Below are 115,364 nucleotides of genomic sequence, written 5' to 3'. Positions count from 1 at the left end.
AAAATATGTTTTAGCTTTTATATGTAATTTTTTATCCTGATGACCCAAAGGTGCTTTTCAAAAGGCAACTGGACTTATTTTTTCTTGAAAATGTTTCACTTCTCATCCAAGAAGCTTCTTAGATGAGAACCAAAATGTTTTCAAGAAAAAAAGAAAGTCCAGTTGCCTTTTGAAAAGCATCTTTGGAACAACCATGGCCTGGATGATTGAGAATCTCCATAGTCTTTTTATTCAGGCTGGGTTTTGACGTAATAAAGACTTGATAAGTAAAGATTTGCTAGGCTTAGCCTCTCTCTCTCTCTCTCTTTTTTAATTAAAAGTTTTACAAATTTAATACAATATAAACCCCTCCCACCCCCTCCCCCCTCCCCCACTTCCCAGAGATGATTACAGGGTAACAAGTAAACAAACATAATCTAACTAACATTAACGAACTATACCATCAATCAAAACCATAACACACTTTAACTCCTTTTCAAAACAAATGTTAACAAATTATAAACTCAAATAATAATATAATTAAAACTATTAATAATTATCTAAAATCTACTCATATGCAAGATAATACTTTTCAGTTTCATATCTCTTTTGAATGTAATCAACCCATCTTCTCCAAACCATAATATATTTTTCTTGTGAATGATCCTTTAAATAGGCGGAGATTTTCGCCATTTCTGCTAAATTAGACACCTTAAGTATCCATTCTTCCATAGTAGGCAGAGAGTTTTTCTTCCAATATTGCCCCACTAATAATCTTGCAGCTGTTATAAGATTCAACATCAAGTTGATTTCTTTAACATCAAAATCTACAATAATACCCAACAAAAATAGCTGCGGAGTAAACTTTATCTTTCTCTTAAAAATCTTTTGAATATTCCACCAGATCTTAATCCAAAAAGCTTTTATATCTCTACAAGTCCATCAAATGTGAAAATAGGTTGCATCTGAACTTCCACATCTCCAACATTTGGGCTGTAAATTCGGATACATGCAGAGCAACTTTTGGGGATCCAAATGCCATCTATAAAACATTTTATAAAAATTTTCTCTTAAATTTTGCGCTTGAATAAATTTTACATTTCTAACCCAAATTGTCTCCCATGTATCTAATAAAATTGGCTCTTGAATATTTTGAGCCCATTTAACCATACAATCTTTAACTAACTCTGTTTCAGAATCCAATTCTATTAAAACATTATAAATTCTCTTTATATGAGCTCGACTTTGATCTTTAATCTGTTTTACCAAATTCACATCCTCTAAAGTGATACCAACCATTTGATCTAAACTCCACCTCACTAACAATTGATTATAATGAAACCAAGAGTGTACAATATTTTCTTGCTTCAACTCAATCAGAGACTTTAATTGCCAATCTTACCCAACCAAACTAAGTAATTCTTTATAAAAAATCTTATCCAAATTCACTCCCCTAGATACTCCCTCTATCACGTGTCCAGGAATCCCCCAAATTGGAATTTTATAATTTAACCTATAGTATCTCTCTCATAAGTACAAATCATCATGTTTACTAAGGTGACCAACTTTTTTACAATGAAAAGGAGGACACAAATAAATTGAAGAAAAAAAATATCGTAAATAAAAGAAACATTTTATTCATTGCAACAATAATACAGAATACATGATAAAGGGTAACAATAACATTTTATATTGTAATTATGCTTACATGCCATGCTCCCGCCAGCAGCCGCCCCGCCGGCACTGCTGCCCCGCTGTGTAGAGTGGGCGCCACAGCTCCCAAAGCACCAGCTGTGTCGGCTCCGGCCCTGGGGGGCAGCCCGTCATCAACACACCCCATCTGCAGCCGCCCTGCCAGCATCACCGCCCACCCTGTGCAGTCCCGTGTAGAGCAGGCCCCGCGGCTCCCACAGCACGGGGGGCAGCCGGCCACTGCCACCCCTCACACCCCCGCCTGCAGCAGCCCTGCCATCCCTGCCTCTTGCGCCCGCAACCATTATTGTCCTAGCAGGGCCGAAGATCAAGAGAAAGTTACCATGGCGTCGCCGCTCCTGTCTCCTCCAGGTATCTTCGGGACTAACTAGGAGATTAGTTGGGTAGCAGGGAGGGGTGCAAAGTTCCTGCCAATTCGCCTTCGCTGCAGACAACTTACATGTGCAAAGTTTGTGGGCCGGGTGTTTTGGCGCGCCCAGCAGCAATTCCTATTGGCTTTCGAAAGCCAATAGGGGGAGTAGCACAGCTCATGCAAAAGTTGAAAAAAAAACCATCAAAAAAAGGTGCCGGAACGCCATTCTGAGCATTCAATGAGGAAAAAAAAGCCCTGCAGATTAGTCTTCTAATATCGAAAAGGAGGATATGTAAGAGGACACTTTTCGAGGGAGGACAGAACTCACAAAAGGAGGACTGTCCTCCCTAAAGGAGGACGGTTGGTCACCTTATATTTACAAACAAGCAAACAGGTACACAAACTGCATCAGAAAGAAGATTGAATAAGGTGAGTGGCCACAGACTGTTATTTTAACTGAATGAAAACTCCTCTACGAAGGGGAAAGTAGAAGGGTGATTGTGACAACTACAGGGAGATTACTTAAAAAGTAACAAAATTTAGCAGTGCAGTGTTGCTTTGAGTCAGGCAAAAGATGAGTAGATGAGATTTTTCTTCTGGAATGGAGCAAATGATTTAGGCAACAAGGAAGGGTTGTGTGATGTTCCCTCAGTTTTGTAATGAACAAATGCATAATATTTATGTCTGTGTGTGTTTGTGCACTTGCATATGTGTGCATGCTTTTGTGTGCAGATGGTGTTGTTTTGTTAGCCGAGAGCACAATTTATAACAAATTATATACAATGCAACAGGAGGCAGGGATCTGAAAAGTAACTTAAGAAAGGTCAAGCTGATTTTGTTTGACAGGACACATTTGTATCTTCAAATAAAAGGTGAAAACTAGAATAAATACCATAGATGCATTTATGGGCCTGGAGAGACTATTTACTGAACAATAGAAAAGAGATGGAGAAATATTCAAACATGCAAATGCTGATAGAAAGGGAGTGAGTAGTATGTGATCTGTTGTACAGAATGAATGTTAGACAAAAGGAGCAAAAATGGCTGTGCAAGTTTCTTCCCATTTTGTAATGTGGAAATTAGAGGTACGTATCTCAGGAGAAATATTAAAATAAGTTGAATGAAATTAGAATAATTGGATGACATTGATGAAATTCTAGGAATGAGAAGAAGGTAATCTATCAATCAGTTTATGGATGTGGTGAAATCAAAGATGGTTTGCAAGGGCAGAAAAGACCAACTCTGTGTACACATATATTTATGTACTTAAAATATTTCTATGCTGCTCATTAAAAGAAATCTTGAAAAATTACATTAAGTTAGTATAAATGAGATCTCCCAGATTTCCTTCCATCTGCTATTTTCTATTGCTCATCAGTACAGTACTTAATCTTTTACTACATGTTACATGAGGTTGCTCATTCTGAATAGGGTGATGAGTATGTATGTATGCAATACATATGTATGCAATACTTCGCTCCAAGTTCCACTTGTGTGTCCAAGATATGTTCTAATTCCTCTGTTTGTGTTTGGTTGCTACAAATCAGATTTGCAAAAATAAAATCACTGTGGGATCTTTACCTTGGATTAATGAAGATTTCAGATCTATAGTCACCTGCTAGTAATTTCTTTTTTTTCGTGATTTTTTTTTTAAAAACAGTATTTATAAAATTAAAGCTACAGGAGATTCCAGTCTGAACCCCAGCTGATTGAACCACTGGAAAAACTAAAGTTTTTTAAAGGATAAAGGAATCATCATCATCATCATCATTCCTAATATCAACAAGAAATATATTGAGAAATTAAAAAATAATGTTCTTTGGCGCAGTAATCTGAGTGCCTTTTCTTTTAAAGCACAACTACTCTTCTGACGGACTGTAGCAATAAATACAAATACTACATACTAATAAAGGGTTTATGGATTGCAGCAGATGACCTGCATTGTTGCCCAGATCCCTAAATGCATAGTTCCTAGGTTATACATAGTTTGTTGTGAAAATGTATTTTTTAAATGTCACAATACACTAGCATTGTGTTCAGTCTTCAAACATTCTGGGTGCCATCCCAATTTTCCACCAAGAATTGTCATTAATAGCAATAGCACTTAGACTTATATAGCTCTCCATAGTGCTTTACAGCAATCTCTGGGCAATTTACAGAGTCAGCATTATTGCCCTCAGCAATCTGGATCCTCATTTTACCAACCTCAGAAGGATGGAAGGCTGAGTCAGCCTTGAGCCTGTCAGAATCAAACTCCTGACTATGGGCAGAATTAGCCTGCAATACTGCATTCTAACCACAGTGTCACTACGGCTCACCAAACTATATCTGTTGTCACCAAACTACTGTATATCCGTTAATGTGCTGGAAGAAATTTAAAAATTAGTAATAATTTTGTCTGTATTTTGTTAATGCAACTGGTTGGTAGAGTAAGTTGCTTATTTTACCACAATAATACATTTTGCATTCAACCAGTTTATTAACCACAATTATTGATAGAATGTGCTAGTCAAATCCAAACAATCTGTGTTATGATTTGGCATGATTTACAACTGTAGCCATTTTACAAGAGTTTATTATAGAGAAGTTAACCCAGATGGCTGCTGACCAGTGTAAATATGACATACTAAAGGCAGAAAATTCACATATACATTCACCAAGCCACTACATATTAAGATAAGTGCAAAAAAACCCCTGTATAATACATACACCTGACAATTTCATCAAATGTTTCATCTTTTTTGTACTTCAAGAGAATTTTCCACATAATATTAGTACTGTAATTTGTAAACTAAAAAAATTCTGCATCATTTTAAAAAAACTGAATGAATTCCATATTAGAAAGCTAAACATTTTCCCCCTTCCAATGAAATATATGTTAATTTAACACTTGATTCACCAATTGCTCCAACCAAGATTTCATGATTAGGCTTCATTAATTTGCTGAAGCCACTGTTGGATGACTGTATATTTTAATTAACTCATATACTATGGTTTACAAACCTAGATAAGCCAAAATGTAACAAATCATATTATAATTTAATGAGATTGTATGGTCTTAATAACCATAATTGGCTACAAAAAACCCTTGTGGGCTTAAGTTGCAGAGATGAAAACCATACATTACACTATTTCAGGAAAGCTGAAAGCACCTATGAAATCCAGCACCTATGCTAATAATGATACTATATAAATTTTCTTCATTTGTACATGCATGATATCTTAGGCATGGACATTTTTTTCATTGTCTAGTACAGGGACTCTTTCCCTTGGACAAATAAGTGATTACTGCAAGCTGCCCCATGTCACAAACAAATGAGGTGCATTCCACTGAGGTTGACTCTTTTCCCAGAGATACAGGAGATGCAAAAGAATTGCCCTTTTTTCCCTTTTTGGAAAATGATTTCATAGTCAAAACTGTCAGCCTAGAAATCAGAACAGAATAGCAATTAAAGACCAGACCATCCCATTTGTGGGAGAAAACAAAATACAACAAAATGAAATGGATAATGTGAAGTAACCTCCAGAGGTAAACAAACTAAATCCTCTCAAGATCATCCTGAGACTCAGTGAGACTTCTTGCAATGGTGTCTTTTGGTATCTGGTAGGTTGAAGGAGAAACGAGAATTGGTTTACTATATATGCAGACAATGAACTAAAGGGCTTAAAGCTATTCTGTGCCTCTTGTATTTTGAGCAGAGATTTGCCAGCATCCTTTCAAAATGAGATTAAGACACCCTAACTCAAACTGCTTTGTGGCTTGACCATAATTTAGAAAGAAATACCCAGAGAAACAAAGAAAAGACATTCTAAATAAAAAGTGCAGTTCTACATAGAATGCATATACATGTTTGCATTGCTTTAACTGCTCTTATCGATATTTAAGGTCATTTCCTTGTTTAGGATTAAACTATTACGCTTGCAGAAATGAACAATGCAAGGTTTTCTGTTTCTTTTTTAAAAGGAAGTTGAAATGAATATTTTCTTTTATCTTTGTTTACACAGCACAGCTGTTTTTAAAAGCAAACAGCTGAATTTGCTTGTGGTCTAAACAGAGGACAATCATCACTTTATGACTGTATAAACCATCTTTGAGTCATGGGGAAAACCACATGTGCCAGACTGTACAATATTATAACCAAACTCTATTTCTTTGATTACTTTGCAGGTTTCCTAGTAAAAATCATACTAGAAGTACAATGGACTGTAGGCTATTGGTCAGTTTTTTTAGTTGATTCTGAACTGTTAGAACAATTCCATTTGATTAGAGTACAGAAATGTAATTAAAACATTCCATTCAATTTAATTTTGTGGAAAAGGAGAGAAAGGTCACACTCCCCAATTATTGTGGTTAGCAATCACTTTCTTTTATTAACATTAGTCATGTGTTGGTTTGGACTGTTGAGGGCAGCATGCAACTTGGTATCATTCCAGAGTCTTCTGAGCCCTCTCTCATACTAACATCTTCCAGGTTTGCCAACTAATTGCTCAGATTTTTAAAATGTTTTGCAAATGATCCAGACATGTGCACATCCCACCCTACTGGTTTTATATTAAAAAAGCAGCTGGGGACTTGATTTGGGCAGTTTTAACAATGTAGTTCCTTGCAATTGCTCCAAGGTTCCCAACAACACAGGCAAAGAGTGTTAGGGTAAAACTTGTCTTATTTAGGTAAGTTCTATATCCCCCTTCTCACATACTGTTCACATTAAGGGATTTACTGCTGCTGCTGCTGCTGCTGTTATTATTATTTCAGAAGCATCTCTTTACTACCCCACAGGCAGTCTTCAATCCCCTGTACCTGTTTAGCAAGTGATTCCCATCTCCTCTTGTAATTGTATGTAGGAATGACACTAAAAGCTAGGGAAGAGTGGCAGCCAGGGCAATAGTCAGATAAGAGGCAGCCTAGCCCTCAGTAGAAATTTGGGTGTGGCAAATACCTTAGAAGGGAGCTTCCTTAGTTTTTCAGACTGTAAAGCAGGTGGGGGAGAAATGTACTTGCAAGATTATGTTAATATAACCTTACAATAAAGTAGAATTAGTTCATCTGGGCGTATGTCTTCTCTGGACTACACCTCTACTCCAGCCATTCCATCATGGCTACACCTCAATAGGAAAAGTGCCTTGTTGGAATATGATAGGGAAATGATGACTTGGGGTTTTGCAGCTACTCCTTTATAATAATTGCTTAGTGTCTTTATCAGATAAATGCATATCACACTTTTGGACTATGGAGATGGGTAACTAGCAAGGTGTTTTACTTCCTTCATTGCGTGGATGGGAAATGTTTATTGCCCCAGGTCTTGTGTTAGCTTAATGCAAAATACTGATTAAGTAACATTAACATTGGTGTTACTTTTTCCATTTTTTAAACTCATTCTTTTTGTTTGTCAGTTTATCAGGCCATTTCAAAAACAAGTTGTCAATAAAACTGACTCAAGGGCAAAAACAAAAAACCGCTAAAAACCAACCCCCCCCCCAAATTAAAACTGTGTGTGTGTGTGTGTGTGTGTTAAGAGAATCTGAGCCATCGTAAGTCAGGCATGGTCATGTGATCTTTCACTTCATGACTGCATTGGTTACTGATAGAGTTCCCAATCCCAACTGCAGTCAGTAAGTGAGGATTACTGTATCTGGACTAAGGGAATACTATGGTTTTAGGGTACCTAAATTTAAGAGATTTGATAATGTTGATTAAAGACTCCTTGCTAAAGTAGAACAATATGGTATTTTTAACAGCGGTGTCATTAACAAATGGATTTACAGTCCCCACATGTGGACATTAATTGATCTAGAGTACATCTGCATGGAGGAAGATAAGCAATGGAGTACTTCAAAGTTATATCCTAGGGTAAGGGTAGGCAACTATGGCTCTTTTATGACTCGTGGACTTCAACTCCCAGAATTCTTGAGCCAGCATGGCTCAACTTGGAAACCTCTCCCTTTCCCCTCAGCATGGCTGGCTCAGGAATTCTGGGAGTTAAAGTCCACGAGTCATAAAAGAGCCACAGTTGCCTACCCCTGTCCAAGGGCCACTGCTCTTCAATAATCCAATCCAGTCCTGTACTATGTTCTCAATCACATGTCTATAGAAAGCTCAGCAAGTTAAACATCTTCCCACCTATTTCCAACAAAAGTATCAAAAATAGTGAATATTGTGCTACTAAATAACATACCTTGACTAAGGGCCATTAATAGCTTTTTTCTCAATGATTTTGTCTGATCCATCCTGAGGTCATTTAAGAGTGGCCAGCCAAGTGTTATAAGATAGGGCAGTCTAGCAACTTTCCCAAGCAATACAGTATTTCCAAATGAAAGGAGTTTTTTGCCACCTTCTTTAAATTACTTCTATAGGAGTTTTTAAAGATCAACCTTCACAGCCACTCTTTCAAGGCAGAGCAAACAAGGGGAATCTAGTCACCCACAGGAAAGTTTCTGACTTTCCAGATAAGTCTAGTTCAACCCTTGGGCATCCTGACCTCTGCCCCACAGCCATCATAAAATTGAAAGGGACCTTGAATGTTTTCTAGCCCAGCTGTCTATCCAGGAATCCTCAAACATCACTCTACGCCTGGTAAATAGGAAGGATGAAAAGAGTATACAAACTAAGTCAATGTGGAGGCAATGCATGCAGAGAGAAGCTGATCTTAAGGATGTAGTCCAAATTTTACAGAAGATTTGGGAGTTGGCAGAACCTTTAAAACCTTTGTGCCTTTGTAGACTTCAAAAAGCAGAAGGACATTAGGATGATGAGCTGTTATTCCCCTTCTATGGCAGATACAGATGAATGCTTGGTTATTTCCCCAGTATGCAACACTGTATGACATTTCCCATAACTCTTAAAGGCCTCTGGATGAAAGAGAACTCATGAGCAGTGTTAAACTCCTTGTCCCTTCCTGGAGTGTCCCCTCCCCACAGCCTTCCCTGCATAAAGCCCAGAAACTCTAAGCATAGTCAAGCATTTGGCCCCTTTCGCTCAAGAGGAGCAAGAGATCACACACACACCTTCCAAGAGGGACACTATCAACTTCACCTGATTTACCTAATCCAGTGATGGTGAACCTTTTAGAGACCGAGTACCCAAACTGCAAAACCCAAAACCCACTTATGCATCATCAGGTGCTGGGTGGGTGTGGCCCATTGGCTAGGCGTGGCTGCAGTGGTAATGGCAAACTGGATGGGATTAAAAAGTTCAATCAATCAATTCCAATTTTGCAAGATCTTTTTTTTCCCCACAAGAAGTTGAAATTGATTGATTGAAACTTTTTTTTTTTTTTTTTGCACACGGCGGCGGAGGCCTAAAGCGAAAAGGTTTTATAAAACCCAGCTGAAGGCCTAGGACTGGGGTGATGGCGCACATGCCCACAGAGAAGGCTCCAAGTGCTGCCTCTGGCACCCGTGCCATAGGTTCACCACCACTGACCTAATCACATTGAAGACTCTTAAATCAGCCATGCAGACTCACATCCATCTCATGGATTGAGGTCTTCCTGTTTTAAGGAGCATATCTTGGGATTTAAAGATCAGATTTCATATTTTGGGATTTAAAGATCAGATTTCACGAGGAGACATTTTAGGATTTTGGAGCAGTTTCATTATCAAGAAATCCAAATAATGCAACAGATCAATTGTCTGCTTATGGAAATCTATCAGAATAGCTAATTAAAAACCATCAAAATAAAATAAAGACTGGGGAAGAAAATTAGTATTGGGTTTTATATGGACATTTTGTTGTAGTTTCAGATTTATCTTAACAAAACAAATGTGTATTATAGCAACATGCAGATGATTAATGTTTCCTATTTTCACATAGAGTACTTCCTCTTAGAAAAAGCAGCAAAAACAAATTTGTGGGGAAACAATTGGAAAATTCCTGTCTGGCTCCCTTGGGACAATACGAAAAATAGTATGCAATACACCATAACAAACAGACAAAGTATGAGGGAAACACAAAACCCACAAAGTAATTAAGAATTGAGGAACCTTCCAAATACCTCTACAAACACAATTACTTTCCTTACATGGATAGCCGAACATGTCCATTTGTGACAGGAAAGCTCAAAAAATGGTAATGAGAGCATTGTATCTTGTGCCATGAACCTGTTCTTGGGAACATATAAAAGCTCAAGAAATCTTGAGCAAGAACTAAAATTCTTCACAACTTCAGCCAGCATATAAAGGGCACCTTGACAAGCTATGGCATTAAGAATTGATTCCTATAGAGTTTTCAGATAGGTCTGATGTAAAATCCATTTTTCTAAACAGAATGTATCATTCTGTTCACACAGCCTTTCCTTTTGTATGTATAATAATGGATCAGGATATTAGAATAGATATAAAAACACCAAAGGGGCAGAATTTGGCAGGAAATTGTATTTATCTAAAAATAAGATGAGAGCTAGTTTGGGATAGTGATTAAAGCTTCAGGTTAGAAGCTGGAAGATTGTAAATTCTAGCCCCACCCTAGGCGCAAAGCCAGCTGGACTCTCTCTCAGCCCTAGATGGGGGCAAATCATTTCTTGCCAAGAAAGCTGCAGGGACTTATCTAGGCAGTTGTGAAGGCAAACAAACAAACAAACAAACAAATAATTAAATAAATAAATCCATCCATCTATCCATCCATCCGTCCGTCCATCCATCTTTTGTTACTATCAAAATCAGTTCAGTGGTAGAGGTAGAATACAGGCAGTCCCTGGGTTAAGACAACCCCTAGATATAAATGGGCTGCCTATTTGGTTTTCCAAACTTAAATGAGAGCAATTGAAAACTGGGTTCAGTGCTCAGAATCATGTCTCATTTTTTGTGGTGAAAACGTTAGCACAAAATACATAGTCAATAGGTATATTCTGAAATTAAACATCAATAGGCTTCCATGTTTACACTAGGGATAAAAAGAACAGAATTGGAATGAGACTTAGAAATAAGATAGACTTCATGGCTTTAATATACTTCTTTGGTTTGGATTGTGAACAGAAAAAATAGGATGCTGGAAATGTTAGCAAAGTTAAATGTTTACACAGATCAAATTAAATTTGTTCTCATTTATCTTATGACTCAGTAACTTGTGATGCTGTTGTGAAGTGTACAACGAATGAATAAAATTTGTATTTGGAGGCATATAATAGTAAAAATATGCAATGAAATAATCCTTAAGAGTCACCTCAGATTTGCGTATCATTTTTAGTAGATCTGTGGATGGGTATCTCTCTGGAAATAAGGTATTATTTACCCATCACACAGTGTAGCTCAACTTAATATTAAGATGAGTGGACTTCAAATCTGTAAGCTGCTCAGAGTCAATTTTTGCAAGATGGTCAGCCATATAAAATTGATTCATAAATAAATAAAACAGCTAGCATGAAACATTGCACTAAAGTCATAATTTGAGTTGATTGGTTTTGACTTAATGTGTCATATGAATCTAGTCATTGTGATCAATTATAGCTTATTATCAGGGATTCTTTTTGGAGGGAGGTAACCATGATTAGGGCCCAAAAGACATACACAGATAAGCCCCCATTCAAAATACTATTCATTACAGTATTTGAAATCAACAGACATATCTATATTTTGCATTTAAAGTAGTAGAACTACTCAGTTAAAATATAATCTTGGGAGTTAGTTTTATACATACAGTAGACATTCCCATAAACTCTTATTTCTTAGACCATTGATTTCAGAGATCCTTGGTGCTCTCTGAGCTTGGTTGTTTTCTCAGCAGTGCTCAGACCACTGATGATGTTATCTAGTTTGGGTAATAAAACCTCTGCAAGAAAACAATCAAGCTCAGAGAGTACCAAGGACCCCTCATTTCAATTCTGAGCTACAAAAATTCTCCTTTATTGGTACCGTTGATTTCAAAAGATTAAAATACAAAAAGGAATCATATCAGATGCAATGAGCAGCTCAGACTTTCTGTTCTCTCACACTCTGAAAAAAGTCCTGCTTAATATGTTATGAGAATCCGGCTAACTGTCAAGCAACCCAAATCTTAGGGAACATGGAAATGCGAGTCCAGTTTTAAATTAATATACTTGCTGCCATTCCTACTGTCTGTTGAATAAAATACCAGAGATATTCCTTCTCCTCCATACTACTTACGGATGCGGCCCGTGAAGTGGTTTCATGTGGCCTGCGAAGCCATCCTGGAAACAGTGAGGGAACGGCCCCCACTGCCTTGGCCCTGGCCCAGGCCGGCCAGGAGCCAATGTACAATTTTGTGGTGGCCATCTATGCTGAAATGCATTCAATCTTAGCTCCACAAGGCCATCTAGAAACAGCAAGGAACCAGCCCTTGCCGCATCAGCCCCACCCCCTGGATACATACTGGGGAGGTGTCACCCTTTGTGAGGAATGAAGAAATGGATCATGCCTTGGCGCTTGCCCCGGTCCCACCCCCTTCTGGCAGAGACCCTCAGATCTGTCCCACTCCTGCCCAGGCCCCCATAGCCACCCTTGATGCGAACGATGTAGAGCTGGCCATGCCCACCCAGTAGGCCACACCCACTCCATCCACGCCCACCCAGTGGGCCGCACCCACCCTGGCCACACCCACTCCCCCCCGAGGGCAACCGCAATGCTGATGCAGCCCTCAGTGAAATTGAGTTTGACATCCCTGAATTATGACCTAGCAGGACAGGGAACTCAGCCAATTACTTTGTTCTATCTGTTCTGCTACGGTTATTGCAAAAATACAAATAATTATTGTTTTTTTATCTATTTACCTAGCCTGTAGTTACCCAGGAGGAAGCCACATTGATCATGATGAGACACACTGATAAGTAAATAGGCAAAGCATTTTGCTGTTATTATGCAACAGAGAAAATATATTATGTTCAGCAACTTTATGCAAAGCGCAGAAACAGTAAGAAAAGATAAACCAAAGAAATTAAAGTCATAAGATCAAGAAATATAGCTAAACCTAGTTTATGCCAACTCATCAAGGAGAAAATCTATGCGATTGCTAAGAGTCAACACCAACTGGATGGCACATAATCAAAAAAGTTTATTCCAACAGCATTCACTATATTTCTTCATAGCTTTATAGTCATCCTTATTTACACTGTGTCTATACTTCACTTCATACACTGTCCTTTCTTCCTTAAAACGTCTTGCCTGTCTCTTTCTCAGCATCAAAACGCCATCCGACCACCTCTTTCTTGAGCTTCCCTTCTTTTCAGCCCATTCACTCTTCCTTCATATACCGGTATTAGTTCTGAACTTCTGCCCTCAATTTCATCCTAACTTATTCTCTACTCACCAATCCCCTCAATATCCTCTTGTACTGATTGCTCATGTTTGCACTCAGCCCATATTTATTCAGCATTCTTTAATTCTTTCCTTTATATCTTGGTTGTTGGGGGGGGGTTGCATACCCTTTTGCACACCCATTCTCACTGCATTCAACTTTTATTGTTTTCCTGACATTTCCCACTCCCATCTTCATTATCCCAAGTGGGCAGATGTGCACTCTTACCCACAGTATAATTTATTTTGGCAAAAGACATATTACCTACTGTCTTTCTACCAAAATTTGCATTACTCTGATCGTATTTTATGAATCCCACAATTTTAGACTGTTTAACCAATCCTTATTAAAATCTTAAGTTAGAATGAAGTATGAACTTAGCCATCATTTAATTTCTACCCAGCAACCCACAGATCTTTATAGTTTTTTTAATAGACTTTATAGTTAGCAGAATCTGAGATCTCTTAACCAAAGATGCAGTTTTACCACTTTATGAATTAATTTATATATCGCTCTGTATTATGAAGCACAATTATCTTCTTAAAAGAAACAAATGCACCTGGAAGACAGGAATCCCCATTGACAAAATTGCCTTCCACACTGAGCATGAAGTTATGCACTGGGAAATAGAGCTTACATTGGTGGGAAGCAGTGCAGCTTATTTATCAACAAATTAGACTGACATCCTAATTGAATTTACTCAGTGGTATTAGGTCTGGGTCAATGAGTATAAGATTGTGAGCGTCTGTACTAAGTTGCAGGGTATGGAAAACATATCCTAATGCTCCAAGGGAAGTTGGTAAGATGTTTATCCTGCCATTTAATTTAATTGCAGTACAGGGTTTTTTGTTTTCATATGTTTGCCAAGGCCAATTTTGAAACTGTAACCAAAAGTAATGAAAATGTGCCATAAATTACAATAACTTTATGCTCCAAAACACGTCTAAACTCCACACTCCCCAGCCAAGTACAACTGCCCATATTGCCTATGGATAATCAGATAGGTCTGAGACATCTGGAAAAAACCAAATCAGTGATGTCAATGCACATAAAAAATAGATGGAGCTTTAATTATTTCGTTGTGGTCACATTCATTTTTTTTAATTACACCATATGGCCATCCATGAAAAGAAAGGAGAGGGAGAGAGAGACACAGAGAGAGATTTACATCCAGTTCATATACAGTATCCCCTTTAACATTTACTGATGCAGATTTGAAAATAAAAATACAAAATATCACCTTACAGAGAATTCTCATATGATGTGATGAGCCATGTTTGAAATTAAGTATATAGACCAGACCTCCCTAACCTTTTTGGCTTTGTGGACCGGCAAGGGGAGGGGGAGAATGGATGGTTCCATGCACGCACATGCTCACCTGCTGCTTGCACAAATGGGGATGCACATGCACTCACCCACTTCTGCAGCCCAGTTCTGAGAGGCTCAAGGCTGCTAGTGGGCCATAGCCCGGGGATTGGGGACCCCTGACATAGACAATATCTATCCATTCTTTCCTCCCAGGCAACATTACAAACAGAAAGCAGACTGTTTGTTGGTTAATAGCTATTTGGCTTGTACCTCACCACTTCTGCTCATCTGGCCTATGGGATATTTTTCTTTACAATTTCAAGTTTTTTTTAAAATAATAAAAAGGCGCCTCATTGATGTCAAAGCCAGAAAAGTGGCTGACTTTCTTATCTATCCTGTACTTGTGTTTCACCTCTCCATGTGGAAAAATGAAAAAAAAAAAAGTCTGGGGATTAAGTAGAAGGATCATACCTCCTACCTGGAGTAGAACAAAATGGTTCCCCACCCAATGTGTGCATCCACCTATGACAAATTTGATTTCAAATCTTGGTTAATGGCCTTCTATGCCTGACTTCAAAGAAACCAGGTTCAGATAAAATGGAAGGCCCAAGAGCATGTTGGCTTAGCGTGTCATGTCAGCAGCTGCTCTTGTCCAATTGCTGAATATTGCTGAACCATTGCAAGCCCTTTCTTCTCTGGATATGTTATTCTTACTAAACCAGATTTGGACTAAATTAAGGTGACCAACTTTTTTACAATGAGGAGGAGGTAAACAAAGCCACTTGTGTGTGGTGCACTCTCTCAAAACAATTCTCCTGCGCGGAACGCATGTGTCTCATAATCGCATCTCGCTGCACTGTACTGAGCCTTGACGAATCGTCATGTCAAATACAAATATGTCATATCACATGCAACGGATCAGATCGGCATCAATTGAATACGGAGATTTACAGATTAGTCTTCAAATATTGAAAAGGAGGACATGTAGGAGGACACTTTTTAAGAGAGGATAGAATTTACAAAAGGAGGACTGTCCTCCCTAAAGGAGGACGATTGGTCACCTTAACTAAATAGTTCTTTAAAATTGATTATGAACCATGAAATTGCTGTCAGCTCTAAATGACCACATAGATAGATTTTCTCCATGATAATGTGTCCATAATCTGGTCTTTCAGATCTGCCCTATCATCACTTTAACTGTTTATCTACTTTGCCGCTGGTTGTTCTATTCTTGTCTTTCCTTTATTTTTCCCACAATTAGTTCTTTTAAAAAAAACATATAAATGGGTATGTAAATTAAGATGCACCCCGTTTTACTTGTTACACAATTGGTGCATTTCAAATGATAGGTGTGAAGGAGTTGTTTTTTCTTAAGGCAAAATGACAGGGGAATTCTAACCTTCCCCCCCCCCAATCAAACATAGAAGAGAAAGTTATGAATTACATTGCATTGATAAGAAACTAAAAAGTTACTGCTAATGTTTTGGGGGACGGGCATAAGGTCTCTCTGATAAACATAAATTCAGCTATTTTTCAAACATTAATCTCTCCCTGTCTTTTCCCTTAAAATGGAGATCACTTTTTTTTTCTCAGCGAAGAACAGGTTCTTCTCCTCCTGGTTCATGTAGGGCATGATTGTTCTCTTGTTTTGCAAGTCTGTTATGGCAATCAGACAGCACTTCCTGATTAAAAAAAAAGATTTCTCAGCAACTTTAAATGGATTCCCAGTCTACTTACTGTAAGAAGCTTATCGTGAGACTTTTCTTGGAGGCCATTCTGAGATGACTGAGTAAACATCATACAACCACATTCCTGGAGCATTAGAGCAGCTTTCCTCATGTTCTCATGATCATCAGACTTGTATGATGAGCTCAAATCCTTGTGAAGTTTTGCGGAAGAGTGAATCTGAAGCCAGTTTCTTGCTGCATTCATACACTGCATAATAAAGCATAAATCTAGATTTACAAACTATGATAGCTAGGTTCACACAACCTGTTTAAATGTATCATATATAAGAATGCTGAATTGTCAAGAAGAGCACTGAATTTCATGAGTCATGCTGTGTACTGGGAAGTCTGTTTTCATGGATGCTAACAATCCTTTGCTGGTGCCATCTACAGGCAGTAGATGGCACCAAAGTTATGAGATTAGAGCAGCCTCAGTTTTACACCTGCATATTAAGGGAATATTACTATTAATAGTGGAAATGAGTAAATCCCCCATTTAGTTTAGTAAAAATGATGGCAATGAAATCTTTAGGTGTTTTCTTCTTTCTTTGCATTAGATGAGAGAAATTTGGGCTGTGCTCATAAACAGATCTGAATTGTGATTTGTTGATTAAAGTGCACTCAACATATTCAATCAAAACCAACCAAAGAATATTATGACTTTACAATGTTACATGAACTAAGTCTAGATGAGCTTGTGATTAATTTTTTCCTCTGTAACAAAGTATTTGAGTGCACACAATTTTATTGTCACAAAGGAAATAACTCACACATTGTGAAGCAATGAGGTCAGGACTGCAATTCACTAACAGGACAGGAAGGTAAGAGTTCATCTTATGGCCATTTCAAATTAGGCATCTTCTAATGTGGTGCTGCTTACCAACTTGTCTGACTTCAAAAGGATTGGACAAATTCATAGAAGTCATGGAGATCAATTAGCTTTAATGGCTTCTGAACACCATCTTCTGGGAGACTAGTGGTTTTCCTTGCACAATGGTTGATCCCTGTGACAAAGAAACTGTTAGACTATTGGACCAGATGTCCAATCCACCAGTCTAATGTGAAAATTCAGCTGAAATACCACCTGGGCTCACAGTTTGCACTAAACCAGGTGGGCATGTTGCTGCTTGTTCAGTCAGATGCATCTCCTCAGCACCTCATTTTACACCAACGTACTCCAAGAAAATTTGGCAACAAAATGGCCAATTTTTGATTGTATGGTTTTAGATGCAAATCAGTAGAAATAAAAGAAAGAAGAAATGCCTTAAATCTCTAAACTGGAACGTCAGAATTTCAATCCAATATCCCAAAAGACCAATTATTTTCAATCGCACAGCTCACAATGACATCCCTGGTAGGCCTTTAGTGCAATCCAGGACATTAAACTGCAACCCTTCAGCTAATGTCAGGGGAAAGCTACCAGAACCACTCATGAAGAGTCTGTACAGTAGTTTATTGCTAGTCACCTATGTTACAAGAATCTCTACAGACTGACTGAATTCCCTTGGGAACGGCAAGATAAAGCTTCAAGGATTCTGAGGAAGGTCTAGCTTGTGCCACTTCCTGCACTGCAAAGGCTCAAAACTCAGGCTACTTTGACACCTGCCTCTAGTTTCAGTTCGAGATTTCTCTGCATCTAAACCAGAACAAATAAGTATGTACAACAATGCATGTGACCCCATCCTTTGCAGTAGGCAGACAAGGCACTCTGATTTCATTAGGCCAGTCAGGCCTACTAAATAAACATTAAACCATCCAAGGACTCATTCTCACATCCTACTAATCATAGATTTATTCTCATTCAGTTCATTACAGCCTTGATATACTAATAGTTTTTTGGGCTGTTATTTTGGTTCATGATTTTATTTATTGTCAGCTGCCCAGAGTCATTATGGTGAGACGGACAGCCACATAAATCTAAATAAACAAATAGCATAAAGGTATCTTGCTATCCATTTGAGAGAACATATACACATGGTGCATCATTCATTGTATCCCCAATCCAGCTTATATTTACCTCAGCCTTTTCAACTGTAAAATAGTGTATTGTTGATGTCTCTTGAAATATGATTAGTGGCAACCTATTCATTTTCTTGGTGATAACACAGATGTGCTGGTTTCTGCCAAACTTGTACTGGCCAGCTGAAGGGGAGCATTCAGTGCTCATTTTGGCTGGGTAGGGACTAGGCAGTTTGTAGGTGTCATTGCCTATGTAATGTCTAATCTGAACTTTTCAAAAGGCTATTTAGAGATTTCATGGGCTGCTTGTATACATATGTAATTTATATACACAAATTTGTTTCAAAATGCTGGGGTTGACCTTTTAAGCCCTTAATGGCATAGTACCCAGTTATCTGAGGGACTACATCATCCCAATTTCATCTGTCAATCCCACAAGATCCAATGGAATTGTTTGTTATGGATTCTGTCATTGAGAGAGTTACATTTGGTGGGTCCTAGGCGGAGGAACTGTTCTGCTTTGGTGTCTGCATTGTGGAATCTTTTCCAGCAGGTCTGGGGATCCCAGGAGATGGGTGAACCCATGAAGTGGCTCTGTCATTATTAACATCCCATTTATTTTTGTCCTTTTTTTGTTTTAATCCTGATTTTATCATTTTTAATGCTCTTTTAATGACTATATGTAATGGTTTTTGGTAACAATTGTTTTATTTTACTGCTTTTATGAGATGGGCGGCTATAGAAATGTGATTAATAAAATAAATTAAAATAAAATATACACTGCTATACCAATCTTCTGGAAGGTTGCTAAACCTGTTATTAAATGTATGTTCCTGGTCTGTCAAAAGACTGCTAGACATATTTGTAAATAAAGGGTTGGCAATCATTTTAAACTGGGAAAGAGATATGCCATCAATTCTATGCCAGATGAGAGCATCATAAGTTTTCTGCTGCTTCTGCCAAGAAGGAATATCAAATGGATTGACCATCTATGAATATGATTTCATAGAATGGACGTGGCACCTTGTTGCCTATTACAATTCCATCTTGTATACTTTATGACATATTGCCAGGTATGGGACTGCATCACTTGTCCTCAACACTGCTGAATCTTTGCAGTCCTCTCAATGACAGGAAGATCTGGCTCCCAAAACAACTCATCTGGCAATTCAAGACCAGGGAGGAAGGTAGAGTGCCTTCAATATATGTGCGATATCCCTCCTGTGTCACCCTATTCGCCTCTCTGCCCCACGAGCCTTCTTGCTGATGGATAGACTTGTTGTGAAAAGTAGTCCAAGTCCCACAAAATCAGATGGAGCATCTCCATACTAGTGATCTCTCTCAGAAAACTTGAAGAGTAGATAAACTCTCCATCCCAGAACCCATGCTCCTTCATCTGTTCAAGTTTGTCTTATAAGAGCTATTGGCGTTGTTTCCTATTGGCAAACTGTTCAATAAGAGAAAGCCCTATAACAGTGGTGGTGAACCTATGGCATGCGTGTCAGAGGCGGCACTCGGAGCCCTCTCTGTGGGCACATGCACCATCGCCCCAGCCCTGCCTCCTCCCATGGCCCCCTCCTCACCAGTAGCCCCCCGGAGGAGTTGCCTCCGGGCATGACCCACGTGAAGCAGCGCAGCCAGGGACATGGTAGCCAGGCAACGGGGACAAGACTCTGCCCTTGCGCCCCATCACGCACAGATGATGCTGCGGGGCAAGGGCGGAAGGCATGGCCGCCATGGGGCTGCCGGGCTGCCTGGATGATCTGTGGTGGGCCGTAGAGGTGGTGGGTGGCCCAGCGGGCACGGCAGAGTGGGGACGGGGTGGGCAGTTTTGGGGCACTCGATCTCTAAAAGGTTCGCCATCACTGCCCTATAATTATACCAGTCAGCATTTGGATAAAGTCCATTTCTCTTCTTGCCATTCTTGGACAATACCAAACACTTTTCTGCATGAGAGACAGCATGATTTATGAGGATTTTATGGGGAAGAAGGGAGAGACTTGTTCTTTCTGTGAACTCTATCAGGTCTAGTATAGTGTTAGCAGGGGAGAGGCAGGCTGGAACTTTTCCTTTCTAGATTATCTGATTTCAGGACACAAGCTTTAGCTATGCCTTCACTGAGTTACAAAGCAGCCAGCTACCTAGTATGGTATGAACCCAGCCCATATGACTAATTTAAAGATCAATATGCTATGTAAACCAGACAACAGGAATACATTCTAGTTCATCATGAGGAAGCCTATGAACACAGCCATTATTTTTCTAAAATGTAGGGCAATGAGAGCTGCATCTATAGCCTTTCCTGGATGAACATGGAGCCCTGTGGCTGAACTAAATGGATGGTGCGGGTCACAAACATTTAAAATAAATTTTAACCAGCAAATGAAGGAGTTCTTCACATAGACTCTTCTGCAAGCTTCTCCTTGTGGGGGCAAGAGTTAATCAGGTCAGATTCCTCCAGCAAGGAGTACTTGCATCAATATTTTTAAAAGGGCCCACCTGGATATAGGTGGTAAAGGTGTGGTACTCCTAGGCTAGGGGAAAGGATGGAACTTGTTCACCTAGTCCCACTCATCTGACTTTTTTTTTTTTTTTGTTAACTAGGTGGTCCAAGTCTCTCCTGAACATTGAATTACATAAAATGAAGACAAACACTGTTCATGGATTTACAAAACAGCCCTAAAACACAAAATGAATGCAGATAAAATGTTTCATCAATACACTAAATGTGCCTATACCTCGTTCTTCTACCCATTCACTCTATCCTTCATGCTGCCTCTCAGAATTCCTACTTTCTTGTTACAAGTCAGCAAAGCTCAGGTTATTTTGCAAAAGTAGGAAAAATGCAGAGCTTTTCACTTTTCTCCTGCAGATTTCTTGCTATGCTTCCAGATCCTGGCTTTCTTCATTCCACAAATTAAGATATGATGCTTAACTAGTTTTCTGGCTGTACATGACACATTAAATCAGAGTTTATAAATCACACTGCTTCCATTCACACAATATTCAAAAACTTTCTTAGTAAATTGCATTAACCTAGAAAAAAACAGATAAACCATAGCTTAACATGATGTCTTATTCTGGTCGCTGGTTGCATCTATCCACACACCAAATGAAAACCCAGGTAACGGAGTGCTCAAACCAACATCTTAGGCCAATTGCATCATCTGAAGTTAAACAGCCACTTTTTTGATTTACAGAAACAGAGCCAGTTACAAGCTTAGTGTATTATCTACATTCTATCAGCCTATAATGGCAACCAGGTCCAGAGGACATAGTGAAGTTAATACTTTGGTTAAGAGCAGGGCAGGATGAAGTGGTTGCATGGATGAACTAAACTCTCCAGCTTAACTGCCTTAACATGTCATAAGGCAGCTATATGAATGAGAAAATCATTTAATCGCTTCACAATCCCACCTTTTGGCATGGCACTCCAGGGTATAGATGTTTCTGTGGTTAAATCAATCCCCTCTCAGCCTTGCCAAGACGTCTCCTCCCAATGGCTGCTGTGATACTTTAGGGAATCATTAGCTACAGCTGCAGGGCCTTATCTTTCAGGTTCAACCTGTCTGGCAAGTCTTAATGGTGAGGATTAACACCTGGTCCCACCTTATAAATGTCTCATCTGGACTCTTTTTTTCTAGCTTCCCCTCTTTGGTGAGGAAAATATAGGCAGGTTCATCAATGATTCCTTTTGCTGTGGTTTACTTAATAACTTTCAACTCCCCTCCCCCCATGAACTACAGCATCTGGAAATCTACAACATGCTAAGTCAATGGCAAATGAATTACCTTATTATTTAGGAAGATGAGTGAGTGTAACATATGGACTTGCAAAAAAATTGTGTTTGTCACCCCAAATTTAGGCTTACACATTTTGTTATGCCAAAATGTACTTTATTTTTGGCTTTGAATATGAGATTTAGAAAAAATGAGCACGGCTAAATGTTATGTGTGAACCCATCCTTCATGGCTTAATTAATAAATCATGACTTTATATACTGTATTATGCAAACTGGGTCAGTTGATTAACAAGGGTAGATCAAAAGCTCTGCAGTATTCATAAAGCATTCTAAACAAAAATGCTTCATTAAACATTTATGCATTGCCATTTTATCCATTATATGAGGCTCTTTAAACTATCCTAGGTTTACTGAGTCATCAGGCCTCAGACCAGCCATCAATATGAGTTTGTTATAACTGAAATTTCATTATAGGTTACTAGTGCCAGTTTCCAAAAGACCAAATGAAGGTCCTTTGGGGGTTGGACAATATAGCAAACCTTATGCTTTGATGAAAGAGCCATACATAACTGGATAAGACTTTGATATGTGTGATTGTTTAGCATATACTTTGGGATATTGTACAATAGTATTGTAGCTAATATAATCTAGTTAATATGTAGCATAACTGCTTTGGACTGAACAAAATGTATAAAGGCAACTTACCTGTAGTTTCAGGATTCACATTACTAAACTATGGTTTGTTGAACCAACCACACTAACTGGATTAACACATATGCTAAGCCACTTTATTTGTTTGTTAGATGACCCAACTACCTCGTATTCCTTCATCCCATCTTGGGCTATGTGTTTTCAGAAGCTGCTTGAACAGAATTTTCCTCCATGCTCCTGAAGCATGCAGGGACAAACATCAAATCAGTCATTAAAATTGGCCTAATTGCTGTCAGCCAGGCCATGTGTCACTAACAGCAGAAAAGATTCCCATGTAAGTTGCCAGCCTTAAAGTGCTAATTGCAGGGTATCCTTGCCTTGTTAAATGATATTTGATTTAGAATACTGGTCTGAGAAGTACATATTTCAGTGTTGATAATTATTATTATTTTTTACTTCTCCGTCTCCCAGGTTCTGCCTTCACAAGCAGGGAAAGGCCTCTGTGATTTATGCAGCCAGGAGCAGTGTGCCAAATGTCTTTTATATGAGTCCAAGGGAAATCAACCTGGCTACCTGCACGATTACTTTTCCACTTGAAAAACCTCTTGCTGAAACAAGATTGTGTGAGACTTGCCACTTTCTGTCAGATATGAACACACAAACAATTGTCACTTTGATTTAGGGCCTCAGCTAAACTTACAGCCTCACTATAAGTATCTGGGTTTTTTTTTAACTGTTTGCTATCTTTTCTTGACTTGGCCTGTACTTTGTAGTGAGTCAGACTTTCTTTACTGTGCAGAAAACCACAATTGTGTGTTTAATTCATCCCAGTGAACCACAGAGAAACAAACCACATAATGGCCATTTTCTAATAATCCTTCTCTTATGCTACTATGCTCTGGATTTCTTAAAAACTGGAGTCACCCATCCATGAACTAAACTAGGAGATTGCTTAGGGTGCCAGTTGACAGTCATATTTTGAAGAGAAAAACCAAACTTTAAAAAAGTCCAAAAGGGCTTTGGAGGGTAATTGCATGATTTGCCTAGACTTCTACTTCCTTGTAACTAATCTAGGATGACCACCACTTGGGATTACAGTACATTTTCCTTACTTTCTAGCCATGAGAACAACACTACAAGGTGTCCCTCTATATTTATCAGCAATCTGCCTAATATTATAGGATGATGGGTAAACCAGGTTACTGCTCTCATTCTAACGGTCTAACCCTTCCTAAGACAGGAAACTGATCACCTAGGGATATGGTGAGTCAGATAAATGGGTGCTGTTGCAAATGTTCTCAGAATATAGTTGAATAAATTATATGCATTCCTCATGTGAACCCACAGAAAATGACTTGTGTGAATTTAAAAAAGTGACCAGTTTGCGTCACCTGTGAGAAAAGATTAGCTGGTTGTGAATTAAGTAGATTAAGCTGCACAAACTTTATTGCACTGAAAGATCCCTTCTGAAAGTTCCTTTAGATATCTAAAGGAAAACCGGCGTCCCATATTTTATCCTTGTTTTTGTCTCAGGGTTTGAAAGATTCCAGGACAAATCAAGTCATATTATGTGTTTTGCTTAAATATTCACAGTCCAAGCAAAATTATTTACATTATTAGGAGGCTGCAGTTGCAATGCTAAATGTTTTTTAAACCCAATGATCTCTATTTCAAAATGCCCACTCACCGAATGATTCATTTAGCTGCTTGTATTTGCTATACTAAATCATAAGGGCAGGGGGAAGTTTCAAGCAGAAATATATAATAGAGGAAGCTGAACCACTTTTTAACCACTAAGTGCCAGCCTCAAATGCCTTGTTGACTAAGCCAGTGTTTAACAATTAAGCAATTTAACGATAAAATGCCAAAGGTGGAATCTCTGAAAACCTGGCTAGCTAATTTACTCAGATTTGTATGGCTGTGTTCCCTTTAGTAGGTTTCTTCGTAGAAATATTAAATTAGAATGATAGTAATAAGAAAAATGGTATATACCATGCTTTATTCTTTACTCATACATTTTACCTGTTATAATTCCTCGAAAGTGTGTAAGTTTGTATATATGTATACCAATAGTTACCTTGCGGGTATACAACTGTAATGCTTAAGTAATAAAGTATGTTAAAGCAATGTATTATTTGGATTCTGCAATTGTTGTCATAGATGTGTTTTATTGAAACATACCAAGGGGCATGTGTTTGTACAAGTCTTATATGGATGAACACCTATCATATTTTAAATCAGTGGTTCTCAACCTGTGGGTCGGGACCCCATTTGGGGTCGAATGACCATTTCACGGGGATCGCCAAACAAGGCTGTCCACCATTTTTTCCCCCTTTTCTTTGGCCACGCCCCTGGCACCCGGTGATGTATAAGTGGTTGGGGGTTACCACAACATGGGGAACTGTATTATGGGGTCGCGGCATTAGAAGGGTTGAGAACCACTGTTTTAAATCAACTATTAATTTCCCCAAGACATCTGATTGCAAGATTTCTTTTTCTTTTTCCTTCTTTCTTTTTTTTCTTTCTCCTTCTTTCCTCTTCTTCTTTCCTCTCCCTCTTACCCATTGTAGCTTACTCAACAAGCTATGATGAAACTATCATGGATTAACACAATGCATATGGCTTCATACCAAACTCTATGCCATAATGTGGCTCGCTTGGTTTTACCTTAGTCTCAGACATTAGAGTTTCTAAATTATGCCCTATGGCTTAACATATTATATGACTTACTCAACAACCATAATTAAACAAATCAGTTTAGCTGAACATGTGGACCTAGCCTGTGCTATAAACAGCTGTGTGAAATGCATAAGGGGTGTGTATTTGTTTGGCCAGGATTGTTTTAAGATACAGTGGCTTGATTCTAAATCTCCTAAAGATTTGCAGCTGTAATGTTATCACTTAATAGTAATCTTGATTCCTTTATCTTTATAGATTGTAGAAAAACTGTAGAATGTAAGACTGAAAATATTGAAATGACTCAAAGCACGTCTCAGATCAAGCCTTCTGCAATATTGACACAGAGACCATCAGAACTATATAATCACATAACATTACAATAAAAATAGTTACTACGGAGCTGCCTTAGTCAGCCTGTCATATGCTTTTTCTTCACTAGTATCAGTGAATGCCAGCAATGCTTTTCTCTCCCACACCCTTCTGCCGTTGGAAGCAAAGCCGAAAGGCCACTCCTTAATGAAATAATGAGAACAAAATAGTCTGATCCTCTCTTATACTGAGGAGGAAAAAAATCATTCCTGAATTCCTACTATAGCATTTTGAATCTGAGGACAGCAATTGTGAATGCTGAAGAAAATACTGGATTTTTTTTTTTTTGGCCTGGAGAGGGACTAATTCTTAACAAGAGTTTTGCCAAAACTTCTTCCTCCTGTTTGAATCTCAGAAATGTCTAAAAGATGCTTGTTTGCTTGCTTGAACTTTATATTTCTGTACTCTCTACAATTCTAGCTTTATAAGGGGCTTGCAGGAATTGTGCTGTTGGCGGCTATTAAAGCAAATGAAAGTACTACTGCAGGGGTCCCCAACCCCCGGTCCCCAACCCCCGGTTCGCTTGTATCTGCGAACCAGCAACTGGTTCGCAGATACAAGCAAAGCCCCATCTGCGAGATGCAGGCAGCACATGAAACCACGCACCTCTGGTCTGCGGAAAAACCTCTCTCCACCAAACCGGTCCCTGGTGCTCAAATGGTTGGGGACCTCTGTACTACTGTACATACAGAGGTGTGATTTCTCTCTCTCCCCTGCTCCATTTCAGGAACCTGCAACTGCCATCTCTGGACAGCTGCCTATTTCTGGACATTTAGTGTTACCCTACGTGTAGGAAGGATGAATATGAAGAATTGGTACATGAAGTTGTAACAGAGGAGATAACAACCTCCTGCCTGGTTTTGCATTAAATCTATTAATCACTTCCACAGTTTAACACAACTCTCACCTTGCTAGAGCTCATTCTGTTCTTCTGGCATTATGGTCATTAAAATTGGTTGCCTTAATTTTACTTAAGGAAAGCCTTCTTAATGTAAAGAGCAATTGCCCCTTTCCCAAAGTTTATTTTTCCTAATATATATATCTTTTTAGAGCAATTTTCAAAATTTCTACAACTGGTATGGTTTTGGCTTTGTGAATCTTGTGTCAGTATAATGAATACAACCTGACAACATGGGAGGTCTCCTTCAGACTTAAGCTTTTATAAATAAATGCCAACAAACCAGCAAAATGTGTACTTGCCAATAGTGTACATTGTTCTTAATAGCTACTTTGACAGTCAATAGCGCTCTACATTTTCATGAAGAAATATTTTATCATTGTTATTGGTTTGTGGGTGGGATGTATTCAGTAATTTAATAAAATCTCTCCTATTAATTAGTTCAAGGAAGAAATGAAAAAACCATATGTAAGGAAAATGCCTTCTAGACAGACATCTAGTTGTGCAATATGCAAAGACTGAGTAAGAAACTATCTTACTCAGTATTTCCTATAGAAGTCAAACAAAAAAGGAACAGGATATGATATACTGCTGAAATACACATGCATGTAATCTACATACATGCACAAACATTTGCTTTTACAATATACAGCCAAGGTCTTTCTCTGAGGGCTAGCTCACTTGTAATAATACACAGGCCTTTAAAAATCTGGGCATGTTTCCAAACCATGTTTTGTTTGAATATGTGTTCATTGTCAATGAGCATTCGCATATTGCGGTTATGAGCACATATGAAAGGTGTTCCAGGTTTGGGGATCAAATCCTGGCCACCTGGGAATTTCTGTTCCTAGCCCACCCACCCCCAAGATTGGCCAGCCTGAAAGCAATTGTAAATTGTTTCATGGCTGCAGTGTATATGTATTCATGGGAGGTCCAACACATCTTCCTAAAGCAAAGGGGCGAAGGAGTTGCCACCTACATAGCTGTGAGTCTTGCTTTGAGCTACAATGATACATCCAGTGGGGAAATGACCCTTGATTGACTTAAATACATACCTAGCAAGTTGGTTGTATACAAAGCATACTCACTAGCCATGGCAAAAACATGAGCTTGTTTGGAAGACTGTGATCTAAATATATCTGAAACAGAAGGGTACAAACCAAACATTTGGAGTGTCTGCCTGCTACTTGGTTATTACTTTGAAGCAATTTTCTAAGGGACTTTGTATAACCTCATTTCATAAGCAGCAGACTAGAAACCTCGAAACTGTGAGGTCTGGTCTTACCTTAGGCATGAACCCAGCTGGATGATCTTGGGCCAGTCACTTCTTTTCGCCCTAGCAAGGAAGCAATGGCAAACCAATTCTGGAAAAATGAACAAAATAATTCATCATTCCATGTCACAAAAGATTTTTCAAACTAATGCTTAAGTATTCATATTGAAAGCAAGGCTCTGATTTTAGAAGGTGCTCATTTGTTTTCCATTCTAAGTATTCTAAGTATTCAAAGATCTATTTCTTAATTTGATGGGAAACTATACCAAATATCTTAATGGATAATGCACATTCTTCTGACTTCCACAAGATCCATGTTCTTTTGAGACTTCATGACATCTTTTGTCATGAAGAGAGATCTCTCTCTGGCAATTCCGTTTTTCTACACTCTCCGGAAAAAAACCCTTGTCTATAAAATAGTTCATTAATCTTCATTTTTAAATGAGAGACTCTGAAACATAGTAAATTTGTTTGGTTTTCCCAAAAAGATCAATTAAAGGATATGAAAGCCATCAGTAACATGACCACCCATGGAGACTTTGGCAAAGTAACTTAATGTACCCCTTCATATTTATTTGTTTATTTAAAAAACTTCAAGCTAGAAGTGAAAGACCACTTTGGCTAAGAATAAGCTCAGTAGAGGAAAGGATGCATTTTTGGTCAGGCAGTGACAAGAAGGATTGGGAAACTGCAATAAGCAAAAGTTTCAGAATGCTGAAACTCCATCCAAAAGTTAGAGGCCCAATGATGAATTTTTCAGCTTGGTTTAACTTAACAAACCACATCATCATGATAATTAACTGATTTTTCTCCACAAACCCTATTTGAGGAAAAAAACCCCATACATCTACATGCATAACAATGAAAAATATGAAACATTAAAAATGATACAAATTGATTTTGGATATTGGAATTAATGATAGTGTTTACAGATCACGCAAAGGCAAAATATAGTTTGTTTACTTTTAATTAAACACTATTAATTTTAATTAAAATTCTGTATTAACGTTTCATAATGTCAATAATTAACAGCAAGTATTGCCCTTGGCATCAATGTTTTTCTCCATAAGAAGAACAAGGGGAAAGGAAGTATGGAGGGGATGCTAATAACCATGAGCTTCAGCTGGCAACTAGCTATCTGGATATTTTTCACAGATGTGCCACATCTAACACATAAGTTAGCATTATAATAAACTTCATATTTAAAAAGACTATTTTGTTCACAAAACCTGAACAGGGCAACAGCAGAAATATAGTTTAAATATAGTCACTGACCATGACAGGGCCACCAGATTTGGGACGCAAAAATCTGAACGATTACTACAAAGCAGAAAAAAGTTTGCCCTATCTTTTCCTTCTCAGATCTCTACAGCAAGATCTTTTCCAGATCTTTACAGCCCAGGTCTGCTAGCCCTCACTATATCTAATAAGGTGTTCATTCTAGGCATAGTAACATCAAGACTCAGAAAACAAATATTTTGTAAGGTATTATGAAATACTGTGGATACTGACACTACTTCCATCTCATCTTATTGAAGTACTGTATAAATATCTTAGGGAAGGCTGTCCATGAACTATTCCTTCTTTCCTAAGAATAGTTTCTGTTGATCTTGTGAGTAATCATATGAAAGTCTGGCTTATTGCTAAATGGATAAGCATAATTCTAGAAGGCCTCTTTTGCAAACTTACTCCTTTCTCTGTTTCTTTTCTTTTTCTTTTTAAAATCGTGTTTTGCTATTTTGGTGCTATGTCCCAGGATGCTTGTAGATGTTTATCTGGAATAACACAGAAGCATAGAAACCCTAAACTGTACTAGCAATAGCCAATCCTCATTTCTTTAGCTACAAAAATGTCTTTTGCAAATAATACCCTACACTAGTGGGATTCAGCCTGTTCGCACCCCTTCGGCAGAACCGGTAGCTAATTTTTTGTTGCCCTGGCCCAGAATGGACTTCCAGAAGCGGCATCCACACAGAGAACCGGTTGTTCACATATTTGAATCCCACCATTGTACCCATGGCTCCAAACCCAATCTTTAAAAGAATGTGGCTCTCCCTGCAACCTGAAACACAGTGTACCTCCTATTGCTTAACCCCACAACTCTTCAACTCCAAAACATCTTGGATTTGGCATCAGCTCAAAGGGCACCTCGCAGACTTTGCTCTTTCCCCATTTTAGGGATCGGCTAGGAAATGCAATATCCTTTTCTAACCAGTCTGTTGACAGGAAAAAGAATAATCCAAGTATGACATAGTCTCTTAAATCTCAAGGACAGGCTTTCAGGGTCATTCTGAAAAACACCTCAGACAGAGGCTGCTGGAATTTATTTCCTCTTCCCTCATTTTAACACAAGGGACTCAAAATAACATTGCAGCGAAGGAGAGCAGTCTGTCTGTTGCATAGGCCACTTGGTCACACTATCTATGGTATAAATCTGGCTTGGGCAAAGGCCAGCTCTAGTACAGGCAGTTCTTAAGAAAACTGCCTTGGGAAAAATAGAGCAAGGGACTCAGCCTCATAAAGGAAACTCGGAAAGAACAAGGATTTGAGTGTAAGATTCAGACTCTAGTCTAGTCATTCTCATCAGTAGACTCAAATAGAAAGGAATCTTACTCAAAAACAAGTCTAAGGAGGAGAATCAAGTAACTTAACAGGTCCGAACGTCTTATTAGCCAATTCAGCAGAAAAAGTATTTACCTATTCAATACAAATCACGGGACCACATACTGGCTGTGTCATGGAAAGCTAAATTTAAGAGGAACTGGGGGTCTACCAATTAGGTGAAACCAGCACATTTTGGGGCTCTCCCATGGATGATTATTAGGCTCACTCTAAAAACAGGGAGGATTCATGAATATACAGGTTCCATTTAAAGAAAATCAATTTAGCATCATTCACATAGTAATCACCAAAACACAATCAAGACAAGACAAGACAATCATCATACAAAACAAATTATGCAATAAAAGGAATTAGGTACAATATACAGAAAAGTATTTTCCTAGCACAGGGCTTTTCAACCAGTGGTACAGGTACCACCTGTGGTACATTGGCACGTGGCAGGTGGTACGCGACTATCCTAGAAAAGTGGAAGCGGGGGAGGGGAATGAGCTGAACCGGTGGCAGTACCTCACAAGCCTGAGCGAGAGATGGCTGGAGCTACAGGGCTGTCAGGGCTCAGCGGAAGCGACACGATCAGTGCCAGGCTCCAACTGGGCCCAGAAGAAGCGCCGATCAGCTGGAATGTTGCATCTCCAGGGTCTTGTGATTTACATTCAGATGCTTGGCAACTGATACATATTTATGACGGTCACAGTGTCCCAGGTTCATGTGAAGTGACCAAAACCTGCTGCAACCATCCAGCAGACGGGGGAATAAAAACCAAACACCCTCCCACCCCACCCCCACTGCCAATCCTCAACAGAAATGCTCACAACAATGAAAACCTCGGACAGGAGGAAGAGTGCCACTGGGTGGGCAGGCAGGTGTCTTGCTCGGCTGTGGCTTGAGGGACACTTTTTTCAGTGCCATTGTAACTTCGAACAGTCACTAAGCGAACTGTTGTAAGTCAAGGACTACCTGTACTTTATCGCTTTTTTCCTTTGGTTTTTTTTTTTTTTTTTTGGTCATCAAGTTTTCGACACCTTGCTAGGCGACTGGTGGTACTTGGATGTTGCCATATCCTAAAAGTGGTACAATGGGTGAAAAGATTGAAAAGCCCTGTCCTAGCAGACACTTCAGCGTTGGAGACTTCCAGACAGAGGTATGCCCACACTGAAACAGTATTTTCTTTTTGATGATACGTTAAAACATTTTCAACTCTTCAGGCATTTAATCTTTCATATTTTCAGCAAGATTGTACTAACAATCTTGCTGAAAATATGTGTTAGGTTGTGTTAACCCAATGGAATTGCTTTTTAAAAATGGAAAATACAGCTTAAAATAGCATAAACTATATTACTAAAGTTATATAGTAGTAATATAGTCATTACAACTTTTAAGAATGGAAAAAATGTTTAATTATTCCTCATATGCCTTTCTTCTTGTCTAATATAATATGTAATTTTTAAAATCTAGAAGACAATGCCTTGTCTTCCTTGTGTTATGCCGGTCTTGTACTGGGAATTTTGTCCATCTACAATTTTGACCTGCCCTGTGAATATTTTTGATCATTCTGTGAATTTTCTCACCAGCGTAACAAAAAAGCAAAGAATCTGTACTGGTCATAAGGGGAAAAAAATCCATATCAGGATAAGAATTTCTTTAGATTTTTTTTTAAAGAAAGGTAAATAAAATAGCAAGCTTTCGAGAAGCCCAGCTCTTCTTACAAGGTAAGATTGTATTAAATAAATGCATTTTTCCTAATGAAGAGAAGCATGTTGAAAGCTGGCAGATTTTTGTGACCTCCGAGTTAGAATATCATTTCTATACCAGAACTGAACAGGCTTTATGCTTGAGTGATCTACTTTGCTTTTTATTAGGAACAAAAGCACCATCCAACAGAATCTGGCATGCAACTACTGTATTTTCTTTCTGTTGTTGTTTAGCTTGGAGAAACAATAGAAAAAGAAAACCTCAGGCACCAAATCAGAAGCAGCATTTCTGGCCTGCAGATTTAATTAGTATAGGATGGGAGATCTCAGCAAATAATTTTCTCCCTTCCCATTACCCCTATAATAAACTGCCTCAGCTTGCTACTTTTAGTTTGATACACAAATCAATACACTTTTATGACGTTTTTAAAAAAATCAAAACATGTTTCATGAAATAAAGATATGTAACCATGAGTCATATATCCCACAATTCCTCCAGGCATATCATACCTGGGCTGCAAAATCTGAATTTATGGTAATTAAGAATATTCTCTCTCTTTTTTTTTTTGGAGTCTAGCAGTTGTGGGGATTTTTGGATCCCAAATAGGGGAGCCCTATAGGAGTTTATACAGGCCACCCCACCCGTTCATCAATAATTGGGGGCAGAGAAGATTATAAATGCAAATGTCTTTCTTTGCATTTAATCTCCCCGAGGCGAAGAACGGTATTTCCTGCAGGACTACAACTCCCATTAATCTAACCTGACTATGCTGGCCTGGCTAATTTGCACTCCGACAGCTGGAGAGTCACAGTTTGTTTGCCTCTGCAGTAAACAATGCAGGCACTCTAACGCGTTGCCCCACGCTTAGCGCGGCGGCGCCCCTGAACCGGGGCGGGGGGTGGGGGTGGAGGGCAAGATTTTCTTCGACCTTCCTTCCCGCTGCGATTGTCCTCTTCGCAGGCTCCGCCCCTTCCTTGGCCGGGATCCAATCCGTTAATCGGAGAGGGGTATTTAAGGTCTCGCCAAAAAGACGCCCTCGTTACTCCTTTGTAAGTCGGCACATGGGTCTGAAGCGCGAGAGAGCGGCTCTCGGCTCAGTCAGCGTTGCTAAGCTGACGGCGGGCTTCTCTCGCCCTGCAGCTTCACCGCCTGCGCTTGGCCGCGACCCACTGGAAGCAGGGAGGGAGCGAGACACCGGCCTGGACTGGCGGGGTTGGTTGGTTGGTCGGTCTGCCCGCTCGTTACAGCCCAGACAAGAGAAGGCGGGGCGGCCACAGCATGAGCACGCAGGCGCGGGGCCAGGCGGCTCGCAGTGACTGCAGTGGCGGAGGTGGGAGCGGTAGCGGCGGGCTCAGTCAGGGCTCGCATCCTCGGTGGCAGGAGCACCAGTATCCTTTGGGCCGTAGCGACCTCGAGGCGGACTGTGCAGCCATGCCTGTGACGGAGAAGGACCTGGCGGATGACGCGCCCTGGAAGCGGATTCAGCAAAACACCTTCACCCGTTGGTGCAACGAGCACCTCCGCTGCGTGAACAAGCGCATCGGCAACCTGCAGTTCGACCTGAGTGATGGGCTGCGCCTCATCGCCCTGCTGGAGGTGCTTAGCCAGAAGCGCATGTACCGCAAGTACCACCAGAGACCCACTTTCCGACAGATGCAGCTGGAAAACGTCTCGGTGGCGCTCGAGTTCCTGGAGAAGGAGAATATTAAGCTGGTCTCCATCGGTGAGCTTGGCGCGCTCACCGCGCTCTTCAGGGCTGGGCAAAGAGCTGAAGCCGGGACGGGGTGGAGGGGTGTGTGTGTGTGTGGGGGGGGGGAGCCTCGCCTCCCAGGCGCGTGTGGCACTTGGCCTGAGAAAGGCAAACAGCTTCGCTTCCTCGCCTTAAGGTGTTTTAGATCCCGAGCGTCACGGCAGATCTTACGAAGACCCTAATTTCCCCCTTACCAGCTTGGCGTTTCCCGCCCGAGAGCCCCTTCCTAATATTTGCAGCCACAGGGACGCGTTTGCATGAAAGTGGGAGACCCTCTGGGACCCTTTCAAAGCCTGAGGGTTGGTAGAGAGCCGGTGTGAGTTGACTTTGTCCTGCCAGCTGCCACAAGCTTCTTCCTGGAGGTGTTGGAGAGCCTGCGGGAGCAGGAGGAACTGGGTGGGGCTCTAGGTTTGGAAAGCCTAGCCCGCCACTCGCGGGCGGATACCTGCCGGGTGCTTGTTATACCCGCCAGCCTGGCTTTGAAGCGGCTCAGTAAGGCGCCGCTGTGGGCGATAAGATATCCAGGATACCGTTTTCTTAACACTAACAAACCGCTCAAGTAAGAGTATACAAGGATTTTCTAGTCAAGAAGGAAAGACGCTTTAAGTTTGGGATATCCGCTTCTTTCAGTACCCCCCCCCCTTTCTCCAAATCCGGCTTTTCCATCGCATAGACTATTTCTGGCTGGTTCTGAGCTCAACCAGGGGTCAGAGCAAATTCTGAGGAAGGGCAGACATAGCTATAGCTTGGCAGACAGGATTTCCTGAGGTGCCTCCCTCCCAGCAGGTAGAGAGCCCTTTCCTTTAGGCTGCAGGATTTGGGCTTCTGTGTTGAAAATGTGAGGAGTTTGCACTGTAAAAGGTCCAGCCTCTCAAAACTTTAGGGAGAAGCATGCATCAAATCGTCTTTCTATCAGTTCAAAAACAAAACCAAAAAAGTGTTGTTATGGTGATCTATTTATTATGTTTGTATTTCTCTGAAAAAAAATGTTAGATGACACACATTTTTCCAATCAACAGCACTCTGTGAGATAGCTTGGTTAAGAGAGTGAGTTGCCCCAAATCACCAAGTAGACTCTGCAATCTGACAGGGAAGTATTTGGATGTAATGTGTAAAAAACAAAACCCACTTATTTTTTTACCCTTGAAAATATGCCTTGAAATCATGCTATACTATGTCTAATTGCAGTATGGTGCAATATTAATATTTTTAGCAAGGATTCTAAAGTGCCTATATTTGTAAGTCTATTAACTTAAAGCAAACAGGTCCTGCTAAACCCAAAAGTGGCTTGATTGGTTTTGGCTTTGTGTGATGTGAGGAGTTAGCCATTGTGGTTGATAAACTAAGAATAAAGGCTTAGTGTTTGTATACCAGGACATGTCTTGTTTAAGAAAAAAGGTGGATAAATCAAACTCTGGGCTATTTATGTATGTGACTCCAGATTAATGTTAACTTCCTAAATAAATAGAGCAGAAACTGTTTATACAGTGTGGGCTCTTTTTGGTATTTTTGAATCAGTTTTGAGATCCTGGCAACTGTCTGAAGAAGTCCATGCAGATTTCTTGGCAAGGGTTTTGGGAGTGGTTTGCCATTGCTGCCCTCCTAGGGTTAAGAGAAAATGGTTGGCCCAAAGTTGGCCAACATGCTTTGTGCCTAAGGTGGAATTCATGGTCTCCAGGTGTTTAACCTCAAACATTTAACCACTGCTAATTAATGCTCTTTAACATTAAAATTATCCTGTTGATTATCAAGGTTTCCTGATGGTTTACAATAAGATCTATTTTTCAGTTTTCAATGTCAAAATATGCTATCTGTTTAGGTGAACTTTGTCTCATTGTATCAGAGAGCTAGGCAGTTAATTCAATATGAAACTTCAACTATTAGGCTAAAGGTAAACAGACTTCAGGCTTATGGGACTGATTTAGTTTCTTTTCTAAATCTCTAAACTCCACCAATTGGAGCCAAGTGGAAAATAAAGGTGCAGGGAGACACATGTAAAGAATTAAGGAACAAGGTGCCTCTGAACAGATGTTTATCTCAGGAATTTATGATGAGTACTGATATGCAGCTAGCAAGAGTTTTCACCACACCAGTTTCTCTTGTATAATATCCTAAAGGGAATATGAAGGTTTTAAACATTTCTGTTAGACAACTGAGAATTGGAAACTGATCTGTTCCAGTTCACTGAGAACAAGTAGGAAATCTGTGACCCTACAGATATTGGAGTCCTACTGAGAATATTGACCATGGTAGCAAAGGCTGTGTTATAAACTGACACTATTTGGAAGACATACACCCCATTCCTTGCTTTAAAATGTACCACCAGTTCATGATAGTAATTTTTGTTCCCCTTGGACTATGAGAAATTGCCTAGTATAGCATGTGACTCTCCTAGATCTATATAAGGAACAAAATAGTCTTAGCAGTGTTTCTCAACCTGGGCCATTTTAAGATGGGTGGACTTCAACTCCCAAAATTCCTCAGTCAGCCATGCTGGCTGTGGAATTCTGGGAGTTGAAGTCCACCCATCTTAAAATGATCCTGGTTGAGAAACATTGTCTTACAGTAACCCTGAATTTCAAGGTTAGAAGAATTAAACTATAAGCTAATAATTCTTATGACATAAATGAGGAATGTATTTGGATTTCCTGTTTTTATGTCTTTAATGTTCTGGGCTCAGCCTAAAGCAAAAGTTAAATCCTTGCAGACCCACCCAACAATTCTATAGCCTGGTATCTTTTCTACAGGGCAACACTAAAGTGCTGTTATCCCATGTAGGAATTGGCAGAAAACTCGGCTAGTTTAAATGAAGAACTAAGAGCCCTGCCAACCCCTACTCTGCCTCTTCAGTGAAGCAGAGTAGGGTTTCTGCCAGCACCAGAAGCAGAGGGAGGAGCAAGACAGGGTAGGAGGAATGTCTGCTTTGGTGCCAGTAGCTGGTAGCAGAACATCGAAATATTCTGCGCTCGGTTCTGATTCCAGGGAGAGCTCCATTCTTTAAAATTGGAAAAGTAATAGCAAAGAACCATTCTTTCCTACTTCTGTCTCCTTTTCCTGCTACCCATGGGTTCTTGAAAAAAACAGAGGGAAAATAGGAGGGGAATTGAGGTTTTTGGGGTTTTTTGGGTGCTGAGGCACTTAAGCCTTGAGGGACATTTTGTTTAAAAGTCTAGGTGTACTACAGTAGACACATGTCATGAATGCCCTCTGCAGCTTTGACACCACTGCACCAAAAAGAGCCCTGGCAGCTATACCAAGAAGGTGCGCTTGAGGAATAGCCATCCACTTATTGCAGCTTAGCTGCTGCACAGTTGGAGCAGTTGGGAGGCATCCTTGATTTATGTGCAGTGATCTTCTGGAAGACTGCCAGATAACTTTTGGACATCAGGGCTTAAGGCAGGGGGGTCAAACTCGTCACGTGACGTGTCCTGACGTATAGCAACTTTTTGCATTGCTGGAGCTGGGGTGGGTGCGGTCTCCACATGATGCAACTGGCCTGCCGGCCTTCAGTTTGACACCCCTGGCTTAAGGTGTGCAGGGTGTGTGTGTGTGTGTGTGTGTGTGTGTGTGTGTGTGTGCCTGAGTCGTAGGAGTCTGCTGCTGGCATCTCTGGTAAAGCTACCGTGGGATTATTGTGCTGGTACAGGCTGACTGATATCCAAAGAGCCCGTCTCCTTTTCTCTCCCTGTTTCTGGCGCCCACATGTTGGGAAGAAGTGTGGAGAAAATGGTTTTTAGACAAAGTGGCAGAGGCCTGACTCTCCTGCTGCTACTGAAAAGCTGAGTAGTAGCATAGAAGGGATGAATTTACAAGGAAAATAAAACTAAGATTTGTCTGTGGGGAGCTCAGACATACGTCTTTAACAGTTGTTACCCTGTTCGATGAATTGAAGTTCTGTCTGAATTCTAGCTAAGGATGTTAGTTGGTTCTCCTTTCAGTTGTGCCTCCAGGGTATAAAGCTATGTTGTTTTGAGCAAAACGTGACCTTGAATTAGAGACCTGAAGCATAGCTTTAGAGACGTTGTGTCTGTATAAATAGACTTGAGGCTTCAAGGAGAAGTATAGAAGAAGGAATGCTGGCTCTCTGTATGTAATCCATATGTTTTGAAGCAGGGGAACTGTGCTGATCTCAGATGGAGTCTCCTTGTAGAAACATCTCTGACAGCTGCTATAAACTTGCTTTTCCAGAAATTACTTCACTCTCCTTTTTCAGTTTAAATATTAACAGTAGAATAACTTGTTACCTCAGTTGGCACTTTGCACAATAGGAGTCATGTGTACTCTTGTACTACTTATGCTGCTATAACTAGCAGAAACTTGACACAACTATTAAGGCAGCATCTTCTACATTATACTGGGAGAGGCTGCTTAAACCCTCACTAAAATTGGGATTATGATTACTGTAAAACTCAGTATCTACATGTATATCATATCTTGGATAGTTAGAACTGAAGCTATAGAATACCAATGTATTGGATTTTAAAACCTGTGAAAATTATTACTAGGTAATCCTTGACCTACAATTACAATTGAGCCTAAAATTTTTGTTGCTAAGCAAGACAATTATTAAGTGAATTTTGCCCCATTTTGCAACCTTTTTTTGCTATGGTTGTTAAGTGAATCACTGCAGTTATTAAGTGAATCTGGCCTCCCCATTGATTTTGCTTGTCAAAAGGTTGCAAAAGGTGATCACATGTCATAAGTACATGCCAGTTGCCAAGTGTCTAAATTTTGATCACATGACCATAGGGATGCTACAATAATCGTATGAAAAATGGCGATAAGTGCCTTTTTGCAGTGCCGTTGTAACTTCAAACAGTGACTAAATGAACTGTTATAACTTCAGGACTATCTCTATTGTAAAATGTTTAAAGCACATTCACCTTAGGCTGCAAAATAAAAATATATACTTTATTTTTTCAGTGCCATTCACTGGTGACTTGTAGCATGAGGTTAAGGGTTTGGAAATAATAGGGTAGTTCCTTAAACCCTTTTATTACAGTTTCAGATCTCAGGTGGGCAAGTGGTCATTTGAAGATTTCTTTAAAAAATCTGATGGCACTAGCTGTATGGTTCCTTATCATTTGAAGGCTCTGGAAATAGCCTTGAATGTTTTCTCTGTTCAATTATTGACTTCGTGTGGGAGAACAAGGAGAAATTAGAACCAGACAAGAGAGAGAGAGAGAGAGAGAGAGAGAGAGAGAGAGAGAGAGAGAGAGAGAGAGAGAGAGAGAGAGAGAGGTGGGGTGGGGGGGAGGGAGGGCCTGTTGATCAATAAGGAACTGAATTAGGGGACTGGATGGAAGTTTACTAACCTTGAAAAAGCAAGTTCCTGAATTCTCAACTGTCAGTAGGTTTACAGCTGTGGCTAAGAGCACATCTACACAGTTGCATCCAGTGAGTCAATTGTGGCCATTTCCAGACTGATCAAACTTGGCAACTATTGTCCGTGCCTTGGTGATATCCTGTTAACTGTTGCAACTTGCCACATTTAGGAAAAGTCTTTAAGTTGCAATCAGTATGAAATATATAATGTAACTGATGCAAGGTATAAGGAACATATGCATTGGCATTCATGACATGTTGTGGTGTCATCAAAATGACTGTGTAGTGAGGTCATCACGCAAATGCTACAATTACATGTTTATGTCACAATGTTTGACTCAAATGTGTAAGTTGTGGAAAGTGTGTGATGATGCCACACAGGTGTCGTAATTTTCTCCCTGCAGATACCCATGTCTCTGTGGTGCCTGATCTTTCTTGGCACCATATAAGATGTTAATGTTATCCTTCAAAGCCCTGAGTGGCTTGAATCCTGGCTATTTCAATTGCATCACCTCCATTAGTTTTCAATGCCCATTACTAGCTTTAGTTTGTACTTAAATTTAAAATAACCATTTTGTTAGCTTCCTTTCATACTTGCAAAGAAGAAAAGTGGGTACACAAGTCACATAAATGCTCCCCATGGATGTTTCCTGCATGACTATTTCTTCTTTCTCAAGTTCTATTGCCTTTTTTCCTGGGACCAATGATTTTGAGAACATATGCTATAGCTTGAGCAATCATGTCTATTTAGAGTTAAAACACACTAAATTCAATGAAGCTGGCAAGTGTCTGTAGATTTACAGCCTAAGGCTAGACCAAGGAGAAAAATTTAAACTATAAATGCTATAATAAGTATGCAGCTTTACCTCTGTTTAGGTTATTTTACTAGTTTGCCATTGGACAAAACCATGTTTTGGCCCTAGTATTACCAGAATTACTGAAGTTTATGCAAAAAGTTAAATGCCTTACATGTTATTATCAATAGTGCATTTGTTTAGAATTTGGCATTCTCTTTCTGTCTCTGTCTGTCTCTCTTTCTCTCTCATACACACACACATATTGATTGCTCACTTATGTAGATTTTAATAAATTCTATTAGTGTTGGCTTTGTGTAGGACTATTCATCTAAAATACAAATTGCTGCCTTGAAATTGAAACTTGCATCACACAACATAAGAGGCTATTAAACAGGGCGGTTTTTTTGGTTGAAAAGTAAATAAAGTAATAATTAAGCACCTGTGTGTTTTGGCACTGTAAGCATAGTTAATGACTAGCTATCAAATTTAATAACTGATATTACACTGAACTATTTTTATTCATTTGCATGAAGTGAACCATTTATTGATTTATCTTTTTCTTCATACTCGCAACTGGATCACAAATATAAGCTTAGTGGATTTATAGAAGTGGTAATCCATCCAAATGTAACACGATTGGGAGTCCCACTTTTAAAGTTCAGGTTGTGATATGTCTTATTAACTTTACATTCCATAATTATACATGGAAACTTTTCCTGCCGTAAACATGGTGGGCTTTTTTTGTGACCAATAAAATGATAATTGTTAGTGATTGGACTCAAATTTTGAAGTGTCACTCATACAAGAATGTCTCCAATGAGTGAATAAGTTCCAGTAAAATGGATTGAAGCATCCATCTGTTTTCCCTTCTTAATTTATAATCTTAAAATGGCTTGTATCTCTCTATATGAGGTGCTAATTGTAGAATCCTGTCCAGGTACAAGTTGTTCCCTATTTACAACTGCTGTTTAATGACCATTCGAAGTTTAACAGTGTGGAAAAAAGTGATTTATGACTCTTGCAGTGTCCCTCTAGTCATGTGATCGTAATTTGGGTACTTGGCAACCAAGCTAAGCATCCTGACATCATGACATTGCCATGTGTAAGCTCCCCAGGAGGCTTCTAACAAAGCTGGATCAGCTTAACAATCATGACAGAAAAGGTTGTAAAATTGGGCGCAACTCGTTTAATGGCTGCATTTCTTAACAGAAATTGATTCCAATTGTGGTTGTAAGTCAAGGACTACCTTTACGTATTCCTGAGAGGGACGTATGTTTAGCTACTATCTTGGTGATCATTTTTCCCTATATTGTTGTATGTGGCAAAAAAAGCAATTCTTTGTCAAAGGGTACTGTAACTCTTTGTAAAAGAGAAATGCATTATATCATGCAACATACTGGCATGAGTCACTTTACTAGGATTATTGATAAGCATTGTTGATATGATTTTGTTACAGGGAGATGTGCCAAACTCACTCCACAGTAATACTTTAGTAGTCCATTCATGTACCATGTTTCTCCAAAAATAAGACTTGCCCCCCAAAATAAGCCCTAGCCTGATTTTTATAAGCCCTTCCCCAAAAATAAGCCCAGGGGAGTGGGTGTGGCCAGCACAAGCTGCAGCAAGTGTGCAGGGGCCGATGGTGTCTGGCAGCAGCCATAGCCGCCAGCCCCTTGGAGCAGCGCGGGTAAGCCCAGCACAGAGGCAGGGGAGAGGCAGGCAATCCAGATGCGCCGCACACTTTTCACCCAGAGGGAGATGGAACCTTTGTCTACTTGCGAATGGGTTGGAAACGGAGCAAATCCCTTGGTTTCCAAGTGCCCCATTTGCAAGTAGACAAAGGTTTCAGTCTGCCTCTGGGCAAAAAGTGTTTGGGTGCCTATGGGGCGCTTGGAGCAGCTCTACCCACTCCCCCAGCTGCTTCATCTTGTGGCAGCGGGCTATGGCTGCGAGCGGCCACAAAAGTGGACCAGCGGCCACACGGCCTCCTGCTGGATGGGCCTGTTGGTGCTGGCGAGGCAGGTGTTGGGAAAAAAAATAAGACCCCCCCCAAAAAAAGTAAGACTTGGTGCCTCTTTTGGAGGGGAAAAAAAATATAAGACCAGGTCTTATTTTCAGGGAAACATGGTAGCACTCGTACTTTTATCAGTGGCTCAGCAGGGTGTTTGCTAAGGCATGTCAATTACCTTGTATTTAATTTATTATTCAAGCAACTTCCAGTCTTCATTTTGGTTTAAAGAACCAACCTGTATTTTAACTAGAGTTTTGGGTGGAGTTGTTTAACTGAAATATTTGATTTATGGTTTTTTTATATGTAGTTTCCTTAGTAAGTAAAACTGATATAGATTAAATCAGGAAGGTGGTTTTATTACTGGCAGCTAGTGTTCACACCCTACATTTATACATACTAAAATACCTAGGTAACAGTTGAATTAATTATTACAATGTAGAATGATATCAGCTATACAGTTTGGGAGAGGGAGGAAGGATAGAAATTGCCATATTTGGAATTTGATATATGTGCTATGAGTCAAACTCTAGGTAAGGGAGGAGAATGAATCCCCCCAGTGTGTGGGTGTGTATGTATGTATGTATGTATGTATGTGTGTGAGAGAGATTCTGAGCTCTGTCTCATCCCAGTGCTGGATTTTGATTGTGTGAATTTTCAAAATTGGTAACATTTCCAGCTTGAGGAAGGACATTCATGAAAACTGAAATATTAAGAACTAAGGCTTAACAAATATACCTGGGAAATCTTGATTCTACTTGCCTTTCCATCTCTCTGCAGCTACCAACTTACTTCCCCCAACTTACTAGGTTAAAGATGATTCACCTATGTCACAAATCTATTTATCACCCGTCTGGGACGGTCTCTGAGTAACTGCTAAGAAAGTCAAGAGATGATGTTAAGAAATGCATAGTCCCTTATGTCAACATGCAAAAAGGGATAGAAAACTCTTAATCATAGGATAATAGAGTCGAAAGAGACCATTTAGCCCACAGGTGTCAAACTTGATCGCGTCACATGACATATTGTGAGGTTTTTTTTGCCTTTGTGGAGCCGGGGTGGGCATGGCCTATGTGTGACACATCCGGCCCATGGGCTGCCAGTTTGACACCCCTGATTTAGGCCATTGAGCCCAATGGAGGAAGCACTTCTCTGTGCAAAGAAATATTGATAATGAAGTCAATGTTTAGTGGAAATTCTTTGTTTGGTGTAAAAGCCCTTTGGTTAAGAGAAAAACTGACTTTTTCTGTTCAATACAAAGCATAGTTTTTACTTTGTATCAGACTTGTGAATTAATGTCTTTATTCAGGCTCTAGTGTGTAGGGGTATAAAGGAATGCAGTGAAAACAGTCTTGGGGCTAATAGGGAAAATAAATTTCATAAGATTTCAAAATCTTTTTCATAAATTGAATTTGTTTGATAACATGGAAAGCACTGTTTAAATTACAACCAATAAACTAAACATTATTATTAATTATTTATTAATTAATTTGGATTAGCGAACAAGCAAAAGTATACGATATCATCAAGAGAGTAAAAAAATTGAAATGGAAATGGGCTGGTCACATAGCAAGAAAAATTGACGGCAGGTGGACCAAGGCAGTCATAGAATGGATCCCACTTGATAAAAAGCATCCACGAAAGAGACCTAAAACAAGATGGATTGACGATATCAGAAAGTATTGCGGGCCCAAATGGCAAAAGAAAGCTCAGGACATCCAGAAGAGGCCTTCATCCTGCAGTGGATAGACAATGGCTAGAATGATGATGATGATGATGAAACTAAAAGTGGAAATATCCTATAAGCTAGTCAGAATATTTTAGCTGTAATAGCTCAGAGTTTAGCATGAAAATGGCTTTGCTAATTCTGCTTCAGAAAGCAAATTACATAGAGTAAGTTCTGTCTCCTTTGGCCAATTTGACCAAAACATGTGCTACATCTTAAGATTCTGTGTTGAAAGGAATGTTAGCAGATTTGTCTGTCTGTTTCCTGTAAAGTTTTTTTTTATGGAGGAGAACTTTTGTTTAGGGATTATCACTGTAAAGGACAACTCAACACTTTTGGTGCTAGAACAGATTTAAAATACAGTAAACTTCCTGTGGAAGGGACAAGGTTCAATGGTTGATATCAGCCTGATGACTAAATATTTAATCATGGTGAGTTAAAGCTCAGATTGATGCATCTTAGAATAAATATTTGATCTTTTATAGTTTCATAATGGCATTCCTTCTTTTTTATTTATTTATTGAGGCTTTTATGTTGCTTAAATTTATAGATTCTTTCATATAGAATAAAATAGATTAAAATAGGATTCTAATGACATGCTCAATTTTAATAAAGGCTGATGCTAAATTTAGTAATAGCTACCTGGTGTTCTCTTATTTTGAACTGAAAAGTCTAAAAGTATAGATGAATTGTTGAAAGATAAAACATTTTATGTACAATTTGTACTGCATCTGTCACTGTAAAATTGGTCTACACAGTATTGTGTTTGGACTGCTGTAGGTTGTGTTTATGTACATGAGCTGGTTTCCATGTAACCTGCTTACTATATTTGGCATGTTGAAATGTGCATTGGCACAAAGTATTTGAAGGCTGTGATGGTGCAGTGGTTAAAATGCAGTATTGCAGGCTATTTCTGCTGACTGCCAAGGGTTTGATCCTCACCGGCTCAAGGGTGACTCAGCCTTCCCTCCTTCCAAGGTCAGTAAAATGAGGGCCCAGATTGTTGGGGGCAATATGCCGACTCCGTAAAACCAGAGGTTCCCAACCCCCAGACCGTGGACCAGTACCGGTCCACGGCATGCCAGCAATTGGTCCGCACAACAAGCAAAGCCCTATCTGCGGGATGCAGGCAGCACACAAAACCACACACTCTTTAGTCCACGGAAAAAAACTCTCTCCACGGAACCAGTCCCTGGTGCCCAAAAGGTTGGGGACCTCTGGCTTAGACAGGGATGGACAGTATTGTGAAGCGGTATATAAGTCTAAGTGCTATTGCTATACTAATTTGGATGTTGATATGGGGGGGAGGAGAGGTGAGCCCGTGGCTTGGTTTTCATTGCTGACAACTGTGTTGAGGTTTATATAGACAAAATTTAATTGATTGGTTTGTAAGGAGAATTTCTTTTAGCAAAACATGGCCTTCTGCAAAGATAGAGACCACCCAGAAAGAAAGAGAGAGTGTATGTATGTTTCAGGCTCACTTTATACTGTGCTTTAGGAACACTTCAAAGGAATGAGCAAACGGTAACCTCCATGATCAAGCAAGTTAACTGGGCCTCATGCCAACATTCTTATCTGTTCGAAACTAGCGCTGTAAGCCTGGCCATAGCAGGTACTCTACTAAATTATCTCATATATTGGGTGTGAGAAAACTTAAAAAGTATTTTTTTCTTGCAAGAAGGCTAGACATATTGCCTTGAGCCCCTGGAGGAAAAGCAGGATTTATATCTTAAAAATAGATTGCTATCTTCAGCATTGTAGCTCTCTTTATTGCTTCTTAGTATGAAGAGACTACTCTGACATAATTCAAAATACTCTTGGAGTGTTAATGTAGATCCAAGCTTTGGAATCCCCCTGTAGCTTCTTAGTCAGCTGAAGTGGTATGATATACATGGGAAAGAGGGATTCAGAATTCAGTGTTGTTTCAACTCTGAATCCATTTAATTATGATGCTGTATTTTCAAGTTTTAGACGGTTACACTATCCTTCAAAGATAGTCAGTGACTGCTAAGAAATAGTTTAATTATCACAAGTGAACTTTTATTTGACAGAATATTGGCTTTTGTGAATTATGCTTTGGAATTCAGTTTCTAAAGCATCTTTTTTATACTACTACATATAAAAAGTAAACGAATAACCCTTGTTCTTCAGTTATGTGTCAAGGCTGCCAGCTGTTAAGGGAAACATCTGGATTTCCTCTAGCAGTGGGTGATAACGCAGTTGAAAAACAGGATGGTTACAAAAAAACAGGATAATATGCAAAATATCAAGGCCTGTATTGTAGTATTGGTGATAAGGTTGGAGAAATACTATAATTAAGTCTGCTGCTGCTTTTGCCTTAGCAATGTTGATAATCCAATCTTTTTTGAAGGAGGTATCAAGATTCCTTTTTTCTTTAATCTATGGCTTATGTGTGGTAAAATATGAGTAATAAAAGTGAATTATCATTTGTGATTTTGTTTAGCTGATTTAAAATTATTTTGGGATATTATATGTTCTAGGTTTCTACCATAATCATGAATAAGATGTTTTAAAATAACTTAATTTGAGGAAGTATCTCAAGGCACCACATTTTAAAAGATGTAACACACTGTAAACTGTTTTCCATGAATTTAGGATGTTCAGGATTATTTTTTCAAAATGCTTTTCTTTGGCGTTAATAAAATCTGGCTGAACTGTGCATTCTTATATGAATGGGATATCCTTTTGCCAGTTTTGTTCATGTTGTGACTATGGATAGTTTCAGATGGAAAAAGTGAATCAAAGTATACATTGCAGTCAAGGATTTCCCCAAACAGTAATCAGTTTTGATTACTTCCAAAGTGTTGCTTTTGGCTTTGAAACCTATCCATTCTCCTTCAGTGCTTGGCGTGTGCTGCATAGAAGATACTTGACTAAACTATATCTGAACAGCTTTACTTATCTGTGCAGGCTTCTGTTGGTGGCAGCTGCCTAGATGTATCTTGATCCATACACAGCGTAAGGAAACATACTTGTTAATACTGAAGATGTTATGACCTGGAAGCTTCCTAGATCTTTTTATTAACATATGATTCCTAGTGCTGGGTAACTCAAGATCAGTTATTCTAATTGAGTATCTGAAGAGTTTTGAAATAGCAGTAGGCAGATATCCCGATGGGTTCTAATTAAAATAAAAAACACTATATTTTTGAATTAGAAGGAGGATGTTGAACATAAACCACTAAGGAAGGCGGAGTATGGGAAGCACAACCATTTTTAAATCCACTTCAATTTAGTCAGGATATCCTTCTCCTGTTCTCAATATCTTAAGTTTCTTTATATACATCCAGGAATAGCGCAAGGCATTTTACTTCCTCAGCTACTGGTGCTCCTTTTAATCACAGAATCTTCAGATAATAGGGTTGGGAGAGATCTTAGACATCATTTATTCCAATCTGCCACTCAATGCAGAATTTACTGGATCCTTTCTGACAGTTGCTTATCCACCCTTGCTTAAAAAACTGTAATGAAGGAGAAACCACAGGTCATGTGGTAGGTCATGAGCTTGTAAGATTAGAAAATTCCTCCTACTTTTAGCTTATTGGTTCTGGTCCTGCCCTGCAGGACATTAGGGAATACACTCCCTCTTCTGTAGCAAAAGCTCTTCAGGAATTTGAAGGCTGCTATCGCCTCATCCTATCGCCATCACATTAATTGCCTTTTTTTTTAAAAAAAAAAAATAAGCTAAATATACCTATAACCTTGTAGTGTTGTTCTTTGGGCTTGGTTTCCAAATTCTAACTCTTCTCTGAATTTCTCTGCAGTGTTTCTCTCAGTTTCTGGCAACAGTGTTTTAAACAGTGTTTTGTCCTGCAGTGTCAGCTGCATAGAATCTTCCTTACCCTTGGGATCAGTTCTGATGCTAGGTGATAATCTGCTATGCTACAGCGGTGAGACTTGAATTAAATCTAGCATAGAAGGGGCTGGTCTCTGAAGATTCTTTATGAGCATTATTCAACTCTCTCTTCGCAAAAGATCAGCCTTCTGATTTGTTTTTAACCAGACTGTCACCTGAAATTTGAATCGTCATGTTTTGGCAAGGACTAAAAGTTACTTTCTTACATTTTAATAAAAATAGCAGGAACTAATGTGCTCTTACACTAAAAAATTCACTTAAATAGCCATTGAAGAAAGGGAATGGAATTTAAATATTACATTGTGCCTGAATCAAACAAGTTGTAATGAGTTCCAGTTCAGGAAATGCCAAGTAGGTATTTCTTACTTTTCCTCTTTGGGCGAGGGATGGGAGAAACAGCAGTTGAAAATATGCTACATAAACACAAAAGGTAATGCGCCCAACCAGTTTAACTAGAAAAATATTTTTGCTGGTCTTCATTTTCTGTTTCTGACATAGAGGTATGATTTCTGCATATAAGCTATGCATATCAATAGGTATCTGTCCAAATCTATTTTGACATAAGAAAAATGATAAAGCATTTTTTTCTGGAGAAATGAGAAGGCAGCAGCTGATTTTAAGCCGCTTTTGGTGCTTTAACATTGTCCATAGACTCTGAGCCAAACGGCTTTTAAATATAACTCTGGGCTGTAGTCAAGGTCTGTTGTTTCAAATGGATGAAATTGAGCGTATGATACCGGAGGTGCTCCTTCCAATTCTGCTTTGAAGCAGCCCTGTTCTTGTCCTGTTGGAAAGTCTCTACTCATACTAAAACATTTGCTTACAATAGATGGATAAGCATGGGATTATAGTTTATGTCATTGCAAAGAATGTAAATCCCACAGATCCAGCATTCTCTGCTTAGTTTGCCTTGTTCTGCTACTTCTTCTGAAATATCAGACTGAAAGACTGCTTTTTATAGAATATACTAGTATTTGGCTAGTAAGAGCTGTTTAGTGGAAACAAACAAAAGCTGCTCATATAAACTTAAGGATGGTTTTTATTTTTTTCTAGCGTTTTCCTATGGTAAGTTTAGATTGGGTAGTCCTTCTGTATTATGAAAAGGACAATTAGGAAGCCCCCCCCCCAACCGAGGTTTCACCTTTGGACTGTAAAATTGGGGGAAAACTCTGTTCTACGGTCTATATATTTCACTGCGTTCTACTTACTGGAACACTAAAAAGTAGTTTCATGATATCCTGGATTCTCTTTCTTGAATGAATAAATATTTTCCAGCTGAATTCTAAGGCAGGCTGATAATGTGCTTCATTTTTTTAGAAGTTATTTAAATTTTTAGGCTGCCCAACTCAAAATGACCCTGACCAATTTGCAATTAAAATAGGAAAAGAACCATGGATATGTACAGGAACAGAGATTGACACCCATGGCAGCCCCAGGTTAGGTAGAACAGCCAGGTCCTCAGGGACTTCTGGAATGTCACCAAGGTGGGAGCTGTCCTGATCTCAGGTGGGATGGTGTTCCAGAGGGCAGGTGCTATGACAGGGAGGACAAAGCATATTGGTATGCTTCAAGATCTTGGATTTAAGTTTGGAGTTAAAATGATTGCATAAATCCAAAGAAACAGCATAGCTGTTTGGGTTGGACTTGTTTGAATAGAAGCTCAGAACCCTAAAGCATCTTCTCTTTTAATTTTTATAATTACTCATCTTTGTTTTCCCAGTTCCCTGAGCTGAACATTTTGCATGAACAGTGGATGCAGCAACCTTTTAAAAAGGTGGTGATTTGTGTAGCGAATGCCTGTGGCATCTTGGCCAAAGTCCCCTCAAATCTGGTGAGAATTAAAGATCCCTAAGCACTTAAGATGGTCTGATTTGAAATGAATAGCAATTTTGAGCAAGAGGCTACATATCTGCATGTATAGGCAAGAATAGTTGCCAAGAAAATCTTACTGGAATACATACTTACATCAATTTTCAGATGCTTCGGAAGACATCATTTCAGTCAAGGCTGAAATAAAGCAAACTGATCTCATCTCCAGTTTCTGGGTTTTTTTTCCCCCTTCACATACATGAGGACGAAGAGATGACCTCACTTATAAGCAATGTGCTTTGTGAAGTATAAAGAGAGGGCCTGCACTCCTGGGAATTAATTGTCAGTATAATGATTTTGTCAGTTATGTCATTTATCCAAAAATGTGTTGAAGCAAACTTTGAAGCAAAAATTCTATAGAATGACTATAGCAAAATTTTGTTAGAAAAGAAAACATTTCTAGGGGCTGATTACTCCCAGATCTAAATAACCTTGCTAAGTATCTGCCTCAGTCAGTTGGTGCAAATATGCAGCCCTGTCTTTGCCAGTGACAGGGCATCATTTCCATTGCTCCTGCTGAGATCTGCCACAAGTTGTTTGTGGATCTTGTGGCACAGGTTGGCAGTCCCTCTAACAGAATGATGAGTTTGGGCAAAATAATTTATGGTCACAGGCCTATTTTTATGCTGTTCCGTTAAGACTCTGTGCCAAACGTAGATTCCCAGTTACGTTTCAGATCAAGGCTGAAAATTAAAAGCTCCCAGTACTGTAAAACCTCAATTTAGTGTACCTCCGGAGGATACAACAGATACTTTAATTCAGTTTTCACTCCCAAGTAATGGACAAAGTCCATTGTTTCTGAAATATTTTGAACAATTGATGTAGTTAAACAAATGACATGAGTTGACACAAATGACATATTTCACTTCAGTTGTGTAAACTCATATTTAACAGAATAACTTTAACAAACACTACTTCTTCCCAAATACTTCATTAAATTCAGGGGTTTCTGTTATTATCTGTTGTTGTTGAGTCGCTAAGTTATTATTCTGAGTTAGCAAATAGGCTGATTTTGGGTAAAATTCTCAAATACTGAAATTTGTCATTCATTGCTTTATATAAACAAACTCTTTATCATTAAGGCTGCAGCATGTTTTCACACCAGAGACAGTGCTTACATGGTTAAAACATCTTAAAATAAATTATAAGAATTATCAAAATATAACAGCTGATTTCCGTTAAATTCTAGAATTACTAACACTTTTTCCAAAAACTAGAACAGTAATAAAATAGATGTAGTTTAAAGACACAGTAATATCCCTTTTAGGAATTAAAGAGTGTAAAAACATTATCTATAAATTTACAAATAACCCTGATAATTATAAACTCTTGTCAGTTTGAACTTCTGCAGTGTGTTTGAGCAGCCAAATGTTCTTTGTTCTGCAAAACAGCTGTAAATATACTGCACTCATGATGAGGCAACTGACATGTCTCCTTGCTTTACTTGACCACAATATTTATCTCCACCTCCTCTTAAAAGACAAATTTCATCATGCAGTGTTATGTCTCTACTAGCTTGATAACTTGAAAGTCTAATTTATTACAACCTTAGATTTTATGAAGCTGGCTTTGTTCCAGAAAAGCAGCTTTTCCTATGTTCAGAACTTGTTTAAGGTTTCAATTGTTAAGTCCAGGATGGGCTATCAGAAGGTTGCCCTATCCTGTTATAAGATACCTTTAGATCAGTGGTTCTCAACCTTCCTAATGCTGCGACCCCCAACCATGTGGTCGTAAGTCGAGGACTACCTGTATTTCCCTGTGAGTAGGGCAGGAGGCGCGCACGCTCCGCCTCCTCTCCTGCGGCTGGAGTGCACGCTGGGCAGGCCGAGGGTGCACGCAGGCCGTCGCCCAGCAACTGCCTCGGCCTGAGAGTGCCTTGCATGCATGGTGCTGCCCCCTATGCCTGCCAAGGCATAACTGGCAAGCGGCAGTGATGGCGCAGGCCGACCACCGGCTGGGCCACCAGCTGGCCCGGCCCAAGGGAGGTTAGCCACCCACCGGGCCCCATGCATGCCAGCAACCCTCCCTGAGCCCGCCGCTGTCCCGCTAGCCTTACCTTGGCCACCGCACGTTCGGTGCGGCGGCAGGCAGGCCCAGGTGCTCCTGGGCGACCATGGCACGCGGCAGCGAGGACGCAGGGCGACCACCGGCTGGGCCACCAGCTGGCCCAGCCCAAGGGAGGTAAGGCACCTTCCGGGCCCCACGCGTGCCAGCAACCCTCCCTGCGCCTGCCGGCCTCCCACCCCTGGCCCTCTTTTACTTACATTTAGTAGTTGCTCGGCAGGGAGGGGTAGAAACGTCCAGAAAGCTCGCCTTAGCTGCAGACAACTTGCAGCACCGTTTGCAGACTGGGAGTTTTGGTGGGCTCAGCAGGGCATAGACAGCCTGGACAATTCCTATTGGCTTTTGAAAGCCAATAGAATTAGACTCTATTCAAGAGTTTCGAATGCCAATAGAATAGAGTCTCTTGAATAGAGTCTATTCTATTGGCTTTCAAAAGCCAATAGAATAAGAGGGAGTAGCACAGCTAAGGAAAAGGGGAAAAAATGGCGGACTGCGTTGTTTGGCGACCCCCGTGAAATGGTCGTTTGACCCCAAATGGGTTCGCGACCCACAGGTTGAGAACCGCTGCTTTAGATTGCTGGCTTGAAAGATCAACTGAATCTTTCCAGCAGGTTCTGTACATTGGTAGTTTTTCTGTTCTGTAGAATTTTGTTTGTTCTGATTTTAGCTAACTCATACAGGTAGTCCTCAAATAACATCCACAGTTGAGCCAAATTTTCTGTTACTAAGACAGTTAAGTGAGTTTTGCCTCATTTTACGACCTTTCTTGCCATAATTGTTAAGTGAACCACTGTAGCTGTTAAGTTAGTAATTAAGTTAGAGTTCTTAAGTGAATCTGGCTTCCCCATTGACTTTGTTTGTCAGAAGGTCACAAAAGGTGATCACATGACCCCGGGACACTGCAGCCATCATAAACGCATGCCAGTTGCCAAGCATCTGAATTTTGATCATGTGACCATGGAAATGCTACAAGGGTTGTAAGTGTGAAAAATGTAATTTTGAACAGTCACTAACCTAATAGTTGTAAATCAAGGAGTACCTGTATGGAATCATTTGGAAAGTTCCCTCCATGTAAGGACCCGCCTCAGCTTAATCACCCAAGAAAGCAGCACTCTTCAAACAGGCATTGTCTCAAAAGGAAACTTTTATTAGGGGTTAGTGACAGTAGGAAAGTCAAGGTGAGATCTGGGGAAAATCCTGCTTAAACGAGTGGTCCTCAATGGAACCACATCTACATGAAGGGAAGTGTGTAGTGGGGTGCCCCAGGGCTCTGTTCTGGGCCCAGTGCTCTTCAACATCTTCATTCAATGATCTGGATGAGGGGATAGATGGGAACTCATCAAATTTTCAGACAACACCAAGCTGGCAGGAATAGCCAATACTCCAGAAGACAGGCTCAAGATACAGAAGGATCTGGACAGACTTGAACACTGGGCACTATCTAACAAAATGAAATTCAGTGGTGAAAAAAGTAAGGTTCTACATTTAGGCAAGAAAAACCAAATGTACAGGTATAGTATAGGGGGTAGCTTGCTTAATAGTAGTAACTGTGAGAGGGACCTCGGAGTCCTAGTGGACAATCACCTAAATATGAGCCAGCAGTGTGCTGCAGCTGCCAAAAAGGCCAACACAGTGCTAGGCTGCATTAACAGAGGGATAGAAACAAGATCAAGTGATGTGTTAATACCACTTTACAATGTCTCGGTAAGGCCACACTTGGTATACTGCATCCAGTTTTGGTCACCACGATGTAAAAAAGATCTTGAGACTCTAGAAAGAGTACAGAGAAGAGCAACAAAGATGATTAGGGGACTGGAGACTAAAGGATATAAGGAACAGCTGCTGGAATTGGGTATGTCTAATTTAATGAAGAGAAGGACGAGGGAGGACATGATAGCAGTGTTCCAATATCTCAGGGGCTGCCACAAAGAAGAGGGAGTCAAGCTATTCTCCAGGGCGCCTGAAGGCAGGACAAGAAGCAACGGATGGAAACTAATCAAGGACAGAAGCAACCTAGAACTAAGGAGAAACTTCCTGACAGTTAGAACAATTAACCAGTGGAACAACCTGCCTCCAGAAGCGGTGAATGCTCCAACACTGGAAGTTTTTAAGAAGAGACTGGACAGCCATTTGTCCGAGATGGTATAGGGTTTCCTGCCTGAGCAGGAGGTTGGACTAGATGACATCCAAGGTCCCTTCCAACTTTACTACTACTACTACTACTACTACTACTACTACTACTACTACTACTACTACTACTAAACGGTATAGTTAAGCTAGCGATCTTCCTTCTCCCACCAAAGTCATAGTGTCCATTTGAAATCCAGCCAATCCACAAGTGTCATGATATTTGGGTAACTGGCACAGTTGATGCCCATCTCAAGGTCTTCTCCAGTTTCGTTTCTCAGTAACTGTCTCCCTGATAAGGGAGAGACACATTCTTTTCTCAAGTGGAGAGAGGAGGTAGAGGAAAAATAGAAAGCGAAAGTTATCCCAAGCGAAAGCAAATCTCCTCCCCCCTCCCAGCAGAATGGCAGGCCCAAACAAGAGCACATATGCAGGGAAAGCAATAAGGGTTTGGGGGCCTGACACTCCAGTTGTTACACATGGACACAAGGGTTGCTATTTTTAAACTCTTATGAGTCCTGGAATGTCATAGTAAAGTTTTGAGTTATGGTGCTCATTCCTTTTCTGTTGTTATGTCATAACCATGAAGGGTTTGGAAGCTCCCACTTTTGTTCTTAATTAACTGCATTAATTAATGGTTTGTTTGAATTGAGTCAGTTTCAAGCATTAGGTGATGAAGCTGAATTAATGTTTATCAGGTTTAGTCAAAGTGATTGAAAAACAAATACAATTGGTTCCAAATGCTTCCTTTTTATTCCATCTGGTACAAGCTAAACATATGCATAATGGTTCATTTTTGTAATGTTATACCGTGGCTTGAAATGACATCATATAAGGTGGTTTCAGAATCTTTCATCTTTGTAGATAGAATAAATCATTTTCACTGGAAGTATTACAGAATACTTCTGATTGCAAGGATATCCTTTGATCCACTGTATGTGTTGTAAGGTAACTTATAGGCAGCAACAAAACGGACAGCTTATTGCTTGTTTGACATGAGAATAGAAATTAGCCTATGATTCTAGACTAAGCCTGCACAACTTTTACAGGAGAAAGGGACACATTGATAAATTAAAAATCACAGGTGACAGAGGATACCTGGCACCCAGTATAGCTGTTTGGCATGTTATGCAGACCTGCTCTAGACTAACACAGGAAGACCTATCTTGTTTCATAAAAGTTACTTTCTTTGAAAAATGTTTTTCTACATTTGCACAAGGTTTTACATTTATCACATTTTAAAACTGCCGCTCTCCCTCACAGACCGCCCATGGGCAATGCCATTGATAGTTCAGGGCACCATTGGAAATGTCTCCACATTTGTGGGTGATAACGAGATGCATTTCTGTCCAGACCTTCCATGTATCAGAAGGAATTTTGCCCAAGATAGAACTTGCCATTCCTTTGAGAAGTGAATTTTGTTTTAATTGAAAATTGATAGAGTTGCCTTTGGTGAGATGGGAAGTTATATAAATTTGACTAATATAAATAGTCCTCAATCACAATTTGGGCCAGAATTTATGTTGCTAAACAAGGTGGATATTAAGTGAGTCATGCCAAATTTTACAACATTTTTTGCTGCAATTGATTGAATCGTGCAGTTGTTAAATGAATCATGCAGTTGTTAAGCAAACCCATTTTACTCAATGGGCATTTTTTTTGCCAGAAATCAGGAAAAAATGCTGATAATTGTGATTATGTGACTTGGACATTACAAATAACTACAAATGCAAGCTTGGTTGATAAGTTCTCCAAATATGATCATGTGACCAGGTATGACAACTCAAGAACTAGGTTGTAAGTACCTCTGGGGAGGTCCAGCATAACTTTGAATGGATGCTAAGCTACCAGTTGTTAAGAGAAGACTACTATACCTATTTTTGGAATATGAGCAGTTTTTACTTGATGTTTATGGATGGTCTTGGTTGACGTTTTCTTCAATTCCATTCTTCATTTTTTTTCCATAAAAATTATAGCACCCCTGCTTCACATTGATTTAATGATTTATTTTCTGCTATGGAGGATAATGATTTTAACAGAATATTTTTTGTGGAAGTGGATATACACTGTGCTTGTAACAAAAACTTCTCTGTCCCTTAAAATATATAGTAATTTCTATTCAGTTTCTGAAATGATTACTAACCTTGAAAAAGCAACACAATGAAAAACATGCCTTGATGCTGATCATTTCAAGGATGAAGCATGTGTTCTACAACTGCAGATGTGTAATTAGCAGCTGTAATGGGAGAAGGCAACACTTCAAACCTAAGGAATGTCAGTGATGAAAGAGGAGAAGGTTATACTCCTGGGTTTGAGTTTGTCCAGCTCCCTTGCATTCGCTTCTTGGCAAAACCAGCAGCATCCTTCATTGGGAATTTTACAAGTACTTTTGAATGAATTGTAGTAATATGCAACTTGTAGCATCCTGGTCTCCTCTTTCTGTCTCACTGGTCAAACTAAAAATGCTAAATAATACACACTGCCCGCAGCTTTTACAGGACTCCCTTGTGAATACAGGAAAATACTGTGCTAATTTAGCTTGAAGAAGGTAACAAGTGGGGAGGACATCTGATTCCTGAACCTTGAAATCTCTCAAAGGAGATTACTCAGAAAGAAAGCCTGTTTAATCCCGGAGCAAATCCAGTACATGTTACAACATTGGCAAATGATTAAAAGTTTGAAGGCTATATTGGAAGGTGGAAGATCCTATGAGTTCCCAGGTGCTGCTACCTGCAACATCCATTAGCTATATTAACTTCTTCAGACAATCAACAGCCTGGTTTTTTTTAGGACTGGCAGGTCTGCTTACTTTGTCCTTCCATTGGTGATGCTCTAGCACAGTGGTGGCGAACCTATGGCACCTGTGCCAGAGGCAGCACTCAGAGCCCTCTCTGTGGGCATGCGTGCTGTCGCCCCGTGGCCCCCTCCTGCACGGAGCAGCGCAGCCAAGGACATGGCAGGTCGGGCAGCAGGGACAAGACTTCACCCTCATGCCCCATCACGTGCAGATGATGTTGTGGAGTGCAGGCAGAGGGTGTGGTTGCCATGGCGTTGCAGGGCCGCCTGGGTGATCTGTGGCGGGCCATGAAGGTGGTGGGTGGCCCTGTTGCGGGCGGGGCAGGGGTCGGGCGGGGGTGGGGCAGGCAGGGCATTAGACGGAGCAGGGGCGGGAGGCAGGTTTTGGGTACTCGGTCTCTAAAAGGTTCGCCATCACAGCTCTAGCACTTGCTTGCTTATGTCAGTAAAAAACACAACCCTTCTCTGTGTTGCAGTTGCTAAGGGAACTGACTATGGCAGTTTATCATGTTTCCGCTGATTGTCTGCAAATTCCTTGTATTGAAGCAGAACAAAGTTTTTAAAAAGCATCAAGTGTATTTGCTCATTGTTAGAGTCTGTGGGTCCCAATTCACACTACAGTGACTAAGCAGGGACATGAGCTTTATCTCCAATGGTGTAACAATTGGAATGTGAGTTTATCTTACGTTTCGGGAACTTTTGAAAGCAGATTACATTCTGGTAATAACAGTCTCTCTGTCTCTCTCTCTCTTCCCCCCCCCTCTCTCTCTCTCACACACACACACCAAAGTCCCACACAATATCTTTAGAAGAGTTATTTGAATTGCAACCTGAATAATCTTTCTGCAAGGGACTTTTCCCTTAGTAAATATTTAAGCTCATAATGCTTTGCAATTCATGATGTAAAGACTACAACTCACAGTTGTACTCATGGTTGAGAATACAACTCAATGAGATAACAACTCATGGTTAGGAGTTGGACAAAATATTGTTACTATCAAAAGTGTCAGTTTTCCAAAGTTTGGATAATATCCAAAATTATCTTGGAGCAAATATCTGTACGCTCTAATTGCACACTTTTTTTAGAACTGGCATTTGAAGGAAGCAAGACTTTATTGTATTTGAAGTCATTTCACTAATTGCAGTAACAGGAAACAATAGTGCACCAGACAGAACTGTCTCCTGGATAACCCCACATTTCTACTCCTATTGCACCCCACCCCTCATAGTATAGAGCAGTGGTGGTGAACCTATGGCACGGGTGCCAGAGGTGGCACTTGGAGCCCTCTCTGTGGGCACACACACTGTCGCTCCAGCCCCGCCTCCCATGGCCCCCTCCTCACCAACAGCCCCCCTGGAGGAGAATTGCCTCTGGATGCAGCCCATATGAAGGAGTGCAGCCAAGGACATGGTAGCCAGGCAATGGGGACAAGACTCCACCCTTGCGCCCCATTGCATGCAGATGATGCTGTGGGGCATGGGCGGAGGGCGTGGCCACCATGGCGCTGCTGGGCTGCCTAGGTGATCTGTAGTGGGCCGTGGAGATGGTGGGTGGTCCAACGGGCAGGGCGGAATGGGGACGGGGGTAGGGGGCGGTTTTGGGGCACTCGGTCTCTAAAAGGTTCGCCATCACTGATATAGAGAGTCCAACACTGGATTTGCCATTTATTGCATTCTGTACTAAAATGAAGACCCTTGTGATCAGTGATGCCTGATGTTCCACCTTCAGATTTATCTAATAGTTCTGAGTTTAGTTTTTTTTTAATAATTGCTGTTTTATTTAAATGTTATTCTCAATTGCTTAACAAGTTGAGAGATATCCTTATTAAGGTAGCGTTCAACATATGACCACAATTGAGTCCAAAATTTCCATTGCTAAGCATGGAAGTTGTTAAGTGAGTTTTGCCCCATTTTATGACCTTTCTTGCCACACTTGTTAAGCAAATCACTTCAGTTGTTAAGTGAATCATGTGGTTGTTAAGCGAATCTGGCTTCCCCCTTTGACTTTGCTTGTCAGAAGCTGGCTGGGAAGGTGACAAATGGTGATCGCATGCCCTGTGACAGTGCGATTGTCATAAATACATGTCAATTGCCAAGCACCCAAATTTTGATTATGTGACCATGAGGATGCTGCAGTGGCCATAAGTGTGAAAAATGGTCATAAATCACTTTTTTCAGGCCGTTGTAACTTTGGTCACTAAACAAATGGTTGTAAGTTGAGGAGTTTCTGCAAATGTTCCAAATAAATTAGAGATTCCCAACCTTTAGGAGCTGATTGGCACTTTTAAAATATTGCGACTGTGTAATGAACAGCCTTGCAAACAATGCTGCTGGGGAGGGGCTGGTCTATTTATAGAATGGCTGCCATTTAAAGCTTACCTTGGTAAATGCTGCTTTTTCACTGCTTGGCACAGTGCTTGCTACTCCCTCTAGTTCATTTCTGTACACTATTCCTTGCTATCCATTCTTATTATCTTTGGCCTCCTTTTGTAATGTGCCCATTTGGGCGCATTGGACTACAACCCCCTTCTCCCCTTTATTTTCTGTTTTGTAAGAAAGCTTGGGAATCAAATGTAGGTTTTAGGCTGGTGCTTTGCAGAATATACAATTTATTTTAAAAAGTAAACAGAAGGGCAGAGAAGTGGGTAGGGTGAAGTTCAGTGGGCACATGAATGCTGTATTTGGAATCCTGAAACTAAATCATTCTATCTCAGCCTCTTCTCTTACACATCACTGCTGACTCCTGATAACTACAGAGAGAAGTTAGTACAGTTTTCTTGGCAACCTTTTCAGAAGTAGCTTGTTAGTGTCTTCTTCTTTGGGCTGAGAGTGACTAGTCCCAAGCCAGCCAGCTGGCTTTTCTGCCTAAAGCAGACATGGTCTCCCAGATTCTAATCCAGCACTTCAACCAGTAGACCAGACCTGTGGAGGAGAAAGGGACACAATGATACATTCAAAATCATTGCAGGTTGGTGCACCATCAGGTATTTGATGGTTAGCGAAGCAGCAGTATTGGAGGCACACAACAGCATATGTTTTGTGGGGCAGTGGCTGTCCATTCCTGATGGTGGTGAATTTGTTTTTAAAAAATAGCAGGCCACATAATGCTGCTTGGTGGGCTGCTGGTAGCCAATAGGTGATGCAGACCTGTGCAAGCCCACTCATTTAGCTTATTTTACTCATCAAGTTAGATCACCATCCATAGATCATGCCTCTAAACAGGAAGTGAGGAACAGTTAGCCCGTATTTCTAGCACCAGTAACTATCTCCCCCTGCTCCCCTATTGTTGATTTTTCATAGCAAAAGTATTTACTTAAAAATAAAACCCCCAGAACAGGTGGGTTAAAATGCCTATTTCATGGGGTTGGGTTAGTGGTGAATGGGTCCAATCCCATCAGTATCAAAGGGATGCAAATTCCATACTGTCACCTTCATTGTAATGTATCAATGTCACCACTATCTGAAGGTTATGAAGGGGAAAATGTGTCTCTTGATTTCTGAAAGTTTTCCTGTCTCTGCTTTGACTAAAGAAATCTATTACAAGGTTTAACAACATTTGATTGTAATTTTTACAATTCTCATACAACTGTAATACTGCAATTTTTCCTGTAACATTTAACACAATCTGCTATGATACTGTGTAATTTAAAATTAAGGAGATGAAAATAGATCACTTACTATGTATTGTTTTATTGGTTTCTGTAAAAAAAAACTTCCATTGTTTAAGAAAATCTTCAGGAGGTCTGAGCAAATCATACACTGGGCTTCTCATAAATTGAAGTGTCCTGAATAGTTTGGCACAGCATTTCTTCTTTTTGGCTATTTTTCCTAATGTGATATAAATTCTTACACTTTGCAACAGCTCAATAAATTATAGAATTCTAGCAGAGTCACAGCATTGTGCAAGTTCGGTTTGTGGGTGGAAATTGTCACAGTCCTTATACTTTAAAAGTACATTTTGGCTGTTGAGCAATTGCTGTTGTAATCTGGCATGTTACAATACTGTATTAAAATACAAGATGAAGCTACAAGGGGAATTTCATCTCCTGGAGATCAGTATCTGCTCTGTAAGCATACTTTTACATCTACTATTAAATATTGCAATATACCGTGTTTTCCCCCAAATAAACTCCACCCCCCAAAAAAAGACCTACCCTGATTTGTGGGGCTGGGCCTAATATAAGCCCTACTCCAAAATTAAGCCCTAATTAGGTCCGCACCCACTCCCTCCCACCTGGCTGCCGCCACGGGGCAGGGGGCCATGCGGCCTCCTGTCACAAGCGGCCAAAGCAGAAGTGGGCCAGCAGCCATGCGAGCTCTTGCTGGATGGGGCTGTTGGTGCTGCCGCTGCGAGGCGAGGCAAATGTCACAGAAAATATAAGACTCCGCTCGAAAGTAAGACCTAATGCCTCTTTTGGAGACAAAAATAATATAAGACTGGGTCTTACTTTCGGGGAAACACGGTAGTTAAACATTGTTTCTCAGGCCTTAGGTTAACTTAATACCTTAGTTCAATTGCCTAAGTAATTTAAGATTACAATCAACAATGACAGTGTCTGGGTGCAAATTGCACTCTTAATTGACTAGGCAAGAGATCAAAGCTATTAACATTAAAATTATTGCCTGCAATGGAAGGAGTTTTATTATTGAATACTTAGTGCAATCCGCTTGCATTGTAAGGTTTCGCTCTTAATCTTACCTGGCAAATAAAACCTACAGATGGCAGCATCTGGATCACTTCACTCGGACAGGTGAAGGCTTTCTAGGTCAGGTTTAGTAAGATTGTGCAGATTGTGATTTGAAAGGACAAAAAGGGCTTTAACCTGTGCATGGACTCACACCTGGTGGCAGCTTTTTAAACCAAACACATTTTGCATCTCAAATTAAGACAAAGAAACTTTGTTGTTTGGTGTTGCATGAATCCCAGAAAAGAACTTGTTTGCATATCCTAATATCTGTGGGCTTCTTTTCTATAATTTCTGCACAGTGCTTGTTCATTGCAAGTTGCTTCATAAGATATTCAATTATTAGAGCTGTGGAATGCTTTGGATTTAATTTAGAAATGTTTCAGGTAGTTGCAAATGCACTCCAGTTTATGACTCATTAAAGCAGTTATGTCTTTTCTGGGATTATGCAGAAATTGCAGCTGCACAATTCTGGAAACATACATAGTTGGCTTAGTGAAACAAAGTCAGATGGTGCATTTTGTACTCCTGTGTATTCTGACGTACTTCTTCTAAATCAAATCTGAAATACTGCTCAAATCCTATTAACTTATAGTAGCCAGATTTAAATTTTGCATTCAGTTGTTAGTTTGTTGTTACAGCAGTTTAAGAGTACTTACTATCTAACAACAATAATTGGGTCACACAACAAGATTTATTGTGGGTTAGCTGACTTTCCAAATCCAACTGGCCATCGAAATATCATTTAGGAACACAATATATTTGCTTTTGATTTTATTAACACTGAAACAACCTATACAGATGTGGTAATGGGCATTGGAGAATCATTTTGATATAGTGGTTAAGGCATCAGGCTAGAAACCAGGAGACTATGAGTGCTAGTTCCACCTTGGTCATAAAGCCAACTGTGTAATCTTGGGCCAGTCATGTTCTCTCAGAAGGTAATTGGCAAACCATTTCTGAAAAACGGACAAGAAAACTGTAGGGATTTGTCTAGGTAGTCTTTGAGAATCATACTAGGCCAGCCAGAATTGTCAAGTTAGCACCCTTGCAATTTAAATTATTAATAATATAATTCACTCATTCTAGATTTTCCCCACATATATGTTATTTAGAACCGAAGAACAACAGACAGCATCATGCATAAGATTAGCATTTGAAAGGTCCCAGATTCAAACCTTGCATTGTCAGGCCTAGAAAGGCCTAGAAACTATTTTTTTTTCAGAGCTAGTGGCAGTTAATATAGATAAATATTACCTATCTAATCTAAATGGTATACATCTTCCACAGTGCATAATTAACTTCAGGAATTCATTTGCACAAAGCATGGTGATGGCTGCTAGTTTGGATGGTTGTAAAGGGGAGTTATATAATTAATGAGGAAGAGGTCTTACCAAAAGTTTTGAAGAATCAGAGTTATCTCTGGGCTGAAGGTGGCATGCTTCCAGTAGTCTCTACAAGGACCCACAGTGACTACAAGCATCCCAAAGGCAATTACTTGGACACAATGAGAAACCAAATGCGAGATGGCCTTGGGTCTTGGCTTAGAGTTTTATTTGAGTATGATATCACTGTCTGTGTTCTTAAACAATTGGTTAAGAAAATTTTGCTAGTAGTTTTAAGCAAGCGGAATTCTTTTGCTCAAACTTTAGGCATTGTGCCATTTTAAGCATTTATTCCATAACATTTTGTATAAACTTTCCCCCCCTGAAATCTGTAATTAAATTTCAAAACCTTGGGTTAAAACTCAAATGTGAGAGCTGAAAAACAAATGGTTCAAACCCTTGTGTGATAGATTGTGTTTAATCCTTAGATGTAGTGATTTCTAATCTTCATTGCTCCTATGCAACACAAGACTCATTCTTGTCAGCCAAAGTCCACTATTTAAACCAGAACAGAATTGTAATCTGACAGAAGAGCAATTGCCTAGTGTTACTAGCCAGCTAGACAACTCTCTTGAAATCTGTATTCCAGCTCTTCACTCTCATCTCTTTGGCTTTCAGTCGGCTTCCTGCTCAGTTAAATATTAAGCCAGAGCCTCTAGGAACATAAGTGAAACATTAAGTCTCAGGAACAATTCATTCTTCAGGAAGAATGATAGTAAATATTTTCTTTCTTTATGTATATCTATCAAAAACATAAGCTTATATTCCTGCCCACTGTCACTACCATGACGGTCCAATGAAGCTGTACAAACATTATTTTCTTTCTGAGAAAAGGTATTATGCTAAAGATGATAAATTTGATGCTGTTTGAATTGTGAATGGAGTTCAGACTGAGTAAGCTTTAGATTCATAGAATCTACTTTGTGTTTCACTATGGCCCTGATATCTGTCAAATAGGATCAAGGTGCAGATTTTGCAGATCACTTAGAAATTGTCAGTAGATCATCAATATACTTTCTGCTGAGATCACAATATGCTTAAACTTTGTTGTTTCGTTGCCTGCCTGGGGCTAAATTGAATCAAAGTTAGGAATTTCCAACTGTTCTTGGTTAGTGGGCCCATTTAGTTTATTGAGATATTGCAGGGGATGCCATGGTGGGCATGGCTGGTTATAAAATATCTTCCTATTGAAGTTGCTCTTTATCCCTTTCTCTCTCTTCATAATGCTCTCTATTAGCTTAAGTATGTCTTTTGTTTTGGCAGGCAGCCAAAAAAAGCATCGGGCTGAAAACTCTATACTTTTTTTTTTTGTATGAAAGCCTCTGTCATATTTATTTTTGGAAATAAAGGTTATGGTTGAGACTGGTTTTTGGCTTTGCAGTGTGCTAGCTTTCCTTATAATTTTAGTTAAATAATCAGAAATATGGGTATGGAGAGTTGACAGATGCCAAGAAAGGAATCTGTGGTCATGTTGATGTCCACATGAGTGCATTGGGAATCCAAGCTTCTGACTGTGATTCATTATAGCAGACTAAATACCTTCTTTCACATAAAAAAAAGATCCCTGGGCTAAGAACGTGTCTCACTTAAGGACAACCAATAGATATAAACCAGCTGCCTATTACTAAAAATGGTGGATGACATTCGCCTTCCCTGAGGTGAGAAACCACTGATCTGTTCGTGCTTTCACAAACCACTGAAGCTGTGTGTTTTTAATATGTAGCCTGTTTTCAGCGGTTCCTGAAGGCATGGTGCAGCTTCAGCGGTTCCTCAGGTTGAGGAAAGACAATGTTGTCTGCCATTTTTAATAATAGGCAACTTCTTTATAAGTACAAGTTCCGACTTACCTACAAATTCAAGTTAAATACAGAATTAGGAATTCAACTTGTTCTTAACCTGAGGACTGCCTGTATAAATGTGGCACTTAATGGAATGGCAACTCTCTTTTTTCTCTTTTCAGATAGTAAAGCTATTGTTGATGGAAACTTGAAACTAATCCTAGGATTAGTTTGGACCCTTATCCTCCATTATTCAATCTCTATGCCAGTGTGGGAAGATGAAGGAGATGATGATGCCAAGAAACAAACGCCTAAACAGAGACTCTTGGGATGGATTCAGAACAAAATCCCATATCTCCCAATAACAAACTTCAACCAAAATTGGCAAGATGGCAAAGCACTAGGCGCCTTGGTTGATAGCTGTGCTCCAGGTAAGCCTCCTGTGATTTTTCTTTTTATATCGCATATAGCAATAACTGAGAGCTTTGAACATAAATAACTTTTTTGTAACCTGCACTTGCACTCAGCATTTTGTAGGCTGCGAGCTGTGGGAGACATTGGGTAGTGCTATGTGAACAGAACAGAATTCTGTGTTTGATGTCACAAATTTTTTTTTTAAAAAAAGAGACAGCTTTAGAGTGTACACTACTGTTTTAATTTTTCTGTTCCAAAATATTGGGGAACCATGCTGTTAATATTTGACTGCCTGGTTCTTTGGGGGACCACCCAAAAAAGCTTGAGAGGTGTATTTATTTTATTTATCTGTATCCCTTTATTATTTTTACAAATAATTCAAGGCAGCAAACATATTAAATGTACCTTCCCTCTATTTTCTCCACAAAAACAACCCTATGAAATGGGTTGGGCTGAGAGAGAGTGACTGGTCCAAAGCCACCTATCTGACTTTCATGGCTAAGACTATCATGGAATGAGATTTCAGAGCTTGTCTTTTAACCACAATATAAATTGTTTTCCTCTCTAAGAAAAGCTTTGAGCTTGATAAGAGCCACAGCAATTTAGTGGCTGTACTGGTTGCCATCAACATCAGTATTTCTTACAAACCCCGCATCCTGGGAATCTTTAGACTTGTTGTGTGCATTGTAAAAGCAATTCCTCCCTCTCCCTCCTCCCCAAGTGGGGTGGGTGGGTTTTGGGCTTTGCACTGAAAGCTTTGGCTGCCAATCTCCACTTTCTAATTTTGTGCCATTCAAATATTTTTCTTTGGCTAAGTGTTCATGCTTTTTTAATGACAGAGATTTAACTTTTCCCAAATTCCTATCTTCAGGTCTCTGCCCAGACTGGGAAAGCTGGGATCCTCAGAAGCCTGTAAATAATGCTCGTGAAGCTATGCAGCAAGCAGATGACTGGCTAGGTGTCCCTCAGGTATGGGAAAGGGAGAGGCTTCAGTGTATCTAAGGAGTAGCCTATAAACTAAACAGTCACATTTGATTAACGTTTAGGAACAGCATTATTCACTTGTCAGAATATGGAATGTGACTAATCCACTAATGTCTTTATGCACGATTTAATGTACTTCTTGCATGAAATAAAAGTGGCTACTCTGTGAAAGCTTCTTTAGAATATATTTGAATTTGAAGGATTCATTTTTCAATATATATATATATTTTACAAATAGTACCAATTCCATTTTTAACTGAAAATTCATTTTGGCTCTGTCAGAAATTCAGATTGATTCTATTCACAAAAGGATTCAGTTACATCAGAGCTTATAAGTGTATAATAATCAATCTGAATGCCTACAGAGCTGCTCAGTTGTCTTTCTATTGTAAAAATAGGAAAAAAAATGTGGCTGGAAATGTTTGCACTGGGATCCAACATGTCTCAATAGCACCTGGATGGGATGTTGTTAAAGTAGATTAAAGACTTTGTATGTTTTTATGTAGATTTCAGATCATGCCATTTATAGTTGTTTTTTTCTGGGGGTGATGAGATATCTAAACATGTTAATATATAGGCATATATTATTAAAAATATATGGTAAAACTGAATAAAACTTCCTCAGTTTTGAATAGCGGTAATAGTATCATTTTAATAGGTAGATTACAACTTGATGTACATTTTTGAAAAGGCTATTTGCCCTTATTAATGCATTTAGTTAACCGTAGTTCCAAGCCTAAGCAAATAGTTAAGAAGCAGGAATGTTGGCAAGGAAGTTGAAGGCCCACTTAACACTGTCCTTTAATGGTTTTTTAGGTCATCGCTCCTGAAGAAATCATACATCCTAATGTGGATGAGCATTCTGTAATGACCTATTTGTCACAGTTCCCCAAAGCAAAGCTGAAACCAGGTGCACCTTTGAAACCTAAGCTTAATCCAAAGAAGGCAAGAGCATATGGCAGAGGTAAGGTCCTATGTAATTTGGCTTTGGTCCTTGGACTTGAGTTAGTGTATTGGTTTTATTTTTGGAGCCCTGTTTTGTTTTGTTTGAATTTGTCTGTGTGGTTTTAGGTTTCATATGTTTTTATAGGTTTTTGTTTGTTTGTTACACTGTGCACTGTATTGGAATTGGGCAGCTATAATAAATTTAAATAATAAATAGGCAACACTTAGCATATTTATAACTCTGATGGAAAAGCTAGTTGATTCTTACTATGTAACCAAACATTTATATTTCACTGTGTTCATTTTGTGCACTGCTAACATTCAGAAATGTGGAAATTGTCCAAAAGGCACTCCTACTTTGATATGAATTCCCCAATGCTATGAGAACCAGTTCAGCAAGGCTATTATTTTTTGTATCTGTAATGTTTCTTTACATGACATTCTTGAGCAGATTATTGTTGATGTCCCTAGACTTAAGCCTTTGTATTCCATCACTATCAGGAAGATGTAACTAGCTTGAAAAAGTAGATGAAAACATGGAGACAGTTAAGTCATAGATATTATTTGCAGCAAGATCACATCACCCAAGGATATTTTTTTAAAAAAGTACACACATACAGAGTTTTGGAAAAAGGTATAAGTTGGTTTTATTGTATATTATAAGCTATTTTTATTAGTAGTAGGACTTTTTCAAATCTAGGGGAGCACCTGAATTGATTCAGCTTTATATTAACTCATCTTTTGATGGTTTGATTGGAGGATCATTTGACTCCTCTAAACAATGGAAAGAATAGTGGACAAAGGTCTCCCTAGAGCAGTGATTCTCAACCTTTCTAATGCCGTGACCCCATAATACAGTTCCCCATGTTGTGGTGACCCCCAAGTGGGTGTGGCCACCAATAAGAGGGAGTAGGACAGCTAGGGAAAAGGGAAAAAAATGGCGGACAGCATGGTTTGGTGACCCCCATGAAATGGTCATTCGACCCCAAATGGGGTCCCGACCCACAGGTTGAGAATCACTGCCCTAGAGAATAACAAGATTTCTTGAGGATAGAGTAATCCAAGATAATGGAAACATGCCTGTGTTTTAAGGAACAAAGCTATCAGAATATGTAGGGATTAGGACCATGCCCACTTCAATTTATATGTATGCAGTTTTCACCAGCTATTCTTGTGCTAGTTATGCTCTATTTTTTGTATTTTATGGATACTAAAGTGTATCCTGTAGGAGAAGATTGTATAAATACTTGTTTTTAGAAATCTCATAGACACATGAGGGAGAAGAAAACATTGAAACAATGGGAATTACTGGGTCAGGAGTATTGGAGCATTGCAAAGCTAGGTTTACGGGATTGCTGGCCACTATCTTGGATGACTTAAGCAAATCCATAAACTTATCTGCCAATGGTGATTCGTCATGATAGCTTAATTCAGTGTTAACTCTGAGAGCATATCAAGATTTAGTAAATGAATACTTTTACACATGAGCGTGGCTTTTTTATGCGTTTACAGGAATTGAACCTCATGGAAATATGGTCAGACAACCTGCCAACTTCACTGTTGATACTATCAGTGCTGGTCAAGGTGAAGTAATGGTTTTCATAGAAGATCCAGAAGGAAACAGAGAAGAGGTGTGCATATTGATGAATCTTGGGTAGAATAAACAATTACTTTGGGTTATTCTCTCGTAATTGGAAAATGATGTTCTTGCACAAGTGTAATTATTTATAATGAATTTCATGGGACTATAGTGTGACTAATACAGTGCATGCATGAGAACTGGGATTCACTCCTTGGTATCTCCAGTTCAGGTACTAAGCTATTTATTCAATTTTTATGTCAATTATCTAAATTCTTAGAGAAGCTACACAGTTAGAATACAGTATATCAAAAATAAAGGAAAATGCAAAAATGAATGTGAAAATTAACAATTAAAATAATGGAAAAAAAGATGTGTTTGGTTGTTCTAAAGGCAGAGAAACAGGAGGCCAAATAGATCTCCCAGAGACATTCTGTGAGGGATGCAGGAAAAGTTGATCGAGCACCGCCTTTTCCATGTATCTCAACAAATTCTAGGACACCTTCAGCTATTGATTTTAATCTCTAGACATGTTCATAATGGAAAAGATTTTTTTCAGACAGGTCCTAAGCCGTTCAGGATTTATAATGGGAGAGCTTACTCTTTGTTATCCTGTCGGTAGGCAAAATCATATCTATTTCAATACACTTTTCATGTATAGATTGGTTTGATTGCTAAGGTGAATCAGTAATACTCTTTACTGATGGATTTAAAATTGAAATAGGTTTGATTTGGATGTTTGATTATCATTCTGTTATTCTTGATAGCTTCTCTGAGTGGCATTTTCGATGGAAATTTAGACTAGAGTATGAATCCAGTAAATAAGTTTTGCAGTGGCTGTTGCATTACAAAACAATATTAGACAGTTCCTTAACTAGAAAATTAAGAATGGCTCTTTCATGTCATCTTTTATAATGCTGCTCTAATAGAAGACTCTGTTTCAGTGGGAGAATTTCTGCTGGTGTTTGTTTGGCATGAAAGAGATACTGTGAGGTAAAGTTCTAGTGGAGGAGCATTTTCCCCCAAAAGTGCTATTTTAAGCTTAGATACCAGGAAAAGATTGCAATTCTGAGTGAAAATATTGAGCTAATGTTCCTTTTTAGGCCAAAGTGACACCTGACAATGACAAGAACAAGACATTTGCTGTTCAGTACTTGCCAAAAGTTGCAGGTCTTCACAAGGTAAGGCAATCTGAAGACTTTGTACGTAGGGAGGAGAACTAGAACTGAACTGAAAAATGTTTTTGTAAATGTAGGGTTGTAATAGAGTATGGTGCTACAGCAATATTTATCATGCTTCACAAAACTCCTTCTGAAATATGCATTTGCCACCCCAGCATCTTGATAGTTTGGCTTACCAATTCTTCCAAGGTTGGTAAAATGAGGAGCCAGATTATTGGGAGCAATATGCTGGATCTGTAAACCTTTTAGAGAGGGCAGTAAAGCTTCCTGAAGCGGTATATAAGTCTCTAAGTGCTATTGCTTTTTTAAGAGAAGCAGTTTGGATGAGCTGGTTATGGAAAGAGATGGCTTTGGAGATATTTGAATAGTATATAATCACAACAATTTTCAGTGGCCAGGAGATGGTCTGTCACATTTTGCATCACTTGCCACATGCATTGCAGTTGTCTGTTATATCTAATATGAACACTCTTAATTTTTTTTTTTAGGTTACAGTTCTGTTTGCTGGCCAGCATATTTCAAAGAGTCCATTTGAAGTAGATGTTGATAAAGCCCAGGGAGATGCCAGTAAAGTAACAACCAAAGGTCCAGGCTTGGAAATAACAGGAAATATAGCTAATAAACCTACTTACTTTGACATCTACACAGCAGGTAAGATGGACTAAACAAAATTGTAGGTTTTTTTTTTAACTATATATAATGGCACATTGTAATACGCTGTAGTAAACTGAGATTGCTTGATGTCTGAACCCTTCATTTGCACATTTGAAGATGAAACAATTAAGATTTTTGTGGAAATTTAAATTTTATTTAACAATTAGATATTGTTAATAAGACTATTCACTATTTATGTAATTATAGTAACATTTAAAACTATAGTTTGGGAGAACATTTGAAAGGGACTGGCTAGGTCTTCAGAGGTCATGGATTCTGCAATCTACTTTAGATTAAACCTTTGTTTTCAGAAATCTTTCCTCAGAAAATCACAGGTGAAAAATGGCAAATACTTTTTCCAATTTCAGCAAAAAGTCCACAAAAGTTTTCCAGGCTTTTATTAATTGTTTGTTGTTGTTTTATCCTTGACCAGTTTGGTCATTTCTACTAATTCTGCCAAATTTACAATTTATTTCTCCATTGGAGGTAGGCATTTTGAATTAGTGCTCCTTTTGAATTGCATCACTCAGTGTTGACTTGGCTAATGTTTCTCTGCAGTCTGCTAGAAGATGAAGTAACTAGGTGTGGCATTTTGTTGCTGATGAAGTTTGCATGGAAACTTAATTTGTGGTTATCTTTACTTTGCTTAAAGATAACAAAGATTTCCCAATCAGGGTGCACGTCTTGTTAGGCTGTGTTGCAGAAGAAACATTTGTTTCTTTTGGCCTACATGATTTTAGGAATACCTAAAATTGGGAAAAAAGTTGGGAAAAAAACTATTTTTTTTAAAATTCTAGCTTTTTTGTCTCAGATTGTAGAAAGTATCTTTCAACTCTGCCAGTTTGATTTTTGTTTTCAGATTTTATGTTCAAATACATTTGCAATAAATCAGATGCCCCTCAAGGCAAAATTGCATCATATTAAGATCCTGTTAATCCTGTATAACTTTTATTGTTACTAATCAATTTTTTTAATACTATGCATTTCCCTTTTCTCCCCTTCATATTGGCCTCTAGCTGTCACGTTAATTATGGAAGCTAAGTTTTGAGTTTATATTTTCTGTCTTCTAGGTGCTGGTGTTGGTGATATAGGTGTAGAGGTTGAAGATCCCCAAGGAACAAACATTGCTGAGGTTTTGATAGAAGACAAAGGAAATCAAGTTCATCGCTGTGTTTATAAACCTCTTCAAGCAGGTCCTCACACTGTAAAAGTAGTATTTGCTGGAGAGCATGTTCCAAAGAGTCCTTGGGGTATTCTTGTTGGTGAAGGTATGCTTTAGAGATGGATGAAATATTATGTGCATATTAGCATTTATATGAATACAGATTTTTTTAAAATGATAAATGCAAGCTAAGTTTTAAAAAAATTATCAGCATTCTGGCTTGGTGAAGAGTGATTAAATTCTTCCTTGAAAACTCTTTACTAACTAAATATAATTGATCTGCCATTCTAAATGGTCATGTTTTTCTTTTTGGCACTTCTGCAGTAGAGTACCTTCTTGCTATATTTCTTAAACCCGCTATATTTTCTTTATTTTTGTATCATAACTCTTTTTCCCCTTCTGAAATGATACTGGCTTTCTGTTCCATCCTTGCCTACTCCTGTGCTTTCAGACTTCTGCTTACTTCTCCTGAGCCACTCTCAATTTGTGGGAAGTTGGACTTCACTGCTATTGACTTCCTAGTTGAGCAAGCTCTGTCGGTAAGATGTGTTCAGGGTGACCATGTATGTGTTGCCTTTTTTTAATCCCTGGAAATCTATTCTGTAAATTTGCAATTTAAAGAAATGCTTTAGAATGTTGCAAGCAATTTCTCAGATTAGGGAGATTCTTGCAAGCAGTCTTCAAGTTGTTGGACTGCCTTACCGCAAATAGCCAACATGGGTTGTAGGAGACTTGAAAGTAGAAAATTGATAATTGGACTTTAACTTTATCTTCCTTTTGCTAGAGTGAGCAAACAGGCAAAGAACAGCTAATGCCTATAGAGAAAAATATTTAGGAAAAGCGCGATGCTATACATGCATGGTCAGAACAGTTGCTGTGGAATATATGCTAAATACCTTCAAAGAAGCAGTGGCTGAGTGCAGAAAAATATGTACTGAACTGAGCTACTGCAAGAAGCCTGGGGTATGTTTAGAAAAGCTGCGATATCATGATTAGACAAATGCCGATAAGTAGGTTCTTAACTTAAGCCAGGGAGAAGCAGTCTAGAGTCTGCCAAATACTTTGTCTCTTGGTTTTTTAATTGTTTAAATAAAAATAACAAGAACAAATAAATGGGAAACTGTCATATTCTGCAAGCAGTGAGTCAGCTTATAGCTGTGACTTTTTAAGACATTCTTGCAAGAAATAAAAACAGTTGATAGCTGCAGCAAAGTTCTGTGATTAGAACTGTGCATACTTACTTAGGAAAAAGTAATGGAGTATCAGAGAATATCTGGTATCAAGAAGAATTTAGAGGGAATAATCTATTTACCTTCTGGTTTGTGACTAACTATGCATCCATCATAATAATTTACCAGACAGGCCTTCCCCATGAAACTGCTTTGTTAGAACGTCTATCCTCAACTTTTTCAATGTTCCCTCTGTCGCAAAATGCCCCTGGCTTAATATTTTCTAAGCTGCCTTCTATCCCCCACTAAAGTTTCTGTCTATTAGTTATTCCAATATGTCTAGTAATATTTGAAGACCATTTGTGTGTTTCTTTCCCGCTACATTAGAGCTTCCTATTCCAAGCACACCTCTGTGGTGGGCTTGTCTGGATTATTTGGTTAATTTCTATGGAACACTTTCACTATATTGTGCTTTCTTTCTCCTGTTCTTCCTCTCCTCTTCCAAAACACTTGAAACTGATTCTGAAAATTTGTTTAAGCTAGAAAGCTTCATGTTTCTAAAATTGGAGCTTTGGAAATGGGAATATTTGGTTGCCTTTTACTGTTCTCAAATACATAGCTGTTCTGTAGCAACCATTGACAAAAGGCTTATTAATATTCAGTATATTTGTATATGTACGAAGTAAAGACTTTAACCAAGAACAGGCTTCTTAAGACTACAAAATGGTATTCAGGTTTTGCATTTCATGTAATGTCTTATCCATCTTAAAGGAAGCCAAGAGAAGCTGTTCCAGCCTGGCTTGGTTAAATTAAATATCTTTAGGAATCAAAGACTGCATTCATGTCTGTCTGCAATTTGCTTGTAGCCTGCAATCCAAATGCCTGCCGTGCCAGTGGTAGGGGCCTCCAACCCAAAGGAGTTAGGATCAGAGAAACTGCAGACTTCAAGGTTGATACTAAAGCCGCAGGGAGTGGAGATATCCATGTGGCAATAAAAGGACCAAGTAAGTGCTGAGCAGTTTTTTTTTTTTTTGCATTGCTTTGCAGTGATATGAGTCTTTTGCAAACAACTCCAATCAGGCACCGATTCTACTATCTGCATGTTGACTTTACTTCTCAAGAGAACTCCAGAAGTGAAATAGAGCTCCGCTTCTCACTGAGATATTTATTTAATATATGGATAGAAGCATGAAAACATTAATTTCACTTAAAATAACATATTGTTTACATGTTCATATAGAATTAACTTGAACTGCATAACCCCTGTGTAAGCTTTGTAATCTTTGATATGGAATCATGTATTTGATGAGGCTCTTGGCCAAAATGTCTGTGCAGGAAAATCCTTATTCTGTGAAAAGACTAAACTTGTAGGAAAACATTGCTTGGAGAAAAAAAAAAAAAGCAAAACCCAATAACTCTTATATGCAAAATGAAAAGAACAGACTTTCAGCCAAAGTTCAATTCTCCAATTTATAGGAGAGAAGGTATTTTCTATCTCTAGATTGAGATTCCCCCCCCCCCTCTCTGTGTGAGTGTGTAGGCCAAATCACACTACATGAATCAACTTTTGGTGGAGTCACTCAACCTTTTTGAAAGAGATATCTTATGGAAACTTTGATAACCTGCAAGGTTTATTTCAGATAGAAACATTAGCAGAAGAGATTTGCATAACAAGCCAGACTTGCTATATGTAGCCAACCTTTTTAACTAGTCTTGAAATAGTTTACATATGTTGAATGCAACTGGTGTGATCATATCAGGTTTTCAAAGCAGCCATCCTTTTCCTTGTCTATAGACTGAAGACAAAAATAACTCCGAACATTACACTTTACATATTCCCTGGAGTGAAAAACCACAAACAAACTAGGGTCTTTAAACTGAGACATCATATGATTTTTTTTTTTGTTTTGCTCTTCAATTTAACAAAACTATGTCAGTGTGGAAATCGCAATGAACTGAAAGATCATCTATGTGGCAGTCATCTCTTCAATTTTGGGAACATAGCCTGGTTTGAAAGGGATTTCTGACCTCCAAATTAAACAAATGGAGTTCCTTCTCAATTTCATATAAATTAGTATGGATTTGGGGGAGCCTTTGATAAAATGAGTTGTAATACTTACACAATGCTGCTTGAGCATTGGCTAGAAAATGTTGCCAACTGTGCAATAGTAAAGAGAATAGGCTTGTATCAACAAACTTTAGAATATTTAGACTCTCAAGAAAACTAAATCAAGTAGGCATTCCCCAAATATTTGTGGTCATGAGGTCCAACAAAGCTTAAGCTTTCTTTGTTTTCACATATGACATGCATAATGTTGCAGACTAAGGAATAACATAAGGGAATGAATTAAGCATAGTAACGTAACACTTTTACTCATCACATTCTTCTGGAAATGTTTATGCTGTCTTTATTGCATGACTGGGGGTAGTTTCTCCCCTTTGCAGCAGTTTTTGGATTAGAAGAAAAAATGACTTCATTCTTGGCAATTGATCTTGAAACATACAATTACCTAAATCTAGAGAATATAGGCTAGAGTTATTAAAGACTAATGCTAGATTAATGATATTTCTTCAGAAGGATTAGAAGAACTTGTAAAACAAAAGGAATTCATGGATGGAGTATATGCATTTGAATACTATCCAGTAACCCCAGGGAAATACATTGTCACAATTTCTTGGGGAGGTCACAACATCCCAAAAAGGTGAGCTGAAATATTTCATATGTTGTAACTGAAAGTGATTCTATAGTAAATTATTTTGAAATCATATGTGTTGAAAGAATATTGTATTTGTGACAGTTTCAGTTTTAGTTCTAAGCTTTACTGTGGGACAAAGGAATATCCTGTCTTTCCAGCCTAGCCTAAATTTGGTAATAGGTACTAAGAAATAATTAAAAACAAGACTTTGGAGCAGAAAAATGTTTAGCATATCAAATTTCCAATTTAATTTTTGTATTCTCCCTTTTTTTGAAAATACTAATGGATGTCTACATGGTTTTCTTCGGTATTTCATATTAACTCTCTTGTGGGGTGACTTGGATATTGGATATTAGCTCTAAATTAATAATAATAATAATAATAATAATAATAATAATAATAATAATAATAATAGTAGTAGTAAAGTTGGAAGGGACCTTGGAGGTCATCTAGTCCAACCCCCTGCTCGGGCAGGAAACCATACACCATTTCGGACAAATGGCTGTCCAGTCTCTTCTTAAAAACTTCCAGTGTTGGAGCATTTACTGCTTCTGGAGGCAAGCTGTTCCACTGATTAATTGTTCTAACTGTCAGGAAGTTTCTCCTTAGTTCTAGGTTGCTTATCTCCTTGATTAGTTTCCACCCATTGCTTCTTGTCCTGCCTTCAGGTGCTTTGGAAAATAGCTTAATTCCCTCTTCTTTATGGCAGCCCCTGAGATATTGGAACACTGCTATTTAATAGCCCTTTGGTTGTTCCTGAAACATCTTAGCTCCAATCTGTTACTGACTGTCCTTGCTCAATAAACAGATGTAGATTAAATATATTTGTGCCCATGATTGTTGCCTCTTCATTTTTCCTAATTCTACTTTCTTCTCCTAGCCCATTTGAAGTGCAAGTCGGTTCTGAAGTTGGTCCTCAGAAAGTAAGAGCTTGGGGGCCAGGTCTACATGAAGGAGTTGTTGGTAAATCAGCAGACTTCATTGTAGAATCCATTGGTCCGGAGGTTGGATCCCTAGGTAATAATCTGGCTCATTAAACTGCTTCTTTCCAAAACAGATGTTACATGATAGATGATCTCTCATTATTTCAATAGTAAGAATTTCCTGTGGTTGAACTAATGGGTTGAATCTTATTTTCTAACTATATTTAAATGGAATTGGCTTTGCAGAGTAGTTTTGATGTCATGTCTATATCCTATTCTCATCTGAGAGAGATTAGCAATAAGCAATGACCAATCATTTTTTTCTTCAAGATTGTCAAGCTAATAATGTTATTAGCCTTGCCTTGAGACAGAATCTAATATAATAGTAGGAAAGAACATCCTAACAAAAATCATAGGCAATATTAATACTTAGCACTGTGGATTACAGGTATGGAATTACAGCGCAATGCACAGATTAAATGAATTCACATATCACACTAAACTATGGTTTGCTGACTCATCAAAAGTGGCTGGGATCACACAAAATCCTAAGCCATAAATGGCAGCTTATAAACTACAGTGTTCTGTTAGACATCACATAAAACCTAAACTAAGCAAACAGGTACTTTTTATCACTAGGTACAATCTGTTAACCCAGCTATTGAGATCATGTAGATATTGGCTGGAAAAATAACTTTGAGAGATTGCTGTTGTAGATGGGAAAATAGGTGTTGAACAGATAATCAGGCTCACACATTTTGTTAACTGGGTTTATATATTATTCTAAAATATGAAATTTTCATGGCTATGATTAATGAATTATATGATCCAACCAACTATTGTTTATTCAACAGACTCTTGTATTGACATCGCAACTTAATACAGAGCCTTAAAAATTCTAAATTTGAGTGCCTCTAACTGCTAAGATCTTTTTTTTCAGGCTTTGCCATTGAAGGCCCATCACAAGCAAAAATTGAGTGTGATGATCAGAATGACGGCTCATGTGATGTGAAATATTGGCCTAAAGAGCCTGGTGAATATGCTGTTCACATTATGTGTGATGATGAAGACATCAAAGATAGCCCTTACATGGCATACATTCAGCCAGCATCTTTAGACTTCAACTCTGACAAGGCAAGGATACAAAGAGATGATGATGATTCTACCTTGTTCTATATCACTCAAAGCAGGGAATATTATTTACCTAATAAACCTGCCTCCTATGAGGTGGATTGGGCTGAGAATGAGTAACTGGCCAAAAGTCACACAGTTAGCTTCCAGGCCCAGGGAGGGCCAGAACTCACAGTTTTTCTTTTGAAAAAGTTTAGGAATTGTAAGAATTTGGTAGTTTGGGGGATTGGGTTCCATCAGATTAGGGCAGAGGCCTGAGCTGTTTACTAACCACTGTATTGTTAAATTCAGGATTGGGCCTTTTAAATAAGGACAATCTATGTTACAGGCTAAATGAAGAACCATCTCATAATATTTCTTTTTTTTTGTTTGTTCATTTGTTTCTGCCTCATCCTGGCCAGTTTGTGAATAATAGGTACAAGCCTCTGTCCTAGTTTAGCTTTAGAAATGTAATCCTTGAGAAATTTATTTGATAGAAGAATATATAAATAGAAATGTGTATACTTCATTTACATTGTAGGATGCTCCCTTGAGCATTCTATAAATTACTTATCTTACTTATATATTTGACCTAATACTTAGGTCAATCAGGCAAGTTGTTTGACTGGATGTGAAGACAATGCAGTATTGGTAATATAACGGACTATAAAGGAATCTTGGCCTATTCTCACCTTATTACCTTGCTAATCTTTTTTCTAGGTAAAAGCTTATGGCCCAGGATTTGAAAGAACTGGCTGCATTGTGAACAATCCTGCAGACTTTGTAGTTGATACAAAGGAAGCTGGGAATGCTCCTCTGAAGATTTATGCACAAGTAAGGCAAAGATCCAAGCGGCATTTGCTCCTAATCCGTGTAGCTTTATCCATAGATTATTTAGGCATCTTGAGTTGTGTATACAAATGCTTGGCAATATTCATAAGTTTTTCTTAAATATAGTGGGGTCATAACATTTAAAGAATACATCATAAGGTCCTGCCCCATCTCTATATCTGAAAGGATTTGATTTGGAACACATTTTTATTACAATGATGTGAATTTTCTATCACCTCACTGAGAACCAATTTGCACGTCAATCAAGGTAATATAAACCATTTGCTTTGCTAAGTAAATAGAATTCATTGATTCTACATCTACAATCTACATCTTATTTCTAAGTGGAAAGAAAATAATAGACTGGAAATAAAGTTTGATATGCTACCTTTTTCTGCCTTTCAATTTAGAAATACTTTCAGGATAGGTAATAACAACTGAACATGAAGTAGAGATCATAATGAAAATAGAAGTCAAGATCCTTTCCATAAGCTCTGGGAAACTGATTCCGGTGCCTCACTCTCCTGGAATCATTTCCACAAGGTAGTTGGTGATACTTGACCATGGTGGGGAAAAGATAATCCAGCTGCAGCAGAACAAGCACAAATATACGGGGAACAGAAGTTTCATAAAAGGAAGGCCTAAGTTTGCTGGTTATGTTAAACTATGTACTTGCTTCCCTTTGCATGACTTTATTTGTACAACTAATGTTAAAACTGATTTCATATTTAGCAGCTTTCATGGAACCCAAACTTGCTTTTCCCTTTTTTTTAGGATGCAGATGGAAATCCTATTGATATTCAAATGAGGAGCAAGCCTGATGGCATCTATGCCTGCTCTTACATTCCAACAAAACCCATCAAGCATACTATTGCTGTTACTTGGGGAGGAGCAAATGTCCCTAACAGTCCTTGCAGAGTAAGTTGCAAAGTGCTTAAATATCTCCAGCTGCTTGTTTTCCAGTTGCAATGTGCTTCCTGACACCCTTTGCAAACACCTGCTTAGATTAACTGATATTTTCTTGAAAGCAAATCCTATTTTTTTTAAATCATTTTTACTCATCACATATTCATTCATGCCTCCAGAAGCAGTGAATGTTCCAACACTGGAAGTTTTCAAGAAGAGACTGGACAGCCATTTGTCTGAAATGGTATAGGGTTTCCTGCCTAAGCAGGGGGTTGGACTAGCTGACCTCCAAGGTCCCTTCCAACTTTACTATTATTATTATTATTATTTTAAAAAAGGAACAAGTGAAAATAAAAAAATAATTGATGCAAAGATAGAAAGAGGAAGAATAAGCCAGAGAAGTTGTACATTTAGTCCCCAGTATATCATTAATGAAAAATTAAGCATAAAATACATTATTTTTAACAATAAAGAAAAGGATTATAGAGATCTGTTTGAATCTCTGAACTGAGTGTCAAAGTTCACTATTTTGTCATTCAGAAACATCATTTAAAAAGAATGAAAAGTACTAAAATATTATGAATATTTATTTTCTAACTGTCCCTTTGTTGTACTCTGATACACAATATTTATAAACATTTAACCTTTTCATGTATTTCTGAATAGATCTTAGTCTTACTGTTATTCTAAAATGAGACTAGGAATACTCAGATTAGGAGTGGGAAAATTGGATTAAATGAAGGACCAGTGTTTTTTTAAGTCCTGACCAACTGTCTGGAGTTTAGAGTATGAATTAGCCAGTTTTGGGAGATCATGTTAAATAACTAAACATGGCTAAAAAGGGACTACAAAACTAGAGGAATTAAAGTGGTGAATGTTATGTAGTGTACACAAGCACAAACTGAGCAAATAATGGCTATATATTGTCTGAGGCAGTAATGCCAGTAGATGTCCTTAATGCCAGTTGATAGAGAAGATAAATAAGAATTCTCTTTGATTCACATGGGTTCCTCAGAGGTTTCCAGTTGGCCATTATGAAAAGTAAATAATAACTAATTAGGCCACTAGTCTTTCCTATGTGGCTGAGGTGTTGGATTGGGACCAGAGACCGAAGGTCCACCCCCATCCACTCCCAGAGGATTGTTGGAAAAAAGATGCATGCCTCCTTGAGTTCTTAGAGAACAGATTCAACAAATACCTAAAACAACATGTTGAATGTCAGTAGAAGAAACTTAAAAGATTGTCTGACCAATGTTGAATATTCTAAAGTGCTTAATCTATATTTATTAAGTTCACATTTTGAAAATATATGCCACCCTAGGTCCAGATTGGACAAGGCACTCATCCTCAGAAAGTGAAAGTCATTGGACCAGGGGTGGAAAGAAGTGGTCTGAAAGCTAATGAGCCTACTCATTTCACTGTGGACTGTACAGAAGCAGGAGAAGGTAAAAAACAGATCGGTATAGCAAATTGCTGAATAGTGACACCCCACCCTTCTCAGTAATCCCATTAAAAAATCAAGCTGAAATGCTGTTCAAAGAGAATGCTTGATTCCCATAATGTTGCTTTTAGATGGATGTGCTTTCTCATTCTAGTGGCTGATAGAAATAGTGTATTTTAAGGAAGAAATATTTAAGCAGCAAAGGATGTTATAGAGGGACAATTGTCAATACAATTTCTAGTGAATTGTTTCTTTCTAGGTGATGTGAGTGTGGGCATCAAGTGTGATGCTCATGTAATAAGTGAAAAAGAGGAAGATATAGAATTCGGCATCATTCCCAATGCTAATGATACATTTACAGTGAAATACAACCCACCTGCAGCTGGGCGCTATACTGTTAAAGTGCTGTTTGCTGGAGAGGTAAGTCATTATCTGACAAGGCTTTTGATGCCAATCCTTGTTTCTAGTCCCTAAAATATCTCAGATGTATGATTTCTAATGATGGGTATAAGACTGAAACCATCTGGATAGGGAAAGTTGGGTTAGTATTGTAATCATATCATGAATGAGGGCAAATATATGTATCCTGGGATAATGTTGCAGGATCCAGTCTGAGTTGGTCAGCAGAATCAGAGATTTAGTCCTCCAAGCTTTCGGACTTGTGCTGGAGCCCATCCTCAGGGAACTTCTCTCTCTCCAGAATGTGTGTCCATTCCCTGAGGATGGCCTCCAGCACAAATGTGAAAGCTTGGAAGACTAAGCCTTTGATCCTAGTGACTGATTCAGATTTGATCCCATACAGTATCTGTGTATGAAATTAAGTGATATATTTAATATGTATTTCATTCTTCTACTTTAGTTGCAGCATATAGAATAGCTCACAGCAATTCTTAATAAACATGTACTTGTGGCAGATTGACAGAAGTAATCTGCTAAAAATTGGCCTTAGTTCTAATATATACATCTACAGTGACTTTTATTTTATTTAAATGATGTAATAAACGTGGATGGCCTTAAGATTAAATAGGACAAAGACTGCTGTCTAAGCTTCTAGAAAAAGTGCTGTAGTAGAAGATTAGTTTATTTTGATCTCCTGGGTATTCAAAAATGTGCTACAAACAAATATTTTCATTTTTGGTTTGTTTATAGGGAAAAGCAATAATTTGGAAATCTAGTAGTTTAAAGAGCAACTATATGCAAGGGACAGTACATACAAGGATATTTTTTTTACTATTCAAGCCTCAGGATCTTTCTTCTCTATGGAGATTTTGTTGAAAAGTTATTGCATGTAATATCAATTGTTTGTTTGTTTGTCTTAAGGAAATTCCTACAAGTCCTTTCAGAGTGAAAGTGGAACCATCACATGATGCAAGCAAAGTGAAAACTGAAGGACCTGGACTAGGTACAACAGGTAAGATTTCTGCTTGATTATTAGGCAACTATTTAATTAGTCATTTGTTGGTTGCAGTCATAATAAAAAAACCCTATTCCTTGTCAAGACCCATAAATGGATTCTAGAAAAGTAAATCTGGAATATGAAAAATTAAATTTGATATTTGTAATATTTATCCAGAAAGGATTGCACTTCTTTTTCCAGAATGTGTCTAGACATGATGATGAATTCCATTCCTTTATCTATCCAGGTGTGGAAAATGGGAAGCCCACACACTTCACTGTGTTCACAAAAGGTGCTGGGAAAGCCCCTCTGGATGTCCAGTTCAGTGGACCAATGGAAGGAGATGCTGTCAAAGATTTGGACTTCATTGACAACTATGATTATTCCCACACTGTAAAATACACTCCTGTACAGCAGGTAAATTCTCCTATGAAAGGACAGAAATGTGGTTTACTTTTCTTTAAGTTTACAAGTCAGAGGCAGTTATCATTGTAAATAAAATGTGTAGGTGTTCTGCAATGATTCCAGATCTTGTTTTGTACACAGCAAGTTTCTAACATATATGTATTTTTATTAAATAATGCTGTGAAAGCTGTTTAATACATTTTAAACTCTGAATTCAGCTAAATTTTGTTTATAGGAATTTAAGTCATAATTTCCAATTAGCATGTGTTTCTAACAGTGTGCAATGTTACTGTTGGCTCTGGGACATCATCAAGCAAGCAGCAAAGCAAAACTGAAGATTACTGTTCACCCTGAACTGGAATCCACACATGTTGGTGTAATTCTTCTGCTTGTTAGATGAGCTGTCATTTAGTTCTGTGCTGAGAGAGACAGTAAGGGTGATTATTGGCAGAGACAGTTTTCAAAGTAAACTTAGATATTTTTCATATTGTTATGATCTCTAGGCTATCTTGCTGACCCCAACAACTTTTAGATGTCTCTACTTTGGAGTAACTAAATTCAGTGATGTCTTTGTTTTAGTTGGATCTTGGTAGCATCATTGATGCCAACTTTATCTTAGGCATGCTGCTGTTGTAAGTGGAAATGGATTTTAACTTCTGAACAGTGTTTCTTTGTATAAACTCTGGCAACTTGCATGTCTGCAAGTGTAGCTTACATTTGATGAACTGTCTTCAAAATATGGTTGACTCTTGTCAAATGTCTTTCGGCAGCAGTTAACATTTCTTGGTTTGGTTAGTGTTCAGAAAGTCAAGCCTTTTTCAAAGCCAATTAATCCATGATACACACCAACAGACTTATGATGATATCTAATAATATAAAATAAAAGATTAAAGGAGATTAATTATGGAATTCTATTATCGTTCTGTTATGGATTGAAAACCTAACAGTAGCTAGTGACAGTTTTGAATAATGCTGCCTTATTTAAATGGTATACAATAAACGTTTCTCTATTCTGGAAAGCGCTCTGAATAGAAATGGGAGACAAAACAGATTTAAAGGGTGAGGTTGGTAAGCAAAATAGTCCTTGCTTTGTAAATATTGTAATGAGAAATGCTACTTATTAAACATTAAGCTGTGTCTAACCCTGTGAAAATATAACTTCAATTTCCAAGGAATTGATTACCAGAACTGTCTTATGATACACAACTTGGTTATAAGGAGTTATCTTATTATGCTGTTCTGGCCCTTGCCCAAGTAACTTTGTTTAAAAAAATTGTCACAATATCTATTCTAGCTTCTATTAATTTAGTGGAATATTAATGAATGTATTAATATTCCACAAAAAAGAGAAAAGGGAGGTTCTGGGTATATTAATCTTGCCCATTACAATATTTTAAGTAGCTAAATGACAGCTTCTAGGCAGTCAACACTTCTTCCTTCTAAGGCTAAGCACTTAACTGAACTGCTAAACAGAAACAACAGTCCAATTGTCCTTCTGTGTTTGAGGGTAGTTATAGTTGCTGTTGAAACTTCAGAACAGTACACAAAGTGACAGTGGGGGGTGAATGTGAACCAAAAAAAGTAGATGATAACCAAATTATATGCAAAGCATACTTGGCCTGTTCAGATGTACAGATATAAAAAACATATCATCTTAAATAGATAATATCACTGAAGATATTATCTAGTTTTGTAACAAAACATCTGCAAGCTAACAAGCAAGATCAAAGAGCACCAAGGATTCCAGATTATAATCTGTCAGGTCTCAGAAATCTTACAGAAATACCTGAATCCAAAATTGGTTTTATTATACAAATGATAACAACCCCCAAGGGGAAAACAGCATCTTTTACAGTTTCTAAAAAACATCACCTTAATCTGCTGATAAAAATATCGTATTTCTTAGTATTTCTGATTTGTTATTCTTAGAGATGTGTTGGTATATACCAGGGTAGGCAACCTTGGCTCTTTTATGACTCGTGGACTTCAACTCCCTGAATTCCTGAGCCAGCATGGAGCCAGCATGAAGTCCACGAGTCATAAAAGAACCAAGGTTGCCTACCGCTGGTATATACTATGAAAGATTCTTCAGTAGAACTCTGGAAGTGAGCATCAAGTACCTGCATGATTTATGGAAAAGTTCATCTTCACATGTTAATTTATTACAGTGTTTGCTGGGTTTCTTAATATGAAATGACTTTACAAATATATCTGATCTCTCCAGGGTAAGATGGGAATTCAGGTGAATTATGGTGGTGATCCTATTCCTGGAAGTCCTTTCACTGTAGACGTTGCTGCACCACTTGATTTGAGCAAAGTTAAAATCAGTGGCCTAGAAAACAGTAAGTAACTCATCTAGTGTACACTTTCTGTTAGAATACAAATGAAAAACTTCTCTGCAGAACACACTGTTGTAAAGTGAAGGATAAAACCTTATGTGTGTGAATTGGGCAGCCATATAAATTTGTTAAATAAATAAAAAAATAATAAGTATGCTTGGATGTAATGCTACTCTTTTTATGCATATATGTCTATTCCTCATACCATTGATGGATTTTCCAGGCATCTAGTGGAAAGAGACCCATTTTCAGTCTGTTTTCTTTGCTTTCTAAGGAGTCGAAGTAGGGAAAGATCAAGAATTTATCATTGACACAAAAGGAGCTGGTGGACAAGGTAAACTTGATGTGGCCATATTTGCCCCAAACCAGAAAATGTTACCATGCTTAGTAGAACCTGTCACTGGAAAACAGTATTGCAGGGCAGAATATATTCCAAAAGAAGAAGGATTTCATGCCATTGATGTCAATTATGATGGGAATCCGGTTCTGGGAAGCCCTTTTACTATAGAAGCCATCTTACCACCAGATCCTTCTAAGGTAAGAATCCTTTTTAATGGGTAGACAATTCATTGGTACCATTTGCAAGTGTGCCCTTTAGTTATGATGTACAGCAAATGCTTTAATGTCTGCTGGACAACTCATACTTTGTTACTAACCAAGTTCTGTGCGCAAAGAAGAAACTTGGTCGTGTTTTCATAGCTGATAAATGTCTTGCCAAAAGCATCCCAGTTAGTGAAAATTAGCTTGAAGTTTCTTTTGAAAATTTTCTGGCATAGCTGCAATAATTTAGAAACTGGTACAACAGTTGGATCTGGTATGATTGCATATTTATCTCATCTGTGTATATGTTATTATGATTTAAGCGTTCAAGCCTTATGAACTTTCTTGATTTAAAGACCTGCTAAATAAATGAGAAGATTAAAACATCCGTCTATCTGTCTTTCTCTATGTCTGGATGGTTTGAAAACTAATTGTGAGCCTATCAGTATGATAAAAAATAGCAGTATTCTGATTAGGTTAGATAGTATGGAAAAGTGTCACTGCCTTTTGAAAATAAAACTGGCATTTGAGCTTGGTGTTGCAGTGTGCTTCTAAACAATAATAGAGATCTGCCTGCATCTTCAGAACTAAATTTAAAATTATAGAAAAGATAAATGATTTAGGAGGTATTATATTCAGCACCTCTTGCTAATGTTTCTAGGTGAGAGCTTATGGGCCAGGCCTCCAGGAAGGACTTGTTGGAAAACCTGCAGAATTCACAATAGACACCAAAGGAGCTGGAACTGGTGGTCTAGGCTTGACAGTTGAAGGACCATGTGAAGCCAAAATAGAGTGTTCGGACAATGGAGATGGAACCTGTTCCGTCTCCTACTTACCTACAAAACCGGGTGAATACCTGGTGAACATTCTTTTTGAGGAAATCCATATTCCTGGTTCTCCTTTCAAAGCTGACATTGAAATGCCATTTGATATTTCAAAAGTAATTGCCACAGGCCCTGGACTTCAACATGGCAAAGTGGGTGAAGCTGGATTGCTTAATGTGGATTGTTCAAAAGCTGGACCTGGAAAACTGGACATGGAAGTTATATCTGATTCTGGTTCTAAAGCTGATGTTGAGGTTAACGATAATAAAGATGGAACTTATACAGTTACATATGTACCCTCTAATGCTGGTATGCACACACTCAAGATGAAATATGGTGGAGAACTAGTGCCAAATTTTCCTGCACATGTCATAGTTGACCCTGCCATTGACACAAGCAAAGTTCAAGTGTTTGGACCAGGAATTGAAGGGAAAGGTAGGTTTGTATAATTTTTTTTTAGATTAATCGGAATTTAGATGTACCTGTCACAGAACATAATCTTCGTACTTTTCACAATATAAAATCAACAGCTTCTTCATTTTTGTAATGAAACTACTAGTAAATCATAGAGTTAGGAAAGCATTTTGAGGAAAGTGAGTAGTAGAGTGGTTTTAACCTAAATTGCTATATAATGCTAGACAGATTATGATTACTTTAGACAGTTTGGCACTCTTCAGCATTCTTGCTGGACTTGTATAAAAACATTTGTAAATATATGTGGGCCTATAGCATGATTTCGTTCAAATGACACAATAATTACTTTGCAGATGTTTTCCGTGAGGCTACAACAGATTTTACTGTCGATGCTAGTCCCTTAACCAAAACTGGTGGAGACCACATCAAAGCCCAAATTGCAAATCCCTCTGGAGCTTCCACAGATTGTCTTATCAAAGACAATGCTGATGGCACATATGCAGTAGAGTTTACTCCATTTGAAAGAGGTGAGTACTACATGCTATTATTCTGGAGGAAAGCAGTGGGAAATCGATTGTGAGGCCTTCTAAAGACCTGTTGAAGTTCTTAGTCAGCTGCAGTGAATGGAAGTATGCTTTCTTTTCTTCCTCTATTGCACCCATAATAGTGAGGCTTTTTCATCCTATGGAAGTTGGAAGGAGAAAGCTATTGCATCATTTTGTGTGATTGGCTCCATTTTAAATTGATCTCCAGCATTGGAGCACATCATAGAGATGGAATCTTAGCAATTTCTGGTCTCATGGTTTTGGGTTCTTTTTTACTAGTATGTCTTGATATGGATAGGATGTGTAGAGATAAACAAACTCTATAGCTTATTTATTTGATCCTTTTCTATCACATCTGATTAAATTGGCCAGGATTGGATTGGCTTCATAGTTAAAAAAGATGAGCAATGAATGTCTTCTTAAGGTATTGCCTTATTGCTTAAAGACTGCAGTAATAAGACCTTGATTGAGAAAAGTCTGAGAGACATGTACAATTCTTGGGCCAATCTCAAATGTTAATGATGTTAATGTAAAGTTGAATTATATACCAGAGCTTTGAAATTTGATTGTTTATCTGTTTATTTTGTTTGGGTATGGGGAGTTGTAAAAACAATTATATTGGGACATTAAAAAGGTGTTATTATTCCATATGTCAAAGAATGACTGTTGAAAATTTGTGATCTATCTGGTCTGGAAAAAGCAATATTTTCTATCGGTCAAAGAATGCAGCCATACGTCTTGTTGAGGCAAAGATTCTTACAGTAACATCTTGTACTGTTCATATTGTAGAGTTAATTCATTGGTAAATGAATGACTTTATAAATATAAAATATAAGATAAGAGTTTTCTTCTTTTTTTTCTTCGTTAGTTTTTACATTTTATATTTTTGAAGTTTGTCTTTTTAGCATTAAAATTGTTACCAAAAATTAAGATATTAAATAACAAAGAGTAGAAATGTGGGTATGAATCAAGTACATATTTAGTTAATAAATACATGATAGATTGCTACATTAATCTTCTTAGAGCCTGTCCATAAAGGTACACCTTCTACTTACAGGTCCTCATACAGTTGACGTGACATATGATGATGTTCCTGTTCCAAACAGTCCATTCAAAGTGGATGTCACAGAAGGATGTCATCCTTCACGTGTTGTGGCCCAAGGAACTGGGTTACAAGAAGCCTTCACAAATAAACCCAACCCATTTACTGTTGTTACTCGGTAAGTTTTATGAACATATAAGACTTTTAAGTATCAATAGCCTTGCTGTCCGGAACTGATGGAAACTGAAAAGTAAAAGGTTGAAAAGGGTGTAGTATACTCTAAATTAATCACGCAGAATAAAGCGCTACTGGCTGATCTATCTCTGTGTAACCTCTAAAATCTCTAAAAGTACTTTAGGAAAAGAAGTATGAATAATACTATGGACACTTGTCAGTTTCTTCTTGGTATTAGCTGCTTAGTAGGGACATGTTCTGGATTGTGTATAAATATCATAAGACATTCAGAGCTCTTTGGAGCATTACTGTAAGTTGAATGATAAATAATGAAAGATACAATATAGTTCTTAAGAACTCCCAACCCCACCCTTGAAGTTATTACCTGATGTATACCTGCTAATATATGTCATCACCTAAGTCTTCAACATTCTCCAATCTTAATCAGAGTCTGAGTATGGGGGAAAAAACCTTTAGTCAAATGGGAGCTCTCTGTCCTACGTAGTCTGTATTATCGTTCCTAAATAATAGTTGCTATGTGAGAAAGTATAGTAGAACGGCACAATTGATAGCAAAGATCCAATATATGAGCATAACAAAGTAGTCCTTAAAATAAAGTGATGATAATTAAGAATAATAACTTTTCTTTATTTTTGCAGAGGAGCGGGAATTGGTGGCCTTGGAATAACTGTTGAAGGGCCTTCAGAATCCAAAATTAGCTGTAAAGATAACAAGGATGGCAGCTGTAGTGCAGAATATATCCCATATGTACCAGGAGATTATGATGTCAACATAACTTATGGGGGAGAACATGTTCCTGGTAAGACTATTCCTGCATTGTAAGAATAGAAAATGAAAAAGCTATGAATTGTTCTTCTTATCAAAGAACATTTAAAACACTGATAATGAAACTTGGGAAATGTTGAACATATTGAAATTTATTAAATAGAACATACTATCCAGACAGAAAATACTGATCTTCCAGAATTCTGGGCAAATGTTAAATTACTCTTACAGTAATGGAGAATAAATTTTAATTTGATTTTGGTCAGCTAGTGATTCTGCCAGTGAATATAATACTTCCCTATGTTTTATCAACCTCCAATTTTATAATATCTTAAAATGTGATGAATGCTAAAGAATCAAGACTTTAACATGCATCCTAACTCTTTTTTTGTATATTCTTAGAATGATATAGTTGGAAGGGGCAATTTAGGCCACAAAGTCCATCTCCCAATGTGATACAGGAATCCCACTTAAAATATCTCTACTAAATGATTCTATAGAACCTATTTGACCATTTTGCTTTATAGTAGTGTAGAGTCGAACTTGCAACTTAATGAGATAATATGCTCTTTTGTTTCTCAGATGGATTGGTGTCTCAAAGAACTAAAATCTAACATTAAATATAGTATCAAGATAAAACAGGAAAAATCTAACTAGTGTACTCAGGCTGAAGAAATGACTGGATTAATTTTAATAAATATGTAAAATACTATTTTCATGTATTCCCTCCACCCCACTCACTATTCTCTCTACCTGCTACTAATCTTTAATCAGATAGTGAAAAAAAGTTGCTATCACTGGTCTCTCTTCAACTGCTATAAATAGGATGCAGCAGTTTTATTCAGTTATCAGTTTTAGTAGTATTTTAGGCTAGCTCTGATCTGATTACAGTAAATTAAAAATACCACCAAACCCATAAATTGAATAAAACACCCCTAAACAAGAATAATGATTTGAAGGAAAGATAAAAGCTCAGTACAATGATAAGTCTCTAATAACTGGCAGTGCTGGAATCTGATGGATTTAAATTGTAAATCATTTTATAGATGGTAGTTCTTCTTTATTCTTAGTCTAAATCAGTGATGGTGAGTCTTTTGGGCTTGGCATGTCAAAAATTTGGAAAATGTCTAACTTGACTCTGCTAGCATGTTACACTCAGCTAAATAAAAGGGAAACAGTTCTCTATTCCCCTTCCACCACTAGGCCACCCTCAACAGCAGTACTTGATGGCAGCATTGAGGTTGGGCCTGTAGTTGAGGCCTGGGCCTTGACTTAAGCCCTAATGAGGCATGGAGCCTTGGGAACAGTACAGTTGCTTCCTGGCCCAGCTCTCCCCACAATCTGCCACATGCTGCTTAACTTCAGGTGATGTTCTCTTTCTGTTGACAGGCCCTTGCGGCCTACTCGAGGCTGCTCTGGTTCACACGAGGCCTTCGTTCTTGAAGCAGCTTCAGAGAATGCTCTCCTGGGGCCTCTGCAGCGTCTGAAAACTGTGCAAAACCATGCCCTGTTTTCGCATGATTTTCAGAGACTCTTGTGATCATGCAAGAACATGGGACTCTTGTGTGACTTCTGGAGGCTGCGTAAGACCACAACCGATTCTTGTGTAGCCTCTTCAGTCTCCGAAACCTGCGCAAGAACAGGGTGTGCTTTCAAGCATAGTTGTTTGGTCTTGGTGGCTGCTGGTGCATCATTCAAAATCTTGTGGCATGACATTTTTGATACATGTATCATAGGTTTGCCATCACTGGTCAGTTGTTGTTCATTCCCTTGGTTTCTTATAATAGTGCATATTTTAAGATGCAATATAAAGTTTTGTTTACATTTCATTATACAGTCTGAATCATATCTCAGGACTGAGTTGCTGTAATAGTTTTCCTCTCATCTGCTCATAGTTGCATAATAATACTTTGCTGAATGCTGAGATTTTTTCAGCCTCTTCCATTTTTCCTTAGTTTCCTGTGTCTTCATTTTTCTTCAGCCTGCCTTCATTTACTTTAGGTTTTTAGTTTTCACTTCATAATCTACTTACTGGTCCAACTTTTTGTGGAATTCTCTGGTTTTTACCCTCACCCCCCCCCCTTCATCAGTCTAGCCAGTGAAGTTATTCCTAATGCTTGAATGTAGTTTTGAATTCCAGTCAAATTGATAGTTTTTTTTGATGACTGAAGTAAATTAACAAATTTTCTAATAGGTTTTCCTTTTTTAGGGCAACGGCCATTAACCTGATTTTGGTTGAGCTTTTTCTGCTTAATATAAAATTGAATTGAAACTTCAACACAATCTTAAATGCAGACAACTCTGAATTACGAGTATAGGCATTCTTATGATTTAGAAAGCAGTGTGAGTTGAGCTAAGCTATGGAGAAGGTGGCTGCTGATTTATCTTCAGAGGTTGTAATGCATCCCTTTTGCATCATATTGCTGAAGTATGTTTATTGTTGTCTAAAACTTGCTTTTGTTTTATTTGTAGGTAGTCCATTTAAAGTTCCTGTAAAAGATGTTATTGACCCCGACAAGGTGAAAGTTGCAGGACCAGGTTTGGGGACAGCTGTGCGTGCCAGACTTCCTCAAGTCTTTACTGTGGATACCAGCAAAGCCGGAGTAGCCCCACTTGACGTTACAGTGACAGCACTCAGAGGTAGGATGTTTCTCTCTATAACTTAGTATTTCTTTTAAATGAGAATGTATAGATACTGTATACACAAGTGCATGGCCTCTATTTCAGTACTGAAACTTATAAAGAACTTATTTAAGAAATGGTCCCAAATGGTGGTAGGTAAAAGTAGCACTGCATATATTTTACTGCTCTGTGCCGATTGATAATTTATAGAGCTGCAAAAAGTTAGACACTGCTATAATCAAGATAATCCTGACACACATAATCTTTGGAAATCCTAAAGTAATTTTAAAAACCCAGACATTAATTAGGAATACTTTAGTCTGATTGATGAGTTCAGAGCACATCTGAAGAATCTCTTACCTAACACAGTATTTTCCAGATGGCTGTCTGGAAATTTAAGGAGTTCCCATTCATCTTGGGGAAAGCTGCTGTAACAAATCAATATGCGTTCTCAATAAATGTATATCAAAAGCATTACAGAGGATTAGATTGAACAGGCATTTCCCAAACTGCATATGCCCAAGAATCTAGTGCTTTAAAAGTATCTAAATTATAAGAATAAAAAAATACTGTGTGTTCTAGGCAACCAATAATTATATTTCTGCCAGTTAAACTAAGAAAAAATCTCTATGCTTCTCTTCAGTAATATTTAAATCATGCAAAGGGACTAAGAAGATTCAGATTTATTTATAGTTACTGAAGAGTGATAAATGATTGTCTCTTAAGTCAGACAGGAGTAGACACACCCACATGCATAAATACATACATCAAAGTAAGAGTTAGGAAAGAAGGGTCAGTAATTCATGAGAATGTGGGGCAATAGAAAGCAAACTTAATTCTAATAATACTGGATGGTAAGCATTGTTGCATGAATAAGTGCAGATTTATTCAGTACAAATTTAAAAAATGGGATATAAGTAAAAAATAATTCAATACTGTATATTACCTAAAGTCTGAACAGTCAAGTGTGAATGGCAGCATACATGGGTTGTAAGTCAAAACATATGGAGGGCAGAAGATTGTGTAACCATACACCATTGCACATTAAGTAAGCAATGCTACTTATTCTAGTGAAAGATTTGAGTATTAAATATCAATATCTAACATTTTAATATCATAGCATTTTTTATCCTGCCTTTATTATTTTTTTAAATAAGTCAAACATACCTAATACTCCTTTCTCTTCCTATTTTCCTATTTTCTCTGAAGTTAAACCAGGTTTTTACCTGTAGACATTTGAAGAACTATTTAAAGCTGACCTATGTTAATTTTGCAGGAATCACTTCAGCAACCTTATTTGAGCTTAATTACTAAGTAAAGTCAGCCTTGGTTTGCACATGGATGGGAGACCACCAGGAAATACCAGAACTAGGGATTAGACTGAGAAGTCAAAAAAGCTTCCCAAAAGATAATAGTATCAGGCTACTTTAATAATGCTCTCGGGAACACTTCATGGTTCCTGCTACTAGCTTTCAAATTATATTGAGAGTATATTTATCCTTAACAGAACTAACTTAGCTTCTTTTTTAAAAGCAAGTATTTCTTTGACTATGAAAGTAACTTTGTGATGGATGGAAGAAAGTAATTATAGTGATTTCAATCAGTGTGAATGGTTTTATGACCAGCTATAAATAGTTTTCATCTAAACAAATTTGACAATTGACAGAGCTCTAATTTTTTGGGGCGAGGATGATTTGAGTTAAATAGTTTTTTAATTCTAGCTGATGAGCCGGATTCCCACTCATGGCGCAGTCCATTGAAAACACTTTCAGAGTTCTTTAGAGGTGAACAACCTGAGACAGGTTTGAATTCTCACTAATTATCTATTCTTGAAATAAATCTTCTAAATTCTAACTGTAGCTTTAATAAATAGAAGAGAGGTTTATAAGAAATAGACTTCTCTATAAGCTTCTGCTGTTCTAGGAAATACTGAAATGCCTTTTTACCAAAATCTTCCATGCTGAATTAACTATGATAATCAAACTTGTGTTTGCTATTAATCCTATGAAATGATTCTGTACGTAAATCCATGCTTTGTGGAAATCCATGGTTTCTGGGATAGACTTTAACTTTTTTCATATCTTTAGCTAGCAGGTCATAGAATACTTATTGGCTACGAAAGTTTGTTTTTTTCTAAACTTCTCAATGGTATACTGTGAGTATGTGTACAATTATTAATAGTTCTATAGTCAAACCACAGAATTATGTTGGTTTTGTAGTATTTCTACAATTCTGATTGGGATCAACATCTATTTTTTTCTGTTTGAGATGGGAAGCTTATCTTTAAGTATGTCCCATTACTGACCTAGCTAGTTCTCTTTATTTGGAAAAATACATTATTTCAATCTGTCCTTGATAGAAGATTCTTAGCTTTCAGTTATGAATCACTTGAGGAGCTGCTAATGAATCATCTTTTCTCTAATTGGTGAAGTCACAATGATAGAAATAAATTCATGTAGTTGAACATGTCCTAAATAGATATCTGTGCTGATTCCTTGAAAAGCTTCAATCTTGTTTTTTTTTTTTTATGAATTGATAGCATTTCTTTACAAATCAGCTCTGAACCCTCTGGAAGGCAGCTGAACGTATCAAAATATGGCCTCTTTCCTTCTTAGGGTCGGCAGAACCTGTGCATATAACTGATAATGGTGATGGAACTTATGCTGTAGAATACACTCCTATGCAAGAAGGCCCTTATGCAATTGCAGTTAAATATGCAGATGAAGAAATTCCTAGAAGGTAAAAATGGGTGAAAAATAAATTATTCAATAGGACTTAAAAAGTGCATTTGGCTGCCTCCTTAGTCGGAGCTGGTTGCATCTTTGGTGCATTATTTAGCTGTGGTGCTTAATAGTACCATAGTTTTGAAGAAATGGCTTCTGTTGCAAAGGTTCAGGTTTTCCTTATGGTCGCAAGAGAGTGGAAAGCAGTGGCAAAGTGAAGGGTTATTTCTTTGGGCCAGAGAACTGGTAAACTTCCTGCAACATTTTTGATGGTTAATATACTGAAAAAAGCTAATTTGAAACAAGCTAATACAAAATAAGTGATCCGTTCTGTTTCATGGAGTTTTTATTTGTTAGGAAGTCATTATTTTTATTTTGGATAATAAGTGGGCATCTTTCATTTGAGTTGAATGAGTTCTTCTCATTTGCATACATGCATGAATGAATGAATGAATAATTCTTTCTCTCAATAGCCCATTCAGATTAAAGGTGCTTCCAACATATGATGCCAGCAAAGTGACAGCTAATGGACCCGGCCTTGTCTCCCATGGGATTCCAGCAAGCATACCTACGGAATTTGTTGTGGACACTAAAGATGCAGGACAAGGCCTTCTCTCAGTACACATAACAGTAAGATACTGCTGCTGCTGTTACTACTACTATTAGTACTACTATTACCTCTTTTGTTGTCCTCCATTCTCCATCTGTATCAGCTTTCCATTTAGTTTTTGCTTCTTTTACACTGGTGTATTTCACTTACTGATTATAAAAATGTAATGTGACCATTGTGTCCTTGGAAAACCTGTTGATCCTAATGGAAGTTGATCTGATCGTAATGAATCATAACATTTTTTTATATGAACTATTCCTGGCCCTTCCAAATTCCTTAAAATTAGGTCAGTCTACAGCTTTCAACATGAATGAACATAGACAAGGGTCTGTAGAAAAGCTCATACATGTTCTGGAACTCACCATAACGGTCTCTCTCAGGGACACTTTGTTAGATTTCCAGAAAAAACTTAATGGCTTTAGAGAGATGTTGGCTAGCCCCTAGAATGATTAAAGTTATATGTTTCACAACAAAAATAGAAGCAGAAGATTCATGAAGAAGTATACAATGTGATCATCTGTATTATGAAAAAAATGATATTTTTTTTTAGAATTGGAGGGGAATCTCAAGGATTTCTGACTTCGCACAGTGCTCCATTTAAAAAAATTTCCAATAATACTAGAATACAGTGCAAGTAATCTTCGACTTATAGCCATTTGTTTAGTGACCGTTCGAAGTTACAACAGTATTGAAAAAGTGACCTATGATTGGTCCTCACACAATCGTTCTAGCATCCCACAGTCACATGGTTAAAATTTGGGTGGTTGGCAACTATTGCATATTTATGATGGTTGCAGTAACCTCCTCACCTGGTCCTGATGAACAAAATCAATGGCAGAAGCCAGATGTGCTTAACAGTCGCTTGGTTCGCTTAACAAATGCTACAATTTGCTTAAAAGTCATGACAAAAAAAGTTCTAAAATCAGACATGACTCACTTAACAACTGCCTTGCTTAGTAATGGAAATTCTGACCCCAGTTGTGGTTGAAAGTCAAGGACTACCGGTATTTGCCAATAATCTTTGTTTAAGAATACTGTTCAATAACATCTTAAGAGGGTGTGAAGTTGTGATTGCATATAGAATAACTGAGTTAATTTACTTCCCGTTGCTGCTTCTGGTGAAATATAGATTTATGAAGTGTGGTAATTAGTAGTACCAGCTATTTACACAGTGAGTGGAAATCTAAAGCTATTGAAATTTCAAGTTTCTTGTATCATCAAGAAAACATGCATGCTTACTTTCAAAAGAACATTATCTGAAGGGTTTTTCAGTCATTGGATGCAATGTTAACAGGAGCTAACATCCTGTATTTCTGTGGTGTGCCAAAACAGTTATTTTTGTCCTGAAGCAACCATTTTAAATAAAACAAGTATATTAAGAATGTAGTCAACCTAAGCACTGAAGCAAGTCTGAATTCTTCCTCCATTCATACACCTTACACTTGTCTCTTGTTTGTGATAAAGCTTGGCTATTTTAATGATGGCTTCATGTCTGGCATTCAGGATCAAGAAGGCAAACCAAAGAGGGCAGATATTCATGACAACCAAGATGGCACATATGCAGTAACATATATCCCTGATAAGACTGGTCGTTATTCTATTGGCATTAAATACGGTGAGGATGATATACCTCTTTCTCCGTATCGAGTTCGTGTATCCCCAGCAGGAGATGCAAGCAAATGTCTAGCAACAGGTAAGTCCTTACTTTGATTTTACAATTAGTGGTCTGCTAGATATTGAAGGTGGATATATGGAAGATGCTGGAAATTTGATTAAAGAAGTGTCTTAATTTTACAATTTTGCCATAATTCTTAAGTAAAGCAATTTGTTGAACAAATGTTACTGGTTTCTTGTCTCCCCTTAGGTCTATTTAGAAATTAATAAGCTTATTCAAATTCAAACACTGAAAGAAAGGTAGTTGTCCCAAGAGATATGCCAGCTTGCTTTAAACAATTAGTAATGAAACATTAGCAATAGAAGATATGGCACTGCGAACTTCTTGACTGTTTCAAGGTGCTAACATGGCCCAATAAAGTCCAGGAGAAGAGAAATTAATACAAGATTTATATTGCAAAAATACCCTTTCCTTTGAAGTTCTTATGGAAAGTGATAAATTCTATAGGCTGTGAGAAAATAGTGCCAGTATCCTGCAGCATATGCATGCAAGAGACCTCTCTAACACAATCCTAATTATGAATGCTAAGTAATGAAATGAAAAAAAAATGCAGATTAATTTCTGTCACGTACTGCATTCTACAAAACAGTAAACAAGATTGCTTGTTTTTAAAGGCTTTATGGTATCATTGTTACCTGAATTAGGATTTTGGTTGAATTGGATTTTTTTTTTAGTGATGCATATATCCAAGTGAAAATTGCATAGTCATTTTGTGACAGTATGTGAAATCCTCATATCAAATGTCTTTCAGGCCCTGGCATTGCAGCAAAAGTGAAGACTGCTGAAGAAGTGGGCTTTGTAGTGGATGCTAAATCTGCAGGCAAGGGTAAAGTCACATGTATGATCCTGACACCAGATGGTACAGAAACTGAAGCAGAAGTCATTGAAAATGAAGATGGAACATATGACATCTATTATACAGCTACTAAACCAGGAACCTATGTGATTTATGTCCGCTTTGGTGGAGTGGATATTCCTAATAGTCCCTTCACTGTCATGGTAGGAGGACCAGCTGCTTAATAATATTTTCTTAGTGGACATAAATAGAGATGCAGATTGAGGAACGATGTTAGTTAGGCAGTTTGGCACATGCTATTAGCTTATAGGCCAAATTAGTTTTACAGTTCTATAAAAGTTCCCAAATCTTAACTGCAAATAGTGTTTATATCTGCATATTTTACACCTGTAATTCATGGCATCTGTTGGTTTAATTCTAAATAATATATTTCCAAAATAGTTGTATTATGGAATTAAACATACAGTATCCAGCAATGAAAGTGAACCTTAGAACCTTAGTGTAAGTGTTTTTGTGATCATAAATTATACTGTTATAATTTTTTAAATGTTAGGAGGGGCTGAACTGCAGGGATATAATGCCCTTTATCTCTTTACTGTGCATGCTTTCTCCCCTGTCATTTCAGCCAATCACAGATTGTGCTATTTGTAAGAGTTCCGTTCAACCTATTGTCCAGTGAGGTTTGACTGTGTGGAGATGACAGTATATGTAAAATATGGTGACTAAGGACAAGGTCAAGTTTGGTTATACAATAGTCCCCCACAACAGTTCAGGGGATACATTTTAATGTTCATCTAATGTATTTCAAAAAGTAATTATAAATATACATTTATTTATTTATTTATTTATTTATTTATTTATACATACATTTTTGAAATACATTAGCATTTGCATTTTTAAAGCTGTTATAGAAAGTCCTAAAATTCCATTCAACAAATACTTAAGGGAGGGGGACATTTTGAGGAGAAGATGCAAAAAAGGCACTCATCTTTCCCCAGCAATCTTCTTCTAAAAGCCTTCACAACTACCACCAGTTTGCATCTTCATGTATTTTTTTACCAACTGAAAAGCCATATTGTCTCTTTTTGAAAACCAATTTGGTTTGGGGCTACCACTCATTCTTAATAACTTGAGTACAATTGAACGCAAAGTGATAGATTTTATATCATAGAGCTCTGAACTGTGGAAATTGAAAAGCAAATCATAAAAGAGGTTTTGGATAAACTTCTTACCATGAATGCTATTTAAGGATTCCTTTCTGACCCATCTTCATTCCATATCTTAAAGAGATAGGAAGAGATGTTCCAATTGGTTCTTACTTATCTGTGTGATTTTCCTGAATTGGCTTTTTAAAATTGGTGGCCATAGAATAAAATATTGCCATTTAAAGTGGCTGTTTCTCCCTCTTATTCCCTTTAGTGCAGTGGTTCTCAACCTGTGGGTCGGGACCCCATTTGGGGTCAAATGACCATTTCACGGGGGTCGCCAAACCACGCTGTCCGCCATTTTTTCCCTTTTCCCTAGCTGTCCTACTCTCTCTTATTGGTGGCCACACCCACTTGGGGGTCACCACAACATGGGGAACTGTATTATGGGGTCACGGCATTAGAAAGGTTGAGAACCACTGCTTTAGTGTCTTAATATTCAGTTACCTATCTGCTCCCTAAGTTAATGGGTTTGTTAAAGAAAATATCAACTGCTATTGGGAAAATGGACAAAACTGGAGAAAGCACAAAGAAATTTGAGATTGGCTTGCTGGGAACTACCATGCAACTCTTGTTTTGGGCTAGGCGATAACATTCCTGTTCTGTAATATGCTTCTTTCCCACTCTATGTTTTTGGTATTTTTATGCTTTGTGCGAAGAAATAGGGGTTCATTTTTGTAAACTGTACTTTTTGCCACTAACTAGGCCACAGATGCAGATGAAGTTGCAGTATTGTCTCAGGAGCCACTAAATGCAGCCTGTCCCCCTGGATTCCATCCCTGGGTACACAATTTTACAATTTTTTCCATGTTCCATTCAAGAAATGACAGCCTGCCTTTCTCTTGGGATTGCTTAAGCTTGCTTTTGTGTCATATCTTAGCGGTGGTCCAAGTGCTACTTTGGAGGAAGCCAAATTTGATTCAGAAATTTCTATTCATTACTGTGCTAATGACTTTTTGAGCAACTTTTAACATCACAATCATTTCAAGGCTCCTAAGGTACTCTAACCTTATAAAACTGCACATCAGTTTCCTTCTAGCCATATGAAAGCAGATAGCTTTATATTCTGGTGTCTTCTTAAACAAATTAACTTTCCTCTAGGCCGTGACAAATTGTTGTTCTTTCAGATGGAACTCTCCTTGTATGTGCAATGTCTTGCAACTTCATTGTGCCATTTATATGTTCTAAATATCTTTGTGATTCAGTGGTGTCTTCATTCTGGAAGCAGCAGTCTAAAAAAATTAGCCCAACAACTGCACAGATAAAATTAACATTTTTTTTCTTCTTTAGGTCACAGAGGAACCATATGTACCTGACGGTGGTATGAATGGTGTAGGCTTTAAGCCCTTTGATGTGGTCATTCCTTTTGCAGTAAGAAAAGGGGAAATTACTGGTAAATAGTTTACTGCATTCAAATTGTAGTTCACCCAGCTTGCTAGCATCATTCAAAATTCTTTGCTCTGTGAGAGAGTTTTCATGTATCTGAAGTATAGACCTAATTTCATAAAATTTGCAGTCTAATTTGCTTACTATATAATCCTAAAGGGGATGATGGAGAATGAATCCTATTAAAATAGCTGTTCTTAGTTTTGCACAGTGCACCATTCATACTTAGTTGCTTTCATTGGTACAGGGCATTTTTCTATCCTCGTGATAAAATGTTGCTATCCAGAATTCCTGGATGGCTCCAGGTTGGGGAATTATAGTCCAGAACATCAACTCCAGATTGAATTCTTTAAGTCTATCAGATTTGGACATATCGTATACATTCAAAGCATAATTTTCAAATTGTGAGGCAACTATAATAGATCCTCTTCTCCTCGAATATTTTTTAAAACTCTTAAACAGTTTAAGTTGTTACTAGTTATACTCTAGTATATGATATGAAAATAATACATCTCCAAGGTCTCTGATAACATCAAGGTAGAAATGGGAGCCAGGAATAGTCCAGTTGTCTTCTTCCTTAGATAATTTACAAAGTAGCCCCTTGATATTGTACAGGCTTGAGTATGAAAATGCTTGGATGGCTTTTTTCTGTAAATATAATGTAATCTTATTGTTTTTAGGGGAAGTCTACATGCCTTCAGGAAAGACTGCAACACCAGAAATTGTGGATAATAAGGATGGCACAGTTACAGTTAGATACGCTCCTGTTGAGGTTGGGTTACATGAAATGCATATCAAATACATGGGTAACCATATTCCAGGTAAGTACCAATTAATTTTAATTAACATTATATTGCATTGCAAAAAAACTGAGTGAATGGGAATTGTAATTATACATAATACTCTAGATGTTGATAACTTCAGCCTTGTAAATGGCTGCAGTCTTGATTTGCACTATGCATCATAAAATGAGAAACATTGGGTTAAAGAATCAAGAATTCTTACTGAATGTGTGCCAGATTTAAAAAAGCTTTGGCTTTGTTAAGTGAAATTTGTTGCTATTTCCCTATGGTCAGTTGAAACATATAATTTTAGGGGGATAAAGATTAAGAGCTATATAAAAAGCTTGTGTAAAATATTAGGCCTTCTTTCCTTAAATTACAGTTTGCTCTCTTTTGCACACTATAAATAGCAGAAATTGATTTTCAAGTAAATTATTATGAATCACCATAGATTTGACTGCTTGTAACATATTGCTGGTTTGCGTAAATTATTTAAAAATACGTATTGTATGAAAATCCTTGGCTCTGCTCCCTTAATATTGTACACAGGAGAAAAATTTAGTAGCTGGAATATATTTAGAATAGAATAGAGATGGAAGGTCTTGGAGGTCTTCTTGTCCAGCCCCCTGCTCGAGCACGAGAACCTATACCAAAATTTAGACAAGTGACTGTCTAGTGACATATAACAATGTATCTTCATACAGTCTGTTCTGAACTGTAGTGCTTCAGTTGCTTTAGGGCATAATTTATGGTTTCTATCATTCTAGTTATTTTACCACTTTCTAATGTGTGGTGAAAAGAGTATTTAAGTTTCTCATCCTGATACTTTCATGGGGTATGGACAGATGGTGACTGTATGTTGGCTTATGCAAGTAAATGTCCAAAGTGTAGGCAGGGATAATGTTAAAAAAAATATTCTGGGCACATCCCGTTAAGATGGAGTTGATTAATTTAAAATGGACACGTTTATGCTTAGCTATGTTAGCCTTAAAGCCAGTGAGTAAAGCTAGGGATAGAAGCACCATTAAAGCTCAGCCACAAAAAACAGCCTTCATAGGGCTTCCACAATTTTAATGGTTTGGCTTTTTCTTGCATATGGCAACAGATATGACCCTGTAAGTAATAAAATCAGGACCTGTAGTTTGTTTGTTGATAGAAAACAACGGGACAAGAGGCTTATAGAAATACATGTATATCTTATCATTGGCCAGTGAAGGCAAACAAGTGATGTTATATTTTATTTTTGTTTATTTTTATCCCAACTTTTATTATTTTTATAATTAACTCAAGGCTGTAAACATACTTAATACTCTTTTCTCTTTCTATTTTCCCCACAACAACAATCCTGTGAGGTGAATTGGGCTGAGGGATCGAGAGTGAGTTTCTGGCCCTGAGCCCTTGTTGAGTGAAGAGCATTTATAATCCCTTTTGGAGAGGCAAAATAAGTAAAATCATTAAAATCTGTGAGACTGTGTGTACTGATGATAGACTTTTATCCTCTGCAGAGAGCCCTTTACAGTTCTATGTGAACTATCCAAATAGTGGAAATGTGACTGCTTATGGACCGGGTCTTGTCTATGGTGTAGCAAACAAGCCAGCAACCTTCACCATAGTCACAGAGGATGCTGGGGAAGGTAAGTATTAGCTTTTTAGCCTCAGTACACCAAAGATGAAGCAAATTCCATTTGAGTGTATTCTTTAATTTCCAAGTAAGCATTCATATGGGCTTCAATTGCTGACTTAGAGTTATAAAGATATTTTAACAGTGAACATGGGCATCATTCCTCATTTATTCCTCATTTCAGTATCTTATGCCACAACTAACAGGCATGCATTATGATAGTCTTATTTGCTTAAGCATAATATTTCTACAAGGGGCTTTACTACTTTGCAGGTATTACAATATTTTAAACTTAACTAAATATACTTATCCTCATATTTAAAGGTTAGCTTGAGAGTTTCTCATAGTCACTGAGTGAGCTTTGTGACTAAGTTTGGAACCTGTGGTTCAAACACAACACTGAAGAGGTAACAGTGATAATCTAGGGGAAATTATGCATGCTATTTTACAAAGTTAGTATTAGATGTTTGTAGAACATTGAGTTCATCTTTCCACTTCAGTCAGCTTGGCAAAAATTAATTCCCATAATTAAATATGATGATGAATTGATTGTGGAGATGTTTTAAAAGAAAACCATATTACTTGATCAGAAAATCTTCCAAGAAGGCCCCAAACATCTGAAAGTGCAAGTTACTCTTCATTATTTCAGCCAAAGTATTGGAAATATACATAGGACAATACTAGTAATGCTTTTCACCCAATGTGACAGGTGGCTTGGACTTGGCAATTGAGGGTCCTTCAAAAGCTGAGATCAGCTGCATTGATAACAAGGATGGCACTTGCACAGTCACTTACCTGCCAACACTTCCAGGAAACTACAGCATATTAGTGAAGTACAATGACAAACATATCCCAGGGAGCCCATTCGTTGCCAGAATCACAGGTATGAGAATATAAGGACTAGGTTTCTGATTCATATAGTGTGCTAGATTTATAACTACGCAGTTTAGTTTTAACACTTTAACACTTAAAATATGTAACATTTTCATAAATTTCAACAGAGCTTGAGATACCAGCAAAATGTGGAAGATTTTAGTCAAGCATTTACTATAAAAGCATTAGAAATTAATATGGAATATATCCACATTTTCAGTTTGACTGTTGTCTAATACAGTCCCATTTAGAGTTTCCATTTCTTCAACCATAAAGCTCCATCGAGGAACAACTGAACAAGAGTAGTCTTGTTTATGTATCTGCTGGTCCTAATCGGATTCTTCTTTCCTAAGATGACAGTAGGAGGCGATCCCAAGTTAAACTTGGCTCTGCTGCTGACTTCTTACTGGACATTAATGAGACTGATCTTAGCCTCTTGTCAGCCAGTATTAAAGCCCCATCTGGCAGAGATGAACCTTGTCTTCTGAAAAGACTGCCAAATAATCACATTGGTAAGTCCCTGATCTTCTAGGGAGGCTGTGTAATTTATGAAATTTTATGAAATTTTGAAATTTTTGTCAGAACCACAGTTAAAAGCTGATAAATAGCTTACATCTGCATCTCAAATTTATGAGTACTAATGCTGTTTGTAATATCAGACTCCTGCTGAGGGAGCGGGGGAGGGAAAAGCGGACAAGGCATTACTTTCTTTGTTTTGTGAGGTACAGAATTGAAACCTTGTTGCCATGCTTTATCTGGCAGGTATCTCATTCATCCCTCGAGAGGTGGGAGAACATTTGGTCAGCATAATGAAGAATGGAAGTCATGTGCCCAACAGTCCAGTGTCCATTATGGTGGTTCAGTCTGAGATCGGTGATGCAAGTAGAGCAAGAGTTTCTGGTCGTGGCTTGGTTGAAGGTCGCACTTTTGAAATGTGTGACTTCATTGTCGATACCAGAGATGCAGGTCAGTAATACAAAGCCTCTTTATTTGCATGGACGTCTTATGGCTTAACCTAGGAAACTGCCTATTCCTATACATGTAAGAAGCAGAAAGAAATACACTTGACAATTCAGTTGATTTGCCATTGTTTGAAACAATTTTGTTCAACTGTGCAGTAAGAAATAACATATGTGTTTCTATCACTGGACAGAATTAAAACTATGGTTTAACTCTTAATTTGAATTCTAAATTGTCAAGCTCAAAAAAATATAGAATTTCCTGAGACTGTGTACAGTCTCAAGGGTTCAATGGTGTGCAGTTTTGATAACTTAATATATTATTTTATATAACTCATAGCATTGTGCAATGCCACAAATCAAATATTTGGTGAACTCTGTCCATGAGCATGGCCTGACGGAAGAAACTTGTAATATCTTGATTTTTAAAGGATAAAATGTCCAGGAAATATTTGATAACTATTCATCATTATAGGCACTCACTCAATATCTTCTTTTCTAGGGTATGGTGGAATATCACTGGCAGTTGAAGGACCTAGCAAAGTGGATATCCAGACAGAAGATCTTGATGACGGAACATGCAGAGTGTCATACTTTCCAACTGTGCCTGGTGTTTACATAGTGTCAACTAAATTTGCTGATGAGCATATCCCAGGTAAGAATGAAGGGAAAGTTAGGTAAGTTAAGGCTAGTTGTTTTGGTAACTCACAGCTTTACCCTATTATATACCTAACAATAGTAGAGTACAAGAATACTGAAAACACTCGAAGGATTGATTATCTGGACGGTGAATTCTGTGCACTTTATAATCCTCTAGGTTATTTAAGCACTTTTCATTGCTGAACTGTTTAGTGGAAAAGGATGGCTTTCTTTGCAGTCATTATCAAACATTTCTGCTTCATGTTTATGATGTAATTATACATTGTACATAGACTTGTAACTAGTATCTTTCTGAAAATTCTTACCTACCTAAATTTTGGTATCTGCACTGTTGATAAGTGCAACTCAGTGTGATCTTGTATATTTTAATTAAAGGCAGCCCATTTACTGTGAAAATAAGTGGTGAAGGCAGGGTCAAGGAAAGCATCACACGTACCAGGCGAGCTCCCTCTGTGGCTACTGTTGGAAGTTTGTGTGATCTTAACTTAAAAATTCCAGGTAAGCTTTGTCCTTTAATAAACATTTAAATAAATAATGCCTAGAAAATGGTGATAGTTAAATAAAGTGGACTATTAACATTCGTTAGCTGATTCTGTTCTACTGTGTTTGTTTGAACAGAAACAACTGGAGTTCTCTCAACAGTTAGAAAAGAACTCACAATAGAGATTGTTGCTGACCCAAAGATATTCCATTAAGTCCCTTGGTTGAGAGTGGATTTGAACCTGGGTCTCCCCAGATTCAAGTCCAACATCAAAAGCACTGACTGTGCTCCATTCATAATTAATATTCTGTTTTGCATTCCCCATTTGTTTTTTGAGCAAAAGCATTAAGCGTTTGGCCTTTCAGATTTCATGCTTTGTATCTATTTTGGTATAGGTAGTCCTCGACTTACAATTGTACAGTTAACAATGGTTCAAACTTATGACAGCCTTGGAAGCAATGTTTTATATCCTATAAAGCTCTTCTGGCCATTGCAAAATGTGCCACCTCCATGGCTATGTGATTACGAGTCTGAGTGCTTGACAACCTGTTCTCAATTACGACGGCCCTGAGGTCATGTGATTGCCATTTGCCGTCTTTTCTGCAAAGTCAGTGGGGAAGCAAGTATGGAAGATGTCAGGCTGCTGCTACTTGCTGAGGGGATCCTTGTTTCTTGGGGCTGGCCTCTTCTGAAGATTCTGAGCTCTGTTCCTGCGCTCCACTGAAGGAATTGCCTTCCATGCATGGAGAGGAACTGAAATTCTTCAGCAGACCTCTCTTTCAGCCGACCCTCAGAGATAGCAGAGAGACAAAATCCAAGCAGAGAGACTTTGCAGTAAAGCAAGGAGCACCGGGTGCCTCAGGCAGGTGGAGGAGGCCCACACAATCTGCGCACAAGACTCTCTTCACTCATGGGCTGAAAATCCTATTTGGATATCAGCAGGAAAGATTTTTAATTCTTGAGTATAACCTCTCAGTTTCTCCTCCCCCCACCAAGGTACCCCACACTCCTTACTTTGTACTCCATCCACTTAACAACCTGCCAGATTGCTGGAGTGCCAGAGTTGTGGTCTTTGAGTGAAGCATTCATGAGGGCAGACTCATTTAATAACTGCTTTACTCAAAAACTGAGATTCTGATCCCAGTTGTGGTCGTACATCAAGGACTACCTGTATCTATTTCCTTCCTTCCTTCATCCTTACAAGTATGCTGATTGTAGTTATGGGAGAAGGGAATCACTCCGGATCACATGCCTGGCAAAATAGCTGTCTATATGGAATTTGACAGGCTACAGTATTCCAGTGTCATTTGCTTTATTTTTTCCCCTAAGAAATTGATATAGGTGATATGTCATCCCAAGTAACCAGCCCATCCGGAAGGATTACTGATGCAGAAATAGTGGAGCATGACAAAAACACATACTGTGTCCGCTTTGTGCCACAAGAAATGGGTGTCCACACTGTGGCTGTGAAATACAGAGGGCAGCATGTGCCTGGCAGTCCATTCCAGTTTACAGTTGGGCCTCTTGGTGAAGGAGGAGCCAATAAAGTCAGAGCTAGTGGTCCAGGACTTGAAAGAGCAGAGGCTGGCATCCCAGGTAAGACCGTTACTGCTTTATTCCAAGCTTCTCAATTCCTTTTACTGGCCTGAGCATCTTTTTTGAGATGTATTTATGATTGTATTCTTAGAACAGGATGATTAATTGTTGACTGGATATGAATCTTTCCACACAACTGCTTCTGCTGGAATATATTTTGGGATAACACCACTCTGGCAACAAATGCCAGTACTACAAGAAAAGGATGGGGGGGGGGAGTCACGTGTCTGCCTCTAATTGGTTTCTTTTGTTAACAGCTGAGTTTAACATATGGACAAGAGAAGCCGGAGCTGGTGGTCTCTCCATTTCAGTGGAAGGGCCAAGTAAGGCAGAAATTGCTTTTGAAGACCACAAAGATGGATCTTGTGGTGTGTCCTATACTGCTCAAGAGCCTGGTATGAGATTTAAGTGTGATGGAATAACATTATAACTTGGAAACAGGTTGTTTGCTTTTCTAGTTTGCTTAATGAAGTTCTTGTGTCTTTCAGGTAACTATGAGGTGTCCATCAAATTTAATGATGAGCAAATTCCTGAAAGCCCGTACCTGGTTCCTGTGATAGCACCCTCCGATGATGCTCGTAGGCTTACTGTTATGAGCCTTCAGGTGAGACACAAGGAAATATCCCTGTAATTTACCACAAGCTGATTTCATCCTTGTTCTCAGTGCTCCTACCCTTTCTAGTGTTGCTTCTTTGGAGAAAATCTTTCTGCCTGGAGAAAATAGAGTTTTTAGTTAAGAAACAGTGTTGAGCAGAACATAGCTTGATCTCCTTAGTGGATTAAGCTTTATATACATTGCTATTTACATTATTTTGCCAGAAGACATTTTAGTGTAGGGTACCATAAGTGGAGAGTAATACTTGGCAGCAAGCAAGAAGACTACATGAGTAAATCTACCATTACAGAGTAGTGTAAACTAATGATAAGTATGTTTTGAGAATGCAAATGGTTGAGCAAGTAAGGCTCTAGAATGATTATAAAGCAGTAATTCACACTAGCGGGATCATAAATCCTAGAAATTCATGGTTCAAATAGTTACCCAACCTTAGCCAGAGGAAGAGTGGATTCCAGCTGTTATACAGTCAATCAAATGGCCTGAGAGAGACCACATAGACCCCTGAGTCCACTTTCGTAAGTTTAAGATGAAAGAAACACAGAAGATTTTACATTAACGTTTGACCAGCTACCATGAATAAATTATTGCTGCGCTTTGAAGTAACTACGTTATGTTAAGTGACACAAGCTTGTATTTAGTTAAACTAGGTATTGCTCGAGTAAACTGCCTTGCAAATGTGTGCATTGATGCAGGTTTCTAGCTAAATCACACTAAAAATACTACAAGGATGTGAATTAGCTGCTATGGTATTGATGTTTTTCTTGTGTTTCATTTAAAGACTCCTGACAGAATGTGCATGTCAGCTGATTAAAACCCTAAAGAGGGAAATAAAACTAATGGGAAGGCAGGGGCAGTGAAACAAGAAATTGTCTTATAGAGGAGTCTTTTGTATTTTGAACAGCTCTTGATTCACTTTTAATGCCTTACATGTAGGTTTGCTCAATAACCATTTATTTCTCTCTTGAGGGTAAAGCTGAAAATGAAATCTCAAGTAAGCTATGAACTGAGAACAGAGCATTGCAGTTTAAAACCATGGTGAAGTATCTAGACTTTCCTAGAGTCTAAGGCAAAAGTGGCCATGCAGATGTATGTAGTGATAAGTGTTGCCCAACAGATACAGATTTACATTTTCTTTTAGTTCCTTTTTCATAGTTCCAGGGATCCTCAAATACTGCATCTGTTCCCATGGTGGAAAGCATGATTTCCATGAAGAGAAAGCTGCAAGTATCATATTCAACGATTATCTCATGCTGCTAATGGCAATAGGTTAATTATATGTTAATTATATGTCAACAAATGTTAACATATAATATATAATTAACATACTGACAGTATGCTAATTATATGTTAACAAATGTTAATAATATATAAACAATATGTTTACAAAATTGAGACAATAAAAAAGCAAAGAAGGAAACAAAAAGACCAGAACGTATCCCCAGCAGCCAAAACTCAGATAAGCAGAAAACAATACCCTAATCAAAGAGACCCAGGGGAAGAACCACACTCACACCAATACTGGTAGGGCAAGCTAATGTAAATAAACAAGGAGCAAACCCTACACTCAGTGGCATTGATGATGATACTTAGTTTGGTAATGAAATGTCTGCAAGCAAAAAAACCAAACTCCGCACCAAGGATTCTACAATATATTAATTGGCAAACGACACTATGGAAACTCAGATTTCTCACAGAAAACTAAATATTTCAGGAATTAAATTGCTGATTGCACCACTATTGTGGAACAATTAGATGTCTGATATTAGTTTTTATGTCAGTATTCTAACTTCTAGATTTGCAGTGTCAATGTTCTGGCTAGTGTGTGTGGTTAAAATAATTTAGAATAACTCTGAACTATCTATCCATTATTATCTTTCTGTGTGGTCCTGTATTTTCTCTCAAGATTAGAATTAGCCCCTAAACAGATCTTATGTATTTATACTCAGAGGCACAGAGAGGACCTTACATGTTTCTGCCTAGTTATTTACTTCATGGAATAGTGAGTGACACTCCCTTAATTAAGTTACACAGGTAAGTAGTAAGCAGTCATGCCAGGGATATTCAAGTATTTTATGGAACACAGAGTTACGCTTAGAATAAAATTGATAAATTATCTGATATTTTTGAAAAATTCAGTACAATATAGTTTGAAGATAACCACGCTTTGTTTTTCCATTGCTTTTTAGGCAAACTGTCTCTTTATATCTAGAAGTTGCAAAGTATTAATATATATTATGCTATATTCTATGTTAACCAAATGACAATGTCTGTGGTGAATCTTGACTTGCATTCTCAGGAATCTGGATTAAAAATTAACCAGCCAGCAGCATTTGCTATCAGGCTTAATGGGGCAAAGGGCAAGATTGATGCTAAAGTGCACAGCCCCATTGGAGCAGTAGAAGAATGTCATGTTTCTGAGTTGGAGCCAGGTGAGAAACTGTACCCAAGGTCTCAAAAAAAAGTCAGCAATCTAGAACATAATAGCTAAATGTTATTAACCAACTTCTCTCTCTATCCATCCTAACTTACCAGAACGATGTGAATATGAAATTGGAAGAAAGAATAGTGTTTGCCATCTTAGCCTTTTTAGAGGAAAGGTGAAATATTACTCATTGGAATTTAATAAAAAAAGAAAATGCAAGACAGTATGCTGCTGCAGCATCTCAAGTGATCTCTCTTTTTATCCTGTTGTATTGTTGTTGCCTTTTAAAGATGTTCTAGCAATATCCTATTTGAAGAAGTTAGCCCCATCTTAAGTTAATTGAGGTTAATCCATTGTATAACTCTAAACATGTTTCCAGAATATTTGCCAGGTTAAATGACTGCTTTTCTAAGCAAGGACAATATTCTAATAGTTAGATGTATTCATTGTGGAATAAATGAATGTAATCTCTTTTACCTGTTCTCAGTGAGAGTCAGCTTTTACTGCCATTGGTGATTATATCTAGTCTCAAGAAAATAAACAGGTTGCAGTTAAGCAGTGAGAACAGATTTAATTGTGACAAGTCAAGTGTTCATAAATGCTAGTCAATTCAGCCATCTGAACTGATCTGGGCTAATTTCAAATCAACCAATGTTTTCAATACATGCATGCACAAAATTTAATGATTGATTTTCTGAGTCAGTTCAGATCAGTTTTGTAGACTCGTAATAAATTCTTCCTAAATGAATATCCCATTAGGAATCTTTTCTTATATAGGTAATCCTTGACTTACAACCATTCGTTTAGCAACTGTTCAAAGTTAGAAGGCCACTGAAAAAAGTGACTTATGACTGGTTTTCAGACTTATGACCATTGCAGCATCTCCATGGTCACACGGTCAAAATTCGGGTGATTGGCATCTGGGATGGACTTATAACACTTGCAGTGTCCTAGGGTCTTTCCAACTGGCTCCTGGCAAGCAAAGTCAATGGGGAAAGCCAGATTCACTTAAGGACTGCATGATTCATTCAGTAACTGCAGTGATTCGCTTAACAAATGTGGCAAAAAAAAAGTTTGGAAAATGGGGCAAAACTCACGACTGCCTTGCTTAACAATGGAAACTTTGAGCTCAGTTGTGGTCATAAGTCAAAGACTTACCTGCAATAGGCAGCAGGATTAACTTTGAGGAACAGAAAGAAGAGCCACTACCAAGACAACAATTAGATAAAAGAAACCTGAGTTGGGGTGCAATCTGAGAAAATTTCCCTCCCTAGTTCTCATGAAGTGCATTCAGACGCGCAAAGGTCTGTTACCATAACCTTATAATAAAAATAGTATTGGCCTGCATGACTTTGCTCATCTGATTTACTCTGAAAAGCTGAGAAAGATAGATCTCCCATTTCTGTTAGAATCCATATAACAAATTCAAGCTCACTACTCTCTTTAATAGATAGTTCCTAGATAATTCCCTTTGTTAGAAAATATTCACTCATCAGTAGCCACCAATGAAACAAAGTTATCCTTTAGGTCTATAAAAACATGGTTTTTTATGCATGCTTACTCAGGAGTAGATTTTATTGAATGTACTGATTCTTACTGGTACAAGTAGTCCTCAACTTGTGATTGCGGTCGATGAGTACCTGTCTTGTGTTTCAGCTTCCTGTGACCCTGAGCCAGCCTTCCCCAACCTGGGCTCCCGCCAGCTGAATTGGGATTTTAAGATCCCACCAGCATGGCTTTTGGAATTCATGAAGTCCCAATCTGAACTAATTGGGGGAGTGTACCAGGGTTGAGGATAAAAGAAAGTTTGGAATACTAAATATTTTTTCCCAGTACGACCTTCTGAACTAATTAATTATTTAATAATATATGTTACAGATAAATATGCTGTCCGATTCATTCCACGGGAAAATGGCATTCATTCAATAGACGTGAAGTTCAATGGGAGCCATGTTGTAGGCAGTCCTTTCAAAATTAGAGTGGGGGAGCCAGGTCTTGCAGATAGTCCAGCTCTTGTTACTGCCTATGGACCAGGCCTGGAGAATGGCACAACAGGTAATTCCTTCCTTTAGATTGTTTTTGATTTAAATTTAATATTTGGTTTTTGCCTGAATAAGATTATCTTTCATCTCATTTGCAAACACTCCCTTCTTGTTTTCAACTGGAATTGCAGTGCTGATTGAGAAAAAAGCAAATCTGCAGCAGGATGGTGGCTTATTGCTACATGAATTGTATGGGTCTGCACTTCACGTCCATGTCTTTTATTTGTACTTTGCTTTCCAGGATTACAATCTATGTTTACTATAGACACTACAAAAGCTGGTCCCGGTACTCTTGCTGTTACAATTGAGGGGCCATCAAAGGTGAAAATGGATTGCCAAGAAGCTCTGGAGGGCTACAATGTAATGTATACGCCGATGGCTCCAGGAAACTACTTGATTGGAATTAAATATGGAGGACCTAATCATATTGCTGGTAGTCCTTTCAGAGCAAAGGTGACAGGTAAGAATAATCACAATCATAATGGCTGGGTTCACATCATGACCAGGCTGTAATGGCAAACAAACCATAATGGTGAATTTGTAGCTTGTCATATTTATGGCTTAGCTCTGAGTGTGAATAAGCCCAAAGTATCTTGTATCAAAGTATGAGTGGAAGGATTGTAAAATGAAGAGGATGGCCAGTAGGATTGTAGACTTGATTCACAACTGTTTTTATATAGCTATGAATTCTTGTGCAGAACATAAACATCTTGTGTTTTTTTAGGTCAGCGACTGGTCAGCCCTGGCATCTCAAATGAAACATCGTCTCTTATGGTGGAATCTGTGACTAGGTCAACCACAGATACCTTCTACCGAGGCATTCCCAAGTCATCGTCTGATACAAGCAAAATTCTTGCTAGGGGTGCAGGGCTGTCTAGAGCCTTCGTGGGCCAGAAAAATTCTTTCTCTGTGGATTGCAGCAAAGCAGGTAATTTATTTTTGAAAGCATGAGCTCATTACTAATTTGACAGCTGTACCTGAGTTTTTAAGTTTGCTGAAAACTTTATAAATAAATGTTGATTATGTCTTCTTATGTCTCAGAGTGCCATTTGCTTGCTGGAAGTCAGACATTTGCTATACAGCACAGTGCTGAGGCCTATACGGTGATTGAGAAGTATTGATATTCCCCTTTAATACAGTAGTCACCAGGGTTGTAACCAATTTGGATTGGTTACTATGTCTCTGCAGAAATGAAATACTTACTGAAATTCTGTGATTTTCAGTGATGCTAGTACTGAATTCTGCTGTAACATTAACATCCTCTTTATGCTTTAGGTTCAAATATGCTGTTAGTTGGTGTCCATGGACCAACAACACCTTGTGAAGAAGTATCTGTGAAACACTTGGGAAATTACCAATACAATGTAACATATATTGTCAAGGAAAAAGGTGATTACCTACTAGCTGTGAAGTGGGGTGAAGAACACATTCCTGGAAGTCCTTTCCATGTTACTGTCCCATAAATTCCTCTTGCTTCTTCTCAAGGGAAACCTGCAATACTGTGAGCAGTTTTGTGACCAATGTACACAGATCATTTTTAATGAAACCCAAATTAAAATTGTTCTTTGCCTTAAGCATTTTTGATATGTTTTGTAAATTTATTGTCCGCTTTAGTTTGTACTGTTCTGAATCAAAACACAATCATGTAATAAATAAGGGCACTATAGTGGGGTTTTTTCTTTTGGTAGATTCTGGAATTTTCATGTTAAACTGGATTTTATTTTGGATAAATTGGTATCTTAAACTACTGACTTGCAATACTTTTTGTTTTTGAATTGGAAACATTTCACTTTGCTGTAGAATATCATGATGACTGCTATCAGTTAAAGTTCTTCTGTAAAGACATTAGATGAAAAACCCGGTACTTAATATGCCCTTACGTACTTGATATTCTTTTTCACAGCTAATAGTGAAAACTGAAATTAGTGTTATCTTTAAACACTAAAACAGTTTGCATAATGGTTGACTGTTTACAATTGGGGGAAATTGATGTTTTTTTCTTGAAGGAAACTATCTTAAACTATTTTGGAAGCCTTTATCACTGATGCTTTATGCAGGTTTGGTAATGAATGGTGTAACTGTGATTGCCTTGAGCAATAGAATGCCAAATTAAGTTGATATTCTAGCAAAGATGTACATTGAGAGGTGCTTGAAGCTGTGATTATACGCAATCACCGTTATTCCAGCTCTTTGTGTATACAATAATCTAAGCTGGATAATTTCCTTTGGCAATGCCTGTTAATGATGAGGTGAAAACTAATCTACGCAGTTGACTATTATGTGAAACTCTGAATATTTCTACTAATCAACAGTGCAAATTAAAATTGATTGAAATAATTTAGTTCAAGGAGTTCATGAACAAATCCTCTTAAGTGTTTTTTTTGGGGGGAGGGGGAATAAGAAAAGAATATGACCATTCTGGTTTTCAAAATGACAAAAAGTAAAAAAAAAATATCTTCCAAATATTGAACTAAATGGTTTTCAAAAGCCTCCCCCTTTAGCAGAGCTTTAAATGTGCTTGATGGATGAAGACACTTAATGGAAGTAATTTAGTCCTTTTCCTTCTGTTTAGCAAAAGATTTCTACTTGGTCAGCTTTATTTTTATAGTTTTATATCAATGCACTAAGTCTAAGCACAGCTTCTTGAAAAGGAAATGGAATAGCCAGATTTTTTTTTTAAAAAAAAACTGGACTGTGTGCCTTAATGTGAAATGCTCACTACATTGTAAACTATCAGAAAAGCAAAATAAACTGGAATAAATGTAATATTGTATCTCATAACTTATTAAAAACCCTGAATGTTTGCTTCAAGAAATAAAATGTGCATGTTAAACAACTGAGATGAGTTTCTGCAATAATTAGTTTTCCCTTTTAACTTAATGTCAAATGGATAATATGACTTAATCTGAAATTCCCGCAGGCAGCTTTCAATGGAAATTAAATAGCATAGAGGAGTCAGATGCTTGGCAAAGCAAATTAGTTTTAAGTAAGGAGCATAATTAGCAATATATGTAAAAGCAAAAACCACGATGTTGACCACGAGGGAAGAAAAGATATGAAAATCCATTCCAAGGCAATTTCTTTTAAAGCCAACTGAAAGAGTACAAAGTCGCATTTCCAAGAATGCTTCATCAGGCAATGTGGTTAAAAAACAAGAGGAAAAGAAGAAAGGGAAATAAAACTTGCATTGGTTTAGAATCCTGAAATACTGTAGTAGATATCTTGTTCTGCTCAAAACAGAGCCCAAAAAGCCTGCTTCTAGTGAGTAATTTAAAGACTGAAGTTTATACATAGACCAAAGATAGATAAAAGGCACTTAAGCTATAGAAACCACATAGCCTTCAGTGGTGGTGCTGAATTAATAAAAACTAATGGACTATGAAGCTAATTTGGATGGGTGTTGGATGCTACTACTACTGCTCTGAATTGCTGTTTG

At 38.2% G+C, this 115,364-nt stretch overlaps 1 protein-coding gene across 5 annotated transcripts; it reads left to right on the top strand.

The window, feature by feature from the left end:
• Positions 1-33,279: 33,279 nt before the first annotated feature.
• FLNB (filamin B) lies at positions 33,280-114,766 on the top strand. 5 transcript variants are annotated; one of them, XM_039348090.1, is made up of 47 exons: positions 33,280-33,935; positions 64,582-64,830; positions 65,685-65,782; positions 66,614-66,761; positions 68,255-68,373; positions 69,425-69,502; positions 69,991-70,153; positions 71,227-71,424; positions 73,354-73,491; positions 75,063-75,189; positions 76,064-76,200; positions 77,047-77,240; positions 77,937-78,050; positions 78,822-78,965; positions 80,275-80,398; positions 80,654-80,814; positions 81,715-81,805; positions 82,038-82,207; positions 84,420-84,537; positions 84,809-85,071; positions 85,736-86,333; positions 86,666-86,839; positions 87,915-88,077; positions 88,733-88,893; positions 91,332-91,499; positions 93,203-93,265; positions 94,097-94,220; positions 94,678-94,834; positions 96,318-96,507; positions 97,241-97,488; positions 99,196-99,273; positions 99,781-99,883; positions 100,557-100,697; positions 102,164-102,292; positions 102,989-103,162; positions 103,506-103,664; positions 103,915-104,118; positions 104,614-104,766; positions 105,147-105,269; positions 106,582-106,848; positions 107,106-107,243; positions 107,337-107,452; positions 109,761-109,893; positions 111,765-111,941; positions 112,170-112,388; positions 112,653-112,856; positions 113,204-113,391. In XM_039348090.1, the coding sequence occupies exons 1-47, from the start codon at positions 33,491-33,493 to the stop codon at positions 113,389-113,391; spliced, it is 8,031 nt and encodes a 2,676-aa protein (XP_039204024.1). In that variant the 5' UTR covers positions 33,280-33,490. The 5 variants fall into 5 exon arrangements, with proteins under 5 accessions (XP_039204024.1, XP_039204026.1, XP_039204025.1 ...); XM_039348089.1 differs by having other exon boundaries at positions 33,501-33,935; positions 93,203-93,283; positions 113,204-114,766; XM_039348092.1 differs by lacking the exon at positions 93,203-93,265.
• Positions 114,767-115,364: the final 598 nt, after the last annotated feature.

This window comes from Crotalus tigris, unplaced genomic scaffold, assembly GCF_016545835.1.
Source record: "Crotalus tigris isolate CLP2741 ecotype Arizona unplaced genomic scaffold, ASM1654583v1 scf7180000018122.1127207, whole genome shotgun sequence".
Lineage (NCBI taxonomy): Eukaryota > Metazoa > Chordata > Lepidosauria > Squamata > Viperidae > Crotalus > Crotalus tigris.
The sequence above is the reverse complement of the archived record's forward strand: the minus strand, read 5'-3'. Positions and strand labels throughout refer to the sequence as shown.

Coding starts and splice junctions, on each gene's coding strand:
- FLNB (XM_039348090.1), top strand. CDS start 33,491: ATGAGCACGCAGGCGCGGGGCCAGGCGGCTCGCAGTGACTGCAGTGGC. Junction 69,503..69,990: donor AAGTTGCAGGTCTTCACAAG/GTAAGGCAATCT, acceptor TTTTTTTTTTAG/GTTACAGTTCTGTTTGCTGG. Junction 76,201..77,046: donor TCCGGAGGTTGGATCCCTAG/GTAATAATCTGG, acceptor CTTTTTTTTCAG/GCTTTGCCATTGAAGGCCCA.